Source organism: Balaenoptera borealis, assembly GCF_965194805.1.
Source record: "Balaenoptera borealis genome assembly, chromosome: 4".
NCBI classification, from domain to species: Eukaryota; Metazoa; Chordata; class Mammalia; order Artiodactyla; family Balaenopteridae; genus Balaenoptera; species Balaenoptera borealis.
In genome coordinates this window covers 98492038-98615091 of record NC_138861.1, presented here as the reverse complement: position 1 = coordinate 98615091, position 123054 = coordinate 98492038, and the positions used below count along the sequence as shown (strand labels likewise).

The 123054-nt window shown below is 44.3% G+C and overlaps 1 protein-coding gene across 4 annotated transcripts; it reads left to right on the top strand.

Annotated features, from left to right (window-relative positions):
* The first annotated feature begins 53347 nt into the window (after positions 1-53347).
* On the top strand, positions 53348-116566 carry SLC34A2 (solute carrier family 34 member 2). Of its 4 annotated transcripts, none has more exons than XM_082389261.1 (13): positions 53348-53866; positions 98830-98944; positions 99052-99186; positions 100586-100714; positions 102197-102340; positions 103540-103651; positions 106387-106582; positions 107350-107445; positions 107876-107996; positions 109159-109326; positions 110712-110828; positions 110928-111052; positions 112614-116566. In XM_082389261.1, the coding sequence occupies exons 2-13, from the start codon at positions 98833-98835 to the stop codon at positions 113217-113219; spliced, it is 2061 nt and encodes a 686-aa protein (XP_082245387.1). In that variant the 5' UTR covers positions 53348-53866; positions 98830-98832; the 3' UTR covers positions 113220-116566. The 4 variants fall into 4 exon arrangements, with proteins under 4 accessions (XP_082245387.1, XP_082245386.1, XP_082245385.1 ...); XM_082389260.1 differs by having other exon boundaries at positions 53348-54062; XM_082389259.1 differs by lacking the exon at positions 53348-53866 and adding an exon at positions 89593-89783.
* Positions 116567-123054: the final 6488 nt, after the last annotated feature.

Sequence of the window (123054 nt, the reverse complement as noted above, 5' to 3'; positions counted from 1 at the left end):
AATTTCAGTATCTGGTGAATTTGTTCCGTTTGAGAGTTGCCTTTATATGCTGAACAGGCTGTGTTAACTCCCACACTATGTTACCCCATATGAGAAAATTTTACAGACAAAAAACATAAGCACTTGTAAGGCACTGCATGTTGTATAACAGACACAACAAAAGACATTGTCAAACCCCAAACTGAAGAATTCCTTCGTCATTTCAACAGCTCGAGGTCTATCCACACTGCACACTGACTGACCTTCCTCTCTCCTCCTCAGACAAAAGTCTGATAATTCCAAAGTTTGATTAAAATTATTTTTGAATTACTTACATGCCTGTTCCATTGCTAATCCATGTGAATGAAGAAAACAGAGGTGGCTGGGTGCAAGTAAGGTTTGATAATAGTAAATGAAGAAAAAAAAAGAAAAACTGAAAATGTAACTTATAAAGATGTTCTCAACCTCATTTATAATCAGGGACATTCACAATAGAACCAGAGGGAGATACCATTTTACTCTCATGAGAATGGCAAAAATTCTGGCAACAACCTAATAATGCCAAGCATTGGCAAGGATGTGGAGTACCAGTGACGCCCATACGTTGCTGATGGGAGTGTTAATTAGTACAACCACTTTGGGTAACAGTTTGGTATTATCTGTTACCGGCAAAATAGAGAAATTCTATCTGCCCTTCTAGAGAAATTCTTACACAGGTATACCTGTAACTTGAAGAGAATGGTCATACCAGGATGGATCGAAACAGCCCCAAACTGGAATCAACCCAAATGTCTAAAACAGTAGAATACATTTTATATTCTTCTTGCAACGGCATTCCATACAGCAATAGAAGTGACGGTAGTTTACAGCTGTGCATTACAACATGGATAAATCCTGCAGTCAGAATATGAGTGACAGAAGCAAGTCACAAAAGGACATGTAAAAAATGTATCATTTATATAAAGTGCAAAATCTAGTAGAATAAACTATATTCCCATCCAGCAGTTCTTCTGTGTTCCTCACTCACTTCTGTCTCTTTCCCCTCCCGTCTTAAGATAACCTTGGAACGAGGTCTTATTTTGCTAGTACCAGCCAGCTCTGAGTGGTGCTTACACTGTGTGCTTCTGGTTTCATTTGTTCATACATCCATTCAACAAGCACTAAGTGCCAACTGCATGCAAGGCACTGTTCTTGGTGCTGATGGCTAAACAGACAAAAATCCTGCTAACATTTTTTGGGGGGGCGTGGGTGGGGAGGAGACAATAAGCAAAATAAACATGTAAATTATATAGTATAGTAGAGGGTGGTAAGTACTATGGAGAAATACAAAGCCAGGAGAAGTGACAGTTTTAAATGAGGTGATCAGGGAAGAACTCTTTGTGAAGGTAATATTTAAGCAAAGACGTAAGAAGTGAGGAAACTAGTGATGTAAACATCTAGAGGAAAAGCTTTCCAAGTAGACGGAATGGCAAGTGCAAATGCCCTGAGGCACTTTTTTGTCAATCACAGTTCTGGAATCTTATCAACATTTACTCCAAGAATCTCTAAATTTCCTTTCAGTGTTAGATGGTTCTTGCTACAAATATAAAATTCACACTGTGTTTACAACCAAAAGAGAAACTTCCTGTAATTTGTGAGTCTGTCATCCTGAATGTGCATGAGGGAGTAATTTTGGGTAAAGGAACACTTGAAGTCACATCGTGTTATTTTATTAATTTACGTCAGTTCCTTTTGGCCAGAATGAATTACCATACAGAACGTAAACACGAGACTCTGGCAGACCCAGGTTTGAACTTGAGCTCTGCCACTCTGGGGACTTGAGCCACTTATTTAATCTTCCTGGGTGTAAAAAGATGAAATAATGCCCATCTCGAAGCATTGTTGTGAAGACTGGGAGAAAATACAAGTTCGAGTCTTTGTGTCCTTCAATAAGATTTAAATTTTTTCTTGGGACCTCCCTGGTGGCGCAGTAGTTAAGAATCCGCCTGCCACTGCAGGGGACATGGGTTCAATCCCTGGTCCGGGAAGATCCCACAGGCCGCAGAGCAACTGAAGCCTGTGTGCCACAACTACTGAGCCCACGTGCCACAACTACTGAAGCGTGTGCGCCTAGAGCCCGTGCTCCGCAATGAGCGAAGCCACTGCAATGAGAAGCCTGCTCACCACAAGGAAGAGTAGCCCCCGCTCACCACAACTAGAGAAAGCCCACGCCCAGCAACGAAGACCCAACGCAGCCAAAAAATTTAAAAATAAATAAATAAATAATAAAATTTTTCTTTACGCAGATTTTATACATTTCTAAATTTATTAATATTCTAGGTGTGCAATATTTTTGGTTGAAAGGGAACATTCTAAAAGTTCTGAACGAGAAAAGGCCAGTCACTTCACAAGTAGTCTGGGGTTGAAACTCAGACCTGGTGTAATGGCCCCACAACATCGTCAGTATTTCTGGTCCTTCGTATCTCTGCCTCTCCATCCTTAGCAGGTGGCTTTGTCCTCATGCTTATCACCTCATGGTTGCAAGACGGCTATTTTACCTCCAGCCTCAGATCCACATAAGGAAGAAGGAAGGTGCTCATAAACACTGTTAAATCTTGCAGTAGTCTTCTACAACATCACTTAAAATGCCTGCTGTTGAATACATGTGCCAAAATTTATTTGGTGTGTGTGAATTTTGTATATATATATACGGTGTACATATGATGTAAATATACATGCACATATGTGCATATATATTACTAATAATAACATGTATAATAACCATAATGGTATATATGATAATATTATATATACATTAACAATGCTGCAGTGAACATCTTTGTAATGAAATCTTTGCACCTATCCCAAATAATTTTCTTAGCACAAATTCCTAGAAGTACCTTTGAGTCAGAGCGTATGCCCATTTCTAAGACTTTTGATGTATTTTGCCCAATTCCTCTTGAGAAAGGTGGAGATTTTTACTCCTTCTAGTGTTGAATATGAGTACCCTGCCACGTTGTACCCACCTCCATCACAACACTAGCCATTGTCAGCATGGTTTATTCAATTATTTAATTTACATAATCATTTAATAAATAAAAAATAATAGTTTTTGTTCTAAGTTCTTTGATATTAGTGAGGTTGATCATATGACTTTTAACATCTTTTTGTTCAGTTTTTGATATTTATAAAAGATTTATAAGATAGCTTCGAGCACTTACTTTTATCCTTCCAGCTCCAGTAAATCATATGAGAAAAGGAATTAATATATACTATAAGCTGACTTTGCTTCTTAGTGCTGTACTGTGAAATAACTTATCTGTGTTACGGTCTTTAAAGTCTCACCCTCTATGTCTAATACTCATGTCTTTGGTTAACACCTATATCATTTTAGTGTATTAAGATAAGGGTGCTTTCAACTATAAATATAAAATAATAATAGTATACTAGTCATAATGTTTTATGCTTACATAGTTTGTTTCTTGGGATATCAGAGAACTGTGATAATATTTTAATGAATCATCTTCGTTAACCTGCCTGTTATTCCATTGAATGGATGTCAGTACTTAAACTGAAAAAATTCTTCCTTGTGTATCTGAAATTCAAATTTAACTGGGAGTTCTGTTTTGTCTTGCTTTTTCCCTAAATCTGGGAACCCTGTGTGAGGAGGGTCTAGAGGCTGAAGTCCTGGGTGGGGAGGTTTGTAGGAGTTGAAAAGACCAGAATCTGCGTCAGGCAGAGGTGTGAGCCAATGCCCAGGAGGTGAGGGCCCCAGACCCTTTTCCTCCCTCTTCCACCTGGCTCCTAGTTACCGTTCCAAGTCCTCCCTGTGTTTGGGACTCGAGCTGGGGGTGTGATAAAGGATACTGCCAGTGCCCCTGGGGTTGAGCTGGCATATCCCTGTCTGTCATCCCTCTCCCCTTATTCCATCCCCAGGGAGATTCCATCTGGCATGGAAGAAAACAGTTTCGGAGGTAGGCAGTACTGGGTTCAAATACCATCCCTCTTTTAACTAGCTTCACGATTTGTGGCAAGTTGCTTAAGCCCTTTGAACCTCGGTTTCATTGGAGAAGGATGGCAATGAGGAAAGATGGAAGATTAGGAAGACTGATGACAGATGGAACCATTGAAGCAGCCCTGACTTTAACTCCAGACTTATTAAGTGGCTTCTTGTAATGCAGAAAAAAATAAATGCAAACTCACAAGGTCATTGTGAGGTTTGCATGAGATGATGGTTGAAAAGCTCTTAGCAGACTCCTTGGTACCTCATAAGCAGCCAAGACATGGGTCTGAATTTCTAGTGAAGGCAGAGTAATTCCTCAGGGGAAGCACAGTAGTGTCCCTGGAAGAAGGGACCACAATAACAAAGCATGAGGAGACTGCAGACCAGAGACACCGGGAATTCTAGTTTTTGGTGGCACAAGGTTTGGAACCCTTTAAAAAGAAGTTATTTCTGTTTTTCTATGCATGTTTTCCGCTAGGAGTGAAACTAAATCTGTGAAGGTGATGTTGAAGGTGAGTTTGAAAGAGAGCAGCTTGGCAGCTACAAGACATGGCGGGTCCTAGGAAGCCCAGCCGCCCATCCTGGTTTTCCCAGTCAGCCCAGGAGGAAGTCTGAGCTGACTGGGACAGCCACGTGCTTTTCTCCAGGGGAAAACAAACCTGTGACCAAGACTTCTATAGACATACCAGAGCCTCAACAGCTCCCTCCTGATTCAAGATCTTACCGGAAAGCTGAAGAGTTACCGATTTGTAAATATTGCCAAGGTAGGTATCGCCACCCAGCCAAGCCCTTCCCTCTGTCTCTAAGAGCTCTAGGCAACAGCTCAAGAGCCTTCCAATTTCCTGGACAAGGGACTTGTTCACGCTTATGTGGGGAGTGGGCTTCAAAGGCCACAGGAGCCATTCGGGCTTCTGCTGCCTGGGGTCCTGTCATTAGTGGGGCAGGTGGTGTCTTCTCACCCACGCAGTTATCACCACCTGCCTGACAGGTATGGTTTAGGGGGAGCTCCCTCCAGCTCACCTCTAGATTAGAGAGTGGGAAACACACCCTTTGCCTCTTCCTGAGGGCATGTACTTGACCCTGGAAACAGCACAAGCTGAAAAGGACAGGCTAGTTTCAGGAAGGGAATGGGACTTCTTTCTTGACTGCAGAACTAGGCAGAGGTGGGCATTTGGAAGAAAGAACAGGGAAGACACCTACTAAAAACAGGCACTGTTTGGCTGATTTGGATCTAGAGCAGTATTTTCCAGTGTTTAGGCCTTTATGTTCCACCTTAGTATCAATAGTTTCTGCTGCAATCATTTTAAAGTCTATGCTATTGTTTACTTAATCTTTTTTTAAACTGACTCTATATTTTTACTTAAGTACCATTCTTGTCCTTAATTTAGGCAATAATAGCAAAAGTATATGGTTTCTTTCTAACATGCATTTAATTTTACAAATGCACACTATGAACTTAAGAATGCTATCCTTGTGAACTTTAAAGTCCTTTCATGATAGTAGCTAAGATTTATTGGATGTTGTGGGCCAGAAACTGTTCCAGTTGCTTCCTTCCTGGGTGTAAATGTATTTAATCCTCATGGCGAGGTGGGGGGGAGAAGGAGGAGCTTAATAGCAGTGCTGACTTCTGTTGCCGTGTGAGGATTAGCTGGTTGATATATGGAAAGTGCTCAGAACTGTGTCTGCTGGGGAGAAGACATATGCAAGTGTTTGCTATTATTATTATCATTATTTCCATTTTACAGATGGAGAGGTGGAGGCAGACATAGGGACATTAGCTTGTGCATAAGGACACAAGCTGGTGGGAGGCTAAGCCGAGACTCAAACCCAGACACTGGGTCTGGAGCCCAGCCTCTTGACCCATGATGCCATTCACCTTCCACATTTTTGGAAACATTACTTAGGGATCAATTCCCAACCCACTAGAAGAGGTGCCTGCTACCTGAATGCAAAGGTGGGGGGGGGGTGGTACCCACTTCCCTGGCCAGTGAGGGAGGGCTGAGGTGTTCATAGAGGAGCAGGGGATGGAGGGGCCAGATGTCTGCTCAGCGATGCCAGGACCACACCTACTAAGCTGGCCCATAGAGCCTGGCCAGGGACGGCCAGGGAGGATGCTGTATTCAGCCAAGAGTAAGTTTTCGTCCATTTGAGACACAGTCTCTAGAGGAAGGATGACCTATTTCGCATCACTGTTCCTGCAGTTCAGAACCAACTGCCCTAGCTTTGAGCAAAGGCATCAACAAAGAGTCGTTTGCTGGCATATTGCACGTGCCTAACCCAGAAGGAGATGTGATGGGCCTTTGAAATCCATCCTGCTCCTTAAGCATGCAATGCCAGACTGTCTGAAGGAGGCTGCAAATGAGGCTTTTGATCTTTTGGGGTAGACTCTGGTTTTGGCCACCCCAGAGGCAGTCATGTACACACAAACATGTTGATTTGGTAAATAAGACAGTCCCATTTTCTCCTCATAACAAGCAGATCCCTAAAGGATTGCAACCTGATGGTAGAGCCCAGTTTGAGTGACTCTAGGGACCCAAAAGTGCCTCCCTGCCTGCATCACACAGTTGGACTTTGAGCTTTCCATTAATTTAGATTTCCAGATATAAAGTACCATTAACGCTGAGTGCATTTTTCAAATATTCAGAAAATGCTTTTGCTATCAGAACCCCTGCCCTCTCTCCTCTGCCTTTCAGAGAAGAGTATTAGTTGTAAACTTCATTTAGAACATGTTTCTAATACAGAGTCATCTCAACACATTGAGTTAATTTTATCATTGACTGGCCCCAAGCAGAGTGGTGACAATGGTGAATTGATCAGAGAGCTCTGTGCCTCCTCACCCCACCACCTCCTTTTCCGATACTTAAAGACGACTGTTGCCCCTTGGCTGGTCCATATTCCCCGAGTCTCCCACGATGGCTAATAAGAGAAGCCTACTCTACACCAGGGACTTTACATAAACTATTCTAGTTCCTACCAGAGACCCTGCAATGAGGGGACTGTCATGCCCATTTTACAGATGTGGAGCTGAGGCCTGCCACCGCTAAGCAAACTGAGAGGCTGAGCTCAGATCTGAATGCATTCAGCTTGAAAGCTCTAGCTCTCGCCTTGAGGTGGTTCTGCCTCTCACCATAAGTTCATGAAGGGTATTTTGAGAATTTGGCTTCTGCTTCTAATTTATCAGCTAAGCCGCTGCACGACCTTGAGTGAGTCCCTGCATTGCTCTGGACCTCAGGGACTTCGTCTGTTCTGACCACTGTAACAGAATCCTCTAGACTGGGTGACTTGAACAACAAACATTTATTTCTCACAGGTCTGGAGGCTGGGAGTCTGAGATCAGGGTGCCAGCATGGCTGGGTTCTGGTGCGGAGCTTCTCACTGGTTTATATTTGTCTGTCTTCTCACTGTGTCCCCACCCACAAAGAAAGAGCGTCTCTCTTGTGTCTCTTCTTATGAAGGGACTAGAAAACCCATTCAAGGCATCTGTTTGGGATTAGAGTTTCAACACATGAACTTGGGGGAACACAAACATTCAGTCCAGGGCTTCCCTGGTGGCGCAGTGGTTAAGAATCTGCCTGCCAATGCAGGGGACACGCGTTCTAGCCCTGGTCCGGGAAGATCCCACATGCCGCAGAGCAACTAAGCCTGTGCGCCACAAGTACTGAGCCTGTGCTCTAGAGCCCGTGAGCCACAACTACTGAGCCCGTGTGCCACAACTACTGAAGCCCGCGTGCCTAGAGTCCGTGCTCCACAACAAGAGAAGCCACTGCAATGAGAAGCCAGCTCACCACAACAAAGAGTAGCCCCCACTCGCCACAACTAGAGAAAGCCCACACGTAGCGACAAAGACCCAATGCGGCCAAAAATAAATAAATAAATTTATTTTAAAAACCCCACAACATTCAGTCCATTACACTCAGTTACCCTACTTATGAAATGAAGATATGGAATGGCAATCCCCCAAAATGCTCTGACTCTAAAACGCTTTGATTCTGCTGAATCTTCATCTGTTATGATGGGGATTCTGCCCATTAATCTGCAATGCTGAGTGTACTGCTTGGTACCTGGTAGATACTTGGTAAATGTTTACTGAATATCTATAAGGAAAAAGGCAGGAAACTGTCTTCCCCTAAAAGCATAAATGTTCCCACTCCCACCAGCCGTGGCTTCTTGACAATGGATCCTCTTTTTTGTGTCCAAAAACATGACCTACAGTTGAAATTAACACAACATTGTAAATCAACTGTACTTCAATTAAACAAACAAACACACACAAACAAAAAAACCCATGACCAATAGTGGGACCCGGAACCCAGGTGAAGGGGGAGGACGGCCCAAAGGTAGGTTGGTGGAACAGAAGTTTGTAGCAAGTGAGGCCTCCAAGGATGCCTTCCTGTCTGGCTGTCAGGGCAGGCGCTGGCTCCGCTGGCACAGGAAGACCAACGTCCCTGCAGTGACTCTGAGGAGGGAAGCAGATGCAGCACGGGCTCTGGAAAGCATTCCTACAATGAACACCCTGCGGAAAACAAGCTTTCCTCTTAGATTTGGTGCCTCCGATTTGCTCCCTAATTTGTTTTGCTTCACCCTGTCTGCCTGTCTCCATTTGTACTCGTCTCACCTTTCTTCCCTGTTATGGGCAAGTAGGCAAACCTAGGGACAGGAAGGACCCCCTTCAGGCCAGTAGAAAGAAATATGGACATGATGCGAAAGAACAAAGTGTTTCCTTTTCTTTTTCTTTTTTAAAATCATGCTTATTGAGGTATCGTTTCTACAGAGTAATATTCACATTTTTTTAGGTGTATAGTTCTAGGATCTTGACAAATGTATACAGTTGTGCCACAATCACCACAATTAAGATATAGAATATTTTCATCATCCCCAGAAGTTCCCTCATGCGCCTTTGTAGGCAATATCCTCCCCTGCCCCTTGGCCCTGGCCAGATTTTTACCTCTATAGCTTTGTCTTTAGAATAGGTATTTTTAAATGACAAGGCAGCTGTGGTTTTTGTTTTTCTTTTCTTTCTTTTTTTTTTTTTAAATCACACTTTCCACTGTCTCTACTAAAAATGTCTGGAAAGGAGCTGCTATTTAAAAATTATCTACACTCCACTCCACTCCTTATTCCAAGAAGGATGTAAGGTGGCAATAAAGTCACACAGTGAAAGAAATCACTGCGAGGACTTATAGGCAGAGATTCTCCTTCCTTCTATTAAAAAAAAAATGTTTGGATCTTCAAATAAATTGCAAGATTAGAACAATGGGCATCCCTATACCCTTCACCTAGCTTTACCAACTGTTAACATCTTCCACACATTTATGCTCTCTTTCTGTATATGTATACACCCTGATTTACCTGTTTGCTTGTTTATTTTTGCTCAACCATTTGTCTTACTTGCAGACATCATGACAACATCGTCCTAAATACTTTAGCAAGCACCTCCCAACAACAGAGGCATTCTCCCTCATGACCACAATATAATTGTTTCATGGAGTGAATTTAAATTAATATATAGTCCATGATCACATTTCTCCAGTTGTCCCAAAGATATCTTTTATCCGTTTAAGTTTTTAAAAAACATTTTTAATCCAGGATCCAGTGAAAGATCAGGCATTGCATTTGTTGTCTTAACTCTTTAGTCTCCTTTATTCTTCAACAGTTTCCTGCAGCCTCTCTGTACCTTTCTCTCAATTTTGCTGTGAACCTAAAACTGCTCTAAAAAAATAAAGTCTTAAACAGTTTTTAAAATAGAAGAATATTTTAAAACTACTGCACATCCATGAGGATGGCTGCTATCAAAAAACAGGAAATAACAAGTATTGATGAGGATGTGGAAAAATTGGACCCTTTGTACACTGCTAGTGGGAATGTAAAATGGTGCAGCTGCTATGGAAAACAGTATGACAGTTCCTCAAAGAAATAAAATTAGAATCACTGTATGATCCAGTAATTCCACTTCTGGGTATATATCCCAAAGAATTCACTTATTTATAGACCCATATTCATAGTGGCAAAAGGTGGAAGCAACCCTACTGTCCATTGATGATGAATAGATTAAAAAAATTAGGCACTGTTGTTAGTTCTATTTTACAGATGTGAAAAATGAGTCTTAACCTATTAGGATATAGCCCAAATCCAGAACATCTGACAACACCAAATGCTGGCAAGGACGTGAAGCAATGGGAGCTCTCATTTATTGCTGGTGGGAATGCAAATTGGTACAGACACTTTGGATGATAGTTTGGCAGTTTCTTACAAAACTAAGCATACTCTTACTATACAATCCAGCAATTGTACTCCTTGGTGTTTATTCGAATGAATTGAAAACTTAATGTCCACACAAAAACTTGCACATAGATGTTTATAGCAGCCTTATTCATAATTGTCAAAACTTGGAAGCAACCAAGATGTCCTTCAGTAAGTGAATGGATAAATAAACTATGGTATATCCAGGCAATGAAATATTACTCAGTGCTAAAAAGAAATGAGCTATCAAGCCATGAAAAGACATGGAGAAAACCTAAGTGCATATTACTAAGTGAAAGGAACCGGTGTAAAAAGATTACATACTGTATGATTCCAACCATATGACATTATGAAAAAGGCAAAACTATGGCAAAAAAATGTACCAGGACTTCCCTGGTGGCGCAGTGGTTAAGAATCTGCCTGCCAGTGCCAGGGACGTGGGTTCAATCCCTGGTCTGGGAGGATCCCACATGCCACAGAGCAACTAATCCCATGAGCCACAACTACTGAAGCCCGTGTGTTTAGAGACCGAACCCTGCAACTACTGAGCCCGCACACTGCAACTACTGAAGCCCGTGTGCCTAGAACCTGTGCTCTGCAACAAGAGAAGCTACCACAATGAGAAGCCCGTGCATTGCAAGGAAGAGTAGCCCCGCTCACCACAACTAGAAAAAGCCTGTGTGCAGCAACGAAGACCCAATGCAGCCAAAAAAAAAGGGGAGGGGAGGGCTTAAGCCTATCCTGCAGGAAGGTCTCAAAAAAATAAAATAAAATAAAATAAAAAATAAGAAAAAGAAAATGGACTTTGAAAAACAAAAGTATCATTCTGGTGAGTGATACTGATAATGGGAGAGGCTATGCACGTGTAGGGGGCAGAAGTACAGGGGAAATTTCTGTTCCTTTTTCTAAATTTTTTTGTAAAGCTAACACTGCTCTAAAAAAAATTCTTAAAAACTGAAACTGAGTCTTAAAAGAGTATGTTTCTATTTGAGCCACAGAGAGAAAGTAGGCTGGTTTCAGATCAAGGGTTGGTTGCCTGACTCTGGAGTCAAGTTTCTAAATTCTTAATTGCTTTGCTTCATGCCTTTTCAAGTAAATGAAATACATATATTCATTATTCTTAATAGTTCTCTATATAGATAGATAGCTATATACATATGTATGTATTCTTTTTCAGGGAAGATAACAGGGGAACTGGGCATCAGCTGTTGAGATCTCTGTTCATTCTGGGAACTCAAGCAGGTCACTTTCCTCTTTAGGTCTTGGAATTTCCATTCGTAGGATGCCAAGAATAGACTCCACACCCTGCTTAGTCTGGGCCACTTCATCTCTTCTGGGAAGTCCCCGTTGGCACCCTTTGTGACAGCCTTCAGCAACAGCACCAGGAGGGATTTATTGTGGATCTAGAGGGCTCTGGCAGGTTCGAGGCCAGATGTTGGTTACAGGGAGTAGAGAGAAGATGTAGCCTGGCTTTGAAGAGGGAAGATGATGCAGGCGAAGGTCCTGGATTCGGACCTGCCATATACCTGCGTGACCTTGGGCAAGCCACTTCACCGTGATTCACTTCAGTTTCTTTAATGTAGGGAAGGAGCACAACGCTTACTTTGCCAGGTTGTGAGGGCCTGTGAGATTGTGCATGTAGAAGCACTTTAAGACTATAAAATATTATATAGATATAAGCTGTTCTTAATCATGTACATTTTTCTCCCTCATAAGGCAGAAAAATTGATTGGGTCTACCCTGACAAAGTTTGGAGAGCCACACAGGAACTTTCAAATTTCTTATGACTGATTTGGTCTTAGCAAAATAATTAGTGCTCATGCTGCAGTTCACAGGCCTCCTTACTCTTGCTTGAACCAACCCAGGGCCTTTGCACAGCTTCCTGAACACCCTTCTCCCAAATATTAGCGTTGTTTGCCCTCTCACTTTATTCAGGTTCTGCTCAAAGCTCTTGTTAGAGAAGCCTTCTCTGACTACTCCATTTATTTTTATTTAAAATATTTATTTATTTATTTTATATTTGGCCACATCGGGTATTAGTTGCAGAACGTGGGATCTTCCTTGGCATGTGGGATCTTTTGTTGCGGCGTGCAGACTTCTCTCTCTAGTTGTGGCCCACAGGCTCCAGAGCACATGGGCTCTGTAGTTGTGGCTCGCGTGCTCAGTAGTTGCGGCCACGGGCTTAGTTGCCCCGTGGCATGTGGGATCTTCGTTCCCCGAGCAGGGATGAAACCTGTGTCCCCTGCATTGGAAGGCGGATTCTTAACCACTGGACCACCAGGGGAGTCCCATCTGACTACATTTAAAACACACCCCACCAAAAACGAAAAAAACAAAAAAAGCAACCACACACCACCACCCCGCTCTACTACCTGCCCATCACTTTCACTCTGGTTTTATTTTCCTTCATAGCATTTAGCACCACCTAACATATTATATGTTGTTCATTACTCCTCTGATTTTCCCTACCAGAATTTAAGCTCCATTAGGGTAGTGAGCAATGCCTGGCATGGAGTTATCTCTCCATCTCTTCAAATATTTATTGAATGAATGCTTGAAAATCCAAAGACACTGATTTAATTCTTCAGAGGCATCAGAACAAACAGGCAGGGTCAATTTTTCAGATGGTGGGGTTGCTAAGGGATTCTCCCTCTTTCCAACCCCTGTGCTTAGGTTTCTGGAATGAGAAGGCAGAACTGCGTTTGAATAACTACAGCTTTTTCTCAAAGGATGTTGACCCTCCACTGGTTGCGAATGGCCCTGAGACATCTCTCAACTCTGACCACCCACCAGGCCATTTTAGTTAACTGCCCACTTAGAAATTTGTCATTTCCTTTCCTCCCATGACCCCTCTCATATTTACCAGTTAATACAATATTTGTTAATTTCCTACTGTGAATACAGAACTGTGCTAACCACTATGGATGATTTAAAGAAATACGAAGTGACTCTTCACCCTCTGGTAGATAAGAGACAGTATGGCTCAGTGGTTATAGGTGGGGGGGGATATTGTTTACTGATGACAGAAATTCTAGGTTTAAACCCTGGTTTTACTATTTACTGTGTGACTTGTGCAAGTCACTTAAACTCCCTGTACCTCAGTTTCTTTATCCAAAAAACGAGATAATAACAGTACCTACTCTCTAAGGTAATGAGTTTATTAAGGGTAAGCTCCCACAATCATGCCTGGCACACGCTACCACTTGACAAGTTTTAGTTGTTTTTGTTGAACTGTATTGTAAAGACTGGTGATGCATCCATGGAAAGTAAAATAACAATATGTGGCCTGATGACTCAGTACAATATTTATACACACACGGACACAATGTATACCCTGGTATAATGGAAAGAACACATCCTTTGGGGTCAGCTGACCTGGATAGCAATGCCCACTTTGTCTTTTGCCAGCTTTGAGGCCCTGAGCAGGTGACCAGACCCCTGGGGACCCCAGTTTCCTCATTGATAAAACACGGATCCGAATTTTTGCTTCACAGGATATGTGTGAAAATTTACCGAGATGCTAGTTCCTTGCCCCATCAATGCCCACTGCTGTTCAGAAATCCTGCTGCAAAGGCAAGGACTGTCCCGATTCAGGTGGGAAATGGATATGAAGTCAGTACCTCCCTTGGCAAATCAGGAAGACTCTTTGCAGCAAGAGGGCTGAGAGTTTTGATTTATAAATTTATTTATTTATTATGTTTGGCTGTGTTGGGTCTTTGTTTCTGTGCGAGGGCTTTCTCCAGTTCTGGCGAGCGGCGGCCACCCTTCATCGCGGTGCGCGGGCCTCTCCCGTTGCGGATCACAGGCTCCAGACGCGCAGGCTCAGTAGTTGTGGCTCACGGGCCTAGCCGCTCCGCGGCACGTGGGATCCTCCCAGACCAGGGCTCGAACCCGTGTCCCCTGCATTGGCAGGCAGACTCCCAACCACTGCGCCACCAGGGAAGCCCGAGAGTTTTGATTTAAAAAAAAAAAAAAAATGCCCAAGAAAATTTGCTTCATCAAAACAGGAAAAAAGGCAGAAGATAACGATTTATTTAAGGAATGTATGGACCTCTGTATTATGAGCATCTTCATCCTACACGCTGATGTCATAGAATTCCAGAAACCCAGTCACTGTGAGGGACCAGAGGGCTCATTGCAGAGGCCCTCTGCCATCCCCCTAAAGGGGTCATCCCACCCACCTCCACTTGAATACTTCCAGGACAGCCAAGTCACCGCTGCATGAGGTTGGCAATTTTGCTCTTGATCAGTTCAACTCTAAGATTTGCCCCAAGCTCTCCCTTCACCTGACTTCCACTAGTCTCTGGCAGAACACAGTTTCTCGTTTCTTCTCTCTGTGACTTGGCAAGGATTGGATTTTAATGCTAATCTATGGAGCAGAGTACTTTACAGTGTCTAACAATGGGTCAGTGTTCAGGCAAATCAATACTAGTAACAGTTTAAGCTTAAAAAATATTCACAAAGCACCCATTTGTGGTGGTTTAATAGCATTGCATTTGTAATTCTCAGCATGATGTGCAAGGCAGAATGGTGGGACCGGTGGTTAACGCCGGCAACGATAACAGGGATAATATAGTTCTTAGTTAAAATATATTTCTTTTTCTTTTTTTTTTTTTAATTTGGCCACACCACTCGGCTTGTGGGATCTCAGCTCCCTGACTAGGGATTGAATCCAGGCCACGGCAGTGAAAGCTCTGAATCTTAATCACTAGACCACCAGGGAACTCCCTAAAATATATTTCTTAGTATTGCATCTCGAGTCCAGTTCATTTCATCATTATAGAGCATATCCACCAGGCTGTGAAGGCACTAAATCCAACATAAGCCTGCCCAGTGGTTTTCTCCTTCAGTTTCTGTTGCCATTGTTTGGAACCCTATTCCTAAGATGTGAGTATAAAGTAACATGATTGATGCTTTTAACAAAGCCAGGGGGCAGAGGAAGGCAGCCTAAACTTATGCTAGAAAATCTTGATCCAGGGCCGGGGGCTAGGGTGAGGGGAGTGAGGCACCTGGGGCACAAACTCCAAGGAGGTGCTCACTGGGGACTCCTCACCCTCGTCCCAAGCTTGTCTTCATGGCCTCTTCTAGGCTTTGTGATTCAGGGCATACAAATGAGGTATGTGGTCTTAAAAGTCACCGCCTTAGAAAGCTTCGCTTTCAAGCAATGCTTCTCTGGTTCCCATTTTAGAAACCCTTTCTTGAGAATTATTTTTCAGAGCCCGCAGTGCATTTTTAATTACAGTACATCCTTGGGGATGGCCAATCTTAATCTTTTGAAGGTGGATTTGATTTTTAGAAATAGACACAAACCATTTGTAGTCAAATCTCCAGACTAATAGAGGAGACAAATCATGTAATGCTACTTGGGGTCCAAAGTAGATTTTTTTTTTTTTTTTTTTAAGAGCAGGTGATATACAAGCTGGCTTTTTAATTTTTATTTATTTATTTATTTAAACACTATTTTATTTATTTATGGCTGTGTTGGATCTTCGTTTCTGTGCTAGGGCTTTCTCTAGTTGCGGCAAGCGGGGGCCACTCTTCATCGCGGTGCGCGGGCCTCTCATTATCGCGGCCTCTCTTGTTGCGGAGCACAGGCTCCAGACGCGCAGGCTCAGTAGCTGTGGCTCACGGGCCCAGTTGCTCCGCGGCATGTGGGATCCTCCCAGACCAGGGCTCGAACCCGTGTCCCCTGCATTGGCAGGCAGATTCTCAACCACTGCGCCACCAGGGAAGCCCCCAAAGTAGATTTTTATGTGTCTTGTAAATTGGCTTTGAAGGCAGTTGTCAAAGAGGAATTGCAGAATGTGTCTTGAGTTATAACAACACTTTTCAAATTGGAACATAGTCTCTGAAGGTAACCACTCTGAAGCCAACTCTCATTCTATTGAATATTATGAAAACTTTGGAGTGCTTAAAAGTCACCCTTATTTCTTTCTAGTCAAAGTTTGTATTGTTAAGTTATAGTAAATAGAAACCCTTTAACTTATCTCCAACCTTTTTTCTTAACGTTTGGAAGTCTAGAGAGATTACATAATAATAATATATTACAAAATACAGATGTATTTGCTTTATAACTCAAAGAGTTGACCCTCAAGCGAAATTGAGCGGAACCAAAACATCTTAAATTCTCTCTTAACTTCCCGAACATCTCAATTTCTCTTCAGATTCGACTCAAATATTTAGTGTTGAGAAAATCCCAAGGAAAGAGTCCGTCTTGGCAAATCATCTGAATCAAAACATTTGCTAAGATATTCTGAAGGGTCTTAGAAACAGAGGGGAGAGAGCCCTTCCAATATTCCTACTGCTGATCTGAAAAACATCTTGGTTGGCAGAGAAATGAAGGAAGAACTGAAGGTCTTGCTAGCTGACCAGTAAGGCAGTTCCAAGAACTCAGACTCATTGACTTCTTTGGGGTCATGCAGCTTGGACCAAATGTTGAAAGCCAGAACTCCTGAGGTCCATTTCCTGATCCTGCATGGGGCTCTTAATCTCTCCAGATTTCTAGTCACCTGCGTTCAAATCCTTATCCCTCCAACTCTCCAGAGAGCTTTCTATCCCTGGGGAGAAACCAGTGGCCTCAGATGTCAATCACGAGAATTCAGTCTCAGCTTTTTCAGGGCCCAATTCTGTTGACCACTTCCTGGTGACATGGCCTCCAGAGGGATGTAGCCTCCAGCTGTGCTTTCCTGCCACTCGGGTTTCCAGGAAACCATTTGGTTCAAGCCTTCAAAGAACTGCAAACTTCTATACCCTTTTATTAGCCTGTAAGTTGGAACCCTGAGCACTTGTTTACACTCCTCATAATTAATTGTTTGATAGCAGTTATGGCTAATTGTTTCACGGCTTTGCAACTGTGTGGTAGCTTAGAACTGGTTCGAAGCCAAGATCAAAGAATCATGTGCCTTCCAGATATTTTGAGAAAAGAAATTATCCTTGGATTTCCCTGGTGGCGCAGTGGTTAAGAATCCGCCTGCCAACGCAGGGGACACGGGTTCGATCTCTGGTCCAGGAAGATCCCACATGCTGCAGAGCCACTAAGCCTGTGCACCACAAATGCTGAGTCTGCGCTCTAGAGCCCGCGAGACACAACTATTGAAACCTGTGTGCCTAGAGTCCGTGCTCCGCAACAAGAGAAGCCACCTCCATGAGAAGGCCACGCACTGCAACGAAGCTACTAGAGAAAGCCCGTGCGAAGCAACTAGAGAAAGCCCGCGCGCAGCAACGAAGACCCAAGGCAGCCATAAATAAATAAATTAATTAATTAATTTAAAAAAGAAATTATCCTTGAGTAGAGGGAGTAATAGAGGGAAGGTCCAAAGGTTTATGCTTGAGAGGACAAAAACCCTTTGAGCACCTACTATGGGCCAGGTACTGTCAAGTGATTTTCTACATTATTCTTTTTGATCCACTGCTATAAGAGGTTAGGGCTATGAGCTCCTATTTAACAGATTAGAAAGCAGAGACTCAGAGAGGTTAAGACATTTTGCACAGTCACAGAACTACTGAGTGGCTGAGCCATGATTTTAACCCAGAGTCCAAATGGGGCTGGGGACTGTGGCGAGGAGGGGGAAAGGAAGAAGTGTAAGATGGTGGAAGTGGGAAGACAGCGGAAATGAAGACTTTCTGCAGAGGTAAGAAGTGTCCTGGGGGAAATGATGCTTTGAGAGAGCAGCCAAGGGAAGAGGTGGACAGTGAAGGAAAATGAAGCCCAAACCAATTCTTATTTACTCATTGTTTTGTTCAGCAAACATTTGCAATTTAAGCTGTTAAAGTTTGTTCCAGAGCCTCAGCGGCACAAGGGTAGAGCTCTGGCTGCAGAAGTGAAAGGCTATCTAGTTTTCAGATCATCATTAAAACCCGCTTACACGGTGTGTGTATAGGGCCCCAGCTGTGCTGAGATAAGGGCTCCGCAGAGGAAGTGAAATAGATATAGCTCCTGACTTCTAACCCTTGACCTCTAGTAGCAGATTAGCAGAATCCATATTTCAGCTTCCCCACTTCCTAGCTGGGTGACCTTGAGCAAGTTACTTCATCTCTCTGGGCCTCAGTTTTCTCACCTGTAAAGGGGGATGATGGCAGTAGTACCTATCTGGCACGCAGCGAATACTTGTTTTCTGGGCATGAGTTGTATTCCATGGCCTATAGTCTAAACTGGCTCCTGAGAGCTATCTTCCCCTCAGTAACCTACAGCAGGAACTTAAGACTTTTATAATACAGATTCAGCTCACTTCACTCTTACCACCGTAGCAGGAAATAAGGGGGAAGTATGTGCTGGTTTTTCCTAGAGCTGAGCAGAGTAGAAAGCTGAATTCTCTCTACCACATACATCCTGGACACATGAAGTCCAGATCTTGTGTCTCCCCATTCTGGGCTGGTGAGATGTGTGGAATCAATCCCTAGGCATACCTTGGTGGAAGGAAGATCCTGGGAAAAATGTGTCATTATCCCTCTCTGGGGGACTCTGGGTGTCTACAGCCTCTCAAGCAAGCTGTGCCTCTGGTGTGCCCTCCTGCACTGGCAGAAGATGAGCCCAAGTCCATGGGCTACAGCCTCAGTTCTCACCCTGCTGTGGGTGCTGGTCAACTGGGGCCCTGTGGGTGGGGCTGCCTTGGTGTTCGCTCTGCTCTGGTTTCTGACTGAAAGATTCTCTGGGTCCAGGATGGAAATTTAGGTCAGCTCTGAGGTGGACCCAGATTGTGGGCTTCACCTAGAGTCAAGGACTCTGTGGGTGAGAAGGAACTTGGAAGTGTGACTAGTACAGTCTCCCACTAGGGCATCCTGTGGGGGATGCTGGATTATGTCTCACCTTAATCTGATTGCTCAAGGGGCCCTGGTGTGGCCTGGCCTTCGCAGGTATAACTTCCTCTGCTTTGAACACCCTTCTGCCACCACTTTGAGTAATGCCAACTCCCTCTTCAAGTGTCAGCTTAGGTATTGCTTCCTCCAGGAAGTCCTCCATGATTTCTCCAAGATGGGAATTTGCTTCACCTGCTCTGTGGTTCCCACTACCCACAATTTCTTCTGTTAGACCACATGACATTGTAATGTACTTGCTTGAGTGATGATCTGTTTCTCCTTCCAGATTGTAGCCCTGTAGGGCAAGGATTAGGTCTGTCTTTTTCACTCCTCTAGCCCTAGTGCCTAGGGTGGTGAGCTTATAGTAGGTACCCAGTGAATGTTTGTTGAATACATGAACCAAAGATGACCTAGGGCAGGGTGAGTCTCTGGGTCTGAGGCAATAGAGATGGTCTAGAACAGTGCAGAACTTTGGGGAGAAGAAAGACAAAGGGAGAGGGGCCCTGGGCGCCCTGCTTCTGCCCCCTCCACCTGGTGTTTGTTGGTAAGCAGACAGAAGTTCAAAAGCAATGGACTATTGGGATAGTTTCTTATTTGGGATTCCCAAGCCTTGGCCAATTTGGGTCAGTTTTATCAGGATTCGAGTTGAGCATGTTTGGCTACAAGAAACAAGGATCCCCTGGAATGCGCCCCAGAAAAGAAAAAGAGCTGGGCTCAGACCTATTTGTGTAGTGATGATGTAGATAGAATCTCCTAGAAAGGTAAGAAGTGGGGCTACAGTGGGGTCCAGGGTCCCTGAGAATAGACCTGTCAGACATCTGTATCCAAGATGGTGCCAGGGACCCCTGGCATCCAGAAACTCATGGATCTGCACTTTGGGATTGCACCATCAGTGTGGTGGGGCTCTCCCTCTGTGTCTGTTCCTCTCTGTCTCCTTGTGTCTGGTGGGGAAATGCTCTCCCAGGAGAGGCTGGCATTGGCCCAGATCATCATGTCATGCCAGGCATAGACATAGGCTTAGTTCAGCTAACAGACTGACTGCTCTGGGGATGGGACCCATTCCCGGTCCAATGAGTTGTGGCTGGTGAGGGGGAATGCAGAAGGAAGCAGGCTCATAAGGCACAAAACGTGGTCCCCCATGCAAGCATGAGCTGCGGGTGTGTGGACCCGGGAAACATGCCTGGAACAGTCTGTTAGACCAAACTTCTACTCATCTCCCCACTCCAGGGGTCCTCTCAGAGGCTAAAGCCACAACACGAATTTCACTGACAAGAGTCCTCAGTCCCACCTCATAAACATCAGAACATAATATTTATTGCCCTCCTACAGACTGGGTGTCAAGATGAAAAAGAAATAATAATTCTAAATCTTACGCAAGGGCTTTGGAGATCAATGAGGTAATTTATATGAAATAGTTTGGACTCCCTGGGAAACAAAGTATGACATAAATTCAGGCTTTTTCACTGGATGGACCCCATGTCGATAACTCACCCCAGTTAATGAAAAACTCATTTGGCGGTATAGACTGTGCAGGCAGCTATCTGAGTTCAGAATGTAATCTTTTGACCAAGCACAGACTTGTTCTAACCATGATGCAGATACCTGTCTCAAGCCTTTTTCATCACAGGGCAGGGTAGAAATAAGTGGCAGGCACCCGTGTTTGGGATGTGTAATACAATGGCCTCTGGGAATGGTGCCTGGGCATCACTCCATCAAATTCCAGCCATATTTTAGTGGCTTCTAACTCAACTCTAGACCCCAAGGTTCTGTTTTTCTTGTGAATCCAAATAGCTAACTTGAGTTACTTGAAACTTATGTGAAAATGCTCCGTTGCCATCACTGTATGGTCCCAACACTGTGCACGTGCCTTGTAAACGCTGCAGTTCTATATAAATAATAACTGCTGGATCTTAGGTCCATTTATGGAAAAGGGATAACCATTTATTAAACACCTCCTTTTTGCAAGGAACTAAAACTCTTCGAAAAGAGGTGTTTATGCCCACGCTCTCTTACCAGCTTCTTTTGAACCCATTCCAATCAGGCTCCCTCATCACTCCAGTGAAAAGGCTCTTGTTGAGGCCATTGATGACTGATGTGTTCCTACAGCCAATGGCCGATTCTTCTTCTTCATCTGACTCAACTTGTCAGCGGCATTTGATACCATTTATCCCTCCAAACCCTTGCAACGCTTTGCCCACTTGGCTTCCAGAGCATCCTGTCTTCAGTCCACACTGTGTTGACCAGGGTTTGGCAAACTACTGTAGGCCAAACTACAGGTTTGGTCTGTAGGCCAAATCCAGCCCTTTGCCTGTTTTGCAAATAAAGCTTTATGGGAGCACAGCCACGGTCATTCATTTACATATCGTCTATGGCTGCTTTCATGCTATAGTGGCAGAGTTGAGTGGTGGCAATGGAGACCAGATGGCCCACAAAGCCAAAACTATTTACTATGAGGCCCTCTATGGAGAAAACTTACCAACTGCTGGCATAGACTCCTTGGGGACCCTGATTCTCCTTCTACCACACCAGCCACTCCTAGCCTTCTTTGCTTCTTCTCTTCATCTCCTTGACCTCTAAGCCCTGGAGTCCTTGAACTCTTCTCTTCTCCATCTGTTCTTCGTCCCTGGTTGAGCATATCCAAACCCATGGCATTAAAAACTACCCTGAACTCCAGGCACATATAGGCAACTGTTGACCCAGCATTCCCACTTGGTTGTCCAGTAGACTTCTCAAACTTCAATACGCCCCAGACAGAACTGATTTCTTCTCTGCAAACCTACCCCTCTTTTTTTTTTTTTTTTAATTTTTATTTATTCATTTATGGCTGTGTTGGGTCTTCGTTTCTGTGCAAGGGCTTTCTCTAGTTGCGGCAAGCGGGGGCCACTCTTCATCGCAGTGCACGGGCCTCTCACTATCGCGGCCTCTCTTGTTGCGGAGCACAGGCTCCAGACGCGCAGGCTCAGTAATTGTGGCTCACGGGCCCAGCTGCTCCGCGGCATGTGGGATCTTCCCAGACCAGGGCTTGAACCCATGTCCCCTGCATTGGCAGGCAGATTCTCAACCGCTGCGCCACCAGGGAAGCCCACCTACCCCTCTTCATTTCCCTCATTTCAGTAAGTTGCGACTCCTTGCTTCTAGTTGTTCAACCCAAGCGCCTGAAACAATCATCGTCTCTTGCCTGGATTATTTCAGTAGCCTCTAACTGGTCTCTCCCTCTTTGCTCTTACCCCCTACTGCCTCTTCTTGCAGCAACGTGATCCTTTCTAAATATAAGCCAGTCACATCCTTTTGTTGGCTTCCCAGCTCACCCACAGTAAACTCCAGATTGTCTTTCCTGCCTCTTCGCTCTCAAATCTGGGCTTAGACATCTTCCCAACAAGCAGCAGTTTTGCTGCTTGTTGGGAAACCTTCTGACTTTATCTCCTTCTTCACCCCACCTGGGTCCATCTGCTCCAGCTACGTCGGTCTCCTGGTTACATGAACACAAGCAGGCTCCTGCCCCAAGATCTTTGCTCTGTTGTTCCTTCTGCCAGGAACCCTCTTCCCCCAGATATTTGCATGATTCACCGCTCATGTCTCTTATATCATGAGCCTTTCGGGACTGCCTTAAATCAAATAGCCTCCCTCTCACTCCTCCCCATCGCCCCTCATCACCATCTGATCTACTCTGCCTTTTTTGGTTTGTGTGTTTCGTGTTCATCTTGCCCCTCTTGGTTATAAGCTCCACGAAGGCAGACTTTTTGTTTTGTTCATTCTGTATCTGCATTGCCTAGAACAGGGCTTGACACATAATAGGTGCTCAATAAATATTTCAATGTCCTTATTTCTTACAACTCGATGAACCCTATTTTACAGCTCAGAACATTGAGCCTTGGAGAGATTAAGGCACTCACACAGGGCAATTAGGGCAACAGTAAGGCCGAGCTGGAATTTGTACCTCTGACTGCTCTCTGACTGCCAATTCAGTGCTCATTCAGCAACTGTGTGTTGTTCTGTCTCTGATAGCAGCTCTGAGGATTGTTTGTGAAAAGACAATTTTTCCTGGGATGTAAAGAATTCCTGGACCTACTCATGACTCACTGTGAGTCTATGTCTTTCTTACAATACTTATATTTTTGGTTCTGACCACCCTAGGGGTTTGAGGTATGTATGTGTAAGTTCTATAAGTTGTCCTTAAAATAAAATTTCCCTTGGTTTACAACATCATTAAGCATTTCCCTTCCCCATTAGCTTACACCATCAGTATGTTGGTTTGAGATTCAGTGATCTTGTGTGGATGACCAAATGCCTGGAATTTTAAGGTTTTTTGCCCTTTTGCCCCTCTCCAACATACTCCATGAGGTCTAAACATATGCTTAAGTGGAGCAGAAGAGTTTCTAGTCAGAGAAAGCTGTGGTAGATTAGAACACTTTTTTTTGTGGGGGGTGGGGGTAGAAAACAATATAATTTATTTTTAAACTTGAAACTAACTTCCTCTCTCCCTCCCTCCCTAACTCCCTCCTTCCTTCCTTCCTTCTTCCCATCTTCTAAACTCTGGTTTCCAGAACTGCAGGATCTTATCTTGCAGCACGTTTCTTCCAGTTCCTACGTGATAGTGTCAAAGTCCCCTTCCTCAGTGTGTCCTGGGAGGAGGAGGCCTCTGGGCCCCTGGGAGGTGGGAGAGAGAGCCTAGTACCCAGGCCGTGGGCAAGCAGAAGAGGTTGGTTCCCTTCTCCATTCCTGATTCCTGGGTCCTCTGCAGAAAGTTTGGCTGGGCTTCTTTTAATCCTTGCCACCTTCATCCGGGACAACTCCTTTCCCTCCCTTCAGGGCCACTTGAGTCTTCTGTCGCCATCTTGGATCAGGTTCACTGCCAGCATCTTCTGCCCATCACATCTTCCCACCTCAAGAGCCCCCTCGCAGCACAAAGAACCCCCCTGGGGCACTGCCTGGGAAGGCACATTACCCTCCCTACCGTCTTTCCACATACCAGTGGCCAGGGACAAACAGGCTGTCACAGTCAGACTTTGCTCTGAGAGTTTGACTTTAATCACAAGGGTCACATGAAAAAGCAGGATGTCAGGGAGAGATTATACCCCAACCCTGACCCTGACTTGAAAGTTTCTGGTCTGCTCTCTCTCCCCGTTTGGTTGTTCCTAGTCTTAATTTCAGAGACAGGGTGGATGATTCAGGGCTCGTTGTTTATTATCTAATCCTCAGAATTTTCTAGGCTCTTCTCTCCTTCTCTCTCTCTGTCCCCGGCAGCATTTCTCCCTATGACCGTTTGACTAATATTGGGAGGCCGTGTGACAGAAGACTCACAAGCCCACGCAAGGAGTCCTGCCCTGGCTACGCCTCGTACCTGCTGTGTGACTTTGGAGAGATGCTCTCCCAACACCAGTGTCCTAAGATGGAGATGGGGAATCACGGCACGCACTTCAGAGGGTTGTTGAGGATTAAATGAACAGTGACCACCTACCGCTTCGCCCAGGGCATTGTCATTGCTACTGATGTGGTTCATGTTATTATTGGTGAATTTGCATTTTCCTCCAGGAGATTAGTAGGTAGAGAGAAAAATAGTCTCTAAGCTTTAGAGGCCTCCCACGAGAATGGGCTTGAACACTGGAACAGAAGCAAAACTGCTGCCTGTTGGGAAAATGTCTAAGCCCAGCCTGTAGATATTGATTTACTCTGTATTATTATAAGGGATTTAATGTATCACCATGGTTCACAATCACACGTCTTCTTTTTCCTCTTCACACCTGGGGACCAGAACCTGCAATTGTGTTTTGGTCAGTGGCTCAGTCCTGACCCTCCCTGAACTGTCAGTTTGGAGATGTTCAGAAAGACTAGGAATCGTGGGCTTTTGGATATGACACTGGACACGTAGTAAATGCCACTCAACTGGGCTAAGCCTGGTGCATAATTGATCTCATTTGGTTTTCACCGCAAACCCATGAGGTGTTGCTGGTGAAACATTTTGCAAATGGGGACTTGAAGCTCAGAAAGGTTAAGTACCTTGTCCGAGTCCACGCGGCTCGTAATGGGCCTGCATTGAGCGCCCAGATGGATCCAACGCCAGAGCCCAGGCCCTTGCTCGATACTGCTTCCTGCTCAGTCTTCAAGAAGCCCCCTGCTTCGTCCCTGCATTCAGTTGGGTCACATTCTACCCTCCTCATAGATCCAGGACTTGTACAACAAGTTACCGAAGGAAGAGCATCTTTGCATTTTCTCTTTTTACAAAACACCTCCCAACAAAGTCCTGTCAGATCTTATATTCTTTACACTCTCTGTGGAATTGCCTTCTCCTCTGGCCCACGTTCACGTTCCTTATTCTGTCAGGGTCATGGTACCCTCCTGCGAGGAAGAGAGCCACAATTGGGGCCCCAGAAATCTCGCTGTTCTCGCCCAGACTTTGAGAGCGTCGTCAGGTACACACCTCTCTCCATTTATCACCCCTCTGTCCCCCCGCCCAATCCATAGTCACTTCATGAAAATGTGTAGGTGTGGCGCGTGGGGTGCGGTGGCCGTGCATCTAGAAAGGGGCCAGGAGAGAAATACGAGGTCGACGCCTCCATTTTACAGATGAAGAAAAGGCCATCATGGTGTCATGGGGTAGGGGGGGGTTCAACCTGCCAAATGGGAGGGGAAAAAAGAGGGACAATCACATGTGGGAGAAGAAGATTTTGAGGCAGAGCCCAAACCCAGCAGCACAGCTCACGAAGACTCGTGGGACCTGAGTTCATGCCAGCAGAGTTTTGCAGAGGGAGGTGGGCCTGGTGCCTGGGCAGAAAAGGCCTCACGGCTCTGGGGCCAGGGTTCTAAGAGAGGGGGGTGAGCCTGGGTCTGGGGCAGGAGATATGGAGAGAAGGTCAGAGGAGCTAACCCATCTTGCCCCCATCCTGCGCAGGGCTGGAACACAGGGATCTCCCCTTTGAAGCATCGGAATCCCCTGGGGTGTTTGTTAAACTCAGATTCCAGGCCTCTTCTCTCACGATTGGGATTCAGTACTTTGGGGGCCAAGACATCTGCATTTTAATGAAGGCCCCTGGGGGGTTCTGAAACAGAGATTCCCAGAAAGCATTTGGAGAGACACTGTCTTACATCACTGGGCACAGCTTAGAAAAACTTTAAACCTGTTCCTGGCTACTGGGGCCTCTTGACACTGGGCAGGTCATCAGCTTCCACTGGTCACTGCTGGGCCTTTTTGCTCCCGCTGTCTGGGGGGTAGACGAGCTCATCCCTGGAGTTGGCCCCTTGCCTGGATGGATAGAGTAATGGTGGACAATGACACAGTGTGGGGAAGGGCCGAGCTGGGGGACCATATCTGCCTGAGAAACAACTCCTTCTTCCTGTCTAAGGGGCAGCAGCGGGAAGCCCTAGGCTTGGAGGGCCTGGATGGAGGCTCCAGCTCTGATTCTTCCACTTACCTCCCTAAGCCTTAATGTCCTGATCTGTAAAATGGGTCAACGATATTTTTAGTTTAGTGGGTGGTTGAGAATATGCCATAGAGAAATGTATGTGGAAGTATCAGGCACTGCACCTGGCAAGTTTGACAAGGAGAAATCGTGGCCTCCAGTAATAATAGCAGATAGATCAGAGCCCTCACCATGTACCAGGTGCCACCCCCGGTGCTTTACACGTACAAACACATTTAAACTTCACAGCAACCCTGTGAGGCAGCTACTATTATCATCTGTGTTTTACTGTTCAGGAAATAGCACAGAGACATGAGCAGTTTGCCCAAGATCACACAGCTGCGACCTAGGCCATCTGTCCCTAACATTTGTGTTCCTTAACTGTATGCTATTCTGACACTGGGGAGATGCCTTTTCATTTACTTTTTTCTCCTGCCCCTAAAATGTGTTTTTGAAGCATCTGTAAGCCATTGACCCTTCCTTTCAAGTGAAATCTTTAAGGAAATCTGATGTAAAAATAGGTACACAAGGAGCAGTTTTGGTTGACAGGGGTGCTGACGACCACACTCTGGTCCCCTTCCCCCAGCAGTGGAATCTGGATCCCAGAGGGGCTCCACGGGGCGCTGGATGAAAAACTGAACGGCAACATCACCCGAGGGATAACTACTTGAGCTTCGGCTTAAGGAGTTCTTGGAATTTGTGCTAGAAACCTGTGATTTCTTCCTGACCTCAAGGCTGGGACCTTATCTGTCCACCCTGGCAATGAATACACACACACACACAATCGTACACACATTCACACATACACACACAGTACTCTTGCCCCCATACAAATACACACTCTCACATGCACATTCACACATGCTCTCTCTCTCACACACACACACACACACACACACACACACACACACACACAAGAGCCTAATCTCTGCTTTCCCCCTCATGTCGCCCCATTTCCTCTATCGCACTGGATTCCAGCTGAGTGAGGGGAGGGAGAAGCCCCCGGCCTCCTTAGTCCACACCTGCCCCTGCCCCCCCTCCAGCAAACTCAGAACTGGCCCCTGAGCCAAACTGGTCAGCATCCTGTCCCATCACAAGCCTTTTCATCTCAGGAACTCTGTAAACAAGTAGTCTCATTGACGCCCATTTTACAGATGGGGAAGCTCTCATCATCGTAATGACCTCTCAGGGAGAGTGGCCTTTCATCTGTGGATCACAAAGGACTCTTTCCGCACACTAATTAGAAGTCCCAGAGGAAGATTCGCCACTGTTCCTGCCACTCTGTAGTCCTGGAGGAGCCTGGGGATTAGGCTATAGAAACACGGAGCCCGTCTCCCAATCGAGGAAGCTGGCCGGCCGAGGGGGACAGAGTGTGCAGATCAATAACTGGACCGTGAAACGCCCGGGGAAGGGTTGTAGGGCTGGAGAAGCCTCGGACTATTACTTGTAATAGTAATAATCACAAGAGCGACTGTGAGTGGGTGTTTCCTATGTGAGAAGCGCAGTTGCCGGCAAATGTTATAAATCACAGGATTGTTTTTCCCCGGGGTAGGGGCAGGGGGCAATATTTAAGCATTTTCCAGTACACCAGTGCTTGGAAGACACTGGAAGTTTCTCAGCCAGGGAAGTATAATGCTTCAGGATGATGGATCTTAAAGGCGTGCACGAGACAGATTCAGAAGGGCGTGCTAGAAAAGGCTCAGGGGCCATTGTCCAAGTGCTGGCTCAGGCCTGGGGTGACCCGGATGTGATCTATTTTAGGACTTGGCAATGGAAAGAAAGGTGGTTGTAGAGCTATCATAAAGCAACACAGCAAATGCATGCTGGGAGCACGGACAAGAAAGCAGCTGTTTGCCTTCACAGTTTTGAGCCAGGTTTTCCAGGGCTCTGGAAAACAGGTGCATCTGACCACACCTCGGGAGTGGGAATGCTTATGCCCAGGGCCCACCCCAGATTCTGATTCAATAGGCCTGAAGTGGGGTCAGATGTGCCCCAGACGTGATCCCAGAGAACAGCTAGAGCTGAGAATCACTGTTCCAAACCCTCGTTGCTCAAGGTGTGGTCCGCACGCTGCAGCCTGGCACCAGTTGGAAACTCGCTAGAAATCGGGTTCTCAGGCCCCGGCCCCTCAAGGTCCACTGAATCCAGATTTGTATCCTAAGTGTTTCTCAAACTTTATTCTACCTGCGTATTACCTGGGGATCTTGCTAAAATGCAGTTTCTGATTCTCGTTTAGTTCTTTTGAATGTTAACCCTGAGATCTGCTCCTGAGCCCAGAAGTTTGTCAGCATGATGACAACTGAATTTTCTAGAGACTTGGAACTCATCAGGCACTTTCAGTGACTTCTTACATTTTGCCCAACTCTTATCTTCATGCTGCCCTTTTGCAAAGCAGGCAGATGAGTCACCATTAGCTCTGCTTTAGCGGTTCCATTTTGCAAACTGGAGGCTGACATTTGGAGCCGTAAAAGCACCTCTTGCTCAAGGCCTTACAGCTAGTATGTGGCCAAGTTGGGAGTTGCAATTCCATTTCTTTTGGCGACAGATACCAGACTCCATTGATTAGGGCCCCTGGCCTCCTTGCTCCTTTGCTAGTTGAATGGCAGATTACCACACTCTGCAAAGGCAGAAGATGATTAGCATGTGACTCATGCAAGGGGAGGAGAGAGGTTGTAGGTCAGTGTTTCTCAGCCTTAGCTACACAGTGGCATCTTCTTGCGGGGGGGAGCTTAAAAAATACCCAAGCCTGTATCCCAGCCCCAGCGATTCTGATTTAACTGATCTGGGTGTGGCCTGTGCTTTGAGATGTTTTTAAAGCCACCCCTGTGAGTCTCATATGCAGCTGAGATTGGGAACCTCCTTCTGTTTCCCACACCACATGACCCAGTCTTGTGCCCTCAAAGGAGACAGCTTCTGACTGTTCAAACCCCTCCTCCCAGGCCTGGAATCCACACATTATCCCTGGGCAGCCTAGTGGCAGAGGGGGCCTGCTGAGAAAACATGCCCATTCTGAATCCCAACCCCCAACCTCACTTAAGTTGCCAGATTTAGCAAATGGAAATACAGGATGCCCAGGTAATGTGAATTTCAGGTAAACAATGAGTCACTTTTTTAGCATAAGTATGTCCCAAGCAGTATGTGGGATATACTTATACTACAGATTTATTCATTGTTATCTGAAATTCACAGTTAACTGGGTGTTCTGTATTTTATCTGGCCATCCAGATTCACTTTCCCAGCAACCAGGCCTTCTAAAAGGAGGGTATCTGAGGTGAAGCTGTCTGGGCCTGGATTGGGGCATCCAGTTTTGTCAGATGAGGCTACTGAGAAGGATTGGTTTTCAGGCTCCTTTATTAAAACTGCCCCAGATGGACAGACACAACACCCTCCTTGTCTTTTTGGCTGCGGAGTCAGCTTTCCATGAATGTGTCCCACTTGAATGAGTAAACTGGTTTCTCCTCTCCCTGGCACCAGGCCACGTACGCCAGTGACGCAGCCCAGCTAGAAGCTGGGAGCTCAGAATTTGGACATGGAAAGATATTTTTTTCCCCCTGGAACCAACTAACACAAACCAAACAACTATATATAAAATTTGGTAGAAATGTCATAGATTGCACATTCTAAGAAAGTTGGTTGTAGGTGATCCTAACTTACATATGCAGCTGGCACGCACAGCCTACAGCAAATGCTGTCTAATAAAAATGCCGAGTGAGGTCAGGGGATGGGAATCTAAACTGCAAGGGTATAAATTAGTATTAGTTGCCTGCTTATTCATTAATTCATTCAAAAAGTATGTCTTGGGGCTTCCCGGGTGGCGCAGATGAGTCACCATTCTCACCAGTGGTTGAGAATCCGTCTGCCAAGGCAGGGGACACGGGTTAGAGCCCTGGTCAGGGAAGATCTCACATGCCGCAGAGCAACTAAGCCCGTGGGCCACAGCTACTGAACCGGCGCTCCAGAGCCTGCGAGCCACAACTACTGAGCCCATGTGCCACAACTACTGAAGCCCACGCGCCTAGAGCCCGTGCTCCGCAACAAGAGAAGCCACCGCAATGAGAAGCCCGCGCACCGCAATGAAGAGTAGCCCCCGCTCACCACAACTAGAGAAAGCCCATGAGTGGCAACAAAAATAATTTTAAAATTAAAAAAAAAAGTATGTCTTGTCCATCTATTATGTGCCAGGCATTGGCCAAAGATGCATCCTGCATTCAAGTTGCTCCCATTCTGCTGGGGGAGACAGATAGGTGGAGACAATTACAGTTCAATAAGATGATGCTTTGATGAGGACCCTTGGAGGGAACTTGCCCAGAGGTGGGGGCAGGAAAGGGTCTCTAGAGGAAAACCTGAAACACAGGTGTGAATTAGTGGGATGAAGAAGGTGAAAAGAACAGAAAGTACTCCAGGCAGAGGAAATAGCATATGCCAAAGCAGGGAGAAGGGAGAGAACATGGCATATTGTGGGGTATAGCTGGAGGAGATGAGATTGGGGAACTGAGCAGAGACCAAAGAGGGCATTAGTAAGCCTGGAGTTTGGAGCAAAAAGAAAGTAATGGAAGGATATTTAAGCAGGAGAAGGATATGACCAAATTTGCCCTGGCAATAGTATGGTGGTTGGATTGAAAGGGGCAAGCCTGGAATAGAGTCCAAGTTGAAGGCTGGTATAGGCATCCATGGGAGAGATGACGGTGCACTTGCTTAGGGTGGAGGTGAAAACGGGTGGAGAGAAGTGCATATGCTATAGGAGCTTCATGGAGGAAGGGCCTCCAGGAGTTGGAGATTCCATAGAATATGAGGGGCGATGGGAGGGGCAGTGTCTAGTATGGCTCCTGGGATAGGAGATGCATCTGGAAGTGTACTTGATGGTGTAAACCCAACCTGGCACTTGAGCTCCAGGCTTGAAGACTCAACTGACTTCTTTTTTTTTTTTTTGGCCACGCCACGCAGCATGCGGGATTTTAGTTCCCTGACCAGGGAAGGAACCCGTGCCTCCTGCAGTGGAAGCATGGAGTCTTAACCACTAGACCACCAGGGAAGTCCCTCAACTGACTTCTTGACCATCTTTATAGATGACTAACAGGTTCTTCTAACTACATGTGGCTGTAAGGGAGGAAAAAACTGTCCTCTACCCTTTTAGGTTCAGTACCTAGAGTCCTGCAAATTAAACTGACACAAGACAGATTAACAGGAGAAAGGGCATAAAAATGATATTGGTCGTTAATATTTTAATTTTTATATGTACACAAGGTTCTCACAGAAAAGGAAGACAGTTAGCCCTGAGAGTTTGTATACCAGTTTAACAAAGAATAAAATAATTGTGGAGAAGTGATAAGATGAAGGAAAATGGTTGAGGCTTCTAGGGGTGGTAACTTGTGTGAAGGGATACATACGGGTGAAACTAATGGAAGATAAATGTTCTTCCAGTAAGCTTTGTTAATGCAGATTCAAATTGTACTATCTCTAGCAATGAGTCATCTCCTCTTCCTAGTACAGAAGAAGGGAGTGGAGACATCTTCACAAAGGGAAATTTATGCCCTGCCTTTTTAGACAGAAAGGAGGAGGATACAGAGCTTTTCTTGCATCTGCTGATTCTCAGTTGCCTTCAGCTCAGAATAATCCTTATGCCAAAATGGTATATTTTGGGTTGGCATATTCTCATCCCCTTCATGACCAACATAAGAAGTCTTGGGCTCATCCTCCCACCTCTCCTCTGGATCTCCCTCATCTGTCCTTCTTTCTTTCCTTCTTTTCTCTCCTTTAATCCCAATTCTGCACTCATCTATTTCACCTCAAGTGGGTCACACGACCCCCTGGACCTTAGTTTCAGTAAAACAGAGGCACCAGTGAATTTTCTGTAACTCATCTTCAAGGTCTCTTCCTGTTCTAAAATGTGAAGACTTGGGCCTTCGAGGAAGCAGAACACAGCATTTATAAGGGTGGGATTTCAAGTCTGACCAGCAGGGGTTTATCCTGGCTCTCAAACTGCTAGCTCTTTAATCGAGGACCAGTCACATCAACTCTCCAAACCTTGGTTCCCGACATACATGTATAGAGTGGGAATAATAATAATATGTACCTCATACAGTTTTTGTAAGGAGTGTAAGAGTTAATCTACTTAGCATAGTGCCTAATACATACTAGGCTCCCAATATATGTTAACTATTCAAACATTTGATATATTAATAATTGCCATTGGGGCTTCCCTGGTGGCGCAGTGGTTGAGAGTCTGCCTGCCAATGCAGGGAACACGGGTTCGAGCCCTGGTCCGGGAAGATCCCACATGCCGCGGAGCAGCTGGGCCCGTGAGCCACAACTACTGAGCCTGCGCATCTGGAGCCTGTGCTCCGCAACAAGAGAGGCCGCGATAGTGAGAGGCCCGCGCACCACGATGAAGAGTGGCCCCCACTTGCCGCAACTAGAGAAAGCCCTCGCACAGAAACGAAGACCCAACACAGCCATAAATAAAAATTAATTAATTAATTAATTAATTAAAAAAAATTGCCATTATTATTATCTATGCACTAGCAAATGTGAACAGGGAAGTGAGAATAACAATAAAAATTTATTGAGCACCTACATAACGTTAGGAATGTTTCTACATTTCACAATGTAGTTGTACAATTCATTCTGTACAACTCCTTGAGATGAACACAATAATTATCTCCATTTTATGTCAAGGAAGCTGAAGCACGGTGGAATCAAGTAACTTGCTCAAGGTCACATCACTAATAAGTGGCAGGACCTGGCTTTCGAAACCAGGAAGTCTGGCTTTGAGGACCACACCTGTATTCAGTATGTGGTACATGGATGTGTCATAATACACTCAGCATCTTACACCCTCTCTCTTTTTATTCTTTTGCAAAACTTCAAGCATTTCCTCAACCAGGAAAAAAATCTGACCTTCATTTAGCTTAGGTTATTTTCTCCACCGAGAGCTCCAAATAACCTAGATCTGTGTTACTGCAATTGTGTTCCATGGTCCACTACATCTGTAGCAATAACATGTTAATAGAAGTTATGCCTCAAAGGATTCCATGGCCAAGCGAGTTTGGGAAATGCTAGACTAAGCAAAGTTTACTTGCTGAGTAAACTGCAGAACTTCTCAGGGACTTTAAAATGAGAGTGTACACTGTGAACCTCTGGGTGGGAAATATAAAGCAGTGTTTCTCAGACACATTTAATTATGGAAACTTCCCTTTTCTTTTCACAGAACATCCCAAAGGACTTGTATTCCATGGAACACATGTAGGGAAATACTGACCTAGGTGCTAATGGTGAAATAGGATACCAGAGAGCTGGAAAGACTGAAGAGGAACAGGGCAATTAAAATCTCTAGTTGGCAGTAAAGGCCAGTTTGAGTACCAGTTCATAGAGATCGGAAACCCTGTCTAACTTAGAGGTCACAGACAAGGACAAACTGGAACAAGGATTGTATTTGACCTTCACTATTAAAAAAAAAAAAAAAAGGTGGGGGGAATTTTACATATATATCCAGTATCAGAGCATTTGATACCACTGGGCTCACATTCCTACCTAACAATAATTGGCTGCCCTACTTTAATTAGGCAAACATTCTCCAGTTTGCCACAGTTCTCACCACTCCCTATTATAATTAGCCCACTCCCATCATTTATGTGACATGGAAGTGTTTGAGTTTGTGACCCCTGGTCCCACTGCATCTTGTAAACCTCACAGAAGCTGGAATAGGGGTTTATACTCTATAACTACCACTCAGGCATTTATTTTTATAACTAGTTCTTTTTTCTCATTGTAAAGATACTCTTGCTGATTGCAAAAACTTGGAAATACGGACAAGTATGAAAAATAAAACAATGGCATACATAATAATGACATTTCAGAGACAGTTATTGCTAATCTTCTGCTATACTCCTTCTCATATTTTTGTTTGCACCTACGTATCTAAGTTTTCATCATATTTTGCATCATTCTGTATATGTCATTTTGTATCTTCCTTTATTCAGAGAACATTCTTAGTTACTAAGCATGGTTTATTCTGCTAAATTGTAATAGGTGAGTTTCTAAGAAAACTCACTTTAAAAAAAATCTCTTACAATGAAACCAGAGAGGTTAGGGGCCAGAAAGTTTTAGACTCGCAATAAAAAAGGTATTTTTCCTGCAAGAATGTCTATCTTAGAGTTGTTTTTTATAGTCATAAAGGCACAGCTCTAAAAGTTAAACATTGTTGAACAAATCCAACATTACATAGTTCAAAAATGACTCTAATAAAAAAGAAACTAATGCCAAAGTGCATGTGAAGGGCTTGAATGTTATTTCACTAAATGTGAGAATGGGAAAAGCAACTTTTCAAAATTCACATATGATAATTTTATATAATATACAAACATGTAGCTTTATGTAGCTGATATAATAAATTGAAGGTATGAATACACATTTGAATATTCCTCCACATTCCTATAAGTTTAGATCCTTGAATTGCTCAAAACCCCTTTTCAATAGAAAAATCAGAGATACTCTTACATACATGTACATATTTTTAACGAGCATTTAAAAAAAATTATTTATTTATTTGGCTGCATCGGGTCTTAGTTGCGGCATGCAGGATCTTCGTTGCGCCATGAGGGCTTCTCTCTAGCTGTGTGTTGCAGGCTTCACTCTAGGGCTCCAGGGTGCGCGGGCTCATTAGTTGTGGCACGCTGGCTTAGTTGCCCTCTGACATGTGGGATCTTAGTTCCCCGACCAGGGATCGAACTCACATCCCCTGCATTGGAAGGCGAATTCCTTACCACTGGACTACCAGGGAAGTCCCAGAGATACTCTTATATTGAGGGCATAAATAGTAGTAGTTGTATTTGGCACTTTAGAATTCTAGCATCCTGTAAGTGAGAGGGCTTAGTGGTCATCACCATGTAATTGTGCCCTTGAAGTAGGAGTAGCAGTAGGAGTCCCCTCTACAAGAGTCAGTGGCTGTCCATTCTCAACATGATCGTCTCCTGTGATGGGAAACCTCTACCTCAGAGGTGCGATTCAGAGCTTGTTACTAGACAGTTCATCCTCACATCGAAGCCATGCATCCTCTGCCGACTTCCGCCCAGTCGCCCGATACTGCTCTTCAAGTTGAAGTCTAATTCTTTTCCCTATGACAGCCTCTTAAGTATTTTGAGAAATCTATTATTTTGCCAAGCAATCTTTTCTAAGCTAAGCATCTTTTAAACTTTTATTTTTTATTGAGGTATAGTTGATTTACAATATTGTGTTAGTTTCACGTGTACAGCAAAGTGATTTAGATATATATATATATTTCAGATTATTTTCCGTTATGGGTTATTATATGATATTAAATGTATTTCCCTGTTCTATACAGTAAATCCTTGTTGTTTACCTATTTTAAGTATAGTAGTTTGTATCTGTTAATCCCATACTCCTAATTTTGACCCTGCCTTTCCCCTTTGGTAACCATAAGTTTGTTTTCTATGTCTGTGAGTCTGTTTCTGTTTTGTATATAGATTCATCTGTATTATTTTTTGATGCCACATATAAGTGACATTATACAATATTTGTCTTTCTGTGTCTGACTTACTTCACTTACTATGGTAATCTCTAGGTCTACCCATGTTGCTGCAAATGGCAATATTTCATTCTTTTTTATGGCTGAGTAATATATATATTTACATACTACATCTTCTTAAACCAGTTATCTGTTGATGGGCACTTGGGTTGTTTCCATGTCTTGGTTATTGTAAATAGTGCTTCTATGAACATTTGAGTGCATATAACTTTTTTTTAATAAATTTATTTATTTTATTTATTTATTTTTGGCTGCGTTGGGTCTTCGCTGTTGCGCGCGGGCTTCCTCTAGTTGCAGCGAGCAGCGGCTACTCTTCATTGCGGTTCACGGGCTTCTCATTGCAGTGGCTTCTCTTGTTGCAGAGCATGGGCTCTAGGTGCGCAGGTTTCAGTAGTTGTGGTGTGCGGGCTCAGTAGTTGTGGCTCGCGGGCCCTAGAGCACAGGCTCAGTAGTTGTGGTGCACGGGCTTCGTTGCTCCATGGCATGTGGGATCTTCCTGGACCAGGGCTCAAACCCATGTCCCCTGCATTGGCAGGCGGATTCTTAACCACTGTGCCGCCAGGGAAGCCCTGGGTGCATATATCTTTTCAAATTAGAGTTTTCATCTTTTCTGGACATATGCCCAGGAGTGGGATTGCTGGCCCATATGGTTAAGGTAAGCATTTTCATTTGTTTCAAGTTTCTAATATATCATAGTTTTGAGACATTTCTAGAAACCCAGAATGATTTTAGAATTACATAAAATTTTTAAAGGCATTAAATGAAGGGAATTCCCTGGCGGTCCAGTGGTTAGGACTCCACGCCCTCACTGCCGAGGGCCCAGGTTCAATCCCTGGTCGGGGAACTAAGATCCCACAAGCCGCGCAGTGCGGGGTGCCCCCCCCCCGAAAAAAAAAAGAAGCAGTTAAATGAAGATAAATTTGAATCAGAACAAGAACAAGGCAGGGAAAGGGAATCTGGTCCATAGTAGGTATCATTCATGTCATCTCAATTAATCCTCACAGTTGCCTAATGAGACAGTGTTGGTCAAGGCTTAGTATCCTGTAAGTGACAGAAAGCCCAACTCAAACTGGTTAAAGTAAAACAAATAAACAGATTAATAAGAAACTAAAAATCCCAAGAGTTGACCTTGGCCTTCAGTATAACTTGATCTAGGCACTCACATAGTGCCACTAGGACTTGGGTTTTTTTCTACCTCTAAACAATGCAGTCTGTTGTATGGCCTTCATTCTTGTAGAAAGTTTGATGACTCCCTGCAACTCCAGGCTCCCTAGTTCAAGTTCAGCAGGAAAGAGCCCCAGAAGTGCCAACAAAAGTATCATTGCATCTCACTGGCGCTGACTGCATCATGTGCCTGCCTCTGAACAAATGGTGAGGACCAGGGTCATGGGTGATCTTGTTACCCAGGCCTGAGACCCACATCCACCTCTGAAGCAAAGGGTGGAGGCACCATCCAAAATATATGCACTATGAGTGGGGAAGGGGTGGTTCCCCAGAAGGAAATCTGGGTGCTGTTACCCAAAGAAGTGGGAATGGGGTACCAAGTCAACCACGTCCACTTAGTATTATTTTAATATCCCATTTAGAGACAAGGTGACCACAGCTCAGAGACAGGAAGCTGTTTGTCCAAGGTCATACATAGAGAGTGAAAGGAAAGGGTGTGCTCCACTGCAAAGCCCTGCTCTTTTCCCCTCTCCCCGCAATGCTATGCAGGGGAAAATTCTACTGACCGGAACTGAATCATAGCAAATGTATCTCCACTTTTTATGATTCAGTAACTTTGGGTGACAGAGTAATTAATTTTAAGCCCTGGGGATAAATGCTCCTCAATCCTTTCATCCAGATTTCCTGGCAAAGGTGTTGGAATTTCTCCATGATTGGTCAGTGAGCTCATCAACATCTTCCCAGAACCTGGGGGACACGGCTTCGGGGACTTCATAAGCCAGTTACCCACTTCATCTTGATTTTCATTTCTTGGTAGCAAGTCTGGTTCTGTCTGTCGTAAGGCCTTGGCTATCGTGGACAGCCTCTGTGGTACGTCTTGGGGACAGCAGAGTGGAACCCTATGATAATCATACTCTAGAGATTTGCTCAGCCAAGGCACTGTTTTAAGATGTAAATGCAAATGTCTCGGTCATCGTGAGCACTAGTCCTTATTATCACTAGAGCATTTTGCACTTTTCTCTAGCCTGTCTGTTCTGAAGACATTTGAAATGCCTTAGAAAGTTAAACTATGTCCCTTATCAATAGCAGACTAAACTGTGATAAAATCACGCATGAAATACATTCATGTATAGAATACCATCCAGCCATTAAAAAAATAAAATGAGGCAACCAAATATCAGTACTGGCAAATCTCAAAAACTTAATGTTGAACAACAAAAAGTGTTGTGGAAGGACACATGCAAAATCATGCTATATTTGGTGCAGGACTACATAAGAAGTAAAACTATAAACACATGTATAGGCATTTCATGATGGTAGGTCCTTGGGGTAGGAGAAGGGGCTTCAAATGGTAAAAGAGAAACAGGGTCTCATCAATTTTATTTGTAATTTTTTTTCTTAATCTAGGTGGTGGATACAGAGATATTTGTCATATTTTTCTCTATACTTTTTTATAAAAACTATACAATATTTGATAATGAGACATGTTACCCCTCAGTCATGGTCAATTTTCCACCTCTCTGATGCTGTATTGGTCAGGATTCAATGGTGGAGACATAATCCACTCTAGCTCCCTAGTGAGTTTAGGCTGAAGGAGATTTAATAGTGTTTACAGAATTACTCAGGAGGCTGGAGGGACCACGCTGAGCTTTTAGGAATCGCTTTGAGAACCATCCTGCAGTATGGAGCGGGCACCAAGAGCAGCGCTGTCTTTTATAATCGGGACACTACCAGTTGGATTGGAAAGAACACTGGAAATTCCAGACTCTGCAGCAATGACACTTGCCAGCAGAAACAGTGGAAGCAGCAGAAGCGTGGCTTTCCCATCACTGCTTCTGTTACCTAAAGCTCAGCTTCTCTGTTACACCGGTGCAGAATCAAATGCCCAAGACAGAGTTTTGGGTGAAATAGAAAAGGATAGCTTTATTGCTTTGTCAGGCAAAGCGGAACACACCAGGCTTCTGCCTCGAAAAACTATGTGTCCCAACCTGAGAGGATTTGATGAAGGGTTTTATAACAGTGGTTCAAAGGTGGGGTTTCTGACAAGATTAGGCTGTGAGCAGGGCTTGCACTCCCTAATCTCGTCTCAGGTGGTCATCTCTTAACCTTGCCTCAGGTGGTTTCTTGGCTGCTCCTTCCCTGATTAGCAACTGTTCAAATCCGCCCTTTGGAACTCAGGGAAGGTCGTGGAGGCTGGAGTGTTGCCTCTAAGAAATGGAGGACAAAAGGAGGCCTCCCTGCCCAGGTCCCCCCTCGGTTTCACTTCCTTCGGGTTGCTGGAACCCCACGTGCATCTGGGAATTATAGTTCTTAACTTTCAGCCTCTGCAGTGGAGGAAGACACATGAGGAGAAGGTAAGAAATGCTGGTGCACCATACTTCTCCCAGGAGCCATATTGTTCCATCACATAATCTCTTGCTGCCCCTACACCACATGGGCCCAGCCCTTAACTCCCCCCTTTACCCCCACTCTGAACTCCTATCCCAGCCTCCATAATAGATTGGGGATTGGCAGTCAGAGGACTCAGTGAAAAACAAGAGGCAATTCCATAGGCACTGTAATAAGACGGCAGGTTTAGACATATAAGACCCAGGCACAGGATTGCAAACAATGCGTTAGACCTGGAAAAATATCTGGGGTCACAGTGGGCCACAGTCACCTAGATGTTCCCCAGGGGAAGGTGGTGGTACTTAGTGATGAAAGAGCTTGGCTCCAGACTGAGACCATCTCAGGCCATTTTTTTTTTTTAACTTTTTTTTTTAAATTTTTTTTAAATTTTTATTTATTTATTTATTTTTTATTTATTTATGGCTGTGTTGGGTCTTCGTTTCTGTGCGAGGGCTGTCTCTAGTTGTGGCAAGTGGGGACCACTCTTCATCGCGGTGCGCGGGCCTCTCACCATCGCGGCCTCTCTTGTTGCGGAGCACAGGCTCCAGACGCGCAGGCTCAGTAGTTGTGGCTCACGGGCCTAGTTGCTCCGCGGCATGTGGGATCTTCCCAGACCAGGGCTCGAACCCGTGTCCCCTGCACTGGCAGGCAGATTCTCAACCACTGGGCCACCAGGGAAGCCCTCAGGCCATTTTTGATGGCCTCACTACTTACTAAAGGGTGACCAGAGGCAAGTTGCTTAATCTCTCTGCCCTTCAGTTTTCTTATCTGCCAAATGGGGGTGATGATGATAATAATAAAACCTCCCTCAGTGGGCTGCTGTGGAGGTTACATGATGCAGGATTCACAATAATAGCAAACACAGACAGTGCTTACCAGGCACTGGGCTAAGTGTAGCGTACACTTTAACTCATTTAACTTCACACCAGCCTGGAGATGGGTACTTTCTTTTGTTTGCATCTCTCAGATATGGAAACTGAAATTCTAATCCAACAGTCTGCAGTCAGACTCTGAGGTCATGATGGCTCCAGGATGCTCCTCTCAGGACACATGCAGGACCCAGGGCAGACCGAGCACCAGGTCAGACCGAAATAATCCTTAGCTGTTATCACTCAGAAGAGCAGGTAGAGGGAGAGAGGTGAGCTTGGGAACTAACAACAATACCGAATTCCATCAAATGACAAAAATGTCCCACCTGTGGGCCTGGGACGAGGGCACTGCGAGGCTGAGTGTGAAGGCGGTGTGTTATCTGTCACCGAATGTCCCCACCTCCGATGTGGGCAGTGTGGGTGGGTGAAAAGAAGAAGCTCTAGCAGAAGTGGTTGGCTCTTTCGAGTTCCTTAGGAGGAAGTCTCCCCACTTCCTCGATAAAAAGAGAATCTACTGGACGTCGGTGGGGAATCCCCACAATTAGTGGGTGCCCGAAGGTGCAGGCTGGGAAAACAGGCAGGAGCTGGGAGGAACCTGAGAGGGATGGGCAGTGTCCTTTCTTCTCTTGCTGAAATCCACTGCCATGGCTGCCCCAAAAGAGTATCTCATCACCCCTTCATCTCCTGGGTGGGAGCTGAGGTGAGCCTGGACTCCTGGCTCCCATGGGGTGGGAAATACCAGGGTGTTCAATCCTAACCAGCTGTTTCTGCTTGGGGAAGACTCTGAGCCTGCAGCCCCCTTTCTATCCTAGACAAAGGAACACATTGAGTGTTAGAAAAGTAGTAAAGATATGCTAGAAACCAACTGAGACTTTCTCTTGTACAAATGACATAAAATGCTAAAATGCCGCTTTGAATTAGGGAACTCTTTCAAATAAACATGTATTTTATTAAATTCATCAATGACTAAATAGCTTTGAAAAATAGTGGTAGATAGATATGCAGAAAGTATTCGCTCAGCCTTCAGATAATGAATGCTTGGTGAATCTATACATCAGAGGACAGGGACTTGGTCTTGTCTGTTGCCAGGGGATAGAAAGTAGGAGGATCTGAGCCCCCAGGCCCCCTGACTTCCATACTCACCAGGCGGGACCAGCTACCTAATTTGTAAGATCCAGTGCAAAAGGAAAACATCGGGCCCTTATTAAAAATGTGTTAAGAATTTCAATATAGTGACAATAGAACATCAAAGCAAGTGCGGGGACCCTCTGGGTGTGGCGTCCTGGGCAACTGCACAGGTCACATGTGCACGCAGCTGGCCTTGCAGCTAGGAGATTCTCCCCAAAGAGCAGCAGATCTTGGATGCCTAACAATGGCCCCTCTTCTGGGATGCCCTTTTTTCATCCTAAGAAGTTAGCGGAGCAGGGTGACAAGCGATTTCTTGTCGGGGAATCATGACACAAAAAACTCGAAGAGTGGGCTTCCCTGGTGGTGCAGTGGTTAAGAATCCACCTGCCAATGCAGGGGACATGGGTTCGAGCCCTGGTCTGGGAAGATCCTACGTGCCGTGGAGCAACTAAGCCCGGGCGCCACAACTACTGAAGCCCATTTGCCTAGAGCCCGTGCTCCAGTACAAGAGAAGCCACCGCAATGAGAAGCCCGAGCACCACAACGAAGACAACAGCAACTAGAGAAAAGTCCATGCGCAGCAACGAAGACCCAACGCAGCCAAAAATAAATAAAATTTAAAAAAAAACAAACTCAAAGAGTTTCCTATCACCCTTCTGCCCTTCCTTCTTCCCACGAGCATCTGTGGAGCATTTTCTCAGTGTGTGGCGCCCCGGGGAAGTCACAGTTCCAAACTTCAGAACATTCACAGTCTAGTGAGGGAGATAGTTTTATAAGCAAGCAGTTAAGATCCAGTGTGATCCCTTACAAGGGAGGAGGGTGAGGGGCATTTTGGAGAAGGGCCCCTAGTTGGCCTGTGGGAGGCAAGAAGGGATCACTGATGGGTCCTTGCGAGGAGGGACTTTGTAGGTCTGGGGAGCTGGGGCTCTGATAGCTTTTTAGAAAGTCACACCGGCACAGCGTGGAGGCTGGGTTTGTGGAAGGCCAGGCTGGCGCTAGGGATCCCAGTCATGGGACAGCTCGCTGCCCTGGGAGACGGCAATGGGTCCTGAACGACAGCGGAATACCTGGCTCTCCTCCTGGACAGGAGGTGGTGTACTCGAGAGTTAGTTCAGAATGGAATCAGCTGGCTTTGGTGATTGGCAGTGGGTGGGTATTAAAGTTGAAAGAAAATCCTAAAAAGACTAATTGACTCCTGACTTTGGGCAGATACACAGACACAGTAAGAAAGCCAGTTTGGAGGGAAAGATTATGCCTATTCTTAGTAATTTTGCAAATCAGTAAAGCTATTGGGAGAGCAATATAGCACTAAATGCTTTTCTGAACTTCAAATCACACCTTTCCTTTCTCCCCATCAGGACCCCAGCCCCAAATCACCGCATGAACAAAAGAATCACCAACATCTTTTTGTAGAAATACACAGAATCGAAAAACTAGGGAGCGGAATGAAGTGAATAGATTGGTTATTCCACACCTCAGAAGCAATGATAGCGACACAACTTGGGAAAAGGAAATTTCAGGTTTATAACTGTTTCTAGTTCTGTAATCAAGGGCAATCATCCTAATACAAATATGCTTTTTAAAAATAGAAATAATTTCCCTGGCTTTTATCGTCAGACTATTTAGTAATTTATTTATTTGTACCTTTAACAGACTGTAATAGATGAACTCAGGTACTTAGTTAAAAGGGATGGGGGTGGGGAGGGGGAAGGAGGATCATTGTCAAGTTCAGCCAAGTCTTGAAATAAAATTTAAAGAAAAAGTACCCTTAATGGGTTAATGGCTTAAGAGTCACCTTGTGTGTACAACATGCATCCTTGAAATGATTAGCAGGAGGAAAAGCCTGGTGGCAGCCCATAACATTCCCCTTATTTAGAAAGCATTTGGGGCAGACTCTATAATGCAGTCGTGAAAGAATTGCTAATCAGATTCTGATTTGGGGAGCTGTAAGGATGTGGAAGCTCAGCCCCATCACCTGAGCAGTCATTAGCATTAAGCTACACCGAGTCCCTTTCTCATTTCACACTTTATAGACCCCTTAGTTCCAGCTCAGCAGTCATGGAGGGAAACTCTTCAGGTTTTCATATATGCCAAATCCCACCGGGTACTCTCAGGGGAAAAATAGTCCTTTGATAGAACTTGGCAAGTGAATTCTCATCTGTTGAAATACACACCAATTTTCAAATTAACCCAGAGTTGGTCTTGAAGCAAGTCCTTTGCTTTCCTTCCATGTCGTGATGAGGGCTCTGACACCTTGGGTTGCTACCTCTAAGCCTTTGTGCTTTCTTTGGCATGGCTTCGGGAGATGGCATGGGCTCTGCAAGGGCTGAGACAGCTCACCTCCTAGCTTCTGAGCTCTCTTTCATGGCTTCCGTGGACGGGTGCTGCTGGGGCACTTGGCAGGGGGAGATCAAGAGAGATTTTTCTACTGACCTGTTACATGATGCATGACACACTTTTCATATAAGTGCTTCCACCCGCAAGTCTGGGCGGCTGGGGAGGGTGCATTGTACAATGAGGCCTGATGATACAGCTCCTTCCTTCTCTCTGCCTTACACATATTGGCTTCTGTCAGAGGCCAGGTGTCTAGCGGCACATGCGTTCCCTTTGGCCGAAGGATCTGAGTTGGCTTAAGAGAATTTGTATGTGGGAATGGCTGTTATTTCTTACAGGAACTCATTTCTGTATGCTTTGAACCAGCCAAAGCAGGCTTCTCTGTAGGACAATATTCGATTAGGAATGTTTCCATCTCATGAACGGGGCCATGCTCTAGGGAATGAAGAATGACCAACTTGACTTGGGTTCTAAAGACTTAATCAAGCATCTTCTTAAATGGGATTACACGCATTCCTGAGGCATGTGAAGCGAAACAGGAATCTGCTCCAACATTCTTGCTGGAAGCAGGCGGAAGCTTTTTAACCAGACTTTAAAAGAAGATGCCAGATGCCCAGATGGGAAAGAAGTAACTTTCCTGGGAGGGTTGGCAGGCAGAGGACATGAATAGAGTCACAGATTGTACTTTGGAGCCAGAGTGAGATGGTTGCTGGCTCTGGAGGAATTGTTGAGAGGCTTCTTTGTCAAAGTGTCAAGCTTTGTGTCCAAGTGTCAGGCCACGAAAAATCTCTGCCCTAGGTAATTTCTGGATGACTGAGTGTAGAGCCGATCAGAGCTAAACTAGCTTCAAACCTTCTGCTGAATTACTGACAGTCATTGTGTTATCAACTCCTGGGTGTGTGGGAGGCAGAGCCTTGGTTGCTAAACAAAGGGGGATAAAAAAGCCTGCTCTACTGAGAGCTGGTGACCTGTCGCTGATGTATATTCTGGGTCATTTATACTTGGACAGCCTTCAGGTTAACTGCAGAATGTGTTAATCCAGGCACTGCAAAAACTTCCTTTGAGAAAGCAGGACTCTTGAGTTTGCTCTAATGCCTCTTCAACAAAAGAATGTGTTTGTTTTGTTTTCTTCTCCCCACCTCAGGGAAGCCAGTCAGTGGCTCCCCAGTCTTCCAGCTGGGGAGGGGCATCTCTGGGAGCCAAGAGAGTGGGATGCGAATGCAGGAAGGGGAGATGGGAATGACTCCCAATGTCCCTCCTTGGTGAGGCCTTTCATGGCTGTCCCCACCCCAGGCATTGTCTACCCCATCATTTTGATACATCATTCTGATCTATTTCTATATATATTATAGCACTTATTTTTTATCTAAAGTTATCCTGTTCATTTAAGTATTTCCTAGTCTAAGGTCTCTTCCCCACCTAGAATGTAAACTCAAGTGGAACAAGGATCCTATCTGTCTTGTTCACCCCTCTGTCCTCCCGCACTAGACAGTTCCTGGTCTATGGCAGGTGCTCATAAATATTTCTTGAATGAATGTATGTATGCACTGGGTGTGAATATTCTACAGAGCCTCATACTTTAAAAAAAATTTAGACATTAGGATTAGAAATTTTACTAAGGTGAATTATTTGGTTTCATGCTTTCCATGTATAGAAGATACCAGAAAATTAAACCTATTCTGAATGATCTAGAGCATCACCATCAATGTTGGTTATTATACTGGACTATCATCCAGACCTATTGAAGGCATGATTTTGTTTGTTTGTTTTGCATCTACACAAACCGTTGTGATTGTTGAAGTTTTGGCTCTGCTTTTAATGACTTTTCTCTCTTCATTTTGGCCAATCAGCTCTTCTTTCTATCCCTGAAGCACCTACAACAACTGTTCTTCTACTAGTCATTTGTAATTTTGATGAAACAATAGTTGAGCTTGGGAGACATGAATACAAAATACAAGTAAATAGGTCCTGCCTAGGAAGGAAGAGAATCTCTTGGCTATAGATGTGAGTATTGAGACATCCTTGGTGGCATTTACTGAACTTAATTCAATTTTTTTTTCTGCCTCTAGTTCATGACTGCAAGCAACAGAAACTGATGTTGGTTATTGCAAGAAAATAGTGGACTTTCTGAAGTCCTGAGGGAGAGCTCATAGAAAAGGATTCTATGTCACCAAAGAGCTTACAGTCTACATGAGGAAATCATACAAAACTAGTTTGAGGCAATGTATTAGTCAGGGTTCTCCAGAGAAACAGAACCAATAGACTAGCCAGCTACCTATCTGTATCTATCTATGTATCTATGTATCTGTCTATGTACCTATCTATCTATCTACCCATCCATCTATCATCTAACAACATGAGAGGAGATTTATAATAGGAATTGACTCGTGTGACTATGAAGGAGGAGAGGACCCAGGATCTGCCATCTGTAAGCTGGAGAACAGCAGGAAAGCTGTTGGTATAATTCAGTCCAAGTTTAAAGGCCTGAGAAACAGAAGTGCCAATGTCTGAGGGCAGAAGATGGATGTCTCAGTTCAAACATGAGAACAAATTCACCCTTCCTCCACCTTTTTGTTCTTTTCTTTAAAATATATACATATTAAACAAATTTTTTTTAATTTTTTATTTTTGGCTGCGTTGGGTCTTCGTTGCTGAGCTCGGGCTTTCCCTAGTGGCAGTGAGCGGGGGTTACTCTTCGTTGCGGTGCGCAGGCTTCTCATTGCAGTGGCTTCTCCTGTTGCGGAGCACGGGCTCTAGGCACGGGCTTCAGTAGTTGTGGCACGTGGGCTCAGTACCTCCCCCTTTTTGTTCTATTCAAGCCCTCATTGGACTGGCTGATGCCCACTCGCATTGGTGAAGGTGATCCTCTGTACTCAGTCTACCTGTTTAAATGCTAATATCTCCTAGAGACATCCTCAGGTACATACCCAGACATAATGTTTCACCAGTTACCTGAGCATCCCTTAGTCCACTTAAGCTGACACATAAAATTAACTATCACAGGCAATAATAGAAGAAGCATCATAATGTCCTTTCTTTTGAGTCCCCAAATTAATTATGTAGACTCCAAATAAGCCAGGAATTCTGAGGAAGGAGGGATCCCTGTACACTAAGGAGATCACATTAAGCTTTAAAGAAGAGGTATGATGGGATTTGGAGCCCAAGGGGGGTTATAATTTATCTAAGTAGAGAGGAGTGTGTGTGAGGGAGGGTGATCAAGGCTCAGGGAACAGCACAAGCAAAAGAATGGGAACAGACCCTGTGCAACATTTAGGGGTAAGTAAGTAAAACAGTCTCTCTGGTGTGGAAGTTTCCAGAAAGGGAGCAGTGGGAGGCAAGCTGGAAAGGGGGATCAGGTTGAATTAGATGGGGCCACACATGCCATGCTAAAACTTGGGGTGACATCCACAGCTGAGCAATTGACCTGGTAAGACAGAGCAGAAACCGATCAACAATGTTTAATCAATACCTACAGTCTCTTCCATTGATAGTGAATTTCTCACCCTGGCCTTGAAGGTGTGACTTGCCTTCATTATCTCCCAAATAGCAAGTGACCACAGGCAGGTCTGCTGTTATTTCTTCCCCAGAATGCCATAATCTTGTTTTGAAACCTCTTCCCCAATTTAGAATGTGCCTAAATTCTAAATCCCAGACAAAGTGAACTTGACCTTGAGGAGCAGGAGTTTTTGTCCTTGAATGCAGTCCAGTCATTCCAGATAATAATAACAATTGTAATGGCTGAAATTTGTTGAATACTGGTTATGTGCCAGCTACTCTTCTAATAGCTGAAGCATGTTTATTTAATCTTCTTTTATATTATTATATTTCCTGGTTTGCACAGGGAGGCTGCAGCTAGTCCTTAGTAGAAGTTGGGAATCCAATGCCAAATCCTGTCACAAATTCCAAACTTTTAATTACTGGGGCTGAGGCCCCAGAGTGCTTGAGGGTTATAAGGGGTACCTGGACTGCTCCCTGGAAGTGGAAAAAGGGGGAAGTGGTAGCCAGTTTTACTCCTTCACAGGGCCTGGCACTTGATGGAATTCTATTAATTGCTTTGCAAATGCTAATCAAGTTCTCTTCAGAGAAGGATATAGGTTTCTTGGTTTTTTTCAGAGGTTCTTCATTGGATGGATAGATGGATGGACGAAAGGATGATAAATGATAGATAGATGGGACGAGGGGCCCATTTCAGGTTATAGGGCAGCTCACCTAATGTCTCAAGAAAGCACCATAGTCTCACTGAATAACAAATGCCCTCCCCATAACAATATTTTTTAAAAAGAGAATATAGGCCAGGGAAGTAGAGAAAACCAATAACTGGCCCTTCATTCCAACTAATTCTTAGTGGCAGGCACTTTGGGTTTGAATATTCATCCTTTAATATGTTGAATCTTGACTCAAAAATGCACATGCATCACTCAAAGGAAAAGTTTTCAGCGCTTTTTCACTGTACAAGGTGCTGGAGATACAGCAATGAATAGGACAGATGTGGTTCCTGTCTTCTAGGATATTTCTGCAATTAAATAAGATATTTTATGAGAAAATACGTAGCACAACGCCTGGAAGCTAGTATATGCTCGATCAGTGTTGGTGGAATAAAACTAGCAATTTCTATGAAGTCACCTCATTCAGTGTTTTCCAATCTTTTGTCATTGCATACCATCATCATGACTTTTACCTTATATACAAACTACATTACCATTATTTGTTGAATATTCATTCTTAAAGTCTAATCACTTAGTTTTTGCCTTAAAAAATTTATTTGAAATGAAAACACCCTATAACTACTACAAATGGAAAGTCATTGTAACTTGCTATTAAGTACAAGTAACTGTTCAAATACATATAACAGAAAAAATAAAACAGTGATGTTATTCAATTCTAGCCAGATATTTCTGCTTGGCGATGGCTCTGAGCCAGAGGTCTTTTTTATATAAGAGAGATTAGCAAGTGTTAGACAGGTGTTAAAGACATGCTAGTACCCAGCTGAGACTTTATCTAGTACAAAATATATACAATGACAAAATGCCACTTAGAATCAAGGAGCTCTTTCAATGAATGTGGATTTTATTAAATGCAACTTATGACCACAAAGCTTTGAAAAATAGCAGTAGAAAGATACGTTGAAAGTACGCACATAGCCCTTAGGAAATGAAGGCTTGGTGGATATATGCATTAGAAAGCAGGGACTTGGTCTCATTTGCAGCTATTAGTTTTCTAGGACTACCAAACAGAGCACCACAGATTGGGTGGCTTAAATAATGGACCTTTATTTTCTCACAATTCTAGGGGCTGAAGGTCTGAGATCAAGATGTCAGCAGGTTGGTTTCTTCTGAGGCCTCTCTCCTTGGCTTATAGATGGCCCTTTTCTACCTGTGTCTTTACATGGTCTCCCCTCTGTGTCTGTCTGTGTCCAAATTTCCTCTTCATATAAGCACATCAGTTATATTGGATTAAGATCAACCCTAATGACCTCATTTTTACTCAATTACCTCTTAAAAAAATCCTATCTCCAAATACAGTCACTTTGTAAGCTGCTGGGGGTTAGGACTTCAGTATGTGAATTTTGGGTGGAAACAATTCAGCCCCAAACAAGATGTATCCTTCCTAGCATCTAGAACGTGCTTGGCACATAGTAGATGCTCAGTAAATGTTTGTTGAATGGGTGAATGGGGATTGAGTGGATGACCCTGTAGCTCCTGGGAGTCTATGGTATCAGAAGATTCAACCGGCTTAATATTGTTTAATCTTTTCAGGATTTATTTTCCTGATTGCCTGTGAGTAGCTACTAGCTTGATGTCCATAAAGAAAGCTATTCCCAGTGAGTCCACAGCGGTACGGAGGACCTGCTCTTGCCCACTCACTTCATTTATTCCCTCATTCATTCAATAAGTGTATATCTAGAAGCAATGACTAATTGGTCCTGAATTCTTTCTCTGTCTTCATTCCCTTGGTTTCATCTCTGATTATGTCATAAGTCTTGATCCACATCCAATACCCAGGAATCCCCGACAGATTATCTACTCATCTGCGGACCTAGATCCGGCCAAAGCCTTTTAAATTCCAGGGCGCTCCACACCTGTCCATCCCTGGCTGCACATTAGAATCACCTGGAAAACGAAAAAAAATTTTTTCCATTGCCAAGCTTCAGCCCAGACTGATTGAACTGGAGTCTCTGCAGGAAGGGCCTAAGCATCAGTATTTTGTCAACCTTCCCACATCAATCCACTGTACAGCAAGGACTAAGAAGCAAGGGGCTCCATTCCCCTTCGTAGAACAATCAGATCATGTGATTGTGAATTCCAGAGGTCCCTACACTCTTCAGTTTCCTAAAGATGTTGCCTTCCTGCTTTGACCATCCTTATTAACTATTATTTTCCTACATGAAGACACACTTGTTCATTCAACCAAGACTCATTGAGCACTAATGTAGAAGCTATTGGGAGAAAAACACAAACATGACATGGTCTTTCCTGCTTTTTTTTTTTTTTTTTTAAAAAGCTTACAGCCTTGTAGGAAAACCAGAAGTATGAGTATTTGCTGAATATAATAATGCTATTCTTTCATGTATTCATTCATTTATCAACTATTTTTGAGTGTCTATTATGTACCAGGCTTGGGGATACAGAGGTGAGCAAGAGAGCCAGTGCCCATCCCCACGGGGTTGACAGTCTGGCAGGGAAGAGAGGGGTTAAACAATAATAAGGTGTGGTGTATGTTATACAGAGAACAAGGTATCCTACGAACACACACCAAGGGATTTACCCTGGTTTAGGGGAGAGGGAACATTTCCTTGAGGAACTAATATTTAAGCTGAGATCTCAAAGATGAAAACGAATCAACCAGACAAGTGCAAGCCTCATAAGAGCAAATATCATGTTTATCTTATTGAATTCCCAGTGCCTGGCTCATGGCAAGGGCCCAGTAAATCTTTGTTGAATTAATAAGTAAGTGAATGAATGGTGAAAAACCCAGGGGAAAGTTTAGCATGTCTGAAGCAGGAAGTGTCGGAGTGAAAAATCTCAAGGTTTACAGCTGGAGGGGTAGGCAGGGACTAGATCAGGAAGTCCCATAAATCATAAAAAGAGGTTTGGACTTTATCTTGGGGTCAAGGGGAAGCCACTAAAAATTAGGCAGAGCAACAAATGGCTTGATTTGTGTTTTAAAAGCATCACTTCGGCTGCCGGGTAAGATGGGATCAGAGGCGGACAGGAGGTTGGCGAGCAGCAGTTGTGTGATGGGGCAGGAGTGATGGCAGTCTGCTTTAGGGAGTGGAGAGATGAGAATTATCCAGGCAGAATGCATTGAGTCTAGAGGTGGAGTGAATGGATTTTGGGTGAGAGAGAAAGCGAGGTGAGCCCTGGGCAGATGGTTTAGGAAGCTTACAGTTGGCGACAACATTCAGTGAAGCAGGAAACTCTGGAGGCAGAGCAGGCTCGGGGTAAAGATGCAGTGTTTCTGGTCAGCCATGAGCTGTGCTGAATTTGGGCGGCCCTTGGGCCATCGAAACAGAAATGCCCAACAGGCAGCTGGTGGCTGTGCTGGGCGCTCAGGAGAGACCTGAGCCAGGGGACATAGAGGTGACAGTTGAAGCCATGGGAGTGGTGAGGTCACTGGAAGATTGTGTAAAGGGAGAGGGGGACAGACTGAGTTATTTCACATTTTGCAACAGCCTTGGCCACAGTCAATTAGTTATTGTTCTGATGGAGGCCTGCACAGCCCCACCCTCACACGTGGGATGCTACCTAAATCATAAACTGACTTTTCAGACTTGTTAAATCCTTTGACTAACACACATAAGAGCTACCATTTACCGGACAACAAAACATGTATGAGGCACGCTGGTGTTTGTTAGCTGTGTGGCTTCAGGGAAATCACTTAGCCTCTCTGGTTCTCAGTTTCCTAACCTTTAAAATGAAGCTAAAAGCATTTACTTCGTAGGGTTGTTGTGAATGAGTTACTATATGTAGGCTCTTTGGACAGTCAATGGAACATCCTAAGCACTTATCTAAAAGTTATTCTTATAGTACTTTATTATTGTTGCTATTTTATTCTTCCAATTTCTCTGCACAGTAGGAATCAGTAACAGCATTTTCAGGATGAGGAAACAGAGGCTCAGAGAAGTAAAACAACTTGTCCAGGAGCTACCCTAACCTATAAGGACTCTTGGTCATAGGAAATGGAAATCCACGCCAGCTCACTGAAGTGGGGTGTAGACCCGATGTCTCACGGAACCCAAGCACATGTTTTAACTGCAAATATCAATCAGGACTTCTTACTTGTAAACAAGAGAATGCAGCTCTGGTTTTGCAAAAATGAAAGGAAATTTAAAGGAAGAGTGACGGGGGCACACAGAGCTTACGGCTGACTGCAGTTGGGGCAAAGCCCAAGGCTGCCTGAAAAAACAGAAGCAGGAGGCCCAGCAGGGATAGCCAGAGCAGGCAACCACCATCCGGTCCACTGGGGTGAACGGTCCCTGTCAGCCACTTGCCACTGTGTTTGTTCAGCTCAGGACATACGACCGTACATGGCGGTCCCTGGGGAGGGAAGAAGGATCTGGCTCCTCAACCAACACAGTGAGGCAGTGCCTGGAATGACCTGTCCCTGCAAGGTGACACAGTGGAGAGAGGCCACTCCTCCAAAGGAAACAGGGGCATAATTTGGAAGACGATGGGCGCTGGAGAGTGAAAACACAAAAACCTGTTCTTTAAGCATGAACTGACCAGAGACAGGATTGCCCACGGGACTGTCTCCAACTCCCATTTTCAGCCCTCTTTATATTTCTGCTTCGTTCATTTCTCGCTTTCCCTGAAAACTGACTTTCTCTGCATCCTAGGTAGAAAATGGCTGTCCACAGCCTCAGGATTTCTTGACTGGTCCAGCCACAGCTGGACTGAATCTCTTAGCAGGAAGGGCCTAAGATTGAAAACAATTTCAATTTTCCAGGCAAGGAACTGATTGGTCCAGCTCAAGTCAGTTGTCTACTTTGCTCCAATCAGTTGAGGCCAGAGGGGCGGAGACAGTCTGAACACTACCAGTGTGGATTTGGGGAGGGAGCGCTTTGCAGGACAGGCTCGGGGACTTTCCCTAGGATATGGGTCCCAGTCTGTGGAATTTGTAAGTCCCTGCCTGTATTAAACTACCTTCAATAGTAGTGCAATGCTTTGACGTCTCCAGGCCCACCTTGGGGGGCTGGTCTAGCCTGGGGTCACACCCAGTACCGACAGTCTTCAGACACCCTCGCAGCTCAGCAGGACAGAGATGGCAAGACACTTGTCCTGTGAGGCCAGAGGCAGAAGTGACTGCCTCATTGGTTGAGGCAGCCCTGGAGATGTCGGAGGAAGGTGGAGGGAGGGGACCCTCCGGAGGGGACCCTTCCTCCACCTTCCTCCGACATGTGCAGAATTTGGGACTGTGTGTTCTGTGGGAAGACGTACAAAAGGAGTGAAGGCCCTGTTCCCTGCGTTGGGGAGCCGTGCCCCGGAACACAGCCAGGTAGCTAGGACTCCAGCTCTTGGGGTCCGAGACGGTGAATCCAGGGAGGGAGGAGACAGTCAGAGGAGAAGCCCAGAATGAGGTGTGAGAACCCAGGAGAGGACTGAGGGACATCAGCCCAACTCTGCTACCACAGACTCAGAGGGTCAGGAATATGGGGCCTTACCCAGTGCCATGGGTTGGTAACAGAGCCCGGACCTGCCCTTAGGTCTCTGGATTCTTTGCCTGGGACACTCCTCACCTCATAACACCATCTCCTGTGTTTTATTTTAGAAAAATCCTTTATTCTGAGTTTCTCACCCAACCAAAAGGAAGGACGTGATCTTCCCTCAGAAGGGCTGTGGGTCTGGTGTCACCTTGGATTCTATAGTTAATCCCAAATGTGAGCTATTGGCTGCGGTGTTCCTTTTTCCCCTCCAGTGAACCGAGAGAGTGGTCAGGCCGGTTACAGCTCCTCTGCATTCTTCGGGAGCTGTCCTGTGAAGCTTGTGCTTGAGTCTGGATCATTTGGGGCCCTGAGGAAAACCTTCTAGGCCCAGTGTCGCTCCAGGTCTGTCTGTCTGAGAGTAACAGAAACTCATATATCCGGGGAATCTGGAATGCGGCCCAAGCGGTGAATTAACCCGAGAGAGGATGGCTCCCCTCGCCAGCCAGGGAAGACTGTTCTGGGGGACTCACCAGAGATTTTGCTGAAACTGAACTTGTTTAGGGGCTAATCCACTCTGGGACTCTCCTAAAGATAATTTGTAAGTCTTTCTTCGCTTTTTGAACTTTAATATTAGCATTGATTTTGGAATAGGTAGTAATGATATTCAGATGGCTCACAGTTCTGAAGTGCAAAAGGGTAGGCAGTACCATGTTTCCCTTTTCCCCAGGCAGCCAGCTCCATCATGTAGAAGCAGCCAGCGGTAATGCGTAATTTGCATCCTCTAGGGGAGAACCTGTCTGATGAACACTAGTTGTTGTTGGTGTCAGGAATTTTCTGTAAGACAGTATGAGCTGGGGTTCATTCCTCCTGAATCCTAGCTGCTCTGGGCATCTCCCAGAGCTGCCCAGGAGCAGTGGGACAAAGATCAGCTCTGAGGGCAGGTGTGGAATCCCTAATCTGTCTCTCGCTCCTTGTGGGATCTCATCCAAGTCCTGGTCTTGCACTGACTGACCCCGTCTAAAAGATCTGGGAGCAATAAAAGAACCTCCTTTACAAGTGGGTTGGGAGGTTGAGAGGGTGACATGACGTCACATGCGTCTACAGGACATTCTCAGGCACGTGTGTTACACAAATAATTCTTTTTTTTTTTTCCTTAAACTTGAGTTTAAACTTTATTCCTTTTTCTTTTTTTTTTTAAGTTAACCATTTAATTTATTTATTTATTTTTGGCTGCGTTGAGTCTTTGTTGCTGTGCGTGGGCTTTTTCTAGTCTCAGCGAGCGGGGACTACTCTTCGTTGCAGTGCGCGGTTTTCTCATTGCGGTGGCGTCTCTTGTTGCGGAGCATGGGCTCTAGGCGCGCGGGCTTCAGTCGCTGTGGCACGTGGGCTCAGTAGTTGTGGCTCGCGGGCTCTAGAGCACAGCCTCAGTAGTTGTGGCACACGGGCTTAGTTGCTCCACAGTGTGTGGGATCTTCCCGGACCAGGGATCGAACCCATGTCCCCTGCATTGGCAGGCGGATTCTTAACCACTGCACCACCAGGGAAGTCCCCGCAAATAATTCTTGATATTACCTGTTCATGGTCTGGCTTCCCCACTAGAACCGGGCCCCTGCAGGGCAAGGCTGTGTCTGTCACCAGCACCACTGGATGCACTGTCCCCGGCACAGAGGTTGGCCCGTGGCAGACACTCAATAAATCACCATCACCACTAATATTTTGAAGCACTTGCTAGGTGCCAGGCACTGTAACAAGCTCACTGCAGATGAGCTCACAATTGCCGCTCTCTGAGGTAGTTGCTGCTCCATTGCTGCTGTGTAGATGAGGACGTGGAGACTCAGAGGGGTTGCCCCCAGCTACAGAGCAGCCACTCCAGGATTACATTTCTGGCAGTCCAGGGCTGACCAACTCTTCCCGACTTTCCCAGGACCATCCTGGTTTTAAAATGGAAAGATCCACCTCCCAAAAAAGCAGAAGGTCCAGGCCAGGGTGAAATGAGTGAGATACTCACCTTGGGCACAAAATTTAAGGCGGGGGCCGAACACTCATTAATCAAGAGAAATAATATTTTAATGCAGCATTTTAAAAATAATCAAAATTAATGTAAAAAATTCAAGATGAACAAAATAACACAATTTAAATAAAGAAAGGATCAGTGTCAGTGAGGGTCACTACTCCCCTGCTGAGGGAAAAGCATGAACTGCTCCAGGCGGGTCAATGGAGAGAGGGAGGCCAGCCCCTTGTCCCCCTCCCACCAGTTGGGACCCGGGACCTGTCCTTCTGGTCTTACTTCGCTTTGGGCAAGTGGGCGGGAAATGTCTAGGAGAAGTAGGAGTAGCTGCTGCAAAGCAGAAGGAATGGCTGGGCTTAGAGGAATTCCAAGAAGTGGTATTCCCTCCAAGAGAAGTGCAGGCTAGCAAGGGGAAGGCTGAGGGAGGGAAGCTGTAACAGGAGACAAGAGAGTGTTTTCTCTTAGCCTCAGCGGGAGAGAGGACCATCTCTGTTGAGAAATGCTTCAAGAAGCCCACTTGCTGTACAGGCTGCAGACCCAGAGCATCACTGACAGCTGGAGTCAGAGAAAAGGGAAAGCTGTTGTCTAACAGAGGAAAGAGCGCTGAATTGGAGCTGGGCTGGAGGATCCTGGAGGGGAGAGGGGAGACAGAGAAGGATGCTACTGTGGTAACTTGATGTGACCCCTCCCTATGGCCTCCCATCTTCATCTTGAATTATATTGGCAACCATCACAAATTGTTGGGGGTGAGGTCTGTCACAAGACTGCCGAAGCCAGGGTATGTGCAGCCCCCAGTCCCACTTCTGGATTTCGTTAACGTCGCATCTGCAGGAAATGGATGCATTCTCTCTTTCTCGGAAGGTTGGCTCATCTGTGACTGTTAGCCAGCAATTAAGCAATTCCAGAGTGATTTTGCTATTGACTGGATGCCTATTTTTGTATCCACTTTAGTTCTCTGTAGATATGGGATATCAGTAGTTCTCTCCCAAGTTATTATAGTGGTTTTGCCACTTGGTAGAGATTTATGGAGCTCATTTTGGGGCTCTCAGAAAGTCAAACTCTTGATTTTATCCCTGAACCTGTTTCTCTCTCATCCACCCTATCCCAGTAAATGGCACCACCATCTACCCAGCTGTTCAAGCTAATTCCTGGCAGTCTCTGTAGATTTCTTTCTTTTCCTTCCATCCCATCCATCAGCGAGTCAGGTGGTCTTGCCTCCAAGCATGGTGGCCTAGGATGACCAACCACCCAGGCCAGGGATTTTTCCATTTTAGCACTTAAAGGTCCCATGTTCTGGGAAACCCCTTAGTCCGAGGCCAACTGGAGCAGTCGGTCACCCTAATCTGCTATGGCCACTCTAGTCCAGTTTGCACTACTGCATACTCTCCTAGCTGGCCTCCCTGCTTTGCTCTGGACCCACAGCCATGCTCCATACAACGGCAGAGTAAGCTTTTAGACAACTGACCCGGGATTTGACACCCTCCAATGCACTTGAACCCACAGGCAGCCCTCAGCACATTCTCTCAAGGCCTTGTATGATGGGCTGTGGCCTCACTCTCGCCTCTCTGGTACAGCACTTCCTCAGTCACCAAACTGGGACTACCACCTCATTATGACAAGTCCCCTCACCCCACGCACATCTGCCCTCACTGTGTCCTCTTCCCAGGATGCTGTCCCCAGATCTCCACATGAGGCCTGCTTCTTATCATTCAGGTCTTGGTGCAAATGTCACCATCTCAGAAAGGACTCTGCTACCACCCAGATCTATAGTGGCCTCCCCCCAAAATTGTCACGCTTTATCCCATAACTCTGTTATATTCTCCTTATGTATGTGTCACTACTAAAGCAATTGTATGTGTTTTTTTGTTTGCTTGTTTTTTTATAAATTTATTTATTTATTTATTTTTGGCTGCGTTGGGTCTTTGTTGCTGCACACAGGCTTTCTCTAGTTGCGGCGAGTGGGGACTACTCTTCGTTGCGGTGTGCAGGCTTCTCATTGTGGTGGCTTCTCTTGTTGCGGAGCACGGGCCTAGGTGTGTGGGCTTCAGTAGTTGTAGCATGCGGGCTCAGTAGTTGTGGCTCGCGGGCTTAGTTGCTCCGCGGCATGTGGGATCTTCCCGGACCAGGGCTCGAACCCGCGTCCCCTGCCTTAGCAGGCGGGTTCTTAACCACTGCACCACCAGGGAAGCCCAATTGTATGTGTTTTTGTTTATTTATTGCCTTTCACCTCCTCTCTGCTCCCCTCAAGATGTAAACTCCTTAATAGCAGGAACTTTCTTTCCCTCATTCTCCCCAACATGTAGAACAGTGCCTGGCACGCAGTCGGTGCTTAATAAATGAGTGGAAGCAGGGCCTCCCTTCACAGGTTTCAAATCTGCAGAGGGAATGGTTTCCATCCTCCAGGAGCTTTGAATATTTAAGGGCTGGAGGACACAGTAGCAGAAGGAGGACATGTGATTAAGTATTATCTGAGTCGTTCAAAGGAAAAGAGCGTCCCCGAGTAGGCTGAGTCCTGAAGGAAAATGCGATTTCCAGAGGCAAAGTTAAGGACACTCCAAGGGCATTCCCCACATGTGGAAGATGGAGGCGGGAACAGCTGCACACAGGAGTCTGCCCTTGGCTTGACTTTCAGAGTTTGCATAAAGTCACCAAATGCCTGGGTGATTAAATCTCTACTGGAGTAGCAGGGAGCCACAGAAAGCTCTAGAGCAATATACCTGAGAACTATTTTGGGGAAAGTCACTGGGGATGGCAGGGAGAATTATCGGTCTGCTGCAATACTGATGCTCCTGTGAGGACTGGGAGAAAGGAAAACGCAGGGAACACTCAGAGGGAAGAATCACTAGGGTTTTGGGGCAGTTTGGATCTTTGTGGCAAAGGGGAAATAAATAGCCAACCAATTACCTAATTCTATTGATTCGCAATAGAATCAATTGGAATTGATCAATAGATCAGGCAGCTGCAGAAATCGATAGGCTAGGGAAAGCCAATAGAGAGACCAATAGAATTAGGTAAGTGGTTGGATTTTTTGGTAAAGAAGAGGGCCCCTGAAAGGTGACAGCGTCTGGGTTGCAGGGTAGAGAGGGATCTCTGTGGGAGGGACTGGTTTGGGAGGGTCTCTGATAAAATGGTTTTGCAGACTGTTGCATATGGGGTGCTGGTGGGATGTCCAGGTAATGCTCCAGGGCAGCTTTAGGACCCATGGGGCTGGGAAAAGAGATGTACAAGTCACTCCTTCCACAGGAAGAGATTCTTAAACTTTTGGGGTCAAGGACCCTGTGGATATGAAAAAAGATTGGATCCAGTCCCTAGAAAAATGCACAGATCCACATACTCTGGAAAAACTTGCATTCAAGTTCAACTCAGTTGTCAAATGAGTGTTTTTTGTTTGTTTATCTTTTGTGTGCCCTGGAGATTGGTTTTTGTGTGTGGAAAGGATTATTCTGAAAAGATTTCAGTCTTTATTTTTATTTTATTTATTTATTTTTAATAAATTTATTCATTTATTTTTGGCTGCATTGAGTCTTCGTTGCTGCACGTGGGCTTTCTCTAGTTGCGGCGAGCGGGGGCTACTCTTTGTTGTGGTACATGGGCTTCTCGCTGTCGTGGCTTCTCTTGTTGCGGAGCATGGGCTCTAGGGCGTGTGGGCTTCCGTAGTGGCACACGGGCTCAGTAGTTGTGGCTCACAGGCTCTAGAATGCAGGCTCAGTAGTTGTGGTGCACGGGCTTAGTTGCTCCGTGGCATGTGGTATCTTCCCGGACCGGGGATCGAACCCGTGTCCCCTGCATTGGCGGGCAGATTCTCAACCACTGCATCACCAGGGAAGCCCGATTTCAGTTTTTAAAATCTCATTTTAAATTTGTTCAAGTTTCAAATTTTGAAAACTCTTCTTTTTGCTCATCTTAAATTCAGTTTATAAATATCTTTTTACTATTTATAAATCTACCAAAGTTTAAGCAACTAATTTTAAAATCACTTTATTTACATTTTAAACTTCATTTATACTTTCAGTATGTTTGGTTTCTTTAAGTTATTGCAATTGTCAAATATAACAAACCTTCCAAGATATTTACCTCATTTTTATAAATCTAACAAATTAAACCTTAAAGTGATGGATTTTAAGTACTCTTAAGTGTTCCAATATGATTTACAAACTGAACAAAATTTCAGTTTTAGGGACTTCCTTGGTGGCACAGTGGATAAATTCTGCACTCCCAATGCAAGGGGCCCGGATTTGATCCCTGGTCAGGGAATTAGATCCCACATGCCTGCCACAACTAAGAATTCGAATGCCACAACTAAGGAGCCCACGTGCTGCAACTAAGGAGCCCACCTGCTTCAACTGAGACCAGGTGCAACCAAAATAAATAAATAAATATTTTTAAAAATTATTTTTAAAAAAATTCAATTTAAATTCACAAGTCTAAATCAATTATGCAATTACCTATTTTAAATGAAAATCTCTGGGTTAACCTATTGTAAATACTAATATGCTAAATTGTATGTAACACTTCAAGATATTAAAAGAACAGATACGTACAGATTATTTCTAAATTTATCACAAAAATGTTGCTATTCTAGGTTTGATTTACTTTGCAGCTCTTCTTAATTCTAAACCTCTCCCAGGGTTAATTTTGTTTACCCATCAAGGGAAAAAAATTCATGTTACTCCAGTCCTGAGCTTTTTTTCATAGTCATTATCTTAAGGTCTCCAACAATCTAGAAGGAGTAATCCCAAGAATCTGTGTCTCCACCCATGTTGCTACATTTTAAGATTACATTTTTTTAAAAATCAGATTTGATTTCCTGAACTTCAGTTTTTTGTTCTCAGGATGCTTAAATATCTTTTCTGTTTAACCACGAAGAAGACCTTGAACTTGATGGAATTCTTTCTTCTTTTATGTGGTCCACTCTGGTGGCACCCCACAGCTCACAGGTAGTACCAGAATGTCGGGTGGGATCCTCCAAGGCTCTGCTGAGTCCACAACAATCTTGGGCCACTCCCGTGACAGCAGCAAGGCTGTTAAGAGGCCCACGGACCCCAACTTATGACCCCCAAGTGGGATTAACATTGAATTTAGAGAAAGAAGAGAAGAGAACTTGTTCAAAGGGGGTGAACGAGTCTTGGGGGGCAGGGGTCAACCATCAGAGGCAACACAAATTGAGCCAGAACAGTGCAATGTCATAGAAGCCACAGCCTCAAGAAAGGAGCATTTATCAGAAATGTCAATACAACTAGAAAGGCTGAGATGGATGAGGACTTAAGAACAGAAATCGCTTGGATTATCAGAGCTTGGTTTCCAAAACTGATCATTAGCTGCAGCTTCTCTGGTCCCGGGCACAAAGGTCAGCAGCCTTGCAGGAGGGTGTTTGGATATATTAGAATGCCTGGGTCCCCCATACTATATTATAGTCCAAGAGGCAGCCTGTATGTTTCCACACAGGCTCCATATTGTCATGTCAGGCATTTCAAATTTCTGTCAAACTCCCTTAATCTGTTATCCTGGGTTCTGGAAGAAGAAATCGATCGTTTGACCTTCCTTCAGGTTACTTTCCTATGTCTCTCTTTTTTTTAAAATAAATTTATTTATTTATTTACTTATTTTTGGCTGCATTGGGTCTTCGTTGCCGCGCATGGGCTTTCTCTAGTTGCGGCGAGCGGGGGCTACTCTTCATTGCGGTGTGCGGGCTTCTCATTGCAGTGGCTTCTCTTGTTGCCGAGCGCGGTCTCTAGGCACTCGGGCTTCAGTAGTTGCAGCATGTGGGCTCAGTAGTTGTGGCTCGCGGGCTCTAGAGTGCAGGCTCAGTAGTTGTGGCACATGGGCTTTGTTGCTCCGGGGCACGTAGGATCTTCCTGGACCAGGGATCGAACCCGTGTCCCCTGCATTGTCAGGCAGATTCTTAACCACTACACCACCAGGGAAGTCCCTCCTATGTCTCTTGAAGAGAGCAATTAATTAATCTTTACACTATGAGCCTCCTAAACAGGAGTAGAGACCAGTGCCACATAGTAGACGGAACAGAGAATTAGGGCATAAATTGCAGAGTGGCAGTCTCCATTCATTTTGAAGAAAACAGAAACACTCTAGCTTGGGATTTGTCAACCTTGGCACTAATGACATTTGTGGCTGGATCATTCTTCGTGCGGGGCTGTGCAGTGCAGGCTGTTTAGCAGCAAACCTAGACTCTACCCACTCCATGCCAGTAACATCCCCTCTTCCAGCTGTGTTTAGGCGGGGAGCTGGCATGAGTGGGGCTGTTGAACCCTGAGGTGGGAGCCGGGTGGAGTAGATTTAGAGAGGCTGAAGGCTAGGCTACATCTTGGCTTACCTGTGTAATGCCTAATATCTTCCTCTTTCTCAGGCGGCAGCAGTTTCCAGCTCTTTCCAATTGCATCCTTCCCTTTATGAAGACAGCTGTGGGGTCCCAGGGACCTAGAACCACAGTGTGCTTGGTTTCCTTAAGTCCTGGGTGAACAGAGCTGGTCTCTGGGTCGGTGGAGGAGGGTGGGGTGTCAGGGGACCCCATGCTTGGCAGATAGTGATGAAGGAAGTCAGAGTGATCCATCAAGGAGGAAGTAGAGCAAAGGGGAGAGTCCCTGTGCCTAGAATAACAGTGGTGTTCTCGTCTGTCACTGAGCCTCTCACTGGGGGACACCTGTTCAAGAGTTTGTGTCCCATTGGAGCAGTAGTTAATCTGGGTTTGAATTCTGATTGGACCAGAAACTAACTTTGTAACTTTGGGCAAAATATGGAAGCCTCTCTGAGCCCAAGCTCTTCATCTGTAAGATGGAGATTAAATGACTGGACTGCTTAGGTTATGAAAGTTAAATGATGAGTCTTGTGGTTTGTCACAAAGTTTAGAGAAGAAAAGCAATAGGTTTTGGTATCCTGGGTTCCTCTGCTTTGCCATTACTAGCTGTGTGATTTTAGGTACTCTGCAAAATGTGGATGGGATCAAGTTTATAAGTCAATTATGAAGATTAAATGAGATAAATCCAAACCCTGGGCCATCACATGTTACTCCACTCTTGGCAAATACGGTGATTTCAAGAGCCTCGGGGATATTCTATTTACTCAGCAGATGCTCCAGCTCCACCTCCCCCAGGCAAAGTGTGGGCAGGGCCTTGTGTGAATTGGAGCCTTGGGGATGCCCCTGGCATTGCCTCCAGAATTACACGACCTCCTTACCTCCTTCCCCCACCCCACTTGCTCTTGGAGATTTAGGATAGGAGGGGAGGGTAGTCCTCCTTAGGGTGTTCAGGGCCACCCCATCCTTAGGGAAGCACTCACAAGACCCTATTAACGCGGGAGAGAACCACCTAGTTCCCCATACACAACTCTCTTTTTGCAAGATGCAGGACAGTCTGGAGAGGGAGGAGGAGCTCTCAGCAAGACTGGGAAGAGGCATCTGCAAGTTGTGGCCTCAACAACTTCAAAGAAAATTTAATGACAAAGAAAAACACTCACAACATAATAAAGAGAAAAATAAGAAAATCAAAGCTTCTGTAGAGCGTGATAACTGTTCTACTAACATCTCTGTAGGCCATCTCATTTCCATGCCAATGGTGCCCAAGTAACCACATTTACATTTGTTTAATGAGGAAGGTCTCAAAGATCTTAAAGATCCCAACTCTAACATTCTCTGAGTTTTAAAGTTTAGCCCCTGCCCCTCCCTTGGTAGCCTGTTGAAGGATTCTGGTTTTGTCAGCACAGTGGCATTTTTTGTTAGATTAGCTTTGTTTTGCATGTAAGCTTTCTTTGCATGAATATTTTAGGGCAGGGCAAGCTCTAGCCATTGCGCCTGTAGCCCCACTACTCCCTATCATCCTGCAGCGGCCACTCCTACATTGACCTGCTTGGAATGGAGCCATTTGAATATCATTCCTTTCAATAAAATTCATCAGATTCCTACTGGGTATTAGGAATTTACTAGACCCAGTGAACAAGATAAACCCTCCCTCATGGAACTTATGGTCTATAGACAATGGAAAAAGTAAAAAATATACAACAATGTTATGTGGTGATGAGCATGAAGAAAAGGAAAACAAGACAAAATAATGGGTTAAATAGCCCCCAAGTGGTCAGGGAAGGTTTTTCAGAGGAGATAATATTTGAGCAGAGATCTGAGTGAAGCAAGGAAGCAAGTTGTACAATACCCGTGCCATGCAGGCAGAGAGATCAGCAAGGTCAGTGGCCCTGGGATAGGAACATATCCAAGTTTACAAAACAGCAGGAGGGCTGATGTGGCTGGAGTGAAGGAAATGAGGTTAGACCAGCCATATGTGGAGGGCCTGGGAAGACTTTATTATTTATTTATTTATTTTTTAACATCTTTATTAGAGTATAATTGCTTTACAATGGTGTGTCAGTTTCTGCTTTATAACAAAGTGAATCAGTTATACATATACATATGTCCCCATATCTCTTCCCTCTTGCATCTCCCTCCCTCCCACCCTCCCTATCCCACCCCTCTAGGTGGTCACAAAGCACCGAGCTGATCTCCCTGTGCTATGCAGCTGCTTCCCACTAGCTATCTATTTTACATTTGCTAGTGTATATATGTCCATGCCACTCTCTCACTTTGTCCCAGCTTAACCTTCCCCCTCCCCGTATCCTCAAGTCCATTCTCTAGTAGGTCTGCATCTTTATTCCCATCTTGCCCCTAGGTTCTTCTGACCTTTTTTTTTTTTCTTAGATTCCATGTATATGTGTTAGCATACGGTGTTTGTTTTTCTCTTTCTGACTTACTTCACTTTGGGTGACAGTCTCTAGGTCCATCCACCTCACTACAAATAACTGAGTTTCGTTCCTTTTTATGGCTGAGTAATATTCCATTGTATATATGTGCCACATCTTCCTTATCCATTCATCTGTTGATGGACACTTAGGTTGTTTTCATGTCCTGGCTATTGTAAATAGAGCTGCAATGAACATTTTGGTACGTGACTCTTTTTGAATTATGGTTTTCTCAGGGTATATGCCCAGTAGTGGAATTGCTGGGTCGTATGGTAGTTCTATTTTTAGTTTTTTAAGGAACCTCCATACTGTTCTCCATAGTGGCTGTATCAATTTACATTCCCACCCACAGTGCAAGAGGGTTCCCTTTCCTCCACACCCTCTCCAGAATTTATTGTTTGTAGATTTTTTTGATGATGGCCATTCTGACCGGTATGAGATGATATCTCATTGTAGTTTTGATTTGCATTTCTCTAATGATTAATGATGTTGAGCATTCTTTCATGTGTCTGTTGGCAATCTGTATATCTTCTTTGGAGAAATGTCTATTTAGGTCTTCTGCCCATTTTTGGATTGGGTTGTTCGTTTTTTTGTTATTGAGCTGCATGAGCTGCTTGTAAATCTTGGAGATTAATCCTTTGTCAGTTGCTTCATTTGCAAATATTTTCTCCCATTCTGAGGGTTGTCTTTTGGTCTTGTTTATGGTTTCCTTTGCTGTGCAAAAGCTTTTCAGTTTCATTAGGTCCCATTTGTTTATTTTTGTTTTTATTTCCATTTCTCTAGGAGGTGGGTCAAAAAGGATCTTGTTTCGTTTTATGACATAGAGTGCTCTGCCTATGTTTTCCTCTAACAGTTTGATAGTGTCTGGCCTTACACTTAGGTCTTTAATCCATTTTGAGTTTATTTTTGTGCATGGTGTCAGGGAGTGTTCTAATTTCATTCTTTTACATGTATCTGTCCAATTTTCCCAGCACCACTTATTGAAGAGGCTGTCTTTTCTCCATTGTATATGCTTGCCTCCTTTATCAAAGATAAGGTGACCATATGTGCATGGGTTTATCTCTGGGCTTTCTATCCTGTTCCATTGATCTATATTTCTGTTTTTATGCCAGTACCATACTGTCTTGATTACTGTAGCTTTGTAGTATAGTATAAAGTCAGTGAGTCTGATTCTTCCAGCTCCTTTTTTCTTTCTCAAGATTGCTTTGGCTATTTGGGGTCTTTTGTGTTTCCATACAAATTGTGAAATTTTTTGTTCTAGTTCTGCAAAAAATGCCAGTGGTAGTTTGATAAGGATTGCATTGAATCTGTAGATTGCTTTGGGTAGTAGAGTCATTTTCACAATGTTGATTCTTCCAATCCAAGAACATGGTATATCTTTCCATCTATTTGTATCATCTTTAATTTCTTTCATCAGTGTCTTATAATTTTCTGCATGCAGGTCTTTTGTCTCCTTAGGTAGGTTTATTCCTAGATATTTTATTCTTTTTGTTGCAGTGGTAAATGGGGGTGTTTTCTTAATTTCACTTTCAGATTTTTCATCATTAGTGTATAAGAATGCAAGAGATTTCTGTGCATCAATTTTGTATCCTGCTACTTTACCAAATTCATTGATTAGCTCTAGTAGTTTTCTGGTAGCATCTTTAGGATTCTCTATGTATAGTATCATGTCATCTGCAAACAGTACAGCTTTACCTCTTCTTTCCAATTTGGATTCCTTTTATTTCTTTTTCTTCTCTGATTGCTGTGACTAAAACTTCCAAAACTATGTTGAATAATAGTGGTGAGAGTGGGCAACCTTGTCTTGTTCCTGATCTTAGTGGAAATGATTCCAGTTTTTCACCATTGAGGACGATGTTGGCTATGGGTTTGTCATATATGGCCTTTATTATGTTGAGGAAAGTTCCCTCTATGCCTACTTTCTGGAGGGTTTTTATCATAAATGGGTGTTGAATTTTGTCAAAAGCTATTTCTGCATCTATTGAGATGATCATATGGTTTTTCTCCTTCAATCTGTTAATATGGTGTATCATGTTGATTGATTTGCATATATTGAAGAATCCTTGCATTCCTGGGATAAACCCCGCTTGATCATAATGTATGATCCTTTTAATGTGCTGTTGGATTCTGTTTGCTAGTATTTTGTTAAGGATTTTTGCATCTATGTTCATCAGTGATATTGGCCTGTAGTTTTCTTTCTTTCTGGGAAGACTTTAGATTGTGTTGTAAGTGGGATGGGGAGACACGGGAAGGCTCGAGTAGGAAAGGACATGATCTAGTTCATGTCAAATATTTCTTTGGCTGCTATATTGGAGAATAGACTGTAGAGGGATTGGAGCAGACCCAGAAAGCCCATTAAGACACTAGAAATAATCCAGTGAGAGAAGAAGATGGGCAGGCTAGCATGGTAACAGAGATGGTGAGAAGTGATTACTTGGAGGTTTTTTGTTTTTTTTTTTAATATATTGTGCTGTATGAGTTCTTTATATATTTTGGATATTATCCCCCTTATTGGACATGTCATTTGCCAATATCTTCTCCCATTCAGTGGATTGCCTTTTCATTTTATTGATGGTTTCCTTGCTGTGCAAAAAGCTTTTTAGTTTGATGTAGTCCAGTTTGTTTATTTTTGCTTTTGTTGCCCTTGCCTGAGGAGACAGATCCAAAAAGATACAGCTAAGACCAGTGTCAAAGAGCTTACTGCCTATGTTGTCTTCTAAAGTTCTTATGGTTTCAGGTTTTAACATTTAAGTCTTTAATCCATTTTGAGTTTCTTTTTGTGTATGGTGTAAGAAGGTGGTCTAATTTCATTCTTTACATGTGACTGTCTAGTTTTCCCAGCATCATTTATTGAAGAGACTGTTTTTTTCCCCATTGTATATTCTTGGCTCCTTTGTCATAGATTAATTGACCATATAAGTGTAGGTTTACTTCTGGGTTCTCTATTCTGTTCCATTGATCTATGTGTCTATTTTTACGCCAGTACTATGATGTTTTGATTACTGTAACTTTGTAATATAGTTTGGAATCAGGGGGTGTAATGGTTCCAGCTTTGTTATTCTTTTTCAAGATTGCTTTTGCTATTTGGGGTCTTTTGTGGTTACATACAAATTTTAGAATTATTTGATCTAGTTCTCTGGAAAATGCCATGGGTATTTTTATAGAGATTACTTTGAATCTGTAGATTATTTTGGGTAGTATAAACATTTTAACATGAGTATGGACTATCTTTTCATTTATTTGTGTTGTCTTCAATTTCTTTCATCAATGTCTTACAGTTTTAAGAGTACAGGTCTTTTACTCCTTGGTTAAATTTATTCCTAGGTATTTTATTCTTTTTGATGCAATTGTAAATGCTATTGTTTTCTTAATTTCTCTTTCTGATAGTTTATTATTTCTTAATTGTTTTCTTAATTTCTCTTTCTGATAGTTTATTATCTGTGTATAGAAATGCAACATATTTCTGTATATTAATTTTAATTTAATTTAATTTTATTTTGGAGTATAGTTGATTAACAATGTTGTGTTAGTTTCAGATGTACAGCAAGGTGTGTATATTAATTTTGTATCCTGCAACTTTACTGAATTCACTTATTAGGTCTAATAGTTTTTTGGTGGAGTCTTTAGGGTTTTCTATATATAGTATCATATCATCTGCTAATAGTGATAGTTTTGCTTCTTCCCTTCCAATTTGAATGTATTTTATTTATTTTTCTTGTTTGATTGCTGTAGCTAGGACTTCCAATACTATGTTGCATAAAAGTGGTGAGCTGGGCATCCTTGTATTGTTCCTGATCTCAGAAGAAAAGCTTCCAACTTTTCACCATTGAGTATGATGTTACCTGTGGGTTTGTCATAAATGGCCTTTATTATGTTGAGGTGTGTTCCCTCTATACTGACTTTATTGAAAGTTTTCATCATCAGTGGATGTTGAACTTTGTCAAATGCTTTTTCTGCATATGTTGAGATGATAATATGATTTTTATCCTTTGTTTTGTTAATGTGATGTATCATGTTGATTTGTGAATATTGAATCATCCTTACACCCCTGGAATAAATCCCATGTGATCATGGTGTATAATCCTTTTAATGTGTTGTTGAATTCAGTTTGCTAATATTTTGTTGAGGATTTTTGCATCTATTTTTATCAGGGATATTGGCATGCAATTTTCTTTCTTTTTCTTTTTTTTTTTTTTTTTGTGGTGCCTGTCTAATTTTGGTATCAGGGTAATGCTGCCCTCATAGAATGAGTTTGGAAACATTCCTTCCTCTTCAGTTTTTAAAAATAATTTGGGAAAGATAGGTATTACATCGTTTTAAATTTTATTCTCTAAAGTTTTTGATCTGAGCAATTGAGTGACCCATTACTGAGATGAGGAAGTCTGGGGGAGTCAGGAGTGGAGTTTAGGTCAGGTCAAGTTTGAAAGCCTTGCGAGATATGCCTATAATGGGGACTGTTGAGAGGCAGTTGGAAATTTATGTCTGAAGCTCAGGTAGGTCCAGGGGGGAGATAATGTATCTGGGAGTTGTCAGCATAGAGATGGCATTTAAAGGCATTTAATGACAAGGGCATGACCCATGACCTAACAGTGGTCCTGACCAGCATTTTTAAAAAAAGAAAATAGATAATAAAAAATTTCACAGTTTGTTGTACATAGTAAGGTTGGTCATTGTTTTGTGAAATATTTTATTTCAGTTGTGTTTGTGTACATGCACAAACTGGGTCAGGATATAAAATGTATTTCTTACTGTGAGTCATGGTCAAAAGTTTGAAGGTCATTGATCTACGGGCTGAGTGGAAGAGAACTGAGGACTGATCCCTGGGACACTTTGACATGTAAAGGTCAGGAAAGGACTCCAACAAGCAACTCACGAGAAGGAATGACTGGTGATGTAGGAGGAACATTAAGAAAGAAGCTAAGCAATCAAACATTCGAGTCAGAGACAGGGATCATGTGTCTCAAAAATGCTATCACAAGGTTAAGATGACCAAGCACTAAACATGGGATTAGCAACATGGAAGGTGATGGTGATCTTTTTTTTTTTTTAAATAAATTTATTTATTTATTTATTTATTTTTGGCTGCGTTGGGTCTTCGTTGCTGCACGCGGGCTTTCTCTAGTTGTGGTGAGTGGGGGCTCCTCTTTGTTGTGGTGCGCGGCTTTCTCATTGCGGTGGCTTCTCTTGTTGCGGAGCACGGGCTCTAGGTGCGCGGGCTTCAGTAGTTGCGGCACGTGGACTCAGTAGTTGTGGCTTGCGGGCTCAAGAGCACAGGCTCAGTAGTTGTGACGCACGGGGCTTAGTTGCTCCGCGGCATGTGGGATCTTCCCGGACCAGGGATTGAACCCGTGTCCCCTGCATTGGCAGGCGGATTCTTAACCACTGTGCCACCAGGGAAGCCCAGTGATGGTGATCTTGATAAAGCTCTTTTAGTGGCATACTGGGGGCCAAAGCCTCGTTAGAATGGGTTCAAGAGAGAATGGGATGGAAGAAAGAAGTAAAGACAGAATGTGGATGACTCAAGGAGTTTTGCTAAAAGAAGAGCAAGAGAAATGGGACGGTAGCTAAGAGGGGGATGCGAGGTCAAGGAGGAGGATGGTTTCGAAAGATGGCAGAAAACCCAGCAAGTTGTATGCCAATGGGAAAAATCCCCACTGAGGAAAGAACTAAATGAGGCAGGTGGGGGTTGGCACACTTTCAGGAAAGTTGTCCTGGAGCAGGTGACGGGGGAGAGGATCTAGTAAAGGGTTGTCTGGGATAGGAGCCAGGAGAGCTCAGCCATGGACAAAGAGGGAGTGCAGAGTATATGGGTACAGATTCAGGGAGATGAGTTAATCTGGTGGAGGCACGGGAAGGTCTGCTCTGAGGGCTTCCATTTTCTCATCAAGATTAAAAACAGTATCATCAGCTGAGGGTGAGGTAGGGGATTAGGGATCCCCGCTCACTTGCTCAACAGAAAATGAGAAAGCCCTCCGGTGGTCTGCAGCCTGCCACTGGAACGCTGCCCACCTTCCTCCCCGACCTGTGGCTGAACGCTTGGATGTCCATGTGATGGCTTTAGCTCTGGTCTCACTTGGGGCTTAGTATCTGCTTTCCTACTAAAATCTCTCCCTAGGGCCCTGAATCTGCCACTTACACTCATCCGTGGTAAATAGTGAGGTCACCAAAAAGGGTGATTGTGGTTACAAACAGAATGAAGCCAGATCTGTGGAATGAGCCTGGCATGCCGGAGGTTTGTGGACCTCCAACACAGGTCCTAGTCCTGCCTCACTTTTTTGTATGAATTGGGAAAAGGTGCCCTCAATCTCGTGGCACACAGCGCAAGGCAAAAAACAAAAACAAACAAACAAACAAAAAACCCTCTGTGTGTAGGAAAATAAAAAAACTGGAAGGAAATGTACCCAAACTGTCATAGTGACTATTCATTGACAGTAACTTCCCTCCTTTTTTTGAAATTTCACAATTTTCACGCAACCGTAGGTTCCTTTTGTAATAGAAATCTTCAATAAATGTGTGTGTTTCTTTTCTTCTTTTTTTCTGAATGTGAGGACTGATTCAGGTTTTCAAACTGCAACTTGGAAATCACAGGGGTTTCACAGAGCTCCCTCCCAAATGCACCCCTGTCCCCCTCTACCCCCCAGGTTATTAGGGCTGGAAGGGAAATCGGGAGGAGGAAAGAGCATGGGAGGCTGGGGGATCAGATCATGCAGTTCTGCTTTTACCTCTTTTATCTGTTTGCACAGAAAAAAAAAAATCACTGGAATGGTTGATTTCTAAGGTTTGTTCCAACTTAAACATTCTGTGCTTCTGTGTTAGCTGTAAATTGTTGAGATGATGGCAGCACTGCAATTTTATCTGAACAAAGGTTTCCATGGAGTTATACACAGGATGGTGCCTTAAATTCCTGGGAGAGAGGAAAGTGCTTTGACAGGTTCCCTGTGAGAGGACTCAGTAGGTACCACAGTGCATGGATCAGAAGGGGTTACTTTGGAAGTTTCTGGAAAGAATTGAAATTTGGCTGGATTACCATTAAGGGCAGGGACTACGTGACTTGTGCAGTGACCCCAAATTAGAAGAGGCTCACTTCCTGAAACAAGATGAGACTAGATTTTGTTTGATCCACTGTGGCTGCCTACAGTTTTTTCTGAGTTACATTCAAGGGTCCCACCTCCAGCAGATCAGAAAGGATGAAATAACAGCCAACAGTAGCAGTTAAAAACGGCAAACCTCCTTGCCCTTTCTCAGGGGTTATAAAGCCTCTAGCAAGGGAGGGAAAATATCTCAATTTTACTGAGTTCCTATAAGGACAAAGAGGCTTTATTATTCCTGGTAACTAGCAGCTGTTCCTAGGATAAAATCCTCTGGGATTGCCCAGTGCAAACATGGACACATCACAGGGGCAAGGAGCCCCTCCTCACCTTCTGCATTCTGTGATGGGAGAGAGCCAGAGGGGCAACCACTAATCGTCATCATCAGTGGGAAGGCACTGGTGTTTTGGAGAGTCAGGGCAGGAATGTGATGTCTGCGATCAGGTGGGCTCTTGGGGGCCTTCCTTCCTGAGATGAGCCAGGTTCTGATAAAAGGGGAACTGGCACAGAGACAGGCCATGATATTGATGGCATAGGGCTGTCCTCTCTGTCATTCATTCATTCCACAAATGTCAATTTAGTTCTACTCTGAGCCAGGCACCCCTCCAGGTTTGGGGGGCACAGCAATGAGTAAGAGAAAAATATCTGCCTTCGTGCAGTGTATATTCTATTGTCATTAAGAACTTAAGTTCTAGAAAGAACTAAACAGTGACTCCAGGCAGAGGTAGTGAGCTAGCCTGCAGCTAGTATGCTGCATTTGGCCTGAGGTGTATTTTGTTTGGCTCCTCCAGTTGAGTTTTTGGAGGTTTTTGCTTTTTTTAAAATTTGAGCCAACCTCAAAAATTCTGAAATTTTAGCTAAAGGTCTTAGTTTCTGGTTTCTGAGACGTGAGAGACGTAGCAACACTGGTCCTCACTCCCAATAGCAACAATGAGCTGAAGCTGGGTAGTGGCTGCTGCTTTTAGGAGGAAATAAGTGGGTCAGTTCGTTATTCTGAGACCTTCTGTTACATCTGAGCTTTTTCACTGAAGACTCACCTGGCCGTGGCACTGGCTATTGGCCAGAGTTTTGGTTCGGGAGTTGTTGCACTTCTATGGAAACTATACCCTGAGCCCCGCTTTCTCATGTCTGCTTTGATTTTATTACTATTCAACAAATATTCACTGAGAACCAGATCCTATTCTAGGCACCAGGGACACAAAGACTAGTAAGGCACAGTGTTTGCCCATCCCTGGGAGAGCTTTCCAGAGGAGGTGACAAGGGGAGAAAAGAGATGAGGCTGGAGGTGTAGGCAGAGCCATGGAGGTTCTGCTACAGCAGACTTTGGGTTCTATCTTACAAGCTAGCAATTCTCCAAGTTACGTGCATACCAGAATCACCTGTATGACTGTTGAGCCACATCTCCAGACTTTCCCATCAGAAAATCTGGGGTGGGGCTGAGAAGCTGCATTGCTGAAAAGGTCCCAGTGCTTCGGATGCTGCTAGTCTGGGAACCACACTTTAAGAACTACTGTTTAACTGATGAGGAGCTATTGTGAGTTCTCTGGTCTCTCCTGCCAGCTGGCCTGAATCTTGCTTTAATACCTTGGAAAGTATGAAACATCCTTGGCTGTTGGAGATGTGTCTGGTCCTGCTGTTAGACTGCTGCCCTGTGATTTAAATTCAAGTTAACCCAGTGCATGGAGCAGCCTTTCTCTTTAGAAACCACTGGCTCAGAGATTTGTGCTGCCAGAAAACCAGGTACGGATAGGCCTCCTTGCTATGGTTTTGGAACAGGACAGAGGCCAACTCTGAGCTGGGTTGGGGCAAAGAAAAAAAAAGAAAAGAAGAGAAAAGGAAGAAGGAGAAGGAGAAGAAGGAGGAGGAGGAGAAGAAGGAGGAGAAGGAGAAGAAGAAGGGGAAGAAGGGAAAGAGAAAGAAAGAAAGGAAGGAAGGAAGAAGGAAAATAAATCTAAGGTTAGAGAAAGAACATGTTAATTTCACAGAAAACCTCCAAGCTAGAATCTTACCAGGTGGAAGGCAATGCAGGTATCAGTAAACTTTTGGGGTCCTGGAGAGAATGGAAATGTCTGTACTTGAACATGAGCGTGAGTCCCTCCTTGAGTTTTGTACTTTAAGTGCTTCATGCTTCCCCCTGTGCCAGGCCCTGGACAGAAGCATAATCTTTGGAGTTAGACAAACTGGATTTTTCTCCTCTAGTGCATGAACAATTAATAATTGAGTCACTGTGAGTATGAAATGAGATAATGCATGAGGACTAGATTTGGGGCTTGGAACAAAGAGGCTCCCCACCCAGAACTAAAGATAAGAACCACAATGGAGTCCTACTGTGTGCCAAGCTTTATATTTGGCACTGTACATGCATCAGTTAAATTAGTCTTCACGACAATCCACTGCTGTAAGCTCTATGAGCGCAGGGACTAGGCCTTCATATACAGCCTGACACATAGTAGGTGCTCCATAAAGGCTTCTTGACTGGCTGCTGTGGGAGGGTCCCAGTCTCTCTGTTGGCCAGAGAGAAGTGTCAGAGGAGACCTCAAATTCCAGAGGAAAATAAAATGCAGAATAATTTGTCCCCCTAGGAGAGGTGGGAGGAGAAATTGGTTATGATAAATTAAATAGCAGTGAAACAAAAGAGGGTAGCAGGGAATTTTAAGGGATCATTTACAACTTAAAAAACGGATTCAAGGTAAAAAGAAAAAAAAGAAAGCTCAAGTTACTGAGGCCTGACTCATTAAATTGATAATTATATATTGTACCTACTATGTGTTCAGAATGTGTGTATAATGTGGTAAGACGGGTTTGAGAGCAAGAGAGGCTAGGGTTTGAGATCTGGACTTTGCTTCTAGCTGTAACAGACCTTTAACAAGAAATAAATGGAATAATAGCTTTTCCCTGAGTCCCTACTATGTATTAGGCACTATGATAATACTTGATATTCATTAATTTACTAAACAACTTATAAAATATGCAAAGTTCTGCAAACTTTATTATTAGGACCTGTTAGTTATTACTCAAGCAAAGCATCCAAATCTCTTGGAAGTATTAATACTAGCAATCATTACTATGGTTGATATCCTGTGTGTCAGACATGCAAGGCACTTCACATTCACCAGTTTCATAAGGTGTGAGTCTGTTACATCTGTGACTATAACTCTCTAGGGCTTATTTGTTACTAGGCACCAGCACAGTATCTGACTATTGCAAGCACTTAATAAGTGGTGCCATTACCAATTCTGCAAGGCTTCTTGATTAATTTCACATCTTATTTGAATCTTATTGAACATCATTTTATTTGAATACTCAAAACCACCTTTGGAGTGGGTTGAGTAGACATTATCTTCTTGTTGAGAGGTAGAGTGACATTGCCCCAAATCTGAGAACTCAGGGATGGAGGCCTCAGGTCCAGCACCAATTTCTTTAAACAGCATTTACTTTAAAAATCTCTGGTTACAAAAGGAAAATACGGTCTTGGAAACTATAGAAGGAAAGTCTTGCACATCTAGTTTGCTTTTACCTGATGAATGCCATAGGTTTTTTTTACATTAATTAATTAATTAATTAATTTTTGGCTGCGTTGGGTCCTCATTGCTGCGTGCGGGCTTTCTCTAGTTGTGGTGATCAGGGGCTACTCTTCGTTGCGGTGCGCAGGCTTCTCATTGTGGTGGCTTCTCTTGTTGCGGAGCATGGACTCTAGGCACACGGGCTTCAGTAGTTGTGGCATGCAGGCTCAGTACTTGTGGCACGCGGGCTCAGTACTTGTGGCTCATGGGCTCTAGAGCACAGACTCAGTAGTTGTGGTGCATGGGCTTAGTTGCTCCGTGGCATGTGGGATCTTCCCAGACCAGGGCTCAAACCCGTGTCTCCTGCATTGGCAGGCGGATTCTTACCCACTGCCCCACCAGGGAAGTCCCGCCATAGGTTTTTAACTAGTGTTCTTTTCCCCTTCAAGTTGGTGATTAGAAAACTAAGAGCCAAAGTTGCCTTAGCTCCAGCGAGTATAGATCTGCATTTTGTGTTAAGCTGAACCCCATGAGATTGGGGAAGATTTTTGATTTACAAAAATGGCAATTTCATATTGTTCCACTTAATCCATAACACCTGCCTTTTTTCCTGCCTCAATCTTACTTCCCCACATTTCTCTTTGCCCCTTCTTTCTTCCTTATTTCTGAATCAGTTTTCCTTTGTCTATTTGTAGGTTTCCTTAAATCCTTTTTGGAGCAGCATACAAATAGATAGAAAATAAACTCGCTCATTCCCACTATCAGAAATAGCCACTCTGAACATTTTTGTGCATCGCTTTCCAGAATTTTTCTCTGCATATTTATACACATATTTAAGCAAAGTTGAGAACAGCCTATAGTTATGTCAGTCTGTCTTCTGTTCCTTTAACCATTCCCCATTTAAACCTGATTCTTTGAAGTCTAGTGCTTTCTCACAACTATGTAGTACATTCTTTGACATTTCCTGAATTCTGGCTGCATCGGAGGGGATAGATACCCTGTCAGTGGGCCTGGTTGAACAATTCTAAAATTATCAACAATGTCACAGGCTCTGAAGAAGCTCCTAATGGATACAAAAGTTCTAAGTGGTTTTGTTCAGGTGTTATTTTTGGAGCCACTTTTTCAGGCTTTTATGGTACAATCCACTTTAGACCATTTTCTTGCAACCGCTGCGGCCAGGACAGCGCCAAGCTGCTTGTGTACTGCCCTCTGGGGTTGGTGCCCGAGCAGACAGGCTCAGAATGCAGCTGCCGTCTCTCCAGGCCCAGTTTGGACAGCTGCGAGTCAAACAGGCATATTTGCCATCCCCTTCTTTTCTGTTTCAGTCACTGGCAGCTTCCTAATGCTGAGGAATTAGGGATGAACAGGGCAAGGCCAGGGGTTGGTTCTCCTATCAGTCTGAGTGCCTTGGTTTTCCCAGGCCTGGTGACTCAGAGGGCAGGGCACTGAGCCGAGGAAGAGAAATGAGAGTCTGGTTCCTGGGTGCCCATCTCTCATGGCACAGCTGTCTCCCGGGCAAGAGTGTCATTGTCTCCTCTCGGGAGCCTCTTTCTGCCACTTTCAAGAACAACAGCCCCACTGAGTGGATTAGGAAACCAGCAGGAAGAAGCACCTGGGGGCCCAGAAGACAAGCTATATACGTGACTGGTGGAAAGGGCACTGGGCCAAGGTCTGAACACCTGAGAACATATTCTGGCATCAGGATGAAAATTGAATTGGCAGTCCATAGACCTGCTTTGTTTGGCCTGCCCAATTTTATTATTATTATCTTTTTTATTTTTAGTGGTAAATTTCACATGAAAAATTGGCTTCTCCAGGAAAGTCCAAAGATCTGTCAGTACCAGTGCCTGTCTCTCTTGCAGCATCTGGAGCCGAGCCCCAGCCTGGGCGTTCCCTGTCCAGACTATCACAGAACACACCTGTCTTATCCCTGCCTAGGGCCTGCCCCTGGGAGTGACTCCTGTCCCACTCTGTGCTCAGGCACTTTATCTGTGTCCTTAACAGCTAAGCGGGACTGATGATGACCTCTAAAAACAACAGCACTGTTTAAAGATAAGATGTCTTACCCCTGGTGTGTCTTCCCCCTCCAAAGGCAGGGACATTGGGGTGGGAGGGGTTTGCTGGAAAGCAGGGACATTTGGGGAGGCTGCTGGATTTCTAGGAAATAAATCTTTCAAGAAGGAAACAGTGGGAGAGGACACTACTTATGGGCAAAAAAGTCTGAAAGCCTTTCTCTGTTAGCTGGTAAAGTGTGAGGTGGGTAACAGGGTGGGTGAAAGCAGGATGCATTTCAGAAGGAAGAGATAGGACAGCATCATTTCGGCACAGGCCAGGCTTCCCCTTAACATAACCTCGGGTTGGGTTGTTATATGCATGAGAATAGGAGCCCAAAGGGCTAGAGTTTGTGTTATTATAATTTATTATGCATTTCAGCAGCTTTTCAGGTAAAGCCAAGGGCATGTAACTGATAAAAATGTTCCCAATGCACTTCCAATCCTTGTCAATGCACAAGTACATGTTTGGTAGAGGTTACTGGGGATGTAGAGGGACTCCCCTGTTTTCTACCTATTGAACATAACAATATTTGTGTATGTGTATATGATGTTGAAACAGTCCAACTATCATACATTTGTGTAACTCTTTACAGTTACAAAGCCCTTTCCTTATGTTATCTTACTAAATTTTCATCATCTATGAGTTAGGTAAGGCAGGTCTAAATGTTGCCCCCATTTAACAGGTCAATGAGTGACAGAATAAATGGATGGATGATGGTTAAAAATTAAACTTTTATTTCTAATTTCAAAATTAGTATATATGGATATATATATCCATAAGAAAAAATTATTAAATCCTCAGATTATCTCTGCTAAAGCTGGTATATGTCTTCCAATCTTCTTCTCTCTGTAGCTATTCTCTGCTTTTTCAGTAGTACCCCAATGGCTCACAGTTGGCTGGATATAAAGATTTTGTTATGTATGAAAATACAGTGTCTAGACTATATTACAGCATTATAACAGATGTCGATGTGAAAAAGGTTGTGAAGTTTGAAGTCATTATACATTCATTTAAATGGTTTCCAATTATTTGTCACCATAAATATTGCCTTTAGGAACATCTAAATACATAATGCTTTGGGGAAAGGTCATGAGGCCTAGGAGCTAAAGCAGAGTAGGAGACCATTTTTTAAAGATTAATTAATTAATTAATTTTTGGCTGTGCCACACAGCTTGCGGGTCCAGGGATTGAACCCATGCTCCCTGCAGTGGAAGCATGGAGTCCTAACCACTGGGCCACCAAGGGATACCTAGAAGACCATTTTTTAAATTTTATTTATTTATTTATTTATTTTTGGCTGTGTTGGGTCTTCGTTGCTGTGCACAGGCTTTCTCTAGTTGTGGCAAGTGGGGGCTACTCTTTGTTACGGTGTGTGGGCTTTAGTAGTTGTGGCACATGGGCTCAGTAGTTGTGGTTCGCGGGCTCTAGAGCACAGGCTCAGTAGTTGTGGCGCACGGGCTTAGTTGCTCCGCAGCATGTGGGATCTTCCCGGAGCAGGGCTCGAACCCATGTCCCCTGCGTTGGCAGGCAGATTCTTAACCACTGTGACATCAGGGAAGTCCCGAAGACCATCTTTTAGCACTACTGTCACACTGTCAGCATTGTCTCCTGAGATAATACATATGCCCCCCTTTTTTTTTTCCATAGCTCCATCCACATTGGGTTCTATACCTTTCATTTTCTGAAGGGTGTAGTTACACATGGTGGGAATATGAGATGCCCTAAAGACCTGTTAGGAGATCTTTCTGTGTGGGTGGGGTGCTTGGGAATCACTCACATCTCTTCCTTTGGCATCTCCGACCAGGCCTCTTGGACCCAGAATCAACGGAGAATAGAGGGGAGATGCAAGCCTTCTGGATGGCGTTCAGGCTAAAGTTCAAATGTGATCAAAGATATATATTCTAAACTCTTTTTTTTGGCCGTGCCACGTGGCTTGCGGGATCTTAGTTCCCCGACCAGGGATTGAACCCGGGCACTGGCATTGAAAGCACTGAGTCCTAACTACTGGACCAAGGAATTCCCTATTCTAAACTTTAAATCCTCTTGGTTAAAAAATGTTTAAGTCAAAAGTGAAATATTTAGGGAGCAATTTGGACCCCAATTCCAATCCCTCAGCCCAGGAAGAAGCCATCTCTTTGGAGGTCTACTGTTGAAAAAAGAAGCCATACAATAATCTGTGAAGGAAATAAAAATAGAGTGACAATGGTTGTGGACCAAGGAAATGCTCATAGAAAGAGAAAAGGTCTCTGAGACCTGAATGATAAGGTGGTGTGTCCTTGCAAAAAACTGGGAGAATGTTCCCAGCAGAGGGGATGGCAAGAGCAAAGGCCCTGGGGTAGGAATGAGTGATGGAAGCAGAAAGAAGGCCAGAATGGCAGGAAAGCCACCTCTTTCTCCACAATAGTCTCCTGGCCACCACCCAGGCTGTGAGGCTAAGAGTGTGTGTGTGTGTGTGTGTGTGTGTATATATATACATATATAAAAATATACACACACATATATACTTGTCCAGATTGGCACCAACTTGTTAGACTTATTCCTGATATAGTACGTCCTTTTAAAATGGGAGTTTAGTCCCCAAAGTTAGCAGAAGGAAAGAAATCATAAAGATCAGATCAGAAATAAATGAAAAAGAAATGAAGGAAACGATAGCAAAGATCAATAAAACTAAAAGCTGGTTCTTTGAGAAGATAAACAAAATTGATAAACCATTAGCCAGACTCATCAAGAAAAAAAGGGAGAAGACTCAAATCAATAGAACTGGAAATGAAAATGGAGAAGTAACAACTGACACTGCAGAAATACAAAGGATCATGAGAGATTACTACAAGCAACTATATGCCAATAAAATGGACAACCTGGAAGAAAGGGACAAATTCTTAGAAATGCACAACCTTCTGAGACTGAACCAGGAAGAAATAGAAAATATGAACAGACCAATCACAAGCACTGAAATTGAAACGGTGACTAAAAATCTTCCAACAAACAAAAGCCCAGGACCAGATGGCTTCACAGGCGAATTCTATCAAACATTTAGAGAAGAGCTAACACCTATCCTTCTCAAACTCTTCCAAAATATTGCAGAGGGAGGAACACTCCCCAACTCATTCTACGAGGCCACCATCACCCTGATACCAAAACCAGACAAAGATGTCACAAAGAAAGAAAACTACAGGCCAATATCACTGATGAACATAGATGCAAAAATCCTCAACAAAATACTAGCAAACAGAATCCAACAACACATTAGAAGGATCATACACCATGATCAAGTGGGGTTTATCCCAGGAATGCAAGGATTCTTCAATATACACAAATCAATCAATGTGATACACCATATTAACAAATTGAAGGAGAAAAACCGTATGATCATCTCCATAGATGCAGAGAAAGCTTTCTACAAAATTCAACACCCATTTATGATAAAAACCCTCCAGAAAGTAGGCATAGAGAGAACTTACCTCAACATAATAAAGGCCATATATGAAAAACCCACAGCCAACATCGTTCTCAATGGTGAAAAACTGAAACCATTTCCACTAAGATCAGGAACAAGACAAAGTTATCCACTCTCACCACTATTATTCAACATAGTTTTGGAACTTTTAGCCACAGCAATCAGAGAAGAAAAAGAAATAAAAGTAATCCAAATTGGAAAGAAGAAGTAAAGCTGTCACTGTTTGCCGATAACATGATACTATACATAGAGAATCCTAAAGATGCTACCAGAAAACTACTAGAGCTAATCAATGAATTTGGTAAAGTAGCAGGATACAAAATTAATGCACAGAAATCTCTTGCATTCCTATACACTAATGATGAAAAATCTGAAAGTGAAATTAAGAAAACACCCCCATTTACCATTGCAACAAAAAGAATAAAATATCTAGGAATAAACCTACCTAAGGAGACAAAAGACCTGTATGCAGAAAATTATAAGACACTGATGAAATAAATGAAAGATGATACAAATAGATGGAGAGATATACCATGTTCTTGGATTGGAAGAATCAACATTGTGAAAATGACTATAGTACCCAAAACAATCTACAGATTCAATGCAATCCCTATCAAACTACCACTGGCATTTTTCGCAGAATTAGAACAAAAAATTTCACAATTTGTATGGAAACACAGAAGACCCCGAATAGTCAAAGCAATCTTGAGAAGGAAAAACAGAGCTGGAGGAATCAGGCTCCCTGACTTCATACTATACTACAAAGCTACAGTAATCAAGACAGTATGGTACTGGCACAAAAACAGAAATATAGATCAATGGAACAGGATAGAAAGCCCAGAGATAAACCCACGCACCTATGGTCACCTTATCTTTGATAAAGGAGGCAAGCATATACAATGGAGAAAAGACAGCCTCTTCAATAAGTGGTGCTGGGAAAACTGGATAGCTACATGTAAAAGAATGAAATTAGAACACTCCCTAACACCATACACAAAAATAAACTCAAAATGGATTAAAGACCTAAATGTAAGGCCAGACACTATCAAACTCTTAGAGGAAAACATAGGCAGAGCACTCTATGACATAAAACGAAACAAGATCCTTTTTGACCCACCTCCTAGAGAAATGGAAATAAAAACAAAAATAAACAAATGGGACCTAATGAAACTGAAAAGCTTTTGCACAGCAAAGGAAACCATAAACAAGATGAAAAGACAACCCTCAGAATGGAAGAAAATATTTGCAAATGAAGCAACTGACAAAGGATTAATCTCCAAAATTTATAAGCGGCTCATGCAGCTCAATATCAAAAAAACAAACAACCCAATCCAAAAATGGACAGAAGACCTAAATAGACATTTCTCCAAAGAAGATATACAGATTGCCAACAAACACATGAAAGAATGCTCAACATCACCAATCATTAGAGAAATGCAAATCAAAACTACAATGAGGTATCACCTCACATCAGTCAGAATGGCCATCATCAAAAAATCTAGAAACAATAAATGCTGGAGAGGGTGTGGAGAAAAGGGAACACTCTTGCACTGTTGGTGGGAATGTACATTGATACAGCCACTATGGAGAACAGTATGGAGGTTCCTTAAAAAACTAAAAATAGAACTACCATATGACCCAGCAATCCCACTACTGGGCATACACCGTGAGAAAACCATAATTCAAAAAGAGTCATGTACCAAAATGTTCATTGCAGCTCTATTTACAATAGCCAGGACATGGAAGCAACCTAAGTGTCCATCAACAGATGAATGGATAAGGAAGATGTGGCACATATATACAATGGAATATTACTCAGCCATAAAAAGGAATGAAACTGAGTTATTTGTAGTGAGGCGTATGGACTTAGAGTCTGTCATACAGAGTGAAGGAAGTCAGAAAGAGAAAAACAAATACCATATGCTAACACATATATATGGAATCTTTAAAAAAAAAATGGTTCTGATGAACCTAGGGGCAGGACAGGAATAAAGACGCAGATGTAGAGAATGGACTTGGGGTGGGGGGAAGGGTAAGCTGGGACAAAGTGAGAGAGTGGCATGGACATATATACACTACCAAATGTAAAATAGATAGCTAGTGGGAAGCAGCCGCATAGCACAGGGAGGTTAGCTCGGTGCTTTGTGACCACCTACAGGGGTGGGATAGGGAGGGTGGGAGGGAGGGAGATGCAAGAGGGAAGAGATATGGGAACATATGTATATGTATAACTGATTCACTTTTTTATAAAGCAGAAACTAACACACCATTGTAAAGCAATTATACTCCAATAAAGATGTTAAAAAATAAATAAATAAAATAAAATAAAATGGGAGTTTAGTGCCAATGGCCTCAACTATTTATTTATTTATTTATTTTTTGGCCTCAACTATTTAGAACCCGGCCCAGTAAGTATCAATACGTAAGGGAAAGTTTTCTGATTATCCTAAGTAAATGTTATTAAATCTAGGTAGCAAAAGATGAATATGAATAGAACTTTCAGGCTTACCCACTCTTGCTTGACACACGGTTTCAATGACTGTTAGTGGAACAGATAAATAGATGAGGTGAGCTCATTTCTTAATCCACAACAGGTTAGAAATAGCAATATAATAATGTTGGATGATGATGATGATAAAGTAGGGAGGTTACTGGTACATGTAGTTATAGTGATAACTCAGAAAGTGCCTGTGAATGGCCTAATTGCCAACACCACGCTGCAAAGGAAGAAGCAGAAAAATTACCAAAAACATATATATAGGGACTTGCCTGGTGGCACAGTGGTTAAGAATCCGCCTGCCAATGCAGGGGACATGGTCCGGGAAGATCCCACATGCTGCAGAGCAACTAAGCCCGTGCGCCGCATCTACTGAGCCTATGCTCTAGAACCTGCAAGCCACAACTACTGAGCCCATGTGCCACAACTAAGGACGCCCGCATGCCTAGAGCCTGTGCTCCTCAATAAGAGGAGCCACCGTAACTAGAGAAAGCCCGTGCACAGCAACGAAGACCCAACGCAGCCAAAAATGAAAAGAGAAGTAAATAAATAAATTTATAAAAAATTTTTTAAAATGTATATATATGCGTGTGTATATATATATACATACACATATACATACAGATATATACACACAGATACACATATGCACACAGGAAAAATTTTAAAGCGCAGTAGCAGTCTGGACCTATTTAGGATATAAAAACAGCTCTGAAGCGCTTAAGGAGTTATGGGATTGTCATTGGATTTCGTAAAATGATCATAAGTCAATAAGCCATGAGGAGGTTGTTATATTCAGTTTGTTCCCGGCAGGAAAGTCTGTGTGTTCTGTTTTAAAAGTTTATCACATAATTGGTGTTAGAGGAGGTAATAGAGAGAACGTGACCGCCATTTGACCCACGAGCTGGACCCAGGCAACTGGGGGCTCCTCACCCCTTCCCCTGTCCTTGGAACGTACATTCTGCCAACTGTTCCCACGGTGGGAACAGTTTCAAGGACACAGCCTGGGAGAGTAAAGTGTTGTTGAGACCATCTGGGTGGTATATGGGACTGAGTCCATTTAAGGCTTCCATATAAACTTGTAAGATTCTGGCGGGTGGCTGCAGAAATCTACTTGTCCTGCAGCTGCCCAAGACAAGCCTCATGTGTGAGTTCCCTAGCTTATTAAACCTGCCACCTATCAATCTGAAGTGGCTGCCTCTTTGGTCTCTCCCTGCCCCTGTGTATGGGGCCAATTGACGAACCAACAATTGGTTAAGCATCCTGGACAGAGCAAGCCACATAAAAGTACTAGCTCTGCTGATGATTAAACATTTATGTGACATAGCCAGTAAGTGGCTCAAACTTACTGGCTTTAAAAGGATTCAACTCAGTGACATAACTCAGAACGTACCCTCTTCCCTGCTTTCCTCCCTAATACCAATGAAATTTTTAATTGTGACATATTCATAGAAAAAAATACACAAGATTAGTATAACTCAAGGATTTATCACAGAACAAACAGCTACAACCAAGAAGGAGACTGTCAACACCTCAGAACTCCCCTAATATCCCTTCACTCTTACTCCCTCCTTCCCACCAAAGTGACCTTTACCTGACTTCTTTTTTTGGCAGTACTGCGCAGCTTGTGGGATCTTAGTTCCCTGACCAGGGATCAAACCCATGCCCCCTGCAGTGGAAGGACCAAGTCCTAACCACTGGACCGCCAGGGAATTCCCAGTTTTTGCTTCTTTTCTTCAGAGTTTTACCACTTATGCATGCATTATTGAACACTAAGATTTTAGTTTTGGCTGGTTTGGGACTTTTCTATAAGTAGAATCAAACAGTATGAACCTTTCTTTCTTTTTTTTTTTTTAAATAAATTTATTTATTTATTTATGGCTGCTTTGGGTCTTCGTTGCTGCACGCGGGGGCTACTCTTCGTTGCGGTGCGCAGGCTTCTCATTGCGGTGGCTTCTCTTGTTGTGGCGCACGGGCTTAGTTGCTGTGTGGCATGTGGGATCTTCCCGGACTGGGGCTCGAACCCGTGTCCCCTGCATTGGCAGGAGGATTCTTAACCACTGCGCCACCAGGGAAGTCCCAAACCTTTAGTTCTTTAACTTAACATTATGTTTGTGAGATGAGACTTATCCATTTAGTTCCATGGAACAATAAATAAATGGTTCATTTTCATTGATGAATATTATTTGACAACTTTTGACTACAAAGAATGGCAATTTCATAATAGTATGTCATTGTAGGAGTGTTTCACAGTTAATATTCCATTCTATGAATGGAAATGGACATCCAAGCCATTTTGTGGGCTATTTTGTGTATGCCTTTTGGTGAACATAGGTGCACCTTTCTCTTGGGCAGAGGCCTGGGAGTGGACGTATATACACAGGGTTTAAATCTCACTGTGGTTCAATTTGCATTCCCCTCAATTATGATAAATAAACCTTTAATGTGTTTATTAACGATCTTCATTTGTGAAGTCCCTGTTCTAGTCTTGACCATTTTTCTTTTTTTTTTTTGGCCGCGCCGCGTGGCTTGCAGGATCTGAGTTCCCTGACCAGGGATCGAACCTGCGCCCCCTGCAGTGGACGCATGGAGTCCTAACCACTGGAACACCAGGAACTTCCTGATCATTTTTCAATTGAATTCTTTTTTCTTGAGATACAGGCATTCTTTACATATTTTGGAATAAGCTTTTAGTCAATTATATGTGTTCCAAATCTTTCCCTTGACTCTGGTTGGCCTTTTCACTCTCTCAAAATATCTTTTTCTTTATGGTTAATGCATCCTGTATTCTATTGAAGAAGTCTTTTCCTACCTTGAGTTCATGACTATTTGCCTATTTTGTCTTCTAGAAGTCCTATTGTTTTGCCTTTTACCTCTAGATAAATTCTTGTGCGGCGGAGGCAGAGTGTGGGTGTATAGGTGGAGAGTATTACATTTGTTCCCATTTGGATATCCATTTATTGCAGATTTTCTTTACCCTACTGCTCTGCAGTGATATTGTTGTAAAGCAAGTATCCATATGTGTTTCTGAGTTCTCTGTCTTATTTCATCCCTTTCATCACACAAGTCCTCTGGGCAACCAAATATCCGTATAAGGAAAATGAGGTAAGAAAGTAGCAAAAAACTTTGCTGATTCTGTGGTTGAAATTTGTTAACTGGGTTAAGATCTTAATTCTGCTACCTACTAGTCCTATAATATCAGGGTAAGTTGTTTGACTTCTCTGGGGCCCCGTTTCCTGGCCTTTATATCTAGCTCATAATATTATAAGGATTAATGACTTTGTATATGTAAAACGTTTACAACAGTAATTGCACTCAGTAAGCACTCAATAAAGGACCTTAAAAGTCCTCATCATAAGAAAAAAATCCTGTAACTTTGTATGGGGATGGATGTTAGCCAGACTTATTGTAGTGATCATTTCACTTTATATGCAAATAGTGAATCATTGTGTTGTACACCTGAAACTTATATAATGTTATATGTCAATTATACCTCAATTTAAAAAGTAAAAAAGCTACTAATACACACCACATTAGGCTGAATGAATCAAGTCTTCCACAAGATAGCACATATTCTACAATTCCCTTTTTTTGGAGTTTGAGAACAGAAAAAACTAATCTCTGGTGGAAAACAGTTGTAAGCATCATGCCTTTTGGGGAGGGAAAGTTTAGATTTATTGGGAAGAGGTATGAGGGGATTTCTCAGGATGGTAGATATACTCTATATCTTGATAGGAGTTTGAGTTTCACAAGCATACGTACTTGTCAAAATGTACAATTCACATTCATTTACATAAATTTTACCTAGAAAATAAACCAGAAAGAAATATTGAACTCTGGTTAATAATATGTATGCTGAAGAATTTATAGCTGAAGTGAACTGATGAAAAATTAAGCAAAAATAGTGGACTAATAGAAGAATTGATAGATGGATAGATATGTAATGAAAGCAAGTAGTATAGTAAAATATTTATTACTAAATCTAGGTAATATGTATATAGGTGTTCAGTGTAAAAATATTTCCACTTTTCTGCATGTTTAAAAACGCTTATGGGGAATTCCCTCTTGGTCCACTGGTTAAGACTCCACGTTTCCCCTGCAGGGGGCATGGGTTTGAACCCTAGTCGGGGAACTGAGATCCTACGAGCTGTGCGGTGCAACCAAAAAAATAAAAAATTTTTAAAAAATTAAAATGTTTATAATAAAAGTATAGATAAATGGAACACATGTATAGATAATGTAAATTACCCTACATATGTAAAATATTATAAATAAATGTAAAATACTTGGCTGTGGCCAAAAGAAAAAAAAAACAGTCATGATCTCTAACCTGCAATTTAAAAACTCATTTAATGCCCTAGCCTGATGTATAAAATCAAATTTATTCCACTTACTACCAATATTTATACATTTTTACAGTAAAAATATCAACAAGTTTGATTACAGGATGCTGCCCAGGTCCCATTAGAGTATCCGCATCTTTCTAAAAATGTAAATTCCTAAATTCTGAAATACATCTGGCCCCAGAGACTCAGTAAGGGATGTGGACATATATTAGCTCAGAGTGTTGTAGCTTTGGGCAAGACACTATGTGGTTTCTAGGTGGGCCTCAGATCCACCTTAATAGTATCATCTAATTCAGTCAATTCTACTTTATAGGACAACAGCAGGCAAACAATGTATGCTGAAGGAAAGTAGTTTAGAAGTTTACGGGTAAACATAGGCTGTACTTTAAAATGCTAAATGGTGATAGTATCAAATTTGGAATGAAGATAGGAAAATATGTTCCGCTAAAGGGACAGATTCTAGAGTTATATGCACACACACCATCCACCCTTTCTCTTCACTGTACAAAGTAATACAAAAACCCTACAATCTCAAACTAGACTCAAACAGATATCATCCCTGATCTATAAATGAAATCCCTTCCCATTAAAAAAAAAAAAAAAAGCCTCCTGATTGAAACAGCATTTTGCCTTTTCAACTGGAACATAAAAGGGAGACCTGAGACCTTCTCCAAGTTTTTGAAATTCCCGTCTGTCAGCTCCTTGTTGGGAGTGATATGAAGGCAATGTGAACACAGTTAGATCCATACCCCATATAAAGCCCACAGTTACTGGGGGAGGCTCAGCGGGATGAGTGTCCAATTAAGGCCTGCCCTAATTGGGAAGGGAATTAAGGGAACCCCCCCCCCGAGATGAATCTGCAGGCTGCCTAGGGCTGGAGGCGGAGCTGAGCCCAGGAAGCACCTGCCAGTGAATGCCTATCACTGGTGGACTCTGCTTTAGAAGTCACTCCCTGGGAAGGTGCTGCTTGCCCACTGTCTCCCAGGGCCGGCTTTTAAGACCAGCGCCCACTGGCAAAATCATTATCCCTCTAATAAGAACAGGCTGACCTGATTTGATTTCTAGTGCCCACTCTCCAAGCAATATGTCTCAGCCCTTGGACTGATGTGACCAGCATTTGAGTCTGTGGAGAATGACCTCAGAGTCCCAAGGTTCCAGATGAGTCTAATCAAAGCTTCCCACTCATCTCCCAACACGAGAGGCTCCCAGCGAAACTTTTAACAGTTAACATGTACTGAGGACTCTTCATATGCCACGTACTGTTCTATATGCTATAAATATTTTAGCTCACTTTCACAGAGAGCGTTCATTATTTCCATTTTATAGACAAGCAAATGAAGGCAGGGAAAAAGCAAGGGGCAGAACAGGAAACTGGTCTCAGGCAGTTTGACCCCAGAGTTAGTGTGTGTAACCACTGACTTCTCAGCCCCAGGGAGAGCCTCGCTCTGTGGATTCCTGGAAGCAGCACTCCTGACTTCTTCCCCCTTATGGTGGAGAGAACTCTTGGTTTTCGAATGAAACCAACCTAGTTCCAATGGGGCACTTCCACTATTAGTTGTAGGCTACTGGGCAACTCGTAAACTTGCTAAGCCTCCCTTTCCTCAGATGTAAAACCAGGACCGGTTGGCAGCGGGAAAGTGCCTGGGTATTGGAATAAAACCCAAGTTTGATCCCGGCTCAGCAAATCCTGAGTAATCCTATGTCATGCTCGCTAACCCCTCTAACCTCAGCTGGAAAGGGAGCCACTCTTACCCCAAGGAAGGCATTGTGTGGGCCCTGGAGGAAGTGTTTGCTCCGCACATAAATGAGCTGCTGCTTTGATGTGTCATGATGGGCTCTCCCTGGGACAGGTCTTCTCAAAGCCAGGATGGAGAAACATGTGTGGTCACACAGGGAATACAGGGCAGAGCGGAAGGTGAAATAAGGGCCACGGTTTGCCAAAGCCGGGACAGGCAGGCAGGACGTTCTGGCAGTGAGATCAGCCCTCCTCGCCTTTCTCAGCCTGGCTAAGCCAGCACCGACCTGTCGCAGACCCAGGGCTCCAGCTGGCCAAGTGTCTGACTACTGACTCCAAGCTACTAGGGCAGAAAGCATCCCGGAGCCTGATAAGGCGAACAATCCTGGCTTTGTTTTGGAAAGATTTGTCCCTGAGTTTCCAGTTGGCTTCTATCTATGTCTCAATGTCTCTGACCTCTTCAGCCTTAGAGGAGCTAAACTGGAAGGTTCAGGTTCTTGGGGAGGAGGAAGCTGGGGACAGGGAGCCCCCCTAGCCCGCCTTGTCTGGGATCTCGGGCGGCCTGCGACGGGGCGGCGCGGGCGTGCAGCAGCCGGGGGCTCTGGGCGCGGGGACATTCGCCGCCTTTCGGGAGCGGGGGGCCGTCTGAAGTTTCTCCCCGCAGCCCGGCCGCCTCTTTCCTCGGCGCAGTGGGCGAGGTCACGATGGGCTCATTAAGCCGGCGGGTAAGTAGTGCCCCGGCGGCGGCCGCAGGCGGTCCTGGAATGTGCGAGGGGCGTGATGACTGCAGCTGCCGCCGGCCTTTTTGCGCAACACCTTCCCGATATATATCAGCGCGCCGAGCTCTACCTGGGTGCCTGCTCCGGTCCATTACCTGCGCAGAGAGTGCCGGTGAGTACCGCCGCTGGGGTCAGGGCGCTTCCTCCTCCCTTCTGGCTCTTGAAAGAACCTTAATTCACTTTTAATTTACTTAATTCTTTTAGATCTCCCTCTATCCTGACCTCAAGGAACTTGGCTGGCTTTGGGCTTGGAAGAGAAAAACATAATCTCCCCCAAATGTTCAGATGTTTCTTTTTCTTCTTACTGTTTCTACTTACTGTTGCTGCTGTTATTATTTCAACGCCTATGACTACACTCTTAGTAGTGGCATACTTGGGGATTCTAAAATAATAGATGTTTGGGGATTCCTACCCCGTACGAAGAAGATTGGAAGTGCACATTAACTAGCAGTGTGATCTGAGGGAGGTCCCTGTGTGCCCCTGGGCTGCAGTTTCTCCCTCTTTACAAGAAGGGGAACAGAATGGTCTGTCTTTTCTGCTGTCTTTCCTTCGCTGAAAATTCCAGGTTTGGGTGGCTGTCTGGTGATGCCGTGCCTCCCCCAGTGTGACTTCCACGTGCTACTGTTCTAGTTTGCAGGGTTATTTATCTAAAGTGACTTGCAAGATACAGTCCTGGTTTGCTGGTCCCATCAGGGCAGGCAGCATCAGACAGCCTTCCGCTTGTCTTTGGAAAACAGAGCCCACAATTTTTCAGTGTTTTCGGAGTCAAGGTACCAGGCTGGTGGGCTGGGGAGATGTGTGCAAGGTTGTGTTGGGGAGCTCAAGCATCTCCAGGTAAGAAAGGGAGGCATGTGGAGTGGAGTTAATTCAGTCTTCAGATTCCCTGGGTAGCTGGTACTGAGGTGAAGAAAGTCTCTCCTTTTCCCTTAGTGAGGAGGCAACTTTCTCAAACTTGTTGATTTCACAGAGGTGGCTTGTGGATTTCATCACTTAGAATCCCCTCTTCCTGCCTGTTTAGGTTCACCAAGAGATTTGTGTTAGCTCTGCTTGCTCCAGCCCTGTTTGACTTCTTCCTTTCCTGGCTCCTGTGCTGGAATTCTTTAACCTGTTCTCTGTTGAGTGTTCTTGAAAAAGTTGTGCCTCATGGCAGTAACCATTGTTTCAGATTGTTAAGTGTGTTTGAATCTCTCACCCCTGCCAGCCAACTAGCTGATAATGATCTCTTCTCTATTTTTTGTAACTTTGGGAACTGCATGCTTTGTAAAGGTTTGGGTGTTAAACTGCCCCCTCCAAAATCCACCCTAAGTCACTCAACTGTTTCACTGAAACAAGTCCCCAGTGGTGGGAGGATGGATGTCTGGGTTATTGCTGTTAGACACGAATCGGACATAAATGTAGCCTGAATTCACTTTAATGAAGAAAACATCTTCTCGGGATCAGTGATTTAGAATAAAATTTTAATTTTTAGCTACCTTCCACCCCGCCTTCCTCCTGCCTTCCCCCCAACTCCACCCTGGGGACAGAAAGGCAGTATCATCTGGGAGTAGTCAGGGCATCCCAGAGAATTAATTCATCCCAGTGAATTTAAAAATGCAAAACAGTACAGAAAGAAGGCTGCAAAAAGATTGCAAGATATTTATAGATGCTTATCTTTTATAAATTAACCCTTTTAAACCTCTGCCCCCCAAATTACAAAATAATTGATATGGTTATAAGTTAATTGCAGGATTTATTCTAAAATATCATAAATACAGATTGGAAGTGCACTATGAGGGAGGGTGTGGTTTGGTCAGAGGGCCTTAGTTTAAAGCAGTAGGGTAAACATCTTTTAAAAATCCTATTAGTGCATATCTTCGAAAGTCTAAAGCCATTCATCAAGGTAAAACTGAGCCAATTGATTCTGTGTCTCACATGCCTCCCTCCTCCACCACCGTGTTCTCTGGGGATTATTTTGCTTTATGATGGCTAGAGGAAGCTGAAGGAAAGTAACCACTGCCTTCTTGGGAATTTTTGAAGTCTTGGTCATTCTTTCAAAGTATAAGATAATATTTCTTGAGCATATTGAGAACATTGGAGTCAGAATACCCATGCTTGAGTTGTCTCTGAAGGCTTAGTGCGATTTGAAGCAATTCATTTCTTTGTGCCTCGGTTTGCTTTTCTGTAGAATGGGGATAACATTGGTACTAAGGTACAAATACTTCAAGCAAATTGACAGGAATATATCAAGTGCTTGTGAGATTAAACAGGTTAATTTGTGAACAGGGCTTACTGCAGTGCCTGGCACAAATCACTCAGTAAGTATTTGGCTGGCAGACACTGTCTACACTGTCCTGCGTGCTGGGAGCTCAAGGTCATTCTCCCTGTGCTTGTGGAGGCCACAGCCCGGTGGGAAAATGCCTGCGTATTGAGGTCTCTCAGCAGGACGATGCCCCGTGCCTCCTTCCTCCTCTCCCCACTTCTTCAGATGGCCTTGAGCTGCTGCTATTCTGATCGCAGGTGTCCCCAGAACAGGTCCTGGTTGGAGAGGCTCAAACAATGCAGAGCATAGCGGTTGGGTGACTTCCAGGTGCCCTACATTTCCCTCCTGCCCAGGTCTGAGAAGGCTGAGCAGTTTATTTTCCTTGGCCTACAAGAGTTCCTCTTGGCATTGGGTACACATGTGGATGCAGGAAATTGAGCCAAAAGAGTTATCAATACAGCCAGCTCAATTATAAGGGAGGAGCTTGGGGCGGGGGCAAGGGAGCAGATGTGCAGTCATAGTCACTAATCTTGTGCCTGGGCAATAAAAAACACTTTTCTGGGTATTAGTACCAAACTGCCAAAAGGGATGACTTTACCCTTCTCTGCTTTTGGCAGGTAGCAGGAGAGTGCTAGAGTACAACCTTGGGGGAAGTCGCGGAGAGGGAACAGCTGAATCAGAGGAATAAGGATGGGAGAAGGCCTTTGGAGGGGAACACAGGCTCCAAGGACCCCTCGGGCCCCCAAACCCCTTCCCAAGGGAATCGGGTTCCAGACAGGCTAGTGTCTGCCACACCCCTGGGAGTAGTGGCCTCAGATTCAGGCTACATCTTCTGTCTGGCCAGTGCCTACTAAAAGTCTTGGCATATGCCGAATCCAGGCCTCTGGTATGCCTGAGCCTTTGTAGGGAATCAGCAGCCTGCCGTTAGAGCATCTTAGCTGGCATTTCCAGCTGTCTGAATGACTAGGCAGGAGTGACCCCTGCAGAGGTGCGAGCCCAGCCAGCTATCTCAGACACCTTCAGAGCCCCCATTGAGCCTGGACCTGAGGCGCCTTGCCGCTTTGATGCGGCCCAGAGCATAACTATTCCTTCCTGTCTTGGCACCTGGCTGAGAGCTCTATTGAAAGCCTCTCCGGCTTTGGAACCAGCAGTCCTGGGTTGAAATCCTGACTAGCCCTAGGTAGCTGTGGACTTTTTTTTTTTTTTTCAGCCGCACCGTGGGGCATGTGAGTCCTTAGTTCCCTCAGCAGGGGTCGAACCCGCACCCCCTTCATTGGGAGCGCGGAGTCTTAACCACTGGACCACCAGGGAAGTCTCACTGTGGGACTTTTAAAATTTCTCTGTGCCTCAGTTTCTTTGTAAACTGGAAAGAAGACTTCCTTATTATAAGATTTAATGAGGTCACAGATCACATAGGACACTCCCCATGGCAAAACAAACGTTAGATCCTTTTTTCTTAGGTGCTTTGGATTCATTTGTCGCGCAAATATTTACCGAGGTCCACTCAGCTGTGCACTGAGATGAAGAGCTTATGCTCTGGGGCAAAGTGGAGTTGAGGCCCTTCATTGTTTGTGATGCAATTCATTTCACAAAGTTCTGAGTGTTCACCCTGCCAGGCACTCTGCTGGGGGCCTCACCTACACTCATTAGTCGAGTAGTCTCACAACAGCTCAGTGAGTACTGTCCCCATTTTTGAGATGATGAAACCGAGGCTCAGGCTCACACACAGTGAGTGGCAGGGCTCTGCAAGGCCCTCACCTACTGCATGGCTCTCTCTCTCCCGGTGCCATGTGACAAGCGCCAGGGTATCAGCGTACTGAGCAGCTGCCTAGTCTCGGGACTAATCATGGACTGTTTGCTCCAAGTCCTCCTTTACTCCAAATCTGCGGGGGGAGCCTATTGGGAGCGCTGGGGCTTTGCTGGCTGGGGAGTCCGGGGCAATGGGGCTCCGCAGCCACGCTGCCTAGTGCAATGGTTGGGTGCCAGGTGGCCTGCATTTCACCACTTTCCAGGTCCTGAGAAGAGCAACTTGAGCCGGGGGTGGGGGGGGTGTGGAGGGAGGGCTGGGAGCCGGCGATGGGGGGGGCAGCTGCCTCAGAATGTCCTGGGCTGGGTTTGATGACTCCTGGCTGCCTGCCCCTCTGGGGGGCAGTGCTTCGGTGTGTGGACCTGCACCTCCTCTCCTTACCTGCAGGCGACTAGCACAGTGAACGCCCAGTGAGTGATGGTGGAGTAGATGAATGTACCAGGAAATGAAGAACAGTGGTCCCTCGGTGTCTGCCTGCGGGAATTGATTCCAGGACTTTCCCAGAGTCCCGTGTATAAAATGGTGTAATATTCGCACATAACCAGTGCGATCCTCCCATGTACTTTAACTCATCTCTAGACAGATTATTTATGATACCTAATACAGTGTAAATGCTGTGTAAATAGTTGTAAATACAACGTAAACACTATGGAAATAGTTGCCTGTGTGCTGGAAATTTAGCTCTTGCTTTTTGGAACTTTCTGGAATATGTTTTTTTCCCTGAATGTTTTCCATCTGTGGTTGGTTGAATCCGTAGATGCAGAAGTCAAGGATAAGGAGAGCCCACTGAACTGGATGAGGAGAAATGATTGCTTCATCAGGGAAAATTTGTAAAGGGGATTTGGGCTTCTGACAAATGGCTGAACTTGGAGTAGGGGAAGCAAGATTTCCAGGAAGGAAGAGTAGAGAATTTCATTAGAAAGTTGCCTTTGCTTCTTGGTGATGCTGATTAATAGTAAATGAGGACCCAGGACCTGGAAGGGAAGGAAGCCAGCGCAGGCCTCACACAGAGGAAGTATTCAAGGTACCCTAGCTTGTGGGATCTCTTACAGCCATATTCTACTCCTTTCTGTCCAGTTCAGTGGAAATGAGTGTCTGCCCATTCTGTTGCTTGTATTATTGTGAATTACTTGGATGTCAGACCGTAGACGTGTCTGTTTCTGAGTTCGCTAGATGCTTTGTTCACTTCTTGAAAGAAAATGATTCTGATCAGTCAGAAATCCAGTCACCGGAAACAGTTTAAATAATAACACCTTACTGCTGATGAGAATTTCCCAAGTGGCACTGCTGTGACATCCCGGTTGCAGCTTCTTGATACCGTTGCTCCATCCAGCAGATCTTGGCCAACCCAACTTGCATATGGTGATGAGGAACAAGCACTCATCAGTAAAATTCAGGCTTGATTTGTTTCCTGGTCATGATCAGTGTGGATCCAGGACACAGCAAACCTTCTAGGGTTTCCCCCAGCAAACCCTATATGACTCCTCCATTCGCAAATGTACAGTACCTACTATGTGTGGTCTACTGAGCGCTGGGAGGAAAATCTTAACAGGGTTTCTGCCCTCTAAAACTTAAATTGTAGTTGAGAAGGCAGTATAAGTGTGCATAAATGATAGGAGAACAACTCTAGGGTGAACTAAGATTATAAGAGAGAGAAAGATGGTAGAAGGTCGCAATTTCCAAATTTTTCCTTCAGAATGCCCCCAAGAGCAGAGAGGCAGATATTTAAATCCTTGGAGGTCTGTGAGTGAGCCCAGAACAGCCAGTTGCAAGCTCAAAGCAGTTTTTTGTGTTCTGTTTTCTTTCCTTTAATTTTTAATTATACATCTTGCATTTTGTACTATAATATGTCCATGCTCATTTTAGTATGATCCTTGATAATCACACAAGGTTTACAATATGTCAGTCACTGTTCTGAGAGCTTTTAAAACATGACACACTTGATCATCACAATAACCCTTCATAGGATTAGTCAAATGTAAATCATCCACTGGCCACATTATTTAACATTCCCTTGCCCCAATTGTGTGGGTTAAAACAGTGCTCCAGGAAGATATGTCTGTCACAGCCAAGGATATTGGGGATATGGGCCATAGCCTCACTGACAGGTGGAGCTGTGTTTAAAAACTGGCTCTGTCACTCACCTACTGGGTGACTTTGAACAAGTTGCTTAGATGTCTTGGAGCTCCAGTTTTTTTCCCATTTGTAAATGGCGATGCTCATGACCCCTTTCTTTCTTTCTTTTTTTTTTTTTAAATTAATTAATTAACTTATTTATTTATTTTATTTATGGCTGTGTTGGGTCTTCGTTTCTGTGCGAGGGCTTTCTCTGGTTGTGGCAAGCGGGGGCCACTCTTCATCGCGGTGCACGGGCCTCTCACTTTCGTGGCCTCTCCCGCCACGGAGCACAGGCTCAAGACGAGCAGGCTCAGTAATTGTGGCTCACGGGCCTAGCTGCTCTGCGGCATGTGGGATCCTCCCAGACCAGGGCTCGAACCCGTGTCCCCTGCATTAGCAGGCAGACTCTCAACCACTGCACCACCAGGGAAGCCCCTATGACCCCTTTCTTGCCTAAAGACTAAATGACATAATATGTGTCAAGCACCAGCACAGCCCCTGGCACCTCTTTGGTACTCATTAAAATGATAGTTTTTGTTATCAGAAATCAATTAAAAAGTATTGCAATGATGTGTGATGGAGTGCCAGATGAGTCACACCGGTAGGACACATGCTTGAGTGGCTGCAGGAGACTCTGGATTCAAACTGACCTGTGTCTAAGGCTCTACTATGTGGGACCTTGGGCAAGTTATAAGTCTCCTTGTGCTTGAGTTTCTTCATCTGTATAATGGGAGAATAAAAACACCTCCCCAAATGGGTGGTAGTGAGGTAGAGCACAGCCTGGCTCAATAAATATTGGCTTTTGCTGGCGAGACAGGTCCCAGCATCCTGCTCAGAAAGCGCACGAGGCCTGTTGGGTGTCAGGCCCTGTGCTGGGTGCTTCTTAAGCTGGAAGGAAAGACCTGGCCTATGCCTTCCTGGAAGCCAATGACTGCAGGATGTTCCCTGTGATCGCAGAAGTCTGTGCCATGCTCTGCAGTTGCATGGGGAAAGTCAAAAAGTTCCCTGGGCCAAACAAATTCATGAAATCCTCTCATGATGGGGCTCACAGAATCAGCTTCTTTTAACTTCTAGCTTTGTCAGTATGAGTGACAGTAATAATACAGGTGTCCTGAACCATTTTACCTTTGTGGGTTTGGGGGTTGGGCTGCATCTCTTAAAAGAATATGGAAATTTCAGATAGAAGAAAATAATCACAGACAATCCTATCACCCACTCTGAACCCCATTGAACATTTCTGGTTCCTTACTGAGATCATACTGTGAATGGGACATAAGTGTGCCTTTTATTCACAATTCATCTAAAGCATTTTCCTGGGTTTTTTTTTTTTTTTTTTGGTTTGTTTTGCTGGTTCTTTATAACATTTTTAATGGCATGCTATTATGCTGCATGGATGTACCATAGTTAATACAATAGTTTCCTGTTTTTATTTTTCACTCTGTAAATTATAGTGCATTTTGGCCTGCATCACATTCATTCATCAACCAATATTTATTGGGCACTGTCAATGTCCCAGGCAGAGCTGTAGACGCTGAGGATGCAGTTATGAGTAAGACAAAGCCCCCTTTCTTGGTAGGGCTTACATTCTGGTAAGCAGGAAATAGATCTATTGAAGAAAAATAGGAAAGGAAACAAATAGACAAAGGTTCTGGGAAACGCTCTCCAAAGAGGTGATCAGAGCAAGGCAGGTAGTTTTGATTTTCTGAGGGAAAAAAAAATGTTCCTAGATTCCTTTTTTTTTTTTTTAAATTTTATTTATTTTTTTATACAGCAGGTTCTTATTAGTTATCCATTGTTCCTAGATTCTTAATTCCTAGCAGTGAAATTATCGGGTCAGAGATGTTTGAAAAATGTAGGGCATTTGAGGCATTTCGCCAACTGCTTTCCAGAGCTTCAGCAGTGCTTATTTCACTGCATCTTCTCCAGAGTGACATATTATGCTCAAATTTTTATTTATTTTTTGCTAATTTGATAGTTGAAAGTTATCTCACTGTTTTGGTTTGCATATCTTGGGTGGCTGATGAGGCTGAACTCCTATTTTGTAATAAGTATTTTAGCCCCTTGTACTTCCTCTTCTGTGAATTGTTCGTTCCAGTCCTTTGGGCCGCATTGTCTGATGTGTGTCAGGACAAGGAATGCTAGTAGTGGACGTCCTGGCTTGTCGGGAGCCAGGCTTCCTCTGCGTGGAACCGAGAGAGGCTTTGTTGAGAAAATGGGTTATGAGGAAGTCTCTGTCAAAGGCTGGGAACAATGTGGTTCTGACAAAGGGTCGTTAATCCAGGCAGCATGGCATAGTAATCATTGCTACTATTTACCGGGCACTTTCTAGGCGTCACCATTAATCTCATAACCCTGCAAAGCATGAAGAATTGTCCCCATTTTATAGATGGCTCAGAGGCATAAAGGGACTTGCCTAAACACACACCCACTGAGAAGTGGCTCCTGTGGGATTTGAACCAGATCTAATGTGTCACGCTTCTCATAGAAGACCCAGCAGCAGGTAAAGCAGGTAGAATGTGTATGAGCGTATACATAGACGTTAAGTCCACTGGATGAGGTTTGGCGCAGATCTGCACTTGAACTTGTCCCTTAATGAGCAGCAGGTGGGGAGCCTACTGGAGGGTCGTGAGGACTTGGTGGTACCACAAGTTGCTGAAGATGAATGGGTTCGTGTTCCCTTTCCGACTAAAGGAGAGAATCAAGACAGAGGCCAAGACAAATGTTAGAGCAATCAAAGAAGGCTCAACTGATGTATAGATTTGTGGCTTTGGAAAAGTTGGAAACAGTGGTTTGACTTAGTGACAGCCTGGGTGAGTGATTGAGGGAGGCCTACAGAGGTGTGAAATATGGTGCTTAAGGGTCCATACTTAGAAGGTATAAGGACGAAATCCCTTACCTCCCCCAAATCTTTGCAACCACTGGCCCTTCTTGTCACAGAAACTGAGTGTGCCTCCTTTCAGTGGCTACTTCTGTAAACTGTTTTCCCATCCACAGACCATGGCTCCTTGGCCTGAGTTGGAAAATGCCCAGCCTAACTCGGATAAATACATCGAAGGGGCTGCCGGTCAGCAGTCCACCACACCCGCAAAAGGCAAGGAGACCGGCAAAAGTAAGTGCCACCCCTCCAGCCCTGGGCTGGCCCCCTGGGAGGACACCCAGGAGGAGACCCAGGCATGGTTCCTCGTTCCTCATGGTCTTCACTGCTTGTTTGGGCAGATGACACCGACACTCCTGTCACCAAGATTGAACTTCTGCCCTCTTATTCCACCATGGCACTGATAGAGGAGCCCACGGCGGGGGAAGACCCCTGGAACCTGCCCGAGCTTCAGGACACGGGCATCAAGTGGTCAGGTAAACGAGGCCAGCCGGGGCAGGCGGGAGGGGACTGCCCATCGGCAAGGGATTGAGGTTACTAGCTTCACAGCGTCACCTCCTTCGTGCCAGCCTCTCCCTTCCATTGTTTGAGCAAAGGTCCTGGCTAGGGGATGCCACCCAGCTTAAGAGTCAAGCATCCTGAGAGCTTCCCTGGTGGCGCAGTGGTTGAGAATCTGCCTGCCAATGCAGGGGACATGGGTTCAAGCCCTGGTCTGGGAGGATCCCACGTGCCGCGGAGCAACTAGGCCCGTGAGCCACAATTACTGAGCCTGCGCGTCTGGAGCCTGTGCTCCGCAACAAGAAAGGCCGCGATAGTGAGAGGCCTGCGCACCGCTATGAAGAGTGGCCCCCACTTGCCGCAACTAGAGAAAGCCCTCGCACAGAAACGAAGACCCAACACAGCCAAAAAAAAAAAAAGGCAAATTACATCTCAGTATTATTATGAAGATAGGTTTAAAAAAAAAAAAAAAAAGAGTCAAGCATCCTGTGATGACCGGGGCATGTTTTTGTTCTTTCATTCATTCATTCAACAAATGTGGGCCGGCATCGGGGTTATAACCAGGCCAGACCCTGCGCTGCTCCTTATAATCCGTTTTGTGCTGAACCAGGTCCCAGGTACTGTCCAGTGCTGCAGATGCAGCAGTAAATAGATGAGGCCCTGCCTCTGAGAGCCCCGGCGGTTGGGGGAGAGGAGTCCCCTCACCTAAATGTGGGCATCAGGGAAGGCTTGCAGAAGACAGACTATACAGACAGAACAGCTGGGGTGCAAGCAAATGCTGTACTTCTTTTCCAGGCAGGGTGTGAGGTCTGTGCGGATCAGACAGCTGGGAGGGTAAAGGAGCTGGGAGGGAGGAAGTGAGAACCACTTTAAAAGTGAGTGTCGAAAGCAGCCACCAAGGAGGTAGCCTTCCAGGATGTATGAGGGCCCAAGCCCTTCCAGGTGGGGGCTGTGACGGCTGCCTTGTGGCCACTTTGTAGACAGTATTCCGTGCGGTTCGGAAGGTGCTTAGGACAGCCATTATCTCTGACCCCACGCTTAGCAAGGGGCGAGTGCTCTTAACGGCTCACCAGTGACCCTGGTTCAGCCCAGCACAAGCATGTGCCCTGCTTGGCCTGTGTGTGCCCCAGGGCCCACTGACCCCTCCTCCCAGAGCCAAATGCTTTAGAGACATTTCACCACAGGTTTCAATGAAATGGAGTACAGTGGTAATTGCTTTGAAAACTGCAGCCGTGGACACATCCCATCTCTAGGTCCTGTGATCCATAAGATTACAGCTGACTGGCTGGGAGGGGAGGTGGGGGAGTTCCGAGCTCATCGTCAAACTTCTCAGTGTTTTGGACACTAAAAGCCTCCATGCCTTTTCCCCTCCCCCAGAGAGAGACACCAAAGGGAAGATTCTCTGTGTCTTCCAAGGGATTGGGAAATTTATTTTACTTCTGGTATTTCTCTACTTCTTCGTGTGCTCCTTGGATGTCCTCAGCAGTGCCTTCCAGCTGGTTGGAGGTATGGATGGAAGAGGTCAAAGGTCTGGGTTGGGGGCGGTGTTCTCATTGAATTTGGTTTGGAAAGTCACAACTCAGCAGGCCCTCTCCAGCTGCAGCCTCCTGGAGTATTTTAGGACTGGAAGCCACCTCAGATCATCTTGTGAAGTCATGCCTCCATTTTACAGAAAGGAAAACTGAGGCCCATGAAAGAGCTATGACTGGCTGGCTGAAGTGGCTTAGGCCAGAGCCAGGGCTAGAGTCAAGGCCAAGCGATCAGCTCCATGTGTTTGTCTATGAACACTGGACAGGAACCTGTTTGACCTAAAGGTTTATCTGAGAGATCCCTGCTGTCTTTGGGCTTCCCCACCTGAGGGGATTATTGAATAAGAGTGTTCTTAGGCTAAGGCCATTGCTAAAAATCAAAGCTGGCCCTTTGCTGGAGAAGGATAGGGGTCCTGTGCTAGGGGATCTGCATTCAGAGCAGTTGCCTAAACACCTCCCACCACTGAGTGTGGCTATGGAGGGTGAGGGGACCTGGAAGTGTAATCACCATACACTTGGTCACCTGTGTATCCCTGATGGGCGACAACAGTAAGAGCCAACGCTTTGAATGCCTACTGATGTAGGCATTTCCAGGGGCATTGTCTTAAACATTCCATCCCAAAAGTCCTTCCCACTTACACAGGAATAGGCCAAGGCTCAAGAAGGTCACCGCCCCGCACTGAGTTTCACAGCCATAATTGGCATAGTGGAATTTAAACTCAGATCCGGTGACGTGGAAGACCATAGGTTTCTGCACCCCTTGGTGCCTTTCTTGAGAACTCATCTTTGTGACCTGGGAGAACTGGGAAAGTGTGAGGAGCAGACCGACGTGCTGGATGCCACTCTGGTCCCCCTGGTCCAAGGCAGCATCAGTAAGGGGCCTTGCACTCTATCTCAGACAAGTCATTCCACTCTCCATTCTCTGGGCCTCAGTCTTTTTTAAAAAATGTATCGGAGGGTGGATTGATGGTCTCAGAGGCACATTCTCAAAAATGACACTCCCAGAATTCAATTATAGGCTGGGGCTAGGGGTTGGGGTCTAAGGGGGGTAGATAGAAAAGAATGAGAAGATCCACTTGGGTAAATCTTCTGAATTGGGAATACATCCCGGAGACAAGAATGAGGGCATCAGGAGATGCACTGGCACTCATTGGGCCAAGTACAGAGTTGAGGCCAGGTTCATGAAAAGAGAAGACGAGAGGGGGACTTGCTGATGAAAGTGGTTGAAGGATGGGAGGGTGTAGGGTGAAGGGACAAGAGGAACAGGGGTGGATGGGAAACTAGGTCACAGAGGCAGAGTCAGGGCATCAGAGAAGCACTGGGGAGAAGCCTGAGGAAGCAAGATGCCCAAGATGAAAGTCTGGAGGCTGGTACCTATGGCCAGCTGGTCTTGACCGGAGACTTCTGTTACTCAGCACCCACCTAACCCCCATCACGTGGCCATGGGTTTGTTTTTCAGGAAAGGTGGCCGGGCAGTTCTTCAGCAACAACTCCATCATGTCCAACCCTGTGGCGGGGCTGGTGATCGGGGTGCTAGTGACTGTCCTGGTGCAGAGTTCCAGTACCTCCTCGTCCATTGTCGTCAGCATGGTGGCCTCCTCCTGTGAGTCCAAGAACCCATGAGCCCAGATAACATTTCAGGCATTTCCCTGTTCAGCTGGGGAGGCTGGGATTTACTCTGAATGTGGGCTTATCACCATTACTTTCTTATCTTGTCTAACTATGATGTGTTCTGCTTAGATCATAGGCAGTCTCCTGTTTCCCTTCCCATGGCTGAGTCTGAAAATTGGCCCCAAAGCTTGAAGACTCAATTCTGAATTCTCTAGAACTGTGTTATCCTGTCCAGCAGCCACTAGCTACATGTGGCTATTTCATTTTATTTAACCTTAAATTCAGCTGCTCAGTTGCAAGAGCTATATTTGAAGGGATCGGTAGTCATATGTGGCTAGTGGCTGCCATATTGGACCACATAGATTTAGAACATTTCATCACCGCTGTCAGGGCTAAGAATAAAGCTGTGTAATCACATCACACACTGGCTTTGGGGCAACTGAGCTTGGGGAGCTGACGTTCCAAACTTGAACCTGTTCAACATTTGCCCTGGCTAAGTTGAGACAGACCCTCTGGGGTGGACCAGTTTGAACTGGTTAATTTTCAGCCCAAACCAGCATTTTAGCTAAAATTACCTAGAACTTTTGGGGGCCAAATTAGAAAAAGTTATTCATTACTTCTCCAAAATACTTTCATATGTTAGAACATGTGGCAATATATTCATTTTGTTAGAAAAAGAAATTATACTGCCATAAATTTGCCATAATAAATACACAAGTCCTTACACATTGTTTGTTGGTCTCTTTTAAGCTACCCTTGCATCTGTAATAGGGAGGACAGAGGAATTTAGAAGGAAACTTTTAAACTGGGGTCCACAAAATGGCTTTATGGAGACTCTGAATTCCCTGTAATTAAGTGCTGAAATTTTTTTTAATTTCACACTGTTTGATTTTATTTTTAATCCATAGGAATTAGAAATTGAAACTGAACAATATTTTACAGAAAGTAAAATTTTTTACTTTTTTTTTTATTTTTTATATTTTTTTGGTACACGTGCATATTTCTATGGTGAGCTGTCCAAGCTTTTGTCAGATTCACAGCGAGGTGCAGACCCTAAAGAGGTTAAGAACTGATGCTTTAGGGGATTGCCAGCCTGAATGTGACCAGCTTGCCTTGGGCCACACCAGGAACATGGCCAAGCTGCCTTCCTCAACTTACTAACTTGATAACTTACTCTTTTCCACCCTCCAGTGCTGAATGTGCAGGCTGCCGTCCCCATTATCATGGGGGCCAACATTGGGACCTCCATCACCAACACCATTGTGGCGCTCATGCAGGCAGGAGACCGGAGTGAGTTCAGAAGGTAGGAGGCTCAGTATTAGCCTTTGCCACCAGCCATTGGGGTTGACCAGGTTGTCCTAACTACTATTAACATTAGAGCATGTTTGTTATCCCTAGACCTCTTCAGAAATAGACACAGTGGAGTATGGCTGGGGTTGGGATCACATACTTATCAGTTGATTAAACTCAGCTCCCTGATATGCAGGCCTGGGATAATAGTATCTATCACTGCCGCGTTGTCTAAAGGAGTTAACACAATCATGCAGATAAATGCTTATCAAGGTGCCTGGCACACAGTCAGGGCTGCCTGAATACAAGTCCTAGCTAGAAGCTTGACCTGTGGTGTAAAACAAGGCCAGTTAGAATAGGATTTACTGTCTCACCTAGAAATAATTATTACCTCCTAAAGCTTCCATTTTTCGCCAGCTCAACCCATGCCACTTTTTCTTCTTCACTCACATGCCAATAAAAGGCAACATACAGCCTTTGTGAATGTGTAAGATCTAAAAATGGGGCAGGATAAATACAGGCAAAGGAAACCCTTTTCTTCCAAAAGTTTCATGTGAAAATTAAGCACATTTCCCAGCCTCTCTTCTAACTGGTGATGGGCTTCTTCCACAGCTTGTTAAAATAGAGAAGCAGTCCCCATCCAAAAAAACCGAACACTCTAAATTGAAAAAATACATGCCCCACAATGGTCATAGCATCATTATTTACCAAGATACGGAAGCAACCTAAGTGTCCATCAAGAGATGAATGGAAGAGTGATGCATACACGCACACGCGCGCACACACACACACACACACACAATGGAATACTACTCAGCCACAAAAAAAAAAGAGATTTTGTCATTTGCAGCAACATGGATGGACTTGGAGGGCATTTTTCTAAGTGAAATAAGTCAGACAAAGAAAGACAAATACTATATGATATCACTTATATGTGAAATCTAAAAAATATAACAAACTAGTGAGACTAGTTTGTTAAAAGAAGCAGACTCACAGATATGAGAACAAACTAGTGGTTACCAGTGGGGAAAGGGAAGGGGGAGGGGCAAGATAGGAGTAGGGGAGTAAGAGGTACAAACTATTAGATATAAAATAAGCTGCAAGGATGTATTGTGGGGAATATAGCCAATATTTTATAAGAACTATAAATGGAGTATAACCTTTAAAAATTGTGAATCACTGTATTGAACACCTGTAGCTAATATAATATTGTACACCAACTATACTTCAACTGTGGCATCAGACATCATCAGACATCTGTGGCATCAGACAGATGACTGGCTGGCTGGGGGTCAGCTAACACCATCCCTCATCCATGGGTGGCAGTGGATGTCCTCAGAGACATTCATTTTCCCTCAACCATGGCTAAAGTCTGGACCCTGATGAAATGTTCTGAGGTCTAAATAATAATACACATTACCCAGGGTGTTTGCTAATTTGATCTTCTCAAGAAGCTAAGCAGACTTTTCTATGCCCCATTTTATTAATATAGGAACACAAAGAGGTTAAGTAACTTCACTGAGGGGCATAGCTGGGACTCGATCCAGGTTTTCTTATTGGAAATTTTGGGTTCTTTTCACTGTTACACTAATTTTTACCCCTGGATGTATAAATATACGATCTATGAAAGTGCCTGCACATAGGAATATAATTGGCCTAGCTCACCCCCTGTTTGGGATATTTAAATAGATTGCTTTCAGTAACATCTTTGGAGATGTGTATCATTCTTTCCTGGTAATTTTTTCCTGGATAGATTACTGTATCAAACACACCTATAAGACTCTTTAAACATTTTGCCAAACTACAAAGAAATATTTGTATCACTTTGCATCAGCAGTGTATGAAAATGTCTTAAATCACCCTCTCCAGGAAGAATAAGTTAACTTTGTAAAATATTGTAAAATATTATTTAAAATGGTACGTGAAAATTTGTACTTGCAAATAAATAAATTGGAAATTTCTTTTATTACTGGTGAAGTTAAGCATTTCCCCCTACGTGTTTAATAGCTTCTGTCCCTTCATGTCCCATCTTCTATTTGTTTTGGGTATTTCTTGACATGCAGATTTTTTTTAAAGGAGCATTTTTTCACTGAGGGGAAAAAACTATAGAGTTTTTTTAAATCTGGAGATAGGTAAGATGGAATTCAGGGGGAATCAGTGAACCTTCTCCGGTAGATGCAAATTGTGGTATATATTAGCTTTGTTTCCTGTAGAGACTGTTCAAATATTTGATCAAAGTCTCAAGATCTTACAGTTAAGAATTCAATTGTGTAGAAGGCTCTGATGGTAACCTTCATACTGGCCCCTGCCTTTCCAAAAGGAAGGTCGTCTTCCATATGCATGATTTGAAAGTGGTCTTGATGAAGTTTTCTCAAACAGTGCTCCCTGAACTAATAATTGCAGCCACAACACATCTAGTTCCCTTTTCCCCAAGCAGAGCAAACTGTGTACTGTCTGATCTGGTGGGAAAGGTTCTGCTGGACAGTGGGAGACAAGGGTCCTGGACCCAGTGCTCCTGCAGTGGTCTTCAATTCCTCTGTGCTCGCTGGCCTTTAGTTTCCTCATCTGCTGAATGGGGATCTTCATACCACTCACTTTGGGGATTGCTGTGAGAACAAAAGTGAGACTGTACACCTCTATGCACTCAGATAGGTGGCACCTGGCCGGTGATACAAGTGATGACCTGCCTAGATGGTGCCCAGTCGCTTGTTGACTAGTCTGGCTCAGGACGGGGTTCCCCTCCTGCAGGGCCTTTGCAGGGGCCACGGTCCATGACTTCTTCAACTGGCTCTCTGTGTTGGTGCTCCTGCCTCTGGAGGCTGCCACCCATTACCTGGAGCGCCTGACCAACCTGGTAGTGGAGACCTTCAACTTCAGGAATGGAGAGGATGCCCCGGAGCTTCTGAAAGTGATCACAGATCCCTTCACGAAGCTCATTATACAGGTAACCCGCCTTCCTGCAGAGAGGGAAAGGCCCCAACACCCTCCCCTGCTCCCCCCTCACCGGGCTGGGACGGAAGAGATGGATGAGGGTCTGTAAAAACTGCCCTTTGGCTGCTCTGAAAAAAGCCAAGGGAGGCAGAACTTCAGGGACACCCAATGAGATGGAGTAATTGGCCTTTATTATCTCCTTGATTTCAACAATTGTATCATCTTTATTAGGATGGGGGCAGGTGGCGGGGGTGAGCTCTGCTCTAGACTCAAGGACTCTCTCCTGGACACCTGGGCGCTTTGTTCCCACTACTGGCCTCAGCACCTGTGGGCTCACTGATTAAAGTAGCACCCTGCTCCCAGCCAAAGAGGAAGAGTTTACTGCCTTTCCTTCCATCTCACCCCTCTGCTCACTAGGGTCTGCCCATATTATTGAAATAAATGAAAGAAGGCTTTGTGGATGTTGCCTTGGGGAGAAGGGGCCAGTTTGGACCTTGCCCTTTCACTCTTACCTTCTGTTTTTTCTTCTGTCATTCAGTCATCTGATGAATATCTGCTGCATGCTTCTTAGATACGGGTTCATTGTTCATACAATCATTCATTTATTGAGCACGCACTGACATCTGGGTGCTGTGCTCTGCCCTGAGAGTGCAGATAGAGTGAGTCCCAGATCACCCCTTCAGTGCGGTTCACATCCTCAGCCCCTTTTAACAGCTTAACATCTGTCCCACATCAGTTCTGAGAACGTGCTGACTCTCTTCTGTCCATTGCCTTCCTCAGCTGGATAAAAAAGTTATCAACCAAATTGCAATGAATGATGAAACAGCCAAAAACAAGAGTATGATCAAGATTTGGTGTAAAACTTTTACCAACGTGGTAAGTTTCTGAGAATATTGCTGGGTGGGTGAACTCTTGTGTCTATACTTGATAAAGCAAGATCTTGCATTTAGATTGGGCATATAAAAGGTAAGGGGAAAGAAAAATCAGGGATTCCTGAAAAATCAAAACTAGCCAGTGAGAATCCTTAAGTCCTTGAATGCTAGATGGACAGACATTATACAGCAGGACAGACAGAACCAGCCCACATCATGGACCCATTATTCCTGGCTTGTTATTTTCATGTCTCCTGGCTTACCTCTGGCTGCCTCCTTGCTTCCATTTATGAAGGGACCCATGGAAGCAGTGCATCATGCTTCCGGTGCACGAATTGATATGGGTCTCCCCTGACGCCTCGCATTTCCTGCCATTCCCCACCAGAAATGAGTGTTATGGACTCTACATAGCATTTCTCATGTTTGCCACCCAGACTGAGAGGAATGTCACCGTCCCCTCTCCTGACAACTGCACCTCTCCTTCCCTCTGTTGGACGGATGGTTTGCACACCTGGACCATCAAGAACGTGACCCACCAGGAGAACATTGCCAAGTGTGAGTGAAACTCACAGAGCATCAGCCGCCAGGACAGGCTGTCTGGGGTGATGATGGGTGTTTCCTATCTGTGTGGAGCCCCAGTAAGTGAAGGAAAGAAGGGCAGTGAGATTCACTGAACACCAATCCTACAATGGCCAATGAGCTGTGAGCTTTCAGAGCAGAGGAGACTAAGGCTTAGGGACAGGGGACAGGCCCAAGGTCCCCCGGTAAGGGGCAGAACTAGGACTTGATATTCAGCTCCTCTGGCAGTTCCAGACGGATTCAGAACTCATCAACAGATACCAGAGTGCTCCTTCTATGTGCTTCAGTATCTCTTTGGCAGTAACTCTAGGCAGATGACAGCCTGATTTGAAGGAGATGTGGGGCACACACAGAACACATTCACCCTCAAGTCATGAGTCCCTACGGTACAGCAGGCCCCATATAGCAGGGCTATAGCACTGAACAAAGCAGTGAGCCTGCATAATGCTCCAGTTCTTTAAGAAGCTATACTGTTGCCTCTGGACTCTTTTATGGCCCTGACATTAGTTCTTCTAATTATTTATTCCTTATATACCCATTTGCATATCTCTGCTTCTCCTCTTCTCTGTGCACCCCACATTAATTCTGAGCCATATACCTTAGTACTCCAATTGTGCTTTACCTCACAGAATCAAGTGAACGTATCACCTCCCGTGTTCTAGGTGCTATACATCCATTGATATAACCATGTTTTTCTGGAATCATCATGGGGACACACAGGGATTTTTAAAAAACACAAGGAGTTTTATAATTAACAATAGCTCCCACTCTGACTTGCCCATCCTATCCCACCTTGCTCCTCAAATACTTCGTTGTAGGTATCCTCATTATCATGAGTAAAACACAACATGGGATTTAGAGGCAGAAGAATGGGGCTGGAAGCCTGGGTCTGCCCCTGGATTTCACTACATCTTCACCCTCATGAGATCCCATTGGCCAGAACATAGCCTCACGGCTACACTTAGCTGCAAGGGAGGCTGGAAAGTGTGGTCTTTATTCTGGGCTGCCTTGCTCTGTGTCAAGCTGACAACCAAGATTCTGTTACTCTGAGACAGAAGGACGCTGGGGAATAAGTAACACTCTGTGGCTGTCAAGGGTTCCATGCCCTCCTAACGAGGGCTTTGTATGGTCTCTCCAGGCCAGCACATCTTCGTGAATTTCAACCTCCCGGATGTTGTTGTGGGCACCATTCTGCTGGTAGTCTCCCTGCTGGTCCTCTGTAGCTGCCTGATCCTAATTGTCAAGCTCTTGGGCTCTGTGCTCAGGGGGCAGGTAGCTGTTGTCATCAAGAAGACCATCAACACTGGTAAGCACACTGCCCCCCATTCTGGACCTTCTAGGGGATAGTGTCACTGTGGTCCCTCCAGGGGCGCTCCTTTTGATTCTCCTCTAGCAGTGGCCTCTGCATGGAGTTTCTCTCTGGGCTCTGAAAAGTTGAGGAAGTTAAGATGCCATTCACCCTTGAAATCTTCCTTAGGGTCTTGGGTGCAGCCTGGGGAGAAGGTGCAAGCTTCCATCAGATGTTTGCAAGGTCCTGAGAAAGCGCCAGCTCAAATCCAGAGAGCTGTGAGATAGGCCTTCCTTCCTGGCAGGTTCCCTGTTTGCCCAGGACTTTACTGGGTCTGTCAGGATACCTTAGGAGAAGGTTAACAGAAGTCCACCATGGTCCCTACTTCCCTTCGACTCTTGGGAAGAAAATGTGGTTCTGGATAAATACGTCAGCATCTTGAGGCAGCCAGTCAGATTCCATTGCTGAGAATGGCGTCCTGGCCAATGAAAATATACCCCATAAACTCTCCCTGTGAAATGGGGCCGAGGATATCTACCTCTCAGGGTTGTCACGAGGGTGAGCTGAGTACCCGTGCCCTGGACGCTTGCTGGCCGTGCAGGGCCTGATCCTGTGCTGGTGGTGCCGAGGACGGGGTCTATAGGGCTTCCAAGCTGCTTCATATCCTCACTGCTCTTTTAGGTGGAAACAAAGGTGGAGGGTATGCAGCATTGGGAGACCAGGACAGGAGGAAAGATAGAGGTCTGAATGGTCCAAGTGTTTTGTCATTACTCAGCTGCTGTAGCAAATTCTTGTAGGCTGGGTGGCTTAAACAACAGAAATTTGTTTCTCACAGCCCTGGAGACTGGGAGGTCCATGGTCAGGGTGCCAGCACAGTTGGGTTCTGCTGAGGACCCACTTCCTGGTTTACAGATGGCCGCCTTCTCACTGTGTCCTCACATGGAAGAGAGAGTGGAGAGGAAGCAAGCTCTCCCTTCTATAAGGGTACTAATCCACTCATGAAGACTCCAACCTCCTGACCTAATCACCTCCCAAAGGCCTCACTTCCTAATACAATCACATTAGGGGGTCAGGGTTTCAACATATGAATTGGGGGAAGGGGGAACGACACAAACATTCTGTCCATGACAGATGGGTTCAGCATTTAGAACTCCAGTGAACTGTATTTTTGTCTTCATAACACGTACCCACATCCTTGGTTCCACCATCTGAATATGCAAGGTGAAAGGATGCTGAAAATCCAATTTGCAATTTCAGACTTGGTATGGGGTGGGGAGGAGTTTACACAACCTCAACCTCTGGCCCAGCCGTGCCCCCTGGGTCCTGTGGAGATGCCAGCTGGGCCTCCAACCCATGCCTTCCCCAGAAGGATTGTGACGCATCTCTTATCCTCTGCGTTCCAGATTTCCCTTTCCCCTTTGCCTGGGTGACTGGCTACCTGGCCATCCTTGTGGGGGCGGGGATGACCTTCATCGTTCAGAGCAGCTCTGTGTTCACGTCTGCTATGACCCCTCTGATCGGTGAGTTTCTCCCTGGGTCTCCCTCTGGCCGACATTACCATCTTCTGTCATCCTCTGGGGCTGATGCTATGGGCTTTGTATTTTCACCCCCCCCCCCAGGTATCGGTGTGATATCCATTGAGAGGGCGTATCCACTCACGCTGGGCGCCAACATCGGTACCACCACCACCGCCATCTTGGCCGCCTTAGCTAGCCCAGGCAGTACTTTGAAGAGCTCGCTTCAGGTCAGGAAATGCTGCATGGGGCAGGGGCTCTGTGGGTGGGATCCAACCCTATCCATGGTCTTGTAAGCAGATGGTTTTTAACCAAGAAACCAAGCCAAGCTTTTCTCTGTTATGTCCAAAACTGTGATGTGGAGAAGCCACGGAGAGACAGATTTGAGAGCAAAGCCATCTACTCCTTAGAGTGGTAGTCAAGACTCCCATCACCAGGGGTTGTTTAAACAAAGGTGGGGTGGCCATTTTACTAGAGGTGGAAAGGGTATCCAGGAAGCGTAGATACCACTGTCCGTCTCCTTGCCCTCCTCTTGGTGAACTCTGCCTGGGCACTGGGAGGTCACCTGTGTCTTGAGCCTGGCATTGAGAAGAATCAGGGGGACCTGCCTTGCCTGGATCAACTAGGTGACCTTGGGCAAGATGACCTTTGGTGTTTGAATCACTGTGCCACCATTTACACAGGAAGTGCCCTTAGGTGACCTAACCTTTGAGCATCAATTCCCTCATCTGAAAAATGGGAACCATAATCCCTATCTCATTAGGATTATTATAAGGATCTGATGAGGCACTGTCTAAAGCCATGCTGTTGATAGAAATATAGAGTGAGTGTAGAATATGTGAACCACCCATGAAATCTGAAATTTTTTAGTAGCCACAGTTTCAAAAGGTAAAAAAGGAACAGGGAGATTAATTTTAATAATGTGTTTGATTGAACCCATTATCATTTCAACATGTAACTGATCTAAAAATATGGTGATATTTTACATTCCTTTTTGGACTGAGTCTTTGAAATCCAGTGTGTATTTTATGCTTATGCCACATCTCAATAGATAGTGGCTAATGTATCGGACAGGGCTGGTCCAAAGCCCTTAGCATCATGCTTGGTACCTGGTGGGCACACCTAGCAAAGTGCGTGGCCTCTGGAGACAGGCTACCTGGGTTTGAATCTCATCTCCCACCTGTGTGACTCTAGGAAAATAGCTAGACCTCATGGTGCCTCAGTTTCCTCCTGCATGAAATGGAGATAATGTTGCCAACTCAGGATATTTTTTGAGGATTGAAGTAATCCATAAAAGTGCTTGGAATTGTTGCCTCCCCCATAGTAAGCGCTCTATAAACATCAGCTGCTGCTGCTATTATCTTTATTAACTGTAACCATCTTTCCTTGTCTCTCCCCTCCCTGACATAGGGCCACTGAGCCAAGAAAGCCAGCTATCTTGCACACCTTTCCTTCTGCCCCACCAGCTCTTAACTGCTCAGTTGGAAGCGGCAGGGTCAAGGCACTGGGTGGCAGCGGGCACATTCATGAAGTTCATTGTTAGATTTGGCCTAAAGGACTTCAGGCCCTGAAAACTGAGCTGTGATTCAGCCAGTCACCTCCCTTGCCCTCCCTCGCCCTCCCTCCCTTACCCCCCAGACACATAGTAGGACCTCAGGTAATACGGGTCCCACTCTGGGCTGAGCTATGAAGACGAGGAAGACTCAGGCCTCCGCTACTAGACGACGCCCTCTTCTCCCCGACCCCACCGTGCAGCAGACCCGTTCACCTGTCCAACCTCTTGCGTTTCAGATTGCCCTGTGCCACTTTTTCTTCAACATCTCAGGCATCTTGCTGTGGTACCCAATCCCGTTCACCCGCCTGCCCATCCGCCTGGCCAAGGGGCTGGGCAGCATCTCAGCTGAGTACCGCTGGTTTGCCGTCTTCTACCTGGTCATCTTCTTCTTCCTGATCCCTCTGGCTGTGTTTGGCCTCTCGCTGGTCGGCTGGCCAGTGCTGGTGGGTGTGGGGGCGCCCATCATCTTTGTGGTCTTCCTGGTGGTGGTCCTCAGGCTCCTGCAGTCCCACTGCCCGCGCGTCCTGCCCCACAAGCTCCAGAACTGGAACTTCCTGCCGCCGTGGATGCACTCACTGAAGCCCTGGGACAAACTCATCACCGCGTCCACCAGCTGCTGCCGGCGGCTCTGCTGCCGTACCTGCTGTCTGCTGTGTGGTTGCCCCAAGTGCTGCCGCTGCAGCAAGTGCTGTGAAGACCTGCAGGAGGAGCAGGACGTCCCCGTTAAGTCCCCCGAGGCTTTTGCTAACATGGCCATGGACAAAGAGGCCCAGGACGGGGTCCCCAAGTCCGAGGTGGATGCCTCGGGCACAAAAACCATTTCCAGCATCACAGCCTTGTAGGTAGGAGCTGCCTGGAGGCGGGAGGAGGGCCCTACCGCCCACAGGGCTCCCGCTCCCTCCTGGTTCTTCCTCCACCTTGGGAGGGTTTGTTCCCCGTTGAGAAATGACATCCCTCCCGACTCTCATTCCCTGGCCCAGCGTATCAGCCCGCACAGTAGTTTCATCTCAGCCCCATGCTGCCTGGGTCCTCCAGGCCCGGGAAGGTGCAGAACAACACTGAAAGATAATTAGATAGTGAAACCTGGCCAGAGAGGTGATCACACCCGCTCCCACACACAGTGGGGTTGGTCAGTAGGACTTTTTTTCAGACCATCCCCTTGCAAAGGAAAAGCCCCAAGGGAGGAATTTATGGCAGGTTCTTTGTCAAAGGTGCATATACACATACACTTTTCTTTATTATGATCCAGCTCAGACTTCTCTCTTTTACCAAAGACCAACTTCAACCAAGAGCAGCTGCCCCCATGTGTCCCAGAGCAGCCCAATTCAGGGCAAATGGTGTCATTGTTGGGGACTTGGGCGAAGACCATAGATGTGGGCCTTTCCCCCTTCTCAGTGCTCCCCACGTCCCCTGTCAGGGTTTTCTCACCTGGGCAGGGAGGGTTAGTCCCAGTAGTTTACCTGCTGTGCCCTCCAGTTTCCAGGATGGGAGCCACATCTGAGCTACAGAGAGGGTTTCAGAGAGCTTTGGCTCACCCGGCGCTCCAGTCTTCATAAGAAGAGAGTGGTCCTATCCCTGAGCTGACAGATGGAGGAAGAGAGCTGGGAAACGGGGAACATTTGGGGGAGATGTTTCAGCGGCCACAAAGGCCTCGGGTGCTTCTTAACCTGGCTCATTTAGAAGCCAAATTGGCAGACATTCTGACTAAAGCTTAGTGCTGATAAAAATCATCCCTGCTGAGTCTTTTGGAATAAGATACGCAGTTTCTGAGTCCCCTCCACTGTGCCACCTTGAATCATAGGAAGCACCTGAGCATGGGCCAGCTCTGTGCCTCTCTCTGTCCTGTGCAAGATGACTATCTGGGTCAGCTTTCGGTGGTCAACTTTTGTCCATACATCCACCCACCCGTCCATCCATCTAAGCCAGAACCTCTTTCCCAGCATTCTCCCATACTCCCATAGATAGAAGAACTTTGACTTTCTGCCCGCTCTCCATGCCTGCAAAGCTCAAAACTGAGGGCAGAAACCAGGGCATGTCATCAAGTGGCAGTGGGGTCCATGTGTGTCTGTGGGACCGAGAAGTGTGCTCTTTCTTGTCCCAGATGCCTTCTCTGTGCCTTCGAGAGCCCCCTGTGGTATGTACACCTCCTCTTTCCCTTGCTTCTCATCCTCAACAACCCCAGGTCTCCCCAGAGAGTGAGTGAGCTTCAACAGAGTCTGGGAAAAGGGGTCAGTGCAGACGTGCCTCCAGACTCTGCCCTCCCCCATCCTAGCTTCTCCATCACTTTCATAGGTTGTAGTACCAAAATGAGCCTTCCCCTGACCTTCCCTGTGTAGATACGGATTCCCAAACAGAGCCATTGATACTCTATATTTATACTCATGCAATGTACAGCATTTTTCATAAGTTATATAGTAAATAGTTCTGTGATTTGTGTCATGAAGTGCTCTCATGTGGAAACAAGGCTGGCTTCTACTAAGAAAGACCACCTTTGTATATTTTGTAATCCTGCCTTTTAAACTGCTTCGGCAGCCACACCCGTGTCACACACCCTGTAAATATGTAAGTTAAACCTGGGCAGGACTGTGGCCTTCTTTGTACTCTGATGATTTTTAAAAATTGGATCCTTGTACCTGCGTTGATTTTTTTTTTTTTTTTTTTTTTTTTACTGGTTGTGGGAAATGAAAAAATAAAAAAAGATAATCAAACCCAAAAGGAGCAGGTTGCTTTCAATTACAGGGAAATGAGGGCCTCCTGGGTCTATTTCCTAAAAATTTGAGGTCTTTCTCATTTCATATCACTACTGACCAAAAGCACCAGCTATATAATTTGTGGAGCCCCTCGTTCAAAAAGTGGGAAAAGTGCCGTAAGTACTAAAAATACCAAGCTTTCCTTTCTTCCACGGTTTCTCTCTTGACTTGTCTTTTTTTTAAATTGCTATTTAATGCTATTCTAAGTTGAAATTTAGAAATTATTAGCATGAATTATTTTTCTTTAACATCTTTATTGGAGTATAATTGCTTTACAATGTTGTGTTAGTTTCTGCTGTATATCAAAGTGAATCAGCTATACATATACATATATCCCCATATCCTCTCCCTCTTGCATCTCCCTCCCTCCCTCCCTATCCCACCCCTCTAGGTGGTCACAAAGCACGGAACTGATCTCCCTGTGCTATGCGGCTGCTTCCCACTAGCTATCTATTTTACATTTGGTAGTGTAGATATGTCCATGCCACTCTCTCATCATGTCGTCCCAGCTTTCCCTTCCCCCTCCCTGTGTCCTCAAGTCCATTCTCTACATCTGCGTCTTTTTTACTGTCCTGCCCCTAGGTCCATCAGGACCATTTTTTCTTTTTTTTTTTTTAGATTCCATATATATGTGTTAGCATACGGTATTTGTTTTTCTCTTTCTGACTTACTTCACTCTGTATGACAGACTCTAAGTCCATACGCCTCACTACAAATAACTCAATTTCGTTCCTTTTCATAGCTGAGTAATATTCCATTGTATATATGTGCCATAGCTTCTTTATCCATTTATCTGTCGATGGACACTTAGGTTGCTTCCATGTCCTGGCTATTGTAAATAGAGCTGAAATGAACATTGTGGTACATGACTCTTTCTGAATTACGGTTTTCTCAGGGTATATGCCCAGTAGTGGGATTGCTGGGTCATATGGTAGTTCTATTTTTAGTTTTTTAAGGAACCTCCATACTGTTCTCCATAGTGGCTGTATCAATGTACATTCCCACCAATGGTGCAAGAGGGTTCCCTTTTCTCCACACCCTCTCCAGCATTTATTGTTTGTAGATTTTTTGATGATGGCCATTCTGACTGGTGTGAGGTGATACCTCATTGTAGCTTTGATTTGCATTTCTCTAATGATTAATGATGTTGAGCATTCTTTCATGTGTTTGTTGGCAATCTGTATATCTTCTTTGGAGAAATCTCTATTTAGATCTTCTGCCCATTTTTGGATTGGGTTGTTTGTTTTTTTGATATTGAGCTGCTTGTATATTTTGGAGATTAATCCTTTGTCAGTTGCTTCATTTGCAAATATTTTCTTCCATTCTGAGGGTTGTCTTTTCATCTTGTTTATGGTTTCCTTTGCTGTGCAAAAGCTTTTCAGTTTCATTAGGTCCCATTTGTTTATTTTTGTCTTTATTTCCATTTCTCTAGGAGGTGGGTCAAAAAGGATCTTGTTTCGTTTTATGTCATAGAGTGCTCTGCCTATGTTTTCCTCTAAGAGTTTGATAGTGTCTGGCCTTACATTTAGGTCTTTAATCCATTTTGAGTTTATTTTTGTGTATGGTGTTAGGGAGTGTTTTAATTTCATTCTTTTACATGTAGCTGTCCAGTTTTCCCAGCACCACTTATTGAAGAGGCTGTCTTTTCTCCATTGTATATGCTTGCCTCCTTTATCAAAGATAAGGTGACCATATGTACGTGGGTTTATCTCTGGGCTTTCTATCCTGTTCCATTGATCTATATTTCTATTTCTGTTTTTGTGCCAGTACCATACTGTCTTGATTACTGTAGCTTTGTAGTATGGTATGAAGTCAGGGAACCTGATTCCTCCAGCTCTATTTTTCTTTCTCAAGATTGCTTTGGCTATTCAGGGTCTTTTGTGTTTCTATACAAATTGTGAAATTTTTTGTTCTAGTTCTGTGAAAAATGCCAGTGGTAGTTTGATAAGGATTGCATTGAATCTGTAGATTGTTTTGGGTACTATAGTCATTTTCACAATGTTGATTCTTCCAATCCAAGAACATGGTATATCTCTCCATCTGTTTGTATCATCTTTCATCTCTTTCATCAGTGTCTTATAGTTTTCTGCATACAGGTCTTTTGTCTCCTTAGGTAGGTTTATTCCTAGGTATTTTATTCTTTTTGTTGCAATGGTAAATGGGAGTGTTTCCTTAATTTCTCTTTCAGATTTTTCATCATTAGTGTTTAGGAATGCAAGAGCTTTCTGTGCATTAATTTTGTATCCTGCTACTTTACCAGATTCATTAATTAGCTCTAGTAGTTTTCTGGTAGCATCTTTAGGATTCTCTCTATATAGTATCATGTCATCTGCAAACAGTGACAGCTTTACTTCTTCTTTTCCAATTTGGATTCCTCTTATTTCTTTTTCTTCTCTGATTGCTGTGGCTAAAACTTCCAAAACTATGTTGAATAATAGTGGTGAGAGTGGGGATCCTTGTCTTGTTCCTGATTTTAGAGGAAATGGTTTCAGTTTTTCACCATTGAGGACAATGTTGGCTGTGGGTTTGTCATATATGGCCTTTATTATGTTGAGGTAAGTTCCATCTATGCCTACTTTCTGGAGAGTTTTTATCATAAATGGGTGTTGAATTTTGTAGAAAGTTTTTTCTGCATCTATTGAGATTGTCATATGGTTTTTATCCTTCAGTTTGTTAATATGGTGTGTCACATTGATTTATTTGCGTATATTGAAGAATCCTTGCATCCTGGGATAAACCCCACTTGATCATGGTGTATGATCCTTCTAATGTGCTATTGGATTCTGTTTGCTAGCATTTTGTTGAGGATTTTTGCATCTATGTTCATCAGTGATATTGGTCTGTACTTTTCTTTTTTTGTGACATCTTTGTCTGGTTTTGGTATCAGGGTAATGGTGGCCTCAGAATGAATTTGGGAGTGTTCCTCCCTCTGCTATATTTTGGAAGAGTTTGTGAAGGATAGGTGTTAGCTCGTCTCTAAATGTTTGATAGAATTCGCCTGTGAAGCCATCTGGTCCTGGGCTCTTGTTTGTTGGAAAATTTTTAATCACAGTTTCAATTTCAGTGCTTGTTATTGGTCTGTTTACATTTTCCATTTCTTCCTGGTTCAGTCTCAGAAGGTTGTGCTTTTCTGAGAATTTGTCCATTTCTTCCAGATTGTCCATTTTATTGGCATACAGTTGCTTGTAGTAATCCCACATGATTCTTTGTATTTCTGCAGTGTCAGTTGTTACTTCTTCTTTTTCATTTCTAATTCTGTTGATTTGAGTCTTCTCCCTTTTTTTCTTGATGAGTCTGGCTAATGGTTTATCAATTTTGTTTATCTTCTCAAAGAACCAGCTTTTAGTTTTATTGATCTTTGCTATTGTTTCCTTCATTTCGTTTTCATTTATTTCTGATCATAGCATGAATTTTTATGGTTCCTCTTTATATTGTGTGGTGCCAGATTTAAATACAAGCAAGAACTTTTTAGTTCAAATGCAGTATTGCTGGAAGTACACAACTTGTATGTTGTGGCTCATTCATGTATTTTGCTCCCAGCAGCAGGGACACTGCACAAGACTCACTCAATTGTTTTAATTTCTTTTCTTGTTTGTGCACATTCTACTGACATTCCTTACCTTCCTGATGAGTAAGGAAGCAATGGAAGGGAGAAGAATTCCCGGCTGTCCTTTGCTTCTGCATCAGCATTTTCAGCCTTGAGTGGATTGCTAATGCAGGGAAGTAACACGAGTGAGGAAGGATGTGATAGGGCTTCTTATTTCTTTTGTTGTATTTGGACAAAATTTTGGTTTGAATGGAAAGCATGGTCTCTTGGGGGCCCCTGCTTGATCGGTTTTAGATGTAACACACCTGTAGTTTGAGTCTCGCTGTACTCCCACTTGTTGTGGGTCTACTGGAGTTCTGTACTCATGAGGCATTGCAAATGCTCTATGCAAATGAGTGGGGTGGCAAAGAACTGTGGGTGCACACCATGCCCATTTGCCTCTGTTCACACGCATGCTCCATTGCCCTATTGGACTTAACTTGCAAAACTAAGTTAAAAGATAAAATTGTCAAGAATTTCAGGACCCCAACAGCAGAGCATTTCAGCCAGGAATGAGGCCCTTCTGTGTGACTGCATGCTCAAGAAGCTGGCCCTGCCCACCACCCCATGCCAATCAAAGTGTTAAGGAAAAGTTGACTTAAATTAAGGAATGTGAGCAAGAAGACTCTAAATTGGTAGCAACTCTCTAGGGCAGCTGAAGCACGTGCAGAGGGCTGGGTCAGCACCACAGAATGGTGCTAAATTGGAGGTTGGGATCATTTGAAGAGCTGTGTTCCATCTCTGGTTGTGTCATTTACTAGCAAATCTAATAGACTTTCTCAATGTCAATTTCTTCTTCTGGAATATGGGACAGAAACCTTTGGCTTCCCAAGGTTATTAAAATGAGGCAATGTATATAAACGTTTAGCCCTGGGGTTGGTTTACTCCAAGTGCTTGGCATATAGTTATGCCTCAAAAGTGTACTGGACTAACATGCATGGCAGTTGTACAAGACACACTTCCCACACTTGTTTGCATTTTGCTTGAGTATTTCCAAAGTGTCATACCAAGTTAAGAAAGTTACTATCAAACCCAAGCCACAGAGGCCAGAACTGGCCTTGGATTCATTATTAGGATGAGCTAGACTAGTGTCATGTGATGAGTCTCCAAATGGACCTGGGTCAGTTGAGGGACAGGGCTACAAGCAGGTGGGGGGAGGGGGGAGACAGGATGCAAAGAACCCTTAGCCTTTAGGAAACTGTTGTATTGTCCTCTGAGTGACTCACTTTCTAGTCCCAGTCAAGGACGTGGTAGTGGGCATTGTTTTACAAGGATTTTTACATTATTTTTGTTAAAAATCCAATAGTTGGAGAGAGTTTATAACTGTCGACATTGTCATTTGCCCCATCCTTCCACATATTCCTGTTTGGTTCCCCAGAGGCAACCCTTTCCAATTCTTATAGTGCTTTCTTCTGGAATATTGCTCCATAACCATCATATGATTATAATGGCTTTTTCTTAATGCATCTATTCCTGTTTTTTGGTATATGAGATTTAGCTTTCACACCATCCCTCCACTGCTGCTCATTTTCCAAACCAATAATCAATAGTTATATTACTGTGATTATATGATTATGATAAATTGCAGAACTAAATAGTGAACCAACATTATTTTCTTTCTTGATTTGAAAATAATTCAATAACACATCAGTGCTGTCATATCTGTAAATATTTTTTTCTTTATTGTTCCAAAGTTTCTGATTACATTTTGGTTTCTCTCTTTTTCTTTCTCTTTTTTAAAAACTCTTATCCTCTTGACTCAGTCTGGAATAGTGGTTCTGTCTGCCTTTCAAACAACTGTCATCTTGGGCTTTGCCACTCTCCTAGGATGGCTACCCTGTTTTCTCGAGTTCATATTTGATATTTTTACTCTCTAGTTGGCTTGGATTACCCAAGACAGGGTACAAAAGAAAGAAAAAATTTGAGTCCATACTTACATGAAAATTTATTTTGTCTTTGCAGCCCAAAAAGCCCATCCCAAATTGCTGACCTATAATGTGGGCAAATAAAATCATGATTTTTTTTTTTAAGATTTCCTTCTTTTTTTTTTTTTTGAGTATTTATTTTATTATTTATTTAGGTTGCAACAGGCCTTAGTTGCGGCATGCAGGCTTCTTAGTTGCAGCATGTGGAATCTAGTTCCCCAGCCAGGGATTGAACCTGGGCCCCCTGCACTGGGACCATGGAGTCTTACCCACTGGAGCACAAGGGAAGTCCCATGATTGTTTTTAAAGAACTAAGTTTCGGAGTTGTTTGTTACACAGCATTAGATAACTGATACAGAACCCAACTCCAAAGCAGAGACTTTTCCTGAAGTCCAGTGCTTTTCCTGCACTTCATTTTCAAGCACCTCTTCTTAGTATGGCTGCTTTGGTTTAATTCCTTCAGAGAATGTCTCCTATCTCCTGCCTGGAGTGGTAGAGCAGAACTACAGGTCCACCAACAGTGCATTATTTAATTATTAGCTTCAGCTCAATGTTATTGGTGTGTCATATTAGAATAAATCATCCTCCCCAGGTACAGGCTAACGTATTGGCTGTGAATAGAGGATAAATTATGCTGCCATGATATAAAATTATGCTTCCCCAGGAAACTCCCTGGCGGTCCAGTGGTTAGGACTCAGTGCTGGGGCCCAGGTTCGATCCCTGGTCAGGGAACTAAGATCCTGCAAGCCACTTGGCACAGCCAAAAAATAAATAAAATAAAATAAAATTATGCTTCCTCATTTGGTCCAAGTTCATTACGTAGGATCCAAAGGGGTTCTGAGATCTGCCTGTTAGTGCTGAGGTTTTAGTTTTACATTCCTCACTGGAGTCTTAGGAGTCAGTAAATAATGTCCCTTTCTTCCCTTACAGAATTTGAAATCGATTGAAAAATAAGACAGAAGATAGACTTATGGAGATGAAAATATCCATTTTATTACTAAAATGGAAATTTTAGTAATTTTATTACTAAAATGGAAAATAAATGGAAGCTGATTGTAAGACGTGACTTTTAGCTCTGCAAAGGGTGAAAAATCTTGCTAATATTCCACCCTGGAATTAAACCAATTTATTAACCCAGTTACAGGCAGATATAAATGCCACAGGTGTCTCCCATGGGGCATTATCAAACTCCCAAGGCCAGCTCCTTAGTCCTCACAGGCCCTGATCCTCAAGTGAAGTATCTGTGGGACACATCATGAGTCAAGGCGGCAAGTCGCTCCCCAAACACCCAGGGCTGAGGCGAAAAGGAAAGCGTGTTTCTTCCCCCTGGAGTTTTAGTCCCAATTAGCCAAGAGGAAAGCTTTGCTCAGGGAATGTGTACATCCCTTGCCTTGATCCTACCCCTGGCTCTTCTCATTCTGTCTGAAAACAGTAAAGGAGTCTTATTCCTTCTTTGTTCTTATCACTCTCATTTTTGCTCCTCAAGATAACTTCCTTGAGGAAGGAAGGTATTAAGAATCTAGGTATAGTAGAGGGAAAATATTATCAGGAGACTTTTTTTAGATAGAGCAGGAAGTTACAGTAGAAGCAGGTCTAGTAGCTGGTGGCCCAGGTGGAAGCTGAGGAGTGTTGGCTGTGACCATTAACTCCTGCTCCCCACGCCCTCACATGTTTCTGTCTGAACGCTAGTCCAGACTGGCTTGCTTCCTCTCTCACTCAGGTCTGGTGAGGTGGCTTCAATGGAACCCTCAGAGAGCGAGCTAGGAGTGTTCCGCAATTGGGGATGCGTCTTATGTCGGAAAAAGTAGCTGGTGGCAGCAGAGAAAAAGCATGTGTCTGAGAAATAACTGCAGTCAGTCCCCTCTGACAGACAATTGAATGATATCCGAGATGGCTCACTCACATAGCTGCTGGCTGCCAGTCTAGCTGGGACTGTCAACCAGAGTGCCATAATTCTCTTTCATGTGACCTCTCCATATGGCTTGGGCTTCACAAAACATGATGACTGGTTCAAAAAGGGAACGTACCAAGACTGGGGAAGAAGAAGCTCTGGATCTCTTACATAGGGCCTTGCTTCAGAAGTTATATAGCATCACTTCTGCCACATTCTATTGCTCAAAGCAATGCCAGTCCCAATTCAAGGGGAGAGGAATAGACTCCACCATTGCATAGGAAGAATTGCAAAGAATTTGCAGCCATCTTTAATCCACCATGTTAGTTTTGTGACTTAAGTGATCTTAAGACTTTTTTATTTGTTTATTTATTCTAATTTTATTTTATTTCTAGTTATGCAAACATGTTCATTGTAGCGTTTATCCAAATCTGGCAGCCTTTATTCATTTGTTCATTCTTTGAATGTCTACAGCACTGAAAGTGGGCACTGCGCAGAAAGATTATTTTTTGTCTCATTGCATTC

Bases quoted from the DNA above. Each gene is read 5' to 3' on its own strand.
- SLC34A2 (XM_082389259.1), top strand. From the start codon at position 89,673: ATGACTGCAGCTGCCGCCGGCCTTTTTGCGCAACACCTTCCCGATATA. The intron at 102,341-103,539 runs GTGAGTCCAAGA...TCCACCCTCCAG, and splicing joins CAGCATGGTGGCCTCCTCCT to TGCTGAATGTGCAGGCTGCC. The intron at 110,829-110,927 runs GTGAGTTTCTCC...CCCCCCCCCCAG, and splicing joins TGCTATGACCCCTCTGATCG to GTATCGGTGTGATATCCATT.